Source organism: Chiloscyllium plagiosum, unplaced genomic scaffold (assembly GCF_037043375.1).
Source record: "Chiloscyllium plagiosum isolate Xiang-an unplaced genomic scaffold, Cpla_swu_hap1 HiC_scaffold_6, whole genome shotgun sequence".
NCBI lineage: Eukaryota > Metazoa > Chordata > Chondrichthyes > Orectolobiformes > Hemiscylliidae > Chiloscyllium > Chiloscyllium plagiosum.
In genome coordinates this window covers 87,836,103-87,945,746 of record NW_028270144.1, presented here as the reverse complement: position 1 = coordinate 87,945,746, position 109,644 = coordinate 87,836,103, and the positions used below count along the sequence as shown (strand labels likewise).

At 42.3% G+C, this 109,644-nt stretch overlaps 1 protein-coding gene across 2 annotated transcripts; it reads right to left on the bottom strand.

Moving 5' to 3' along the window:
• Positions 1-14,895: 14,895 nt before the first annotated feature.
• tnfrsf19 (tumor necrosis factor receptor superfamily, member 19) lies at positions 14,896-109,203 on the bottom strand. Of its 2 annotated transcripts, none has more exons than XM_043691956.2 (10): positions 107,916-109,203; positions 106,469-106,600; positions 100,404-100,514; positions 71,048-71,226; positions 67,367-67,452; positions 49,160-49,324; positions 47,074-47,199; positions 41,247-41,349; positions 33,306-33,717; positions 14,896-16,024 (listed from the first exon to the last, which is right to left on the bottom strand). In XM_043691956.2, the coding sequence occupies exons 2-10, from the start codon at positions 106,535-106,537 to the stop codon at positions 16,013-16,015; spliced, it is 1,263 nt and encodes a 420-aa protein (XP_043547891.2). In that variant the 5' UTR covers positions 106,538-106,600; positions 107,916-109,203; the 3' UTR covers positions 14,896-16,012. The 2 variants fall into 2 exon arrangements, with proteins under 2 accessions (XP_043547891.2, XP_087844303.1); XM_087988177.1 differs by lacking the exon at positions 107,916-109,203 and adding an exon at positions 106,886-107,692.
• Positions 109,204-109,644: the final 441 nt, after the last annotated feature.

Genomic DNA, 109,644 nt, shown 5'->3' with positions numbered 1-109,644 from the left:
CATGAGTTGCAGGAAAAGTAAGCACATGCAGCCAATGAAAACATGCCAACACTTGCAATTTCACAGTAAAGTAAAGTCTCTTGTGTTCTTGCAAGAGGGCTTTCAAGTCTCATGATTGTTGTCCAGGCTGCTCCTCCCCTGGGTGAATCATGAAGACAATGTGCCCAATAGTCAGTAACATTAGGTTAGGATAGACCTGGTGACGAGGCTGAGGTTTGGGCATACACAGGGTGTTTTGTGTCTGCTCCCATTGTGACTGACTGGTGCAGCTTTACTATAACTAGCAAGTTCCCCTCCAGTTCACACATGATCGTTACTTGGAAATATATCACGATTCCTTCACTGTCGCTGGATCAATATCCTGGAACACACTTCCAAACAGAATTGTGGGTGGCCATACACTCCAAGGATTGCAGCAGCTCAAGAGACAGCTCAGAGCCACCTTCTACAGAGAAATTAGGGATGGGCAATAAATGTTAGTCCAGTCAGTGATGCTCATGAACAAAATTTTTGAAAAGTCTGCCCCTTGTTGCATGGCCCCTCTTTATTTTGCTAGTGCTACTCAATTCCCTCAAGAAGCATTTGATCAACTTTGTAGCTGTCCATCTGCTCATCCACAAGGCACATAGGACAGAGAGTCATGTTCTTACTGAGGCAAATGTCTTGAAGTTTGTGTACATTACTAAGTGGTTACATGGTTGCTTTATTATAGAATTACACACAGTCTGGCTTCTATGCTTACTGAGGTTACAGTACATTACACAGATATAGCTGACAGACAAAAGACACTACACTGAATCCACGACACAGAGAATGACTGAATGTGAGGTGGCTACTCTTATACTGGCATGTTACATTTGGTGATTCATGTAACTGTCTTAAATAGAGAAACCTATCTTATCTGGAATGGACACCATCATACAATAGCGCAAACAGCAAAACATATCCATCTATAAGCAGCCTGTTTCAGCATAAAGTTAAAATTCACACAACACCAGGTTATAGTCCAACGGGTTTATTTGGAGGTACTAGCTTTCAGAGCGCTGCTCCTCCATCAGGTGGTTGTGGAGTATAAGATCATAAGACACAGACTTTATAGCAAAAGTTTATAATGTGATGTAACTGAAATTATATATTGAAAAAGACCTGGATTGTTTGTTAAGTCTCTCATCGGTGCCACAGTGGTTAGCACTGCTGCCTCACAGCGCTAGAGATCTGGGTTCAATTCCCACCTCAGGCGACTCTCTGTGTGGAGTTTGCACATTCTCCCCATGTCTGCTTGGGTTTCCTCCCACAGTCCAAAAATGTGCAGGTTAAGTGAATTGGCCATGCTAAGTTGCCCATAGTGTTAGGTGAAAGGGTAAATGTAGGGGAACGGGTCTGGGTGGGTTGTGCGTCGGTGTGGACTTGTTGGGCTGAAGGGCCTGTTTCCACACTGTAAATAATCTAATCTTTTAGGATGACCATGTTGGTTTCAGTTCTTTTGTATGTAAATCCCAGAACATTTTTTAAAGTTACATTCTCAAGTGTACTTTAACAATGCAGGTCATGTCAGCTCAGATAATGTATTGAAGGTGTGGAGTTAAAGTGTGTCTGGTCTGTTCAGACTGATTCTATTTCTACAAAAGGGATTTACAGAATCTTACATGGATTCATGCAGTTTTTGAGCAAAATAAAATATAATTCTGCAAATACAAATTCACCCACAAACTTATATGTGTGTGTGTGTGTGTACGGCAGCATGTGAGTGTCTGTGAAGGAGTGTGTATATGTGTGTGAGTGTAAAGGAGTATACGTGTGTGTGTGTAGAATCATAGAATCACTACAATGAAACAGGCTCATCGGCCCAACAAGACCACACTGACCCTCCAAAGAGTAACTCACCCAGACACATTCCCCTACTCCAGACCTGGGCATTTTATGGCCCACGGGCCATATCCGGCCCTTTGGTCATTCCTGTCCGGCCCGCATGAGGTCAATCTTAAATTAGAACATAAATGAAAAAGTATTTACGCCATGCACGCAATACAACTGTGTTGCTTTTGTTTTGAAAAGGATGCTTTTTTTATTTACGTACGGACGCACATGCGCGTGTATGTGCATGCATGAACAGCTAAAAGTAATACTTGCTGGCTAGCCCTCAAAATGTCAGCTCATACCAAGACAAGTTATGTCATATCCCACAAAATTGCCAGAAACAGTAAACGGTTTTCTGATGGAGAGTTTATTAAGGAGTGCTTGTTGGACTCTGCAGAACTAATCTGCCTGGAGAAAAAGGAGGCATTTGAGAATGTGCCCCTCTCCCGACGCACTGTAACGAGAAGGATTGGGGACATCGCGAGAAATCTGGAGCTTCAGCTGCAGCACAGAGCGGTCAACTTTGACTTGTTTTCCTTGGCTTTGGATGAGAGCTGCGACATACGTGACACAGCCCAGCTACTCATCTTCATACGTGGGATAACTACGGACTTTAAAATCATGGAGGAGCTGGCAGCCATGCAGTCAATGAAAGGAACAACAACTAGTAATGATTTGTTCACGGAGATAATGCATGTTTGGACACGTTGGAACTAAAATGGGACAAACTGGCGGGTGTGACAACGGATGGTTGTCCAAATCTAACGGGAACAAAATGTTGGACTCTTAAAGAGAATGCAGGATAAAGTGACAGAAATTGACCCTGAACAGAAATTGATATTTTTGCATTGTATTATACATCAGGAAGTGTTGTGTAAGTCAGTGTTAAAAATTAACCATGTGGTTGATGTTGTAACTAAAATAGTTAACTTCGTCAGGGCAAGAGCTTTGAATCACAGGCAGTTTGTTGCACTTTTGGAGGAAAATGAGACCTTACATCGTGACATAGGCTACCACACAGCTGTCAGGTGGCTCAGCCTGGGCAAAATGCTAAAAAGTGTATGGCACCTGAGAGAAGAGATTCAAGATTAGTGTGGAGAAAGGGAATGGCATTCCACAGCTTTCAGATGCAGACTGGATTGTGGACATTGGTTTTGCTGTTGATGTGACTGCACTTATGAATGAACTAAATGTGAAACTGCAGTGCAAGGGCCTTTTTGTGCATGAAATGTACAACTTGGTGAAACCTTTATGAGAAAGTTGCAGCTTCTCTTAAGCCAAATGGAGGACAACATTCTCACCCATTTGCCAACACTGAAGGAAGCCACACCTTCAGCTGATCACCTCCACAGGTACTCATCTATGTTAGAAGCACTGCATGGTGAATTTTCGAGGCGATTTCAAGACTTTAAAACGGTTGAGAATGAAATGCACGTGATTTTTTTCCCCATTTACATGCAATGTGGAGAATGCACCTAGTGATGTTCAGCTTGAACTCATTGACCTGCAGTCTGACACATTTCTGGCAGAGTACTTTAGGTCAGTCTCACTGCTTGATTTTTACTCTTCCCTCAAAGAGGAGAACTTTCCACACATAAGGAGGCATGCTCAGAAGATTCTAGTCCCCTTTGGATCTACCTATATATGCGAACAGACATTCTCATTGATGAAGTTCAACAAATCCAAATACAGATCCTCTATCACTGATGATCACCTCTCAGCTGTCCTTCGCATATCCACCTCAGACATTCAACCAGATTTCAGTGCACTTGTTCAAGCCCAAAACAGACTGGATTTTTCTCACTAAACGAATAAAATGAACTGAAAAACATCAAAAGCACTTATTGCTTTTTGTATAGAGTTGTTTGTTGTTTGTAATACTGAACAATAATGAAACAACTTTTCATTATTGGTTTGTGAGATTAACATGTTAAAAATAAAATGAAATACTGAAATTATTGTTTTTACTGTTTAATTCTTCAATATTTGACCTACTCCACAAGTCATATCTTTATTGTAACAGAATATCCTTATTCTTTTGACTATAAGTTTCAGTGCAAAACTATAGAATTTAGTACTTTTTACAATGGGAGGAAATTGATACTGAGCAGAATTATGTTCAACTTATTGTTGGTTTGGCCCTCCAACACAACTCAAGTTTCTCATGTGGCTCTTTGCCCACCCCTGCCCTACTCTATTATCCTATATTTACCCCTGATCAATGCACCTCACCTACACATTCCTGAACACGATGGGCAATTTAGCATGGCCAATCCACCTAATCTGCAATTCTTTAGACTGTGGCAGGAAACCGGAGCACTTGGAGGAAACCCACACCGACACGGGGAGAATGTGCAAATTCCACACAGTCACCCGAGTTTGGAATCGAACCCAGGTCCCTGGCACTGTGAGGCAGCAGTGCTAACCACTGAGTCACCGTGCTGTCCAAAAAATCCATATAGACAGTCATTCGAGGCTGGAATCCAACCCGGGTCCCTGGCATGATGAGGCAGCGGTGTTAACTGAGCCACCATGCCACTTAACCATGAGCCCAAGGTCCCTGTTGACGCCAACCCCATTGGTACCGAACTTAGCCATCAGCCTCTGCTTGGCCACTTTGTGTTGTTGCCTATCCTGAAGTCTGCCTTGGAGGATGGTCACCTGAAGTTCCGAGGTCGAATGTCCCGGACTGCTGAAGTGTTCCACATCTGGTGAGAACACTCCTGCCTGGTGACTGTTGTGCAGTGTTCAAGTACTCAAGGATGCCCTCATAAAAATGGGGTATGATGCTCAACTCATCGACCACCAGTTCCAATGTGCTACAGCGATAAACCATAATGACCTCCTCAGGAGACAGACATGGGCTTCAACTGACAGGGTACCCTTCGTTGTCCAGTACTTCCCAGGAGCCAAAAGACCACGCCATGTTCTTCGCAGCCTGCAACACATAATCGCTAAGACCTTTTCCACGCCTCCACTTCTCACCTTTAGAAAACCACCAAACCTCAAACCGATCATTGTTCAGAGCAAACTGCCCGGCTTTCAGGACAACATCATACAACCCTGTCATGGCAGAGTATCAACACGGATACTACCATTACACATGGGGACACCACCAAACATGGACGCGGCAGGTACTCATGTGACTCAGCCAACATTATCTATCTCATACGCTGCGGGCAAGGATGCCCTGAGGCATGGTACATTGGTGAGACTGAGTAAAGGTTGTGACAAAGGACGAATGGAGATCGCACAACAATCAACAACCAGGAGTGTTCCCTCCCAGTTGGAGAACACCTTTAGCAGTGTGGGGCATTTGACCTCGGACAATCAGGTGACCATCCTCCAAGGTGGACTTCAGGACAGGCAACAACGAAAAGTGGCCGAGCAGAGGCTGATAGCCAAGTTCGGTACCCATAGGGAGGGCCTCAACCGGAACTGGAACAGGTGACCCCACTGCACTACACACACACGCACGCACGCGCATAAACTCTCTCATATGTTCACACATACGCACCCTCTCACAGACTTATATCCCTTTACACTCACTCACATCGATATATATATATATATATATGTACACACTCCCTCACAGACACCCCCTCACACACACACACATATCCACGTGTTCACACAGACATATAAGTTGGTGGGTGAATTTGTACTTGCAGAATTATATTTTAGTTTGCTCAAAAACTGTATGAATCCATGTAAGATTCTGTATTTCTCCACAACCACCTGATGAAGGTGCGGCTCTCTGAAAGCTAGTGCTTCCAATTAAACCTGTTGGACTATAAGCTGGTATTGCGTGATTTTTAACTTTGTCCACCCCAGTCCAACACCGGCACCTCCACATCATGTTTCAACACAAGATGCTAAATTACCAAAAACTATTTCAGCACCAGCCAGACCACTCCAAATGTTAGCCAACTATAAGAAAGCTTCAAATCACGTAAATTACACCATCAGTCAAAAGAAATTATCCAACAATTATCCTATAAGTGGTTAATGACTCCTTTAAATAACACTGTTGAGTGCTCTTTAGTGCTCTTTAGCCTTACATTCAGCTTTTTGTGTTTAAGGCAGAGAGCAGGCAGGATATTTGTTTGTAAGTGGCAGCACTGGTGTCAAATCAACATTGCTCACTGATTTGCTTCACCTTTTCATTATGCAACATGTTGCCATGGGCTGTTAACAAACAGATCTCTTTACTTAGATGGTGTGCTATGCATTTACTGTCAGAAATGCGTGAGCGCTTCTGAGACTGTATCTGTGATTTCTATGTAGCTACGTGCTGTATAACAGCAGGTACTGCCCTTCTAATTAAATGGTCACACACCCAATAATTTGAGATATACATCAAAAGCAGTGGAGAGGTTTGAGCTTCAACTTGGTAATAATTTCCAAACACTTTCACAGCGTAACTGACTCCTCCTGAAGGTCCCCGAGGATATCTGCAGTCATTTTCCCATTCCTCACATTCTGTCCACACTCTGCCTGGTTTTATATAATTGTACCTCTGAGAGAGATTGCCGCACACCCTCAGTATTGTGTTGGAGAGTCAGCCTTGATTTATTGTGTGTTCAATTCCACAATCTTCTGACTCAAAGGAGAGAGAGTTCCACCAACTGAGACCACCTCTGCTCTTCAGACGACACAGAAGACTCCATGAAAAATGCCTGTGAAGAGCAAGGGACTTATCCCAGGGTTCTGGCCAATTCATAGCACATTAATAGATGATCTGGTTATTGTGACATTGATTTTTATGGAAGTTCACGATGTATATATTAGCTGGCGCTTTTCCCTTATTAATGGAGATTTTGTAAAACAGAGGATGGTGTCTCAGAAGCTGTGACAGAAGTGAGCCAATAGTTGTGAGTTCAAATACTTGATGGCCCCTCTAAGTTGCTGGGAAGCTCCATGCACACTGATCGGCATGTCTTCTACTACTGGAGACCACTGCCATGCATGCACCTTGGGGTTTGCACAGCCAGAAGACAAATAGAGGGAATGTTACTTGTTGAACAAGAAAGGTGTATTCTCAATGTGGCAAAAATGGTTGAGCATCTAATTGTAAACTCTTCCAACACACATTGGGAACAATACCTGGTTAACCCTGTGTTGGAAAGAAAATGGGAGCCTCTATCATCATTATCCTTTCAGCAGAGTGCAACAAGCATGTAAAAGTACATGTTTCCAGAGCAGCACTGTGGGTTGATGATATTTCAAAATCACTTCACTGGCTGGACAGTGCTTTGGGATGTCTTAATTTCTTAAAAGGGGCTGTATAGATATAAGTCCTTTTTTCTCGAAGTAACAACAAATGGTTGAATGAGTATCTGCAAAGCTATGTAGCATTGTTTGTACTTTCTCCCGATACAGAGAGGAGATGGTACGTTTTGTCAGTTTAAAAGACTGCAGCTACTTCACAGCTGGAATAAATATATAAAATATATTTATTGTTGCCTGTGAAATTGTACAACTGAATAATAAGTACTGATAGATATCCTAAAGCTTTGTTCACAGGTGTCTGAGCATAGACTGTGGGTTTTGATGTTCGCTGCAGCCCCACTAGTCCAAACATGATAACAGTTAACAAAACACATTTGCTGATGTTCTTGTTATGATCCCAGCTAATGGTAATGCTGGGAAAGTCAGATCCTGGAATGACAGTCAGCTTGACAAACCATAATTTTTATTTTTTTCTTTATTGTTAATCATTGATGTCAGTCATTTACCATTTCCAAAAGAAGCTATCAATGTACTTTAAACAAAATAGCATAAAGGTTTACTACACAAAACAAAAACATTAACCATATTACAGTTCACAAAAGCTATTGTGAAATGAACTAATTACATATAATACAAAGTGAAAAATCACACAACAAGCTTGTGGTTTCAAATAAATCTTTTGAACTATAACCTGGTGTTGTGTGATTTTTGATTTTGCCCATCCCAGCCCAATACCGGTTCCACCAAACAATACAAAGAATCACCTCTTTTACTAGAATAAACCATTGACAGACACTCAAATCTAAGTGAAGTGACATCTCTACCTTCATGCTAATGCTCATTGGTCAGCTGGCTTGGCTGTAATCAAATCCCGGGGAGGATGTCTTCCTCTCTGGTACCTCAACAGCCTTCTGCTTCTGCATTGTTCTCCTCAGCAATTCGAAACCTCTCCCCCAGCTCAGCCCTAACTGATTTAGGAGATTGCTCCCCATGACACCTCTTCTCTTTGAATGAACCTGCCCCACACTATCACTGGTTTATAAAACTCAAGTCAGCACAAACCTTGGTGATTATTCCCTGTCAGGCTTGCTAGACATTTAGCTTGAATGAAATCCTTTCTTGGAAATGCTGGTTTTAGCTCACTGTTCAAAATGAATTTCTGAACCTTTAAAAATAAAACAAATCAGACCTTCGCAAAACTGGAAGCTAAATATCTATATTTTCTCCACTTCAGAATCTAAATTTCCAAAATAATATTAATAATAAATCACAAGCCTTCGTCACACTATGGAGCATATGAATGATGTGTGTACATTCAACCCCCCAAATGTACAGACAAGGAGCAGGAATAGGGCCTTCAACCCCTCTAGCCTGCTCTGCTATTCAATAGGATATTGACTGATCTGATTTGAGATTATTAAGGATTAAGTATTTCATAATTTGCTGATATTTAAAGATAAAGATCTGTTTCTATTTTTGTTTTTTCTATTATTTCACAGAAGTGTTTTGCACAAAGATAATTTGCCTCTATACAACCCTACTAAATGTACAGAAACATTCCTATATGCTTCACTGAGATATAAGGAGAGACACAGTGAGCCATAGAAATGAGTACTCATCAAAAATAATGTTAAAGCTACATTTTGAGAAGGTGGGAGGTTTACAGTTAAGAATATCAGAGCATTGGGCTGAATCAGTGAAGAGAGAGCCATCAACCGAAGGGGAAAGGTGGGGCTGTATAGGTATAAATCCTTTTTTCTGGAATTAACAATGAATGGTTGAATGAGTATCTGCAAAGCAATGTAGCATAGTTTGTCCTTCCTCCCGATGCAGAGAGGCGATGATATGTTTTGCCAGTTTAAAGTTTGCACACAAAGTTTTAATCAGAGGAACTTTCCTGCAAGTAATGTAGAAATCCCCCCTCATGTATGCAAATCAGCAAACTCAATATGGTGTAACTGAATGATGAAATATAGGCCTGAGGGTGGGGTCATCTGGAGAACGCAGTGTAGCTGGTTTCCAAAGTATGCAGAACAGCATTCTAGAAGTTCCAAATGATATTCAGTTGACTCTCTCTCTTTCAATGGTTTAGATTAGATTAAATTCTCTACAGTGTGGAAACAGGCCCAACAAGTTCGCACCGATCGTCTGAAGAGTAACCCCACCAGACCCATTTCCCTCTGACTAATGCACCTAACAGTATCTCTTTGATTTGTTGAGGCATATTGTCCTATTGCTAACCAGTATCCCAGCTATTTCCAAACCAAAGACAGATATTGTCTACGCAGTTTAGAGAGCAAGTGGGCACCAATAGATCTCCACTGAATTGTTCATCTTTGCAAAATCAGACAGACAAAACAAATTCATTACCAAGTCATTATTGTCTTCCGAGTCTGATAGGGTACTGATAAATGAGAGTTACAACGTTTTGCTGTGGTCACATACACCTCAAGCCTTTGGCTTGAGGTGATAGTTGGCAGGCTTTAAATAGGTAGAGGCAATCTCACATGAGGTTGCAGAATGTCAGAATCAAATAATGTCCTTCTACATTCTATAACAATCAACAAGATCTTGCTGTAAAGCCTGTATGGCTCTGATTGAGGAACAGTTAATGTTGTGATGTTGAAGCTCAGGAAAAGGATGTGGCCAGGCAGCGCACAATTGTTCATTTCACCACTTAGGCCACAAGTCATAGGAGGAGAGGTAGGCCATTTGGCCCACTTTGGCTCTGCTAGTCAATGCGATTGATACTGATCCGATAATCCTCAACTCTACTTTCCTACTTTTCCTCATAACCTCTGATTCCCTTACTGATTAAAAATGTTTATCTCAGCCTTGAAAATACTTAACAACCCAGCCTTGGCAGTCCTGATTCCACAGATTATCCTCTGAGAGAAGAACTTTCTGTTTATCTCTCATTTAAATGAATCTCTACCATGCAGAAGGAGGGTATTCAGTCCATCAAGTCCACACTGACCGTCTGAAGATCATACCATCCAGACCCTGCCCCATCCCACCATATCCCATAGCCCTGCATTTACCATGGCTTAATCCACCTAGTCTACACATCCCTGAACACTATGGGCAATCTCAGCATGGCCAAACTAACCTGCACATCTTTGGACTGTGAGAGGAAACCCACACAGACACAGAGAGAATGTGCAAACTCCACACAGATAGTTGCCCGAGACCGGAATCACATCCGGGTTCCAGGTGCTGTGAGGCAGCAGTGCTAACCACTGAGCCAGTGATAAAAAGGCATGATATACTCTTGAGTTTGAATTTTCTTCTTAAAATTTATTATAAATCTGAAAACTGTATTTTTGTATTTAAAATAAAATTTTAAAATGTGCAAACTTACACTATGGATGTGAGTTGTAAAACCAGTCTGGCAATATTAATTTTTGATCACACCATCAAATATACAGATGGAAGTGAATAACAGAAAAAAATGTAAAACTGAGTACATCTACTGATCATAGCGAGTTTTGAGAAGATTTGTAGCTCAGATTGAGGTTCTGGATGTAGGTTTACTCGCTGAGCTAGAAGGTGCATTTCCAGATGTTTTGTCACCCTACTAGGTAACATCTTTAATGGGCCTCAGGCGAAGCACTGTACATGTTTCCTGCTTTCTATGTATATGTTTGGGTTTCTTTGGGTTGGTGTTGTCATTTCCTGTGGTGATGTCATATCCTGTTCCTTTTCTCAGGGGGTGGTAGATGGTGTCTAACTGGATGCGTTTGTTGATAGAGTTCCAGTTGGAGTGCCATGCTTCTAGGAATTCTCGTGTGTGTCTCTGTTTGGCTTGTCCTAAGATGGATGTGTTGTCCCATTCGAAATGGTGTCCTTCCTTATCTGTATGTTTGGATACTAGTGAGAGAGGGTCATGCCGTTTTGTGGCTAGTTGGTGTTCATGTATCCTGGGGGCTAGTTTACTGCCTGTTTGTCCAATGTAGCCACCACCCTGAGAAAAAGAAAAGGAAATGACATCACCACAGGAAATGACAGCGCCAACCCAAAGAAACTCAAACATATAAATAGAAAACAGGAATTATGTACAGTGCTTCACCTGCAGCCCAATGAACATGTTACCTAGTAGTGTGATGAAACATCTGGAAATGAACCTTCCAGCTCAGTGAGCAAACCTACATCCAGATTTACTGATCAGTTTTATACTTTTTGTGATAGTTGTCAACGTCAAGCCACTGATATTCTAATTTATTGAAAGCACTGTGAGGCTTTCAATTTACGAACATCTAACTTACAAATGCTCGAATGACGAATGTGATCTCATACTGGGGTGTAATTTTAAAAACCTGGGATCTGAACATTTCCTGCACTTACAAACGGCTGCTTTCCATTGCCCTGCATTATGTTCCAACTTGCATAAAAATCAACTTTTGAATGGACTCCAGAGTGAAATCCATTCACTACCCAAGGACTGCCTTCAACTCTGAAATTAGTCCATGAAAAATGGACATGCAATCCACTTAAACATGTGTTTGTAGTGAGGCAGTTAAGAAGAATTTTATTTGCTCTAATTTGCTGATTTAATCTCTAAAATACAAGCTAATCATTCGTGAGCATTGAATGGGGGAATAGAAAATAATTGTTGATGCTAATTATTTTTTTTAAATGCTGGATCTCACAGGACAGTAGGTTGTTACCTTGCGGTCTTCCTTCATTAATTTGACAGCTATATATATTGGTACAAGTCATTTTGTACTTTGCAGTTAATTCTGTTGTTTTAACTTCATAACCTTTAGAAATGCCTGATGATGCATACTCCTCACCAACCCCCTCAGTTATACTGGCAACATGTGATTCAGAAGAGATGAACATTTCCCTTACGCTGACACATTTCCCGGCAGACGAAGAAAAAAAAAAGTTCACTGATCTTTTGCCAATAATTATCTGAAGGAAAGCTTTGAAGAAGCAGTGTGTACATATTTGCAAAATCTGCAGGGTTGCAGGCTGTATCCAGCAGCTGGGAACATTCAGTTACTGCAACAATTCTGCAGATGTTTTTCAAAATAGGTTTTCTTTATCCTCCTTCCCCAAAGTAGCTAACTGTAAAGTGTGAGGACAGAGTGGAACTCCAAAAGGACTTTGGTAAATTGGTGGAGTGGGTGGTTAGGTGGCATATACGGTACAGTGCATAGAAGTGTGAGGTGATGGACTTTAGTTGGAAGAATGTTGGAAGGCAATATATAAGGGCGACAATTCTAAAGAGGGTGCAGGAGCAGAGGGACCTGGATGTATTTATGCACAACTAGGTGAAAGTGAGGGCTGCAGATGCTGGAGATTAGAGTCAAGAATGTGGTGCTGGAAAAGCACAGCGGGTCAGGCAGCATCTGAGGAGGAGAGTCAGGTGATTCTCCTGCTCCTCGGATGCTGCCTGAAATGCTGTGCTTTTCCAGCACCACACTCTTGACTGTATTTATGCACAGACCAGGTGGAGAGTTCTTGGTTTCATTAACAGGAGCCAGTGCTGTAATAAGAGCAAGGAAAGATGTTGAATTTGTACAAGACATTTGTTAGACCTCAGCTGGAGTTTTGCGTATAATTGTAGGCGCCACATTATAGGAATGATGTGAATGCACTGAAAAAAATGCAGAAGCAATTTCCAAGAATGGTTCCAGGAATGAGAAACTTCAGTTGTGAGGATACATTGAAGAAATTGGGTCTGTTCCCCTTTGAGAGAAAGCTGAGAGGAAATTTGATAGAATTTTCAAAATTACGAGCATGGGCAGGGAGAATCTGTTGCTGCTCGTAAATGAGAGGGCATAGTATTAAAAGTGGTACATAAAATAAGTAAGAGCAGTGTGAGAAAAAATCTTGTATCACTTGGCCGTTTAACATGATTAATCCTGGACAATTGGTGACTACAGCCTGTACACTGTAAACATAGAAGTCATTTCTGCTTTTGACATTCACTTACACACACGTTCCAGTTTGGGATTGGTGCAGAGAAAATCCAGGCTGACTTTTCCACTCTGCACCACAAAAGTAGTAGGACCATGGCTTTTTTGAAAAGGGGGATGATAGAATGTACCTTAACAAGATCACACTGAGGAACTGCAAATTATTTCTATATTCCATGCCAGGAGTGAAAGAACTAAGCACAAACTGTAAATATGTCATAATATTTGACAGGTTCTGTCCGCACTCTCACAAATTAAATATAAATTTTCATTAAAATTTGGTAAAACGAGTCTTGTGTTTGTTAGATATGGGCATATCTGATAGAAGTGCAACAATGCTCAAAGGAAGCAAAAGACTTGTAATAATTAATTCCAAATAATAAATTACGTAGAATTCAAAAGCGACTGATTATTCAATAATCGGTATATTTCCACCAGTATTGATGATGTGGAGGCTAGATCACTGAACTTTTTTAAACTGGAGGTTAATAGACTTTTTAAAAAAAAATCAGGCAGTTGAGTGCTTTAAGGAGCTGGCACACAAGAGGAGCTGAGACCCGGAGTAGATCAGTCATGGCCGGGCAAACTTGAGGGGGCAAATATCTTGTTGTTCCTTTTTCTTATTAAGTGTCGGCTTTTTGCTCAGTGGTAGCTCTCTTAGTTCATTGAATCAAAAGGTTATGTGATTCAACCTGTATCCAGGGCTTCAGTACATATTGTGCACTGATTATTCAGTGCAGTGCCAAAAGAGTGCTGTAGTGTTTGAAGTCCTGTCTTAGATGTAGTGCTAAACTCAATGTTCCATCTCCTTCTTACTGTGATCTAAAAGATATGATGGCAGAAGACCATGAGAATTCTCCAAACTACTATTTATACCTCTGTTTAAAGGGGTAGAACCGATTATTTAACTCCTTCACGTTTGTGAAGTTTGCAGCAGACTTTCTGCTGCATTTGTCTATTTATTAGTGACCGGTGTCAAAATATTCATCAGTTATGTCACATTCTGGGATCTCCTGACACTGTGAAAAGTGATATGAAAATGCTTATTTTTAAACATTCTTCAATATTTTTCCTAATGTAATTTTAATTTTCAGGTTGCATGACAAAAAGACCTGATTGTATTATAAGGTCCATGTGTGCTCCACTTACTTAAGCCCACATTTTCCAGATACTTACTGAAAGAAGACACTTTTTGTCAAAGCTTTTTGTCTTGCACTCATCAAGACAATTCGAAAGAATATAAATGTTAAGGGCAACAGCATTTTTATCATGTATGGACAGACCATGTCGATTAATTAAAAAGTGGACTCAGATTGGTGGAAGTGTTGTCATGGAGAATGCACCAGTTAGATGATGACTGCCAAATAATTGCCAAGTTTTGTTCAGTCGAAGCCAGGCATGTTGATTCTAATTAGTCAAGGCTTTGTCCTGAAGAATGAACCAGAGAATGGATGCCACCTATATTGCTGAGTTGAAACAGATACAGTATATATGCACATTTTGTCTATCTGCAGAGAAAAGGGTCCTATGTATTAACATTTGCAGCTTCCTGTACGTGCAAGCAAACCACATTGTAAATCTGCCTGGCAATTTTAAATTCTGAGCACAATTGTGATTATTTAGCATATGTTGTCCAACTGCAGAAACGTTTTGACAAAATGTGTATTCTTTCTGCATTGCTCAAGTTCAGTACTCATAAACAACTATTTTCCAGATACTGGATTGGCATTTTGTTATTACAGTGTTCCAATGTGCAGGACAATGAGTGATCATTTGGAATAAGTATAAATCCCTAGCTGCTTAAGCTCAGATAACAATGCAGTATAAACCCATCATTTAGGCAATACTGTTATTTAAAAGATGCACTGGAGAGACAGAAAGGTAGGATGCATTTTCCTGTACTTTATTGAGTTTGTAGCCATTAGCTAAAGAAGTCTTGAAATCTACTCCAATGCACAGTTGGCCATCCTTTTTAAAATAAATTGTATAAGCACCAAAGTTCAACATTTAATATTAATTAAAAAAAGCCATAAGTGTTTGAATGATGTGATTCAACTGAGTAATCCAGTCTTTTGAAGGGAAATGGAATATTGTATGATGAACAAACTTATTGTCTGGCCACTCATGGCATGCACTAACATGTATAAACTAAAGTCATTCAATTCCACCTCCACATTGTTCCAATATTTAGTGCACAATCAGCTCGGCCAATCTAGCTTCCCTTAGCAAGGAGAACGATAAACACATCATTCACAGTGACAGGTTTTTTTTCATTGATGCACTATGGTAGTACAATGGCAGAGGTGGAACACAATATAAATGGCTACCGTCTTCATTTATAATTATTTATACTTAACAAAAATTCATTATCTGCAATGTATAGTGGCAACTTTCTAAACAAAACATTAAAGTGTACAACTTTCTTCTAAAGCTTTAATAACAAAGATTTATAGTTAGATATCTAATAAATCAATATCATTTTTGTGGAACACCACTTCCCACAATCCTCGCCAGGCAGTGTCTGTGGCCACACTTGTTAACACTTCACTGTCACATGTAAGAGCCAACCACAGTGAGAGCTTTAACACACTGGTTGCTGTGTGAACCATGGATTTCCTTGTCATTTATCTTCAGAAATCCTTTAGCAGTTTGAGCACAATGACGTTTTGACAGAGTTCTTCATCACCACCACTGCATTCATAAACATTCCTCCCAAGACCTTTGAACAACGTGCCAAATGTTTCATACAAAAAAAAGCAAATAGTAAATCACCACTGGTAGAAATAGACTGCTGCTTAAAATGAAGCACATATTCACTGGGATGTGGTTCCTGTCTGCGACAAATTCAGACCAATTGATGTAGCCCACAGTTTGCCACTGGCTGAGAAAACCATATAATCCTGAAATTTCAGGCCTCAGCAGAATGTATCTTTAGCTTGAAAGAGTCAATGGAGAAGGATAAAAAGGCAGACATTCCTGTGACACCATCAAGATGTGTTCTAGACACAGTTCTGGAAAGAGAAAATTACAGTCAATACGAAGTCAAAAATAGGTTTTCACTGACACGTTGGAGAAAATTAATGGCTAACTCTTTCAGCACATCAATCAAGCCAGTTTAAAACAAAACTTCCTTTATTCCAATACCAGTAACAACATGTTCAATTTGACAATTCTTTTCCTTCATTTTCGGGGCGTCGCTGGCCAGGCCAACATTTATTGCCCATTCCTACTTGCTCAGAGGGCAGTTTTGAGACAACCACACTGCTGTGGTTCTGGAGTCACATGTAGGCCAGACTGGGCAAACTTTCCACCTTAAAAGACGTTAGTGAAGCAGATTTTGTTTTGATTGACAATTGGCAATGGTTTACACAGTTGTCATTATACTGGGTTTTTATTTAATTTAAAAGTTTACCATTGGCAGACTGGAATTCAAATTCACATCCCCCCAGAACACTAGCATAAGGTTCTGAATTGCCAGGCCAGTGACATTACCACAACACCAGCACCTACCCTTATATTGAGCAATATGATGCTCTCTCTGCACCAGCCTTTAAAATGGAACACATATTGTTTTGAAGCACATAAGACAATGTGACACTCTAATTAAAATGTATAGACGAGACATTCTATAAACATTACTATTAGTAAGCCGCTATAAGTATCTGCCACCACTGGTTACAGACTTCAACCTTCCAGATTGTGTGGTGCCCTAACTTTGGAATACTTTTTATATAAATTTGAACACACTTAATTACTTGCTTTGAATTTGAACTATTTGTAATTGAGGATAGTTCATAGGATCATAGAATGGTTATAGTGCAGAAGGAGGCTCTTTGGCCCTTCAGTATAGGCTCTCTAAAGGAGGAATTCACCTTGTGATATACCTCCACCACCTATTCTCATGGCCCCGCACTTTTATCCTTTTCACATTATAATCCAATTCCTCTTGAACGCAATGGCTGGACACGTTTTCACCACTCTCACAGGTAATGCATGCTGGATCCTAACTATAGGTCAAAACGGAACTAGCAGAAAGGGCATTGGTGACCACTAAGCAGAGTACAGGAAGGCAGGTAGTGCAGGGGTCTCCTGTGGCCATCCCTTTCTACCAGATGTACCAATGTGGATACTGGTTGGGGAGATGACTGTGCAAGGGAAAGCAGTGGGAGCCAACTTCATGGCACCATGGGTGAGTCTGCTGCCCCAGATGGAAGGAATTTCTGTGCTATATTGGTAGGCAATTCAATTGTAAGGGCAACAGATAGACATTTCTGTAGCCTCAGGAAGAGACTCACAATACCTCCTTACAGTGTTATGGGGATGGCATGTTGCCTCCCTGGTGCCAGGGTCAAGAATGGCACTGAATGGCTGCAGGGCATTTTGAAACACAAACAGACAGAAATCATAGTCCATTCCGTACTGGTAACATAGGGCAGAAAAAGGGATAAGGTCCTGCAAGCAGAATTTAGGGAACTAGAAAGTTGATTTAGAAAACAGGATCCAGAAGGTCTGGATTATTCCTGCTGATATGCCGGTGATTTTAGAAATAGGAGGCTAGTCCACATAAACGTGTGGCTGGGGAGATGCTGCTGGGGGGAGGTGGGGAGGGGCGGAAAGTTTCTAGGACATTGGGCCATTTTTGGGTGTGGTGAGACCTGTACAGGGCAGACGGACTGCATCTGTTCTTTGCAGAGAGGTTAGCTAGTGTTGTTGGGGAGGGTTTAAACTAACTTGGTAGGGGTGTGGGATCCAGAAAGCGGTTCAGCAGGGCAAGATGAACAGCCAGGATTAGAAGAGACATAAAGGGAGTCAAGAAGTTATCAAAATTATTGGCCAATTAAGATACAAGGGAGTTTGGCAAGGTTAGATGGCATTTATTTTAATGCAAAGAGTCTGGCAAACAAGAATATAAATTGACGGGACAAATTAAAACGGGTCTTTTCACAGCAGAGAGCGGCGCGAGCTGGACGGAAGTGAGGTTGGAGCGCAGAGCTGGTCGGGAAGGTAAGTGATTGATATATAAAGAACTTACCTCGACGCCAACGGTCTTTTCACAGCAGAGAGCGGCGTGAGCTGGGCGGAAGTGAGGTTGGAGCGCAGAGCTGGTCGGGAAGGTAAGTGATTGATATTTGAGTGGGTGTGTTCTAGACCCCAGGCCCTACATAGTAGGGCCTCCCTCCCATCCTCCTCCTCTAACCTAATTTTAAAGTCCACAGGTAAGCTACTCAGTGTTCTTGTTTTGGAGATGAGGTGTAGAGTAATGGCAGTGCAGGCAGTGGAATGTTCCTCCTGCAGGATGTTCAAGGTAGGGGTGACCACCGATACTCCTGCCGACTTCATCTGCAGGAAATGCAGTCAGATCCTGCTCCTCACAGAACGAGTTAGGGAACTGGAACTGGAGTTGGATGAACTGAGGATTATTCGAGTGGCTGAGAGGGTGATAGATAGAAGCTACAGGTACATAGTTACGCCAGAGAACAGAGGTAGCTGGGTAACAGTTAGAGGTGGGAAGGGGAGGAAGCAGGCAGTGCAGGGATCCCCTGTGTCGTTCCCCTAAATCATAAGTATACTGCTTTGGATACTGTTGGGGGGGGGGGGGCGGCCTAGCAGGGGTAAGCTGCAGTGACCGGGTCTGTGGCGCGAGGACTGGCTCTGAGACTCAGAAGGGAAAGGGGGAGAGAGGAGAGCGCTAGTTATAGGAGACTCTCTAGTTAGAGGGATGGACAGGCAGTTCTGTGGACAGGGGCGAGACTCTCGGATGGTTTTTTGCCTCCCAGGTGCCAGGGTCCGAGACGTCTCGGACCGTGTCTTCAGAATCCTTAAGGGGGAGGGTGTGCAGCCAGAAGTCGTGGTGCACATTGGCACCAACGACATAGGTAGGAAGAGGGATGGGGAGGTCATTCAAGAGCTCAGGGAGTTAGGCTGGAAGCTAAAAGCTAGGACAGACAGAGTCGTCATCTCTGGGTTGTTGCCGGTGCCACGTGACAGTGAGGCAAGGAATAGGGAGAGAGTGCAGTTGAACACATGGCTGCAAGGATGGTGTAGGAGGGAGGGCTTCAGGTATTTGGACAATTGGACTGCATTCTGGGGAAGGTGAGACCTGTACAAGCAGGACGGGTTGCACCTGAACTAGAGGGGCACCAATATCCTGGGGGGTAGGTTTGCTAGCACTCTTCGGGGGTGTTTAAACTAATTTGGCAGGGGGATGGGATCCGGACTTGTAGTCCAGCAAGTAGGCTAGCTGTTTGTCAGGATGTCCAAGAATGTAGGGAGGCTGTGAAGAAGGTAGCACTGACAGGGAAAACTTGCGGACACAGAGATGGGTTCAAGTGCGTATACTTCAACGCAAGGAGTATCAGAAATAAGGTGGGTGAACTTAAGGCGTGGATCGGTACCTGGGACTACGATGTTGTGGCCATCATGGAAACGTGGATAGAAGAGGTTCCTGGTTACAGATGTTTCAGTAAGATTAGGGAGGGTGGTAAAAAAGGAGGGGGGGTGACGTTGCTAATTAGAAATGGTATAACGGCTGCAGAAAGGCAGTTCGAGGGGGATCTGCCTTTGGAGGTAGTATGGGCTGAAGTCAGAAATATTGATTGGAAGCTCTTTAGATCAAGTAGATTGGATGGGGCAGTGTTTGCGCAGTGTGTCCAGGAAGCTTTTCTAACTCAGTATGTAGATTGTCCGACCAGAGGGGAGGCCATATTGGATTTGGTACTCGGTAATGAACCGGGACAAGTGACGGGCTTGTTAGTGGGTGAACATTTTGGTGATGGTGACCACAATTCTGTGACTTTCACTTTGGTTATGGAGAGAGATAGGTGCGTGCAACAGGGTAGGTTTTACAATTGGGGGAAGGGTAATTACGATGCTGTAAGACAGGATCTGAGGAGCATAAGTTAGGAGCATAGGCTGTCAGGGAAGGATGTCGTGGAAATTTGGAACTTTTTCAAGGAACAGATACGACATGTCCTTGATATGTATGTACCTGTCAGGCAGGAAAGAAATGGTTGTGTGAGGGAACCTTGGTTGACGAGGGAGGTTGATTGTCTTGTAAAGAGGAAGAAGGAGGCTTACATAAGGTTGAGGAAACAGGGTTCAGACAGAGCAGTGGAGGGATACAGGATAGCCAGAAGGGAGCTGAAGAAAGGGATTAGGAGAGCTAAGAGAGGGCATGAAAAATCTTTGGCGGATAGGATCAAGGATAACCCAAAGGCATTTTATGCGTATGTGAGAAACATGAGAATGACGAGAACGAGGGTAGGTTCAATCAAGGACAGTAGTGGGAGACTGTGTATTGAGTCGGAAGAGATAGGAGAGGTCTTGAATGAGTACTTTTCTTCAGTATTTACGAACGAGAGGGACCGTATTGTTGAAGAGGAGAGTGTGAAACGGACTGATAAGCTAGAGGAGATACTTGTTAGGAAGGAAGATGTGTTGGACATTTTGAACAACTTGAGGATAGACAAGTCCCCCGGGCCTGACGGGATATATCCTAGGATTATGTGGGAAGCAAGAGAGGAAATTGCAGTACCGTTGGCAATGATCTTTTCGTCTTCACTGTCAATGGGGGTGGTACCAGGGGACTGGAGAGTGGCGAATGTTATGCCCCTGTTCAAAAAAGGGAATAGGGATAACCCCGGGAATTACAGGCCAGTTAGTCTTACTTCGGTGGTAGACAAAGTAATGGAAAGGGTACTGAGGGATAGGATTTATGAGTATCTGGAAAGACACTGCTTGATTAGGGACAGCCAGCACGGATTTGTGAAGGGTAGGTCTTGCCTTACAAGTCTTATTGAATTCTTTGAGGAGGTGACCAAGCATGTGGATGAGGGTAGAGCAGTGGATGTAGTATACATGGATTTTAGTAAGGCATTTGATAAGGTTCTCCATGGTAGGCTTATGCGGAAAGTCAGGAGGCATGGGATAGAGGGAAATTTGGCCAATTGGATAGAAAACTGGCTAACCGGTCGAAGTCAGAGAGTGGTGGTAGATGGCAAATATTCAGCCTGGAGCCCAGTTACAAGTGGAGTTCCACAGGGATCAGTTCTGGGTCCTCTGCTGTTTGTAATTTTTATTAATGACTTGGAAGAGGGAGTCGAAGGGTGGGTCAGTAAATTTGCAGATGATACGAAGATTGGTGGAGTTGTGGATAGTGAGGAGGGCTGTTGTCGGCTGCAAAGAGACTTAGATATGATGCAGAGCTGGGCTGAGGAGTGGCAGATGGAGTTCAACCCTGCCAAGTGTGAGGTTGTCCATTTTGGAAAGACAAATAAGAATGCGGAATACAGGGTTAACGGTAGGGTTCTTAGTCAGGTGGAGGAACAGAGGGATCTTGGGGTCTGTGTTCATAGATCTTTGAAAGTTGCCACTCAGGTGGATAGAGCTTGTAAGAAGGCCTATGGTGTATTAGCGTTCATTAGCAGAGGGATTGAATTCAAGAGTCGTGAAGTGATGTTGCAACTGTACAGGACTTTGGTTAGGCCACATTTGGAGTACTGTGTGCAGTTCTGGTCGCCTCACTTTAGGAAAGATGTGGAAGCTTTGGAGAGGGTGCAGAGAAGATTTACCAGGATGTTGCCTGGAATGGAGAATAGGCCGTATGAGGATAGGTTGAGAGTGCTAGGCCTTTTCTCATTGGAACGGCGAAGGATGAGGGGTGACTTGATAGAGGTTTATAAGATGATCAGAGGAATAGATAGAGTAGACAGTCAGAAACTTTTTCCCCGGGTACAACAGAGTGTTACAAGGGGACATAAATTTAAGGTGAAGGGTGGAAGGTATAGGGGAGATGTCAGGGGTGGGTTCTTTACCCAGAGAGTGGTGGGGGCATGGAATGCGCTGCCTGTGGGAGTGGTAGAGTCAGAATCTTTGGTGACCTTTAGGTACATGGATGGGTGCTTAAGCTAGGACAAATGGTTGGCACAACATCGTGGGCCGAAGGGCCTGTTCTGTGCTGCATTGTTCTATGTTCTAAGTATGATGTCAGTGCAGTCGCTGACACAAGGTTGAGGGAGGGGCAGGACTGATAGCTCAATATTCCAGGATATAAAGTCTTCAAGTGAGATAGGGAAGAGATAGAAGACAAAGGGTTCACAGTGTATTGATCAGGGAATCAATACCACAGGAAGGAGGATGGTTTTTTCATTGGCTCCTCAAGTGAAGCAATACGGGGAGAACTTCAAACCTGAAAAGAGACAATCATAATGCTGGGAAAGTACTACAGACCCATTAATACGCCGAGAGAAATAAAAGAGCAGATATATAAGCACATTTCAGAGAAGTGTAAAGTAGAGAATTTCAACTTGCTCAGCATTAACTGGGGTAGTCATAGTTTGAAAACTTTAAAGGAATCAGATTTCTTGAAATGCATCTGGGGAGCATTTTAAGCAAATACACACAAGTCTCCACTGGAGTGGGTGTGGTCCTGGATTTAATTTTACAATACAAAGCTAGACAAATGGCTGAAGTATGGTTAGTGAAACTGCCCTCAGTTCTCCGGGTTAGTGAAACTGGCCTCAGTTCACCCGGGTTAGTGAAACTGCCCTCAGTTCCCCTGGTTAGTGAAACTGGCCTCAGTTCCCCCGGGTTAGTGAAACTGGTCTCAGTTCACCCGGGTTAGTGAAACTGCCCTCAGTTCCCCGGGTTAGTGAAACTGGTCTCAGTTCACCCGGGTTAGTGAAACTGCCCTCAGTTCCTCCAGGTTAGTGAAACTGGCCTCAGTTCCCCGGGGTTAGTGAAACTGCCCTCAGTTCCCCCGGGTTAGTGAAACTGGCCTCAGTTCCCTGGTTTAGTGAAACTGGTCTCAGTTCCCTGGTTTAGCGAAACTAACTCAATTCCCTCTGTTTAGTGAAACTGGCCTCAGTGCCCTGGGTTTGTGAAATTGCCATGAGTTCACCGGGTTAGTGAAACTGGACTCAGTTCCCTGGGTTAGTGAAACTGGCCTCAGTTCCCCTGTTTTGGTGAAATTGCCCTCAGTTCCCCTGGTTACTGAAACTGCTCTTAGTTCCTCCGGGTTAGTAAAACAGGTCTCAGTTCCCTGGGTTAGTGAAACTGGTCACAGGTCTCCCGGATTAGGGAAACAGGCCTCAGTTCCCCCGGGTTAGTGAAACTACCCTCAGTTCCACGGGTGAGTCAGACTGGCCTCATTTCCCCGGGTTAGTGAAACTGGCCTCAGTTCCCAGGGTTAGTAAAACTGGCCTCAGTTCCCCGGGTTAGTGAAACTTGCCTCAGTTCCCTGGGTTAGTGAAACTGCCCTCATTTCCCCCGGGTTAGTGAAACTGGCCTCATTCCCTGGGTTAGTGAAGCCGGTCTCAGTTCCCCGGGTGAGTGAAACTGACCTCAGTTCCCACGGGTTATTGAAACTGCCCTCAGTTCCCCTGGGTTAGTGAAACTGGTCTCAGTTCCCTGGGGTAGTGAAACTGCCCGCAGTTCCCCGGGTTAGTGAAAGTGGTCTCAGTTCCCCCGGGTTATTGAAACTGGTTTCAGTTCCCTGGGGTAGTGAAACTGGTCTCAGTTCCCCCGGGTTAGTGAAACCGGTCTCAGTTCCCCAGGTTAGTGAAACCGCCCTCAGTTCCTCTGGGTTAGTGAAACTGCCCTCAGTTCCCCAGGGTTAGTGAAACTGCCCTCAGTTCCCTGGGTTCGTGAAACTGGCCTCAGTTCCCCTGTTTTAGTGAAATTGCCCTCAGTTCCCCCGGGTTAGTGAAATTGCCCTCAGTTCCCCCTGGTTTAGTGAAACTGCCCTCAGTTTTACTGGGTTAGTGAAACTGCACTCAATTCCCCTGGGTTAGTGAAATTGCCCTCAGTTTTCTGGGTTAGTGAAACTGGTCTCAGTTCCCCGGGTTAGTGAAACTGGCCTCAGTTCCCCGGGTTAGTGAAACTGGGCTCAGTTCCCTGGGTTAGTGAAACTACGCTCAGTTCCCCCGGGTTAGTGAAACTGGTCTCAGTTCCCTGGGTTAGTGAAACTGGCCTCAGTTCCCTGGGTTAGTAAAACTGGCCTCAGTTCACCAAGTTAGTGAAACTGCCCTCAGTTCCCCCTTGGTTAGTGAAACTGCCCTCAGTTCCCTAGGTTAGTGAAACTAGTCACAGGTCCCCTGGTTAGTGAAACAGCCCTCAGTTTCTGGGTTAGTGAAACTGACCTCAGTTCACTGGGTTAGTGAAAATGGCCTCAGTTCCCCCGAGTTAGTGAAGCCGGTCTCAGTTCCCCGGATTAGTGAAACTGCCCTCAGATCCCCCGGGTTAGTGAAACTGACCTCAGTTCACCGGGTTAGTGAAACTGGCGTCAATTCCCCCGGGTTAGTGAAACTGCCCTCAGTTCCCCCGGGTTAGTGAAACTGCCCTCAGTTTTACTGGGTTAGTGAAACTGCACTCAATTCCCCTGGGTTAGTGAAATTGCCCTCAGTTTTCTGGGTTAGTGAAACTGGTCTCAGTTCCCCGGGTTAGTGAAACTGGCCTCAGTTCCCCGGGTTAGTGAAACTGGGCTCAGTTCCCTGGGTTAGTGAAACTACGCTCAGTTCCCCCGGGTTAGTGAAACTGGTCTCAGTTCCCTGGGTTAGTGAAACTGGCCTCAGTTCCCTGGGTTAGTAAAACTGGCCTCAGTTCACCAAGTTAGTGAAACTGCCCTCAGTTCCCCCTTGGTTAGCGAAACTGCCCTCAGTTCCCTAGGTTAGTGAAACTAGTCACAGGTCCCCTGGTTATTGAAACAGCCCTCAGTTTTCTGGGTTAGTGAAACTGACCTCAGTTCACTGGGTTAGTGAAAATGGCCTCAGTTCCCCCGAGTTAGTGAAGCCGGTCTCAGTTCCCCGGATTAGTGAAACTGCCCTCAGATCCCCCGGGTTAGTGAAACTGACCTCAGTTCACCGGGTTAGTGAAACTGGCGTCAATTCCCCCGGGTTAGTGAAACTGCCCTCAGTTCCCCCGGGTTAGTGAAACTGGCCTCAGTTCCCTGGGTTAGTGAAACTAACCTCAATTCCCTCGGTTTAGTGAAACTGGCCGCAGTTCCCTGGGTTAGTGAAACTGGTCTCAATTCCCCGGGTTAGTGAAACTGGCGTCATTTCGCCGGGTTAGTGAAACTGGCCTCAGTTCCCCCGGGTTAGTGAAACTGCCCTCAGTTCCCCGGCTGAGTCAGGCTGGCCTCATTTCCCTGGGTTAGTGAAACTGGCCTCAGTTCCCTGGGTTAGTAAAACTGGCCTCAGCTCACCAAGTTAGTGAAACTGCCCTCAGTTCCCCCGGGTTAGTGAAACTGCCCTCAGTTCCCCCGGGTTAGTGTAACTGGCATCAGTTCCTTGGGTTAGTGAAACCGGTCTCAGTTCCCCAGGTTAGTGAAACTGGCCTCAGTTCCCCGGGTTAATGAAACTGGCCTCACTCCCCCAGGTTAGTCAAACTGGCCTCAGTTCCCTGGGTTAGTGAAACTAACCTCAATTCCCTCGGTTTAGTGAAACTGGCCTCAGTGCCCTGGGTTCGTGAAATTGCCATGAGTTCACCGGGTTAGTGAAACTGGACTCAGTTCCCCTGTTTTGGTGAAATTGCCCTCAGTTCCCCTGGGTTACTGAAACTGCTCTCAGTTCCTCTGGGTTAGTAAAACAGGTCTCAGTTCCCTGGGTTAGTGAAACCGGTCACAGGTCTCCCGGATTAGGGAAACTGGCCTTAGTTCCCCCGGGTTAGTAAAACTACCCTCAGTTCCACGGGTGAGTCAGACTGGCCTCATTTCCCTGGGTTAGTGAAACTGGCCTCAGTTCCCTGGGTTAGTAAAACTTGCCTCAGTTCCCTGGGTTAGTGAAGCCGGTCTCAGTTCACCAAGTTAGTGAAACTGCCCTCAGTTCCCCCTGGGTTAGTGAAACTGCCCTCAGTTCCCTGGGTTAGTGAAACTGCCCTCATTTCCCCCGGGTTAGTGAAACTGGCCTCATTCCCTGGGTTAGTGAAGCCGGTCTCAGTTCCCCGGGTGAGTGAAACTGACCTCAGTTCCCTGGGTAGTGAAACTGGTCTCAGTTCCCCCGGGTTAGTGAAACTAGTCTCAGTTCCCCGGGGTAGTGAAACTGGTCTCAGTTCCTCCGGGTTAGTGAAACCGGTCTCAGTCCCCCGGGTTAGTGAAACCGCCCTCAGTTCCTCTGGGTTCGTGAAACTGGCCTCAGTTCCCCTGTTTTAGTGAAATTGCCCTCAGTTCCCCAGGGTTAGTGAAACTGCCCTCAGTTCCCAGGGTTAGTAAAACTGGCCTCAGTTCCCCTGTTTTAGTGAAATTGCCCTCAGTTCCCCAGGGTTAGTGAAACTGCCCTCAGTCCCCCCAGGGTTAGTGAAACTGCCCTCAGTTCCCCAGGGTTAGTGAAATTGCCCTCAGTTCCCCAGGGTTAGTGAAACTGCCCTCAGTTCCCAGGGTTAGTAAAACTGGCCTCAGTTCCCCTGTTTTAGTGAAATTGCCCTCAGTTCCCCTGGGTTAGTGAAATTGCCCTCAATTCCCCCGGGTTAGTGAAATTGCCCTCAGTTTCCTGGGTTAGTGAAACTGGTCTCAGTTCACCTGGGTTAGTGAAACTGGTCTCAGTTCCCCGGGTTAGTGAAACTGGCCTCAGTTCCCTAGGTTATTGAAACTGGGCTCAGTTCCCCTGGGTTAGTGAAACTGGCCTCAGTTCCCTGGGTTATTGAAACTGGCCTCAGTTCCCCGGGTTAGTGAAACCGGCCTCAGTTCCCTGGGTTAGTGAAACTACCCTCAGTTCCCCCGGGTTAGTGAAACTGGTCTCAGTTCCCTGGGTTAGTAAAACTGGTTGAAACTTTATTGCTGGAACAGCACAGCAGGTCAGGCAGCATCCAGGGAACAGGAGATTCGACGTTTCGGGCACAGGCCCCTCTTCAGGAATGAGTCATTCCTGTCATTCCTGAAGAAGGGCCTGTGCCCGAAACGTCGAATCTCCTGTTCCCTGGATGCTGCCTGACCTGCTGCGCTGTTCCAGCAATAAAGTTTCAACTTTGATCTCCAGCATCTGCAGACCTCACTTTCTCCTTAGTAAAACTGGCCTCAGTTCCCCCGGGTTAGTGAACCTGGACTCAGTTCCCCCAGGTTAGTGAAACTGGCTTCAGTTCCCTGGGTTAGTGATACTGGCCTCAGTTCCCCTGGGTTAGTGAAACTGGCCTCAGTTCCCTGTTTAGTGAAACTGGTCTCAGTGCCTCTGGGTTAGTGAAACTAGCTTCAATTCCCCGGGTTAGTGAAACTGCCCTCAGTTCCCCCTGGGTTACTGAAACTGCCCTCAGTTCCCTGGGTTAGTAACACTGGCCTCAGTTCACCAAGTTAGTGAAACTGCACTCAGTTCCCCCTGGGTGAGTGAAACTGCCCTCAGTTCCCTGGGTTAGTGAAACTGGTCACAGGTCCCCTGGTTAGTGAAACAGCCCTCAGTTTCCTGGGTTAGTGAAACTGACCTCAGTTCACTGGGTTAGTGAAACTGGCCTCAGTTCCCCCGGGTTAGTGAAGCCGGTCTCAGTTCCCTGGGTTAGTGAAACTGCCCTCAGATCCCCCGGGTTAGTGAAACTGACCTCAGTTCACTGGGTTAGTGAAACTGGCGTCAGTTCCCTCGGGTTAGTGAAACTGCCCTCAGTTTCCTGGGTTAGTGAAGCCGGTCTCAGTTCCTCGGGTTAGTGAAACTGGCCTCAGTTCCCTGGGTTAGTGAAACTGCCCTCAGTTCCCCCAGGTTAGTGAAACTGGCCTCAGTTCCCTGGGTTAGTGAAACTGGTTTCAATTCCCCGGGTTAGTGAAACTGGCGTTTTTTAGCCGGTTAGTGAAACTCGCCTCAGTTCCCCCGGGTTAGTGAAACTGCCTCAGTTCCCCGGCTGAGTCAGACTGGCCTCATTACCCCGGGTTAGTAAAACTGGCCTCAGCTCACCAAGTTAGTGAAACTGCCCTCAGTTCCCCCGGGTTAGTGAAACTGCCCTCAGTTCCCCCGGGTTAGTGTAACTGGCATCAGTTCCCTGGGTTAGTGAAACCGGTCTCAGTTCCCCAGGTTAGTGAAACTGGCCTCAGTTCCCTGGGTTAATGAAACTGGCCTCACTCCCCCAGGTTAGTGAAACTGGCCTCAGTTCCCTGGGTTAGTGAAACTAACCTCAATGCCCTCGGTTTAGTGAAACTGGCCTCAGTGCCCTGGGTTCGTGAAATTGCCATGAGTTCACCGGGTTAGTGAAACTGGACTCAGTTCCCCTGTTTTGGTGAAACTGCCCTCATTTCCCCCGGGTTGGTGAAACTGGTCTCATTCCCTGGGTTAGTGAAGCCGATCTCAGTTCCCCGGGTGAGTGAAACTGACTTCAGTTCCCTGGGTAGTGAAACCGGTCTCAGTTCCCCGGGTTAGTGAAACTGGTCTCAGATCCCCCGGGTTAGTGAAACTGATCTTAGTTCACTGGGTTAGTGAAACTGGCGTCAGTTCCCCGGGTTAGTGAAACTGGTCTCAGTTCCTTCGGTGAGTGAAACTGGCCTCAGTTCCCCGGGATTAGTGAAACTGGACTCAGTTCCTGGAGTTGGTGAAACTGCCTCAGTTCCCCGGGGTTAGCGAAACTAACCTCAATTCCCTCGGTTTAGTGAAACTGGCCTCAGTTCCGTGGGTTAGTGAAACTGGCCTCAGTTCCCTGGGTTAGTAAAACTGGCCTCAGCTCACCAAGTTAGTGAAACTGCCCTCAGATCCCCCGGGTTAGTGTAACTGGCATCAGTTCCCCCGGGTTAGTGAAACCGGTCTCAGTTCCCTGGGGTAGTGCAACTGGACTCTGTTCCCCGGGTTAGTGAAACTGGTCTCAGTTCCCCCGGGTTAGTGAAACTGGTCTCAGATCCCTGGGGTAGTGAAACTGGACTCAGTTCCCCCGGGTTAGTGAAACTGGTCTCAGTTCCCTGGGATAGTGAAACTGGCCTCAGTTCCCCGAGTTAATGAAACTGGCCTCACTTCCCCAGGTTAGTGAAACTGGCATCAGTTCCCCCGGGTTTGTGAAACTGCCCTCAGTTCCCTGGGTTAGTGAAACTGGTCTCAGTTCCCCCGGGTTAGTGAAACTGGTCTCAGTTCACTGGGATAGTAAAACTTGTCTTGGTTCCCCCGGGTTAGTGAAACTGGTCTCAGTTCCCCGGGTTAGTGAAACTGCCCTCAGTTCCCCGGGTTAGTGAAACTGGCCTCAGTTCCCTGGGTTAGTGAAACTAGCCTCAGTTCCCCGGGGTTAGTGAAACGGGTCTCAGTTCCCTGGGTTAGTGAAACTGCCCTCAGTTCCCCGGGTTAGTGAAACCGCCCTCAGTTCCCTGGGTTAGTGAAACTAGCCTCAGTTCCCCGGGGTTAGTGAAACTTGTCTCAGTTCCCCCGGGTTAGTGAAACTGGTCTCAGTTCCCCGGGTTAGTGAAACTGCCCTCAGTTCCCCGGGTTAGTGAAACCGCCCTCAGTTCCCTGGGTTAGTGAAACTAGCCTCAGTTCCCCGGGGTTAGTGAAACGGGTCTCAGTTCCCTGGGTTAGTGAAACTGCCCTCAGTTGCCCGGGTTAGTGAAACCGCCCTCAGTTCCCTGGGTTAGTGAAACTAGCCTCAGTTCCCTGGGGTTAGTGAAACGGGTCTCATTTCCCTGGGTTAGTGAAACTGGACTCAGTTCCCCCGGGTTAGTGAAACTGCCCTCAGTTCCCCGGGTTAGTGAAACTGACCTCATTTCGCCGGGTTAGTGAAACTGGTCTCAGTTCCTCCAGGTTAGTGAAACTGCCCTCAGTTTTACTGGGTTAGTGAAACTGCCCTCAGTTTTACTGGGTTAGTGAAACTGCCCTCAATTCCCTTTGGTTAGTGAAATTGCCCTCAATTTCCGCGGGTAAGTGAAATTGCCCTCAGTTTCCGGGGTAAGTGAAATTGCCCTCAGTTCCCCGGGTTAGTGAAACTGGTCTCAGTTCCTTCGGTGAGTGAAACTGGCCTCAGTTCCCCGGGTTAGTGAAACTGGACTCAGTTCCTGGAGTTAGTGAAACTGCCTCAGTTCCCCTGGGTTAGCGAAACTAACCTCAATTCCCTCGGTTTAGTGAAACTGGCCTCAGTCCGTGGGTTAGTGAAACTGGCCTCAGTTCCCAGGGTTAGCGAAACCGATCTCAGTTCCCCGGGTTAGTGAAACCGGTCTCAGTTCCCCTGTTTTAGTGAAATTGCCCTCAGTTCCCCTGGGTTTCTGAAACTGCCCTCAGTTCCTCCGGGTTAGTGAAACTGCCCTCAGTTCCCTGGGTTAGTGAAACTGAGCTCAGTTCCCCCGGGTTAGTGAAACCGCCCTCAGTTCCCCCTGGGTTAGTGAAACTGCCCTCAGTTCCCTGGGTGAGTGAAACTGCCCTCATTTCCCCCGGGTTAGTAAAACTGACCTCAGTCCCCACGGGTTATTGAAACTGCCCTCAGTTCCCCCGGGTTAGTGAACCTGGCCTCAGTTCCCCCGGGTTAGTGAAACTGTCCTCAGTTCCCTGGGTTAGTAAAACTGGCCTCACTTCCCCGGGTTAGTGAAACTGGTCTCAGTTCCTTCGGTGAGTGAAACTGGCCTCAGTTTCCCCGGGTTAGTGAAACTGCCCTCAGTTCCCCCTGGGTTAGTGAAACTGCCCTCATTTCCCCCGGGTTAGTGAAACTGTCCTCAGTTCCCTGGGTTAGTGAAGCCGGTATCAGTTCCCCCGGGTTTTTGAAACTGCCCTCAGTTCCCCCTGGGTTAGTGAAACTGCCCTCATTTCCCCCGGGTTAGTGAAACTGTCCTCAGTTCCCTGCGTTAGTGAAGCTGGTCTCAGTTCCTCGGGTTAGTGAAACTGGCCTCAGTTCCCTGGGGTAGTGAAACTGCCCTCATTTCCCCCGGGTTAGCGAAACTGCCCCCAGTTCCCTGGGTTATTGAAACTGGCCTCAGTTCCCCGGGTTAGTGAAACCGGCCTCAGTTCCCCTGGGTTAGTGAAACTGGCTTCAGTTCCCTGGGTTAGTGAAACTGGTCTCAGTTCCCTGGGTTAGTAAAACTGGTCTCAGTTCCCCCGGGTTAGTGAAACTGGCCTCAGTTCCCCGGGTTAGTGAAACTGGCCTCAGTTCCCTGGGTTAGTGAAACTGGGCTCAGTTCCCCTGGGTTAGTGAAACTGGCTTCAGTTCCCCGGGTTAGTGAAACTGGCCTCAGTTCCCTGGGTTAGTGAAACTGGCCTCAGTTCCCTGGGTTAATAAAAGCCGCCACAGTGAACATGGGTGAGTCTGTGTAAAGGTAGTTCCTGCTTTGATGATAATTTAATAGATTTTGCACTAGTCCCCCTGACTCTACGTGCTACACACTTAGCTTTGGAAATGTGACTGCAAAAATGCACTTGCATTGCCAACAGTGCGGTGAGGAGGCAAGTTGGACTCGGAATTAGATTGTTGGCTGGAAAGAAAGAAGATGGCTTGAGATTGGCACAGCGAATTGTTCGATTATGGAGCTGCTGCAGACATAATAGTCAAATGTTCTCCTTCTGCATGTTAACAATCGTGTGATTCAATATCTTCCAGAGGGAGTAGTCCAGTGACATTCATCATCTGGGGTCATGAAAAATGTGTATGAATGTTGCACCATCTCAGAGGAACATACCACTCAGGAGTAAGACTAAGCCAATCAGTATTTTGAAATTGCTGCAACCTTAATTGGCTAATCCCACTGGGGTCTGAATTCCACTTTCTTTTCTGCTTTTTTTAATCCTGACTCCCCTCACTATTAAAAATCAATACAACTCAGCACAGAATAAGCTCAAGGACCATGCCTCTATTATCTTCAGGGAAGCAGAATTTCACAGATCACCAACTCTCTGACTGAATGAAATTCTCATTATCTCCATGTTAAAAGCGGGGCCTCGACTTCTTAAACCATGGCGCTCAACTCTAGTCTCTCCCGCAAAGCGTGACTACCTTTCAGAATCCCATGGGATGGCAAGGCATCAATGGCATCATAAGAAAGGAAGGAACAAAACTAGTGGAAAAAACGAAGAATAAAGACTTGCAAGACTTGTAAATAAGCAAGTGAAAGATTCAGATTTGTAGCACTTCAGTAAAGTTTTCAGAATATGCTTTGAATATTACGGAAAATGTAATTTTCAAATGTACTGAGATTCGGGCCAGGACTTTTATGTCTCCTTGACATGTAGGTGGGAGAGTGTTGATTTAAAAATGGCAGCCAGCTGGAAGGAGGTGGATGTGAAGAGTGAGCCCCGATTGAGAAACTCTAACATTATATATGCCACTGCGAGGTTGAGTATTTAAGATCCCTGGCTACTTTTATGGAGTCAGTCCCATTTTGGTAGGACACAGAGTTCACACCATCTCAGAGTAATCAAGGACCATTGTCCAGATTTGGGAATTGTTTGAAAGATAAGTCACTGTGCATTCTCATATCCCATACACCCACTCCATGGTCACTCATGTCTCCTATGCCCTTGTTTCATCTGCCATATCACTTACATTACCTCAGTGCCCTTTCCCATACCACCCCCTGCATTTTCCATGTCCATTAACTTGGTATGCACCATGTATATTGACTCATATAATAAATAATGACAATTATTTGAAATGCTCATGAAAATAACACCCATTTAAAAATCACCCTTGAAATAAATTGCTGCTCTGACAAACTAATAGAAGTGTTAATCAGGCACAGTCACTCAAAGTATCAACAATAGAAGCTTTATTCCATTTCAGACACATAGCTGTAAAAAGAGGTCAAAAGAACAAACAATTTATTATGACATCAAAATGATGTCAATCCAAGTTAGAATGTCCTGTTTGGCCATTTGTTTCCATTGATACAGTTCCCAGATGGCCTCATTATGAATATCTGATTTGAGTTCCAAGGCTCAGTAATGAATCAGCTCAACTGGGTGTGCTTATGCAGCTTGAAGAGGAGTGATAGGTCTGATTAGTGAGGGTAAGGCATGGGTGTTATGTGAGGGCTTGGGGGACTTGAGCGGGCATTAAGGGTGTTTGGGACATTGAGGAAGTCTAAAAAGTAAGGGCTAGAAGGCCTTTAATACACTAAGGCTGAAGTCTCAGGGAACTGAGGTTAGCCTTCTACAAGCATGCCTCAGTTCTCACAAACCTCATGGTCACCTGTAAACTGTCTCCAGAGGCAACAGGGCCGACTCCATCCCACAATGACCTCTGAAACCTAAAAGTACCCTTGTAGGGGCCCTTTTAAAAGGAAATGGATCTGTCAGGCTCGTTTTCAGACTCAAGCTTCCCAACTTCTTGATAAAATTCCAGACGTTGATGCCTATCAAGATTATATAAACCAGATAAGTATAAGATTTTAGTCAATCAGCACAGATAAAGCAATTGTTGATTATTCCACCTTACCTCGATTTCTTCATTTGGAGCATTGCTCTCCATTAGGTGCTGCTCTTTGTCTCCAATGTTCAATGATGGGGGATCACCTGGATCTTCTGCACCTTGTTGCTTTCTGAGCCCTACTACAGTTCCACTCATCTCCACTGAAAGGGGCTGCAGACAAAGTGACTCAGATTGATCTTCCTGCCTTGGGCACGTATCTGAAGGTGGGATATTTGGAGCTTCCGACTGTAGGCCAACACTAGTAACGTCCTCTGGGGAAGCCTCAGGGTTTGATGGGTTAAGAGATTCACAGAAAGAGGCAGCATCACTGCAGGCAGAGTCTCGTATTAGAGGCCAGGCTTCTGAAGTGTCGCTACCAAAGGATGGTGTAAAAACATCAAGGAAAGAGGGCAGCATTTCACCACCACATTCCACGTTCCTGTTTGTGACAGAAAGCAATATTAAAGTTAACATTTGAATTAATCAATACTAACTTGACATTCTTTTGTTGTTAAATATCACATTCTGTATGGCATCAATCAGTGACTCAGTAGTAGTGTCCCAATACATGTGCCATAATGATACAAATAACTTTCAAAAGACATTACAGCATAACTTACTCAATAATTGTTTGACTGACTGCAATTTTAAAACAACTAATTATTCACTAAACACTATGCTGTCAATGATTTTTGAAGTGCATCATTTGTCATGAAACGTTCATATCAAATTCAGGATATCTTGTTGGAAGATGTTTATTCATCAGGTACTATAAAACTAATGTAATAGTATCTGAAATGCCTCATGGGAATCCTACCTGTTTGCTCAATGCAGAAGCAAATTACACGACGGCTTGGTGGGTTAGGCCCAGAGTTTTGTTCTTGGATCAAGGGTGCAAAGGAAGCAGAATCCCAGCTCCACAATCCTGATTTTTAAAAGTAGCTGTCTGCATTTTGGATTTTGGGTCCAGGGTTCCTGTTGGATTGAGAATGGGGCCAGTGGACCTCAGGAAGAGTCTGATTCCTGAGATGCACTAGGCAGAAAGGCTTCCTTGGGACTTTGGTACATGGGCAACATTTAAAAATAAAAATGTAAACTGAAAATCTTTCTCCTGCTCTCACCCTCTCACATTCCCCACTCGCTATGCCCATCCATGTGCTTGCTTACTCCCCTGTGGCTACTCCTATGGCCCCTCATACCTCTGTGCCACCCAATGCCCATCTCACTATTCCCCATGGTTCTTCACATTGCCAATTTGTGTCCCTGTGACAACTTCCATTACCCTTCACATCCCCTCTGTCACTCTCTGCCCATCCACCCAGCCCTATAACACATGACACCCAATGCCTCCTGCAGCAACCTCATATATCCTGTGCACACTGTACCCTGAACTCATACCGCAATGGTGCCTCATACTTCCAGTGCCACCCTGTCCCCACCATCAGGACCTTCATACTCCATAATATCCCAATCATCCCCATTGCCTCTATAGCCCCAATACTAACCCAGGGCCAATATACTGTGCACTCACCACCATTCTCCTTCCCTCACTCCACCAACTCATCTACTTTCCTGCATAAGCATTTTTCAGCATCATTACACAAATAAAGTTACCAGTTTATTGATAATGTCACTACCAAAAAAATGTATCAATACAAAATGCAATGAAATTGCCCCCTTTAGTCCCTCACAAAAATAAACATCTCACTCGTGGTTAATAACCTATATCAATCATTGTCTCACCTGTGCCTGTAAAAACCTAATGTCATTAAAATTTCTATTCAATAAGCAGGTGGAGCTATCCATCAAAGATAGCCCACTGTGATAGTTTGATAAATCAAACATGCAACACCATTCATATCATGGCTCTATAAACCCAGACACTCTGTAATAGACTAGGATGTCTTCCATTAACTGAACACAGTTTATTGACAGTCCCGCACATCTCAATAAGCTTATGCGCTTTTTCAACATATCATTTCACAATTCTAAAGGATGCCTTACTTCCTCCAAAAGTAACTCCGGAGCGAATTTAAAAGTGCACCATACCTTTCCAAGAGGGAGAATTAACACCTTTGCCAAAGCTCACGGGCCTCTTAACCCCCTCTGCTAACTTAGTGCCTACTTTAATCCCCTAATGGTTAGCACTGCTGTCTCACAGTGCTAGGGACCCGGATTCAATTCCCACCTCGGGCAACCGTCTGTGTGGAGTTTGCACGTTCTCCCCGTGTCTGCGTGGGTTTCCTCTAGGTGCTCTGGTTTCCTCCCACAATCCAAAGATGTGCTGGCCAGGTGAATTGGTCATGCTAAATTGCCCATGTGTTAGGTGCATTAGTCAGGGGTGGGTTGCTCTTTGGAGGGTCAGTTTGCATACTGTAGGGAATCTAATCTATCCTTACTCCCTTCATCTACCATGGTAAAAGAAATCTTGGATGAGCTCAACACCATCCACGGCAAAGATTACATGATTGGCACTGATCCAACATCTTCAATATTCATTTCCACCACCAATGATATACAGTCATAAGCTTGTATACTATCTATATGATACACTGCGACAACTCACCAAGGTATCTTTGGCTGCACTCTCTACCAGTGAGAAGGACAAGGGCTGAAGATACAGACCACCTGCAACACCATCCTGACTTGGAATTAAACCCAAAAATTCACATGTACCATGCATATGAATTTTTATATTTCACACTACACTTTTGAGAAAACACCATTATTTAACTAAAAAAAAATTCACAGATTATGGGCACCAGCTGGCTCTGCCAGAATTTATTGTACATTCCCAGTTGTCCTTTAGAAAGTGCTGGTAAGCTGCTTTCTTGAATCGCTGCAGTCCATGTGAAGGTACATCCATTATGCTATTGAGGAGGGAGTTCTAGCATTTTGATCTCAAGACAGTGAAGAAATGGCAATATAGTTATGAGTCAGAATTGGAAAAAACTTACAGGTCAGTTGCCCTTGTCCTTCTAGGTGGTCGAGATTGTAAATCTGGAAGGTGCTATTTAAGGAGCCTTGGTAACTTGTCCCTGAACACCTTGTAGATAGTACACACTGCAGCCACTGTCAATGGTGGAGGCAGTAAATGTTCAATGTGTTAGATGGGGGTGCCAATAACATGGGCTATTTTGTTCAGGATGGTGCAAGCTTCTCACATGTAGTTGGACGTGCACTCATTCAGACAAGTGGAGAGTATTCCATCACACTCCTGATTTGTAGGGGGAGGACAGGTTATGAGGAGTTGGGAGATGTGTTAATCACCATAGAATTCAAAGCCTTGCTCTTGTAGTCACTGTATTTGTATGGCTGGTCCATATCAGTTTCTGGTCAATGGTAACCCCAAGAAACTTCTTGACAGGTCAACGTTTCTTGATACTTGCTGATATTCCAACTGTTGTTGGACAGTTTCAAGGAGTTGATGCACCATTTACACCCAGTTTGCTCCAGTTCACTGTCCCAAAGGGCTGACCACCCCTCATGACCAAAAGTTCCCTAAACCCCACCCACAAGCTGGCTTTGCACCACATCAGCAGAACTCCAAAGGAGTCCCCTGGCTATATAGAAGAAATATACTGAGGACAGACCCGCTCTTACCTGATCTAATCTCCTAACTTCCACACTCCAAATTGCCACTTTGGTGGAAGCAGCTAGTTATTTAAATTGCCCACCCCTGTGAAAGATTGGCTCGCGGGCAGGACTTACAATTCCTGGCAAATTCTGGCATTAGAAAGGAAAACTGAGAGCCACAGGGAAGGCAATGGGTAGGTCCCATACTGTGGGATTTGCTTCAGGCACCACATCCCTCTAGGGACAATTCTGGCTACAGTCTATTACAATAGTCTGCACAAATCTGGCTACCAGACTCCCAAAAATCACTCAGTCAAAACATCAAACAACAACTTTGTGGAAGCCTTTACACCCATCTGATTTTTCTCAATAACCCAAATTGTTAACGTTCACAATACAGACTGATATTGAATATAGTTATATTGTTAAATATTTTACAGAACCTAACTTCCCAGGATGTATGAGTGAGGCACTGTTCCACCAGTACGATACGATCCTTTGCTGCTCACTGTTTCAGTTCAGTAGCTTTTCAATTAAATTATTTTGAAGCAACAAAACATTTCAAAGTCTTTACTGAGTCAAAGTTAGCAGTGAAGGTTTTTTCTACAATATGTAAAATTGATGTACACGTCTAATGATACACTTACTGAAGCTTTTGTTTTGTCTTGCAGAAAAAGACGGGGGAGGGGGGAGGATGTTCCCTGCTGATCCTGACATCAAGGTCAAGCAGAGGTTAGGATCTTGCCCCCCTGCTGAGAGGAAATCTCACTCAGCTGTGACTTTAGCCAAATTTGTCACTTTGCTACAGCAAGTGGTCTATATGTCTAAGTACAACTGACTCTGGATGTTGAAGGGCCAAGAGATCCTCTCTCTCCAACATGTTAATGTTTTTAAAAATACACTAGAATCACCAACTATCCACGTCATTGGTGTATGGCTACAGCTGAAGCCCAGTAGGTAGGGAGGATGTCATAGTCTGCCTGGACTCCTGTCCTCCAGGTTTTCCACCTTTGAGAATGAATATTGCTCTTCACTGGCTGACTGGAAAATCTGACAATCAATATTTTTTTCAATTCAATTCAACTCAGAACGGGAACAAGCCCTTCGGCCCACCAAGCCTAAGCCAATTCCTAATCCTTAGACTTGCTACTTATTGCCCATGCATGGCTTCTATCCATCGGTTCATCTGTCTATCAAGATATACCTTAACGTGATCGCTTCCATTACCTCCACTGGCAGTGTGTTCCAGGCACCCACCACACTCTGTGTGAAAGGTTTTCCCCTCACTTCTCCCCTAGATTTTCCCCTTTTCACCTTGAACCTATGCCCTCTTGTAGTTGAACTTTCTACCCTGGGTAAAAGCTTGTAACTAACCACCCTATCTATGCCTCTCCTAATTTTGTAGACCTCTATCAGATTGCCCATCTGAACAGACTTAGTTGGCTGTCAGCCACTTAAGTTCAGCCTAGAGTGTCTCAGGGAGAGAAAGAGTATGGGAGTTTTACTTCATTTATTAACTCAATTCAAAATCATTTATTAAGTTTTGAAAATAATAACACTGATGTTTGAAATGGTCAGAATTAATCAAAAACAACTATGGTGCAGAAATATTTACTTTTACTATCAAAGGGAGAAAGGTACAGAGAGAAGGATAGGTAAAATTGGAATTAAAAAGTAGACAGGCAAGTGATTTTGAAAGCAAATAAAGCTATTTTGAGGCCAAGACATAGAAAGAGGGGTTGATGGTGAAAGTGAGGAGGGACGTTGGTTGAAGGTCAGAGAGTCTTACAAAATGGAAACAGACCATTTGATCCAACGCGTCCGCACTGACCACACATTCCAATCTGACTTAGTTACATTTGCCAGCATTTACCCCATATCCCTCTAAATGCTTCTTATTCATATACCCATCCAGATAACTTTTAAATGTTGTAATTGTACCAACCTCCACCACTTCCTCTGGCAGCTTGTTCCATACAAGCACCACCTTCTGTGTGAAAAGGTTACCCCTCATGCCCTTTTTAAATCCTCCCGTCTCACCTTAAACCTATGCCTTTGGGTTTGGACTCCTCGATTCAAGGAAAAGGACCTTGGTTATCCATGCTCCTCAGGTTTTATAAACCTATATAAGGTCACACCTCAGCCTCCAATGCCCCAGCTTATTCAGCCTCTCCCTACAATGCAAACCCTCCAGTCCTAGCAACACCCTTGTAAATTTTTTCTGCATCCTCTCAAGTTTACCAACATCTTTTCTATAGAAGAGCAACTAAAATTGAATGCAGAGATCTAAAAGTGGCTTCACCAACACCTTGTAGCGCTGCAACATGACATCCCAACTCCTATATGCAATGTTCTTACCAACGAAGGCAAGCATACCAAATGCCTTCTGTACCGCCCTGTCTCCCTGTGACTCAATTTTCAAGGAACTATGCACCTGCAGCACTAAGTCTCTTTGCTTGGCAATAATCCCCAGGGACCTACCATTAACTGTCTTAAGTCCTGCCCTGGTTTGCCCTACCCAAATGCAACACTGCACATTTATCTAAATTAAACTCCATCTGCCATTCCTCAGTCCATTGGCCAATATGATCAATGTCCCATTGTACTCTGAGATAATCTTCTTCACTATCCAATACACCATCTATTTTGTTATCATCTGCAAACTTACTAACCAAACCTCCTATATTCACATGCAAGTCATTTATATAAATGACAACAAGCAGTGGACTCAGCACCGATCCTTGAGGCACACCGCTGGTCACTTTCTGCTGAGCTGATTTGAAATAAGGAGACTGTATAGGGTTAAAGGTGAAATAAATTAAAATGGGATAATGCACTGGGGAACTCTCAGGGGTTACTTTGTTAATACAGAGGGCAAGTGGGAGATGTAGCAATACAACTGATGAGGTGGTAGGAATAGAAATGAGCCATACAATGATAACTTGGTTCAGGAAGTCAATGGAAAGACAGCCATATGAAACTACATTTGTTGTTCTGTCTCTGTCACATAATACTGCAGTGTATCAGTCAATTACACTCCTCCAACATGCAGGCAAGAGAAAAAGGCTGGGGAAAAGTAGGATAGTGTGAAGAGAAGCAAACTAAGCTTGCCTTCATCACTTAGTCCTTTGAATACAGGATTGGGAAGTCACGTTGAAGTTGTACAGGACATTGGTGAGACCTCTTCTGGAATACCATGTCCAGTGCTGGTCGCCCAGTTATAGGAAGGATATTATTAAGCTGGAGAGGGTTCAAGAGAGATTTACCAGCTAGGTTGCCAGGTATGAAAGGTTTGAAAGGTTTGAGTTATAAAGAAAGGCTGGATAGACTAGCACTTTTTTCACTGGAGGTTGAGAGGTTACCTTATAGTGGTTTATAAAATAATGAGGGGTATAGATAGAATTAATGGTCATTGTGTTTTTCTCTAGGATGGGGGATTTCTGTTCTAAGATAAGAGGAGAGAAATTTTTTAAATGGGCAAATTTTTTACACAGAGGGTGGTTCCTGTGTGGAATAAACTTCTTGAGGAAGTAGTGGATGTGGGTACAATTACAACATTTAAAAGACGTTTGGATAGGAAAGGTTTGGAGGGATATGGGCCAGGAGCAAGCAGGTGGGACTTATTTAGTTTGAGATTAGATTACTTACAGTGCAGAAACAGGCCCTTTGGCCCAACAAGTCCACACCGACCCGCCGAAGCACAACCCACCCAGACCCATTCCCCTACACCTAACACTAGGGGCAATTTAGCATGGCTAATTTACCAAATCTACACATTTTTGGACTGTGGGAGGAAACCGGAGCAAATCCATGCAGACACAGGGAGAATGTGCAAACTCCACACAGTCAGTTGCCTGAGGTAGGAATTGAACCCAGGTCTCTGGCGCTGTGAGGCAGCAGTGCTAACCACTGTGCCACCATGCTACCCACGGTGATCAACATGGACTGGTTGGACTGAAAGGTCTGTTTCTGTCCTGTATGACTCTATAACTATGGACAGAAATGCAGCAGATAAGTGAAAGAAAAAATACTAATTGTAAGCAGTGGGATAATCAACAACACAAAGACATCAGAGACAACATCTGTGATCAACTGTGTACAGTATCACAGGAGATTAATCATTTAGAACTAGTGAAATGATTCAGATGAAATTCAAACAAAGTACTGTGTGGACGCTGGAAATCTGAAATAAGATGAAAAAGTGCTGAAGAAAGTCTACAGGTTTGGCAAATCTGCAGAGGCAGAAACAGAGATAACATTTCAAGTCGCATGTGACTTCTTCATAACACCTGACTCAGATGTTACTCCCTAAATGAACTGAATGAGAAATTGAAGTAACTAGTCAGACTGATCACAGTTGGACACAACTACTGAGGTAAGTTCTGCTGTTACCTTTTAAAATGCACCGATTCAGATGGAGGATAGGTACTCTCACTGCTGTACTCCAGACTACAGGCATCGTCAAAACAACAAGATGGAACCAGGTGAACAGGTCCTAAAATAAAATAAATATTCTTCATGAATACAAATTGAATAGGGACACTGTTAGTTGGGTATAGGTAATGTTCATTTATTTTCATCCTCAAACTGAGAATCCTTTGAATCAATTTTACTCTCTCATTCTGTAATTTATATTAAAAGTTTTGAATGTAAAGGACATGACATCTGAGGTACAAGTTAACCATTTATCCTTAAAATTGCTGCCATTTGTCACTTAATATATGAAGCTGAATTTTACACTTATGGGTAATGGATTTAGGAGAAATTCCTTTAACTCCTTTCAAACACCATTTACAGAGGAACCTCGATTATCCAAATATCAATTATCCAAGTATCAATTATCCGAATATCAGATTATCCAAAGGGGAGTTCAAGGTCCCAATACAAACATTATGTCAAAGAGCTGTTTCAACCCTGATCACGTCTTGTGTTCACAGGTACAATGATGAAAAACAAACTTTGCTGCCGAGAACAGTCTTGGACAGTCCAGGCACCGTCACCAAATGACTGACCACCCACCCTCTTTCTCTCTCCCCCCACACTTTCCCTGGAGTTCTACACAGGGATGTACCCTAAACCCCCTTCCCCAGATAATCTCTCCAACATTGTCCAGTACAGGACAAAGATGGAACCTGTCAAAAGGTTGTGTGTGTGTGTGTGTGCGCTATTTGGAGATTCACCCCACAAAGGCAGCAACAGTCTTACTGTTGGTGTAGTCCGACTGCCTGGGGGGATGGAGGGGTTGGACAGTGGGTGGGAATGGATGGGGGTGCTGTGTTGGGGGTGGGTGGGGGGTCGGTGTTGGACGGGGTAGGGGCAGGCGAGGGTCAGGGTGGGAGCGGATGGAGTTGGGGTGGATGGGGTTGGGGTGGGCGGGTCAGATGTGGATCGGACGGTGGGTGGGGATGGACTGGTGGGGTGGGGTCCCATTCGCAATGTGCTTTTGCCGAGTCTCCTGAACGGGGAGCAGACTTCACAGAAAACTCCGAGCCATAGAAGAAACCAATTAATCAAATAATCAATTATCTGAACGAAATAGTACCTGCCCATCTCATTCGGATAATTGAGGTTCCTCTGTACTTGGAAGTAACAAAGCATTTTCAAGTGAGGTAGATTTGGGGGTGGTGATTTTCAGTGGACTGAAAAACTAAGTGTTACCAGGGGAGGAGGGGCTATTGAAAGAGCAAAAGTGTTTGCCCTAAGCACCCCCAAAACCTTCGGCAGCAGAAATGCTACCAGGCTGAAGCTTGGCACTCAAGGATTGCCATCAGTGCATTCGTGAAGCCAAGACTTCACTCACCTTCCTCATTTTGGGCACTGTGTGAAAGCCCCCTTACATCTCACGTGACACATCTGTGATACCTGCAGCTTGTCCACTTCTTCATCATTTTTGAGTTTGTATTATGCCAGAAAAGTAGCTACAGGAGCACCCATAATGTGGTCAGGTTAGAGTCATAGAGATGTACAGCACGGAAGCAATTTGTTTCAACTTTGGTCAAACTATTCCATGTCGACCAGATATCCCAACTTAATCTAGACTCATTTGCCAGCACTTGGCCCATATCCCTCTAAACCCTTCCTATTCATAAACCCATCCAGATGCCTTTTAAACAATATAATTGTACCAGCCTCCACCACTTCCTCTGGGAGCTCATTCCATACACATACTACCCTCTGTGTGGAAAGGTTGCCTCTTAGCTCCCTTTTAAATCTTTCCCCTCTCACCCTAAACCTAAGCCTCTAGTTCTGGACTCCCCATCCCAGGGAAAAGACCCTGTCTATTCATCCTATTCATGCCCCTCATGATTTTATAAACCTCTGTAAGGTCACCCCTCAGCCTCCGATGCTCCAGGGAAAACTGCCCCAGCCTATTCAGCCTCTCCTTGTGGCTCAAATCCACCAACCCTGGCAACATTCTTGTTAATCTTTTCTGAACCCTTTCAATTTTCACAACATCCTTCTGATAGGAAGAAGACCAGAATTGCACGCAATATTACAAAAGTGGCCTAACCAATGTCTTGTACAACCATAACATGACTGCCCAACTCCTATACTCAATGCACTGACTCAAAGCAATAACAGAAAGCATACCAAACGCCTTCTTCACTATCCTATCTACCTGTGACTCCACCTTCAAGGAACTATGAACCTGCACTCCAAGGGCTCTTTGTTCAGCAACACTCCCCATGGCCTAACCATTAAGTGTATAAGTGCTGCTCTGATTTGCTTTTCCAACATGCAGCACTTCACATTTATTGAAATTAAACTCCATCAGCCACTCTTCAGCCCGTTGTATTCTGAGGTAACCTTCTTCGCTGTCCACTACACCTTCAATTTTGGTCTCTTCTGCAAACTTACTAACCATACCTCCTATGTTCACATTCAAATCATTTATATAAATGACAACAAGCAGTGGACCCAGCACCGATCCTTGTGGCACATCACTGGTCACAGGCCTCCAGTCTGAAAAGCAACCCTCCACCACCACCCTCTGTCTTCTACCTATGAGCCAGTTCTGTATCCAAATGGCTAGTTCTCACTGTATTCCATGAGATATAACCTTGATAACCAATCTACCATGAGGAACCTTATTGAACGCCTTACTGAAGTCCGTATAGATCATGTCTACCGCTCTGGCCTCATCAATCTTCTTTGTTACTTCTTCAAAAGACTCAATCAAGTTTGTGAGACATGATTTCCCACACACAAAGCCATGCTGACTATCCCTAATCAGTCCTTGTCTTTCCAAATACATGCACATCCTGTCCCTCAGGTTTCCCCAGTTTGTTTACCATAATTGATTTTTATTTTCATGAAGTCACTTTTCCAAAAGAATGTAAAGAATAGGCTGCTTCTTTGATCGAGTAAAATCAGCAACAAAGGAGTTTTGGGTGGCTACTGTTATTGTCCTCAGTTGCAGTTCATTGTTAAGCACAGCCCCATGATGTTGTATGTATAGTGCCAAGCTGGATATTTGTGCTTGTATGCATCTGTAGAAGGAGCATGAAACTGTCCCAATTATTAGAAGAAATATTGTATTTCTTTGGACCATCTGTGATTCATAAAATCCATCAGCAAATTAGTGCCTTTGACCAAATCCCTGGTGTTTTGTCTAAATTTAATCTGTGCAATATTTTGTTAATTCCTGATCAAGCAATTATCTTCTTTGTCATTTGAACTTGAGTTGAAATGTGTTTGTCCTTTTTGATCAACTTGGGAACTATGTCCCTTGGTGATACATTTATATTCTGAATGGGATATTGCAGGTAAAGTCAGCAATTGCTGCCCGTTCCTAACTGACCTTGAGAAAGCGAGGGTGAGCTGCTTTCATGAACTGCTGCAGTCCATGTGGCGGAAGTATACCCAAACAGCTGTTAGGAAACTGCTTTCAGAGTTTGACCCAGCAACCATAAAAGAGTGATTATGTTGTTCTAAATCAAGATCATGTGTGTTGTGAAGGGCAATTGCATGTGGCGGTGTTCCCCTCTGCTGTCTGTGTCTTTCTTGGGGATAGAGGCCATGCATTTGGAAGGAACAAGGCTTGGTGAGTGCCTTCAGTATATGGTTTGCACATCAGTGGTGGAAGGAGTGAATGCTGAAGGGAGTGGGTTGGGCCAATCAACCAAAATGGACTGCTTTGTCCTGAATGGTGTTCTAGCTTCCCGGGTGGTTGGAGCTGCTTTCAGGCAAATGGTAAGTATTCCATCACATGCTTGAGTTGTGCCTTGTAGCTGTTGAACAGGCATTGGGAGACAAGAAGTGAGTTACTCACTGCAGAATTCCTAACTTTTGAATCGCTCTTGTAGCTACAGTATTTGTATGGTTGGTCTAGTCCATTCCTGCTCAATGGTAACCACCAGGATCATGGGTCTTGCAATAAGGAAACACATCAACGATTGTGTTCACTGGCTGTCACAAACCTGGCTTTCTTGTAATGACCAAGAAATCAATATTCTCTGCCCTCTGGATAGACTGAGACCTATTTCACTGGGGCGTAGGAGGTTGAGGGGTGATTTTACAGAGGTTTATAAAATTATGATGAGTATAGATAAGGTGAATGGCAGGTGTCTTTTCCCTAGGGTGGGGCATTTCAAGACTAGAAAACATACTTTAAGGTGCGAGGAGAAAGATTTAAACAAGACATGAGAGAAAATATGTTTAAATAAAGCGTGGTTCTTGTGTGGAATGAACTTCCAGAAGTGATGGATGTGGGTACAGCTGCAATGTTTAAAAGACATTTGAATAAATACATGAATAAGAAAAGTTTGGAGGGATATGGGCCAAATGCAGGCAGGTGGCACTAATTTAGTTTGGGATTATGGTTGACATGGACTGGTTAGACTCTATTTCCATGCAGTGTGACTCTATGACTATGACTCTGTGCCCCCTTTGTCCTGTTTTCCAGGCCTATGGTATTACCATTTCAGACCCTAGGATGTCCAAAAGCAACGTTGACATGTTTGGTTTGGCTAAACTATGTTTTTCTTTAAAATTGAAACTTCTAGAATCAATTTAAACATGCTGGAAAACACTTTGGTTCATTCTCCAACAATTCCTGATGTTAAGAAAGCTCTTTGTTATGTATTAGTAATGACATGCAGTTGCTTTAAGGACAGTACTCATCCTTTGCTGACAGATATTTCAATAACAGCGGGAATTCTGTTAGCAGTGTGGGAAATTCCAAAACAGCTTGGTTCAGAAAAACATATCTGATTGAAAAATCAGATTGTTAACTTAATTAATATACCACACATATTAAGATTTGATCGTCCTTAAATAACTGATACAGTTGAACTGATATTTAAGCATTGTGTCCTTATTGAATCCCTCTTTGTTATTTTCTCTCTCTCCTTTAGTTCTTTTGTACCAAGATCAAAAGGGATAGGCAGATGGCCTACTCCCAGGACACTGTGAAAGCTGCTTTGTAATTATTTCCATGGAGGCATAAGGGCCTGTCTGGATAAGTCTGTTCCTAATTCTTCCTTTTATTCTGAGAAAGCGGTCTCTTGACAGGAAATTTTCCAACTCTCTAGCTAACTTCCTATTGGGAGAATTATCCAATGATACCCAGAATCTTCCAAAGACTAGTCACTACTGTGTATACTTAGTGTAGAATGAAAAAAATATGAAGAGATTGTGTGCATGTAGCGACAACAGTATAACTCCTGCGAATGTTACTCTGTGAACAGCTTCCGTGAAGTGGAGCATGGCAGGCAGTATTAGATTCCACCTCCAAGTCCACGAAGAAACATTGGCAGAGTCTCTGCTGTAACTTGATCATAGGGAGAAGGACAGTAATTAAGCCAGCCTCGTTCAAATGACAAACAAAATAAATTGTTTATCAGTTTACCACAAAAAAACACACACATTTACTTTTGGTCAAACACCAAATATCTTGTCATGGGTATCAAATCAATGAAATTACTTACATTTGTTAAGTTTTATGTATCAGGGAATAAAAAAAATAAACAAATAGTGTTTCGTTCATCAACTGGACATGTTTTATCTTCCTGTTAACAATGCACACAAACACAATGAAAACTGCATTTTTTGCAGTACCCACTATCTACACATACATCTCACATTGCACATAAAAGATGATTGTCTTAAACACTTAAGGGATATACTTAGGAGAAAGCACATCATTCAACAACAATGGGAGTGCCAACAAATCTCCTTGAATAAAGAAGTCCTCTGAGGATTCTTTCTTTACACCTACCATAAGCCTGTGCTGGACCTTGTTGACAGTGTGTGCAGGTTCTCTGTGGACTCAGATTAATCCTCTGTCTGTCAAAGGAAGACAGTTCTGCCCCATTTAACGGAGTATCCTGCAGCCTCATTGACCCTTTGAAGTGGGGGGGGGGGGGGGGGGGAGGGGTGTGGGGAGTGGGGAGGAGACAGAGAGAGAGAAAAGGTATAAAAAATGATGTTTTGACAGACCTTCATAATTCCCATAAACTGCTTCAGTCACTCATACCCTCCCTTTAGTATATTTCATGGTCATTCTTGTTGATTGTGGCCATTACATTTTTTTCAAATATTCAGTTTTTCCTGAGGTCAGAGCAACAGAAACAGTATTGTGAGATAAACAGTTCTGATTGCAAACACAAGGCCTGGGTTAGTCTCTGTTTAAAAAAACAACAATGTGGCATGCCAGGGAATACTGATTTATCCAAAAATCTCAAATATTTAAAGACACTTGAAGTGAGACTTGTTGGATTTTGCTTGCAACCAATGCGTGCACACATGGTAATGCTAGAGTAAGCATTAATACTGTTGAAACACAGTGACTTTGTGTAAAGGACATAGCAAGGAATACTCTAGATATTTGTGTTCATCCAAACCAAAGATGCTTCAAATGAAGCCACTAGCATTCTATTGCAAAGATGGTTAAAAATATTTAAATAAACACATCCAAGTCTGCAACCAACAAACTGAAAACTTTTAACACTTGCATGCTTAATTTCATTTAAAATCAACTCGCCTTTTAAATAAAAGTTAATAGTGAAACATGGCAATTCTTCCTGCACAAATTGCATCAGACTACTGGTTCATCTGATAGGGTTGGTCACTTCACTGGGATTTTTGTTTTAATATAACGTAATTGAAAACATGCACAAATGTCTTTTTAAGCTTAGGAGTCTTCTCAGCCAAGCCTGGACCGAATCATGGTGCTCGACAGGTCATCTGCCTCCCAGATCAATCTTTGAAATACACAACTTGTTTGTCTAGATACAATATAACTGCTGTTTACGGTTGGTCTGCATCCCTGATGTTAGAAGCAATTTATGGGCAGCTTCAGATCCAATCTCAATCAGATATTGCTTGTACAACAGAAAGCTGTTCTATTTTTCTGCTTATTGGGCGCAGTGCATTTAACTGCATTTGGTTAAATGAGAGACCGAGAATAAAATGACATTTCTCCATTATCATATTCAAATCCAAGACACAGGGATTCTGCTGTACTTTGAACCATATGCATGTAGATCGGGAGCTTTCCAGTTTCTTGAGATGCATGCTGCTTTCCAATCTCATTGGAAGAATCTAAACAGCAAGCAATCGAGCGAAAACAGGAATTGCTGGAGAAACTCAGCATGGTCAGGCAGCACCTGTGGAGAGTAAGCAGAGTCAACGTTTCAGGGTCAGTGACCTTTCCAGCTCAGAAGAGCGTCATTGGACCTGAAATGTTAAATCCGTTTTCTCTCCACAGATGCTGGTGGAAGTGAGGACTGCAGATGCTGGAGAGTCAGAGTCGAAAAGTGTGGTGCTGGAAAAGCACAGCAGGTCAGGCAGCATCCAAGGAGCAGGAGAGTCGATGTTTCGGGCATAAGCCCTTCATCAGGTACGATGCCCGAAACAATGACTCTCCTGCTCCTCGGATGCTGCCTGACCTGCTGTGCTTTTCCAGCACCGCGCTTTTCGACTCTCCACAAATGCTGCCAAACCTGCTGAGTTTCTCCAGCAATTCCTATTTTTGTTGCAGATTTCCAACGTCTGCAGTTCTTTATTTTCGGTGCAGCAAGTTCCATTTGATTTTTCAGTTAAGACACCCATTCATGCACAGATCTCCACCCAAGTCACTGGATATCACAAAGAAAGGATCCATTTGTCCTGTCTCTGGCACAAGAACGTTTATACCAATTTTACTCCCTCCCTCACCTTCGAAGAGAGTAGTTAGCTGACCACAGACCAGAAATTAAACCTGCAATTTCTTTAGGCTTCACAGCTTTCATCTTAGACTAAGTGCATAATCTAAAACACCATTTTGGGGGAAGTCAGAAACATTGTTGCAACATAAAACTTACAGTTGGGTTTTTTCTCCATAAATTGCTTCTTGCAGTAGATGATGCACAGGATAAGGAGAGCTAGCAAAACCATGGCCAAAGCACTGCATATCACAGCTGCTAATGCAGTATCACGCGGGCTGGAGGCAGTTGATGGGATCTTTACCAGGTTTACTCTAGTGCTACCTGAAACCAGAAACAGCACATTAGGAATTATAACAAGATCGTAACATTTTTAATCCCATACTTTAGCCAGAAACCAACTTTTATACCAACTTCTACAACACATGGTGTTTATATTGATGCACTCTAAACATTTAGTGTTGACAATGCTTTAAATCCTTTTCCATTCATTTGTTGGGATGATGTTTAACAATACCAAATTTCAAACGTTTCAGTTGCTATTGCATTATTTTAGTTGAATCGATTTTACGAACAATATTAGGCAGGACTGGAATTGTCTCTTCCGCACTCTGTTGACATAAATTATTGTTTCAGGCAAAGCAATTAGTCTGTGAAATGGTTAACTAACAACAAAAGGTAAGCTCTGCTCATCAGTATATAAAGACATGTTGCTGTGAGGAGCAAACCAGTCTTCAGCATGTATTTCAGTGATGGTTAGTGTTAACATCATGTTGTTAAAGCAGTAACATGTACAGGTATCTGTATTTACTTTTAAGGTGAGCCTGATGTCTCAAGAGTCAATCAATAATCTTAGATGAACTGGAACCAGCTACTAAGCAGTATGTAATAAATATATTGAGCAGGATACAGCAAGACAAATCTACATTCTGCTTGATATGTCAAGTGGACATCCTCCCCAACATGGTATCAGAAGCTGAGCCTAATATCTGAAAGAAGGATTTGTGTTGGTGGATCTATCCAAGTTATCCCAGATCATATCTGACCTTACAAGATGGCGACTGAAGTGAGGACTTCTCAATTATAAGATGTTAGGAGCTGTCTCCAATTATAAAATGAAGTGTGACAAAGTCTGGAATGTCACCTGCTCTGACCTAAGATGTATCTCTTATCTTGGGTATAGTCAGATACTATTTGCCAGAATACAAGCCAATCCACACTTTGGAGGTAGAACTGCAGTTTGCCCCTCTGACACAAATCCCCAAACCACACTGAGGTCACACTACTTTCTTTTTGTTTTAACCCTAACATGACCTTTGAAACAAAGAGTTGCTTGTAATGTGATGGATAGATAGATAGAGATTGCTGAACATACAGTAAGTGAGGTTGAGAAAGTGGATTTGAGGATTGTGAGATCAGCCACGATCTCATTGAATGGCAGTGTGAATTCGATGGGCTGAATGGTCTACTTCTGTTCCTACTTCTTACGGTCATTGGTATCCAAGTTGTGCAAAGTTGATGGCCTGAACAATTTCAGTGAGTTTAGGCTGAAAGAAGAGCCCATACTGACCTTTCACTGCAGTTACCTGACTACAGGTTTGTCAGTTTCACCGTGTATCCTGCTCATTTCACGGCAGTTTCCGGGGCTGGGTCCCTGCCCTGCATTCACCTTCCCCTCTCTGGTCAGCTGCAGTATGCTGAATAAGGCTCTTAACTGCCATTTAAATAACCACATTTGGCTTCCTGTCAGACCAACAATGATTCCCTGCTGAACTTACAAGTCACTGTGGAGAAAGCTGGGAACAGGTAGGATCACTTTGGGATCCAGTTCATTGCTATTTTTTAGACAGTTCCCTGTCCGACTTGCTCCTAATCCTACTTCTACCAGGCTACCAGACCTATTCGGCATTTCCATCGTTTTCGGTTTCTCTTGCAATTTTTCAGATTGTGCTTGGATAATAATTGTATAAGAGCAAAGTTCATGTGGTTAAAAAATACAATACTTGAACATACCTAGAATAACAGCACATGCAAAAGTTAATTTTTAGCGTTCATGCTTTTTGTTATGTCACTGGACAAGCTACATGTTAAGTCAGCAAAGAAAATAAAACCTGCAGTGTTACCCTCTATGGCTGAATCAAACAACTCAGCTTGTCAAAAGAACAGGGTGTATGCCATGTCAACAACTTGGTACCTTTCGCTGCATGGGTTATTTTTGGGTGGGGAGAGGGGAACTTCTTTTGTAGGCCCCTTAAGCCAATTCGAGGAACTATGGTTATTCCCATGCTTTCATCCTCCCCCACTGGCCTCTTAATCCAACTCTCCCAACCCACCCTGATTTAAGGCACAGATTTATCAGCATTCCTCAGTTTGGTGGGACTGTCTGTAATCCCTGCAGTAGCATCTACTCCCAGTTTCACTGCTGGGATTACCGCGTTACCAATGTCCAATTGGTAGGCAGTTCCCTATGGGAGAACTTCCTCATAAAAAGGGGCAGCAGTCTCACCACAAAGCAATGAATGCAGCTTCCAATGTTAGATTCCTTCGGGACAGCAATTGGGATTGTGGGTGGGCTCTGCTTTGACAAGTAATGGGAGGACAGCTAGAAACCAAGGCAACAGGAAAAGCCAGCTCATTATCTCATGTGCAACGAAAATCAACATTTAATAAAAAAAATTGCGTATAGCTTCATGCAATACATTACATAACTGTAGCTGAGAACCTTGTGCAATGTCTAGAAAGCATTCTCCTGAGCCTTTTCATTTTGTGTTTTTTATTTTATTATTTTGAGGTGCGCAATTTATTTGTAATTTGATAATCAGATCATAGGCAAGCGATATAGTGCCAAACTTTGTTCTTCTGAGGCCAGAGATGTAAAGCAATTATAGATATGAATTTCAGATTCTTGCCAATACGTGTAAAAACTACTAAGTGACAAAACAGTATGGTTATACCAAAATCCTGGACATTGAAATACAACCCCTGCTATGTACAATATTTAAACTCCCACATACAAACAAGTAATTTCCAGACATACAAGTAAAACATGTTCCTCATATACAAAAGGCTGAGGTTGATCATATACAAAACTTTCAGCCACACCCTCGCTCCCTGTGCGCCTTTTCTTTAACTGTCCCAGGAGCTTAACAGCTGCAATGTTTCATCCTCAGCACTTTACTATGCAGGGACTCGAGGATCGGTGAAGGCTGATCCCTGATTATTACCAATGGCTAATCTTGGTCTAACTTCTCCCAACAGGGGTTGGGAGACTCCTCCCTGTTCTACGCAGTGGAAAGGACTGAAGCGGAACGAAAGGCAAAATTTGTTTTGCATGTAAATGTGCAATGTCAAAAGGACATTGTTTACCTATGTGTTCTGTCCAACATTGTGCCTAATTGAAGTGGTTGCTGTATGTACTGATCTCAAGGCTTTGCAGGTCACCCTCCATGTTTCTATGGGAAAGGCTCTATGTTACAATTCTGATTTTTGTTTACCAGTTGAAACCTTGTCCTGTTTTTGGAGAAAAGCCCCTCAATGCTTGCAATGCGAAAGATTTGTTCAAGATCAGAAGATCGTTTACATTTTGTAATCAATGTACCTTCTCATTTGAGGTAGCACCAGGCACCAGTTGAACTTGTTTGCTTTATAATATTGCCATTAAAGTTGGGGCTTGATGTTTCCAGTTCCTGAATATAAATGCAGCACATGGCTCTCTTTTTAACAGGCTCTTGGAGCAATCCTAAGTACACATTGCATCTCAATTTAAGCTTAAAATAACCCAGTTGGAACTTCAGTGGTCGTTGGTTGTGATCCCTCAGTGAGAAAGTTCAGAAGAAAGGGGCATAAAGTTGAACATTAGAGTTTGACCATTCAGGGCTGTTATCAGAAAGCAATTCACACAATGGGCAGTGGCTATCCAGCACTCCGGCCTCCCAAGAAGGCACTGAGGTTAAGTCAATTTGAATTTTCCAAACTGAAATTTATGGTACTAAAATGGGTAGATGGAATTAAAATACAAAATCTAACTGAATGTCAGAACACACTTGAAGGGCTGAATGGCATGTTCCTGTGAGGACAAAATGGACAACCTCTACGAATTGCTTTCAGGCTGGAAAACGAACCTGCAAGTTGAAACAGTATTTTCTGAAGTGTGCTGTACTTGCAGTTACACCCAAAAAGTTCTGTCTATGTACTTACTGAATGGTGACAGGCAGAATCTTGAACTAGGATGGGTAATAAAGGCTGAGTTGACTCATGAGAATTCTCGCAAACTCCTTTGAAATTATTTAAACAAACAATAAAAAGAATAAGTTGATTAGGTTCATCTCCGCTGAATGCAAATTGTCAAATGAGCTATACGCTCCATGTAGGAGGATGTCACCACGATGAAATAATGGATTTGGCTCTAGTTTCCTATTTAGATGCTCAAACCTGCCTGGTTTTATGCTTTGTTCTAAATTGCTTTGACCCAATATGATGTCGAGCAAATTTTCTTTTACAGAACATAGATGATTTTGCTGCACATTTAAAAAACTTTTAAAATAACATAACAAAACTCTTAGCCTTGTTAATCTTTTGCTGGGGTGGGGCATCAACAGGGATGAATAAATGCTATCTCAACATCAACCTTCACTCGAATGAGGCGCTGCAAGGCAAAAACATATTACTCTCTAAAAATGCCAAAGCTCAAGAACAATAAGTCCAAAGTGAACAAAATCTCAGTTTTGACAGGTCTGGATCCGGATCATCTTTGCAACAATTTTATCAAAAATGAAGACGATTGGCCTCAGAGGCATAGTTTTACAGAGTAAAATCCTGGAACAAAGATGTCTACTTAAAAGAAATGTACAGAACATAAAAAAAGATTGTTGTTGATCTACATTTTGATGAGGAACCTAAACTTTTGACTTGTTGTCCTTTCCAGCAGAATAGCTTGTTACTCTGAGAGCTAAGTATTGAGCTGTTGACAACAAAAATGTAAAAATGTGGCACAGTGGCTCAGTGATTAGCACTGATGCCTCATTGCACCAGGGTCCCAGGTTTCATTCCAGCCTTGGGTGACTGTGTGGAATTTGCACATTCTCCCTGTGTCTGCGTGGGTTTCCTCTGGGTGCTCTGGTTTCCTCCCATAATCCAAAGAAATGCAGGTCAGGTGACTTGGCCATGCTAAATTGCCCATAGTGTTAGGTTCATTAGTCAGAGAGTGAAATGGGTCTGAGTGGGTTGCTCTTTTGAGGGTTGGTGTGGACTGGTTGGGCCGAAGGGCCTGTTTCCACACTGTAGGGAATCTTATCAAAAATATAGGGTTGTAGATTGCATTATTCATCTGACTCTAACTGAACATTCTTTAAACAGAGTTTTTTTTTAACTTAATTTTCACCTTAAGATAAATGTCTGGCTGTTAATGAATCTAGCAAAGAGATAACAGATGTGCATTCACTATTCAAATTATTTTTTATTTGTTTGTCTTACAACCAGAAATTCAACTTAAAAAAAAGACTGTGACTCATAAAATTTGTTTTATTTTCAATTAAAAATGCCTGAGCTCAGAAATGGTGTCAATGATATGACAAGGAATGAATACCCAGGTCTGTAGCTAGAGACACCAGGTGGGAATGCACTGGCATGCCAATTAGTGTGCACGGACCCTCAGGGTAGTTGCACGGTGAGTGTCTTGCCCCTCTCCCTCCTGGCACTGTTACGGATCAGCACCTCTTCTTGCCAGATGTTGCAAAGTCAAAGGGCATTTTTAACATCTCCTCCAGACCAGGACCTGGATGTGCTGGGGGCGCAAATCATCCCGTAAAATGTTAAAGCAAAACCCATTAGGCTGGTAGGTCAGTCTTTTTCTGTAAACAAATCCTGCTCAGAGCTGCAGGGATAAATGCTTTGTGGCATTGTAATTTGGATGGTTAGGCAAGGATAGTGGCCTCAAAGTCAGACAGTCAGGGAGGTACCAATAGGATCAGGGTGCAGGAGGTTTAGGAAGCAGGATTGGTCACTAGTAGGAGGTATTACAAATAGAAATATATACATTTTTTAAAGATTGAACTTTATTTTAAAAGTTATTTTATTGACCAACATAGGAATTTTAACAACATAAAGTATTTCAATTAATTTTGTATGTCGTTTCTTGATAAAGAAGGTCCTATAAAATCTAACTCCAACTTTAACTTTGATTCCTAGCAAAACCCAAGTTTCACTTAATGCTGTTTTACTTAAAGTCACAATTTTCAGGAATGGAACCATAACTTGTGAGTTCTCCAATTACACATGTTCCCTTCTTTTTGCAAGATCTTTCTTGCCTCTTTTAGCTTTCCCATTCACCAATCGAGGGTCTCCTGTTCCTGATCCTCCACTCTAGTAGATGTCCTCTGGAAGTCTTTACACCAGACGTGTAGCACAGCTGACAGGACAGCATTAGAAAACCACCAGGATATCCAGAACTAGTGAGGATCTAACAAACTGTGTCTGTCAATTTACTATTAGGTTAAAGCCACATATTTCAGTCACTTACCTACTTCTGTGCTTAGCAACTGAGTGGGGCACAGAAAATCAAGGAACACTGGCATCAGCCACCAAATGATAACAGGGCAAGAGGTGGCTGTTGCCAAACAGGAACTAAAGCCTGTTACGCATAAAAGCTGCTCAAAAAGGTATAGGACACTTTTCTTCTGTTTTTTACCTTTCCCCACCTTGATAAATTTAGTTGATGATATCTGAAGTTTGCTGCATTGAGCACTAAAGCCACTCTGTACCTTTGTACAGCTGCCTCCCTTCTTGATTTCCCATAAACATCACTTCCTGCTTGAGCAGAATTCCATCATCCTTCAGTGACAATGCTAAAAATAACACATTACAAATGTGTCTGTGGTCAATGAGGTCTCCAGTACTGAACGGTTAGTAATCTGCATCTTCTTTGAAATATAGGTAAATACTGGTAACAATGCTCCAATTATTGTGCAGCAATCATTGATAGAAAAGAAAAGTCTATTTGATAGACTCTGCTCCCATATGTCTGATCCAAGTTGCTTGACAAAAGCACTCCTGGTTTTTTAAAAAAGTAATTACTTTTTCTAAAGGAGATGAATCATTAGTATCAAAACAATGGAGAAGAGTCTGGCCTCTCCCACAATAGATCTGTTGATACAGGATTATGTCATGTGTATTTAACTTTGTTCCTAAACCTGAATAATTTACTATATCTTTAATTAAGCACTTTTAGCATTACTTATAATGTTGATCATTGAAATGTCTACACTTTTAATTAACTAAAGGGAGTAAAACATAAAAACCTGTAAATATTTGTAATGCGATACTAATTTTACAACTTACTTAACAATTCTATTTGAAATAATCAGATATGGGTAGATGAAGAATTTTAAAACCACAATGAATGGATTTATTTTGAATGAATTTTCATCATTGGTTGATGTGTTTTTAAATGATTCGTTCATAGGGCGTGGCATGTCCAGCATATCTCAAATAAAAGCAAAGAACTGTGGATGCTGAAAATCTGAGATAAAACCAGAAAATGCTCAAGAATCTCAGAGGTTCAGGCAGAATTTCTAGAAAGAGAAACAGGGTTAACCTTTAAAGTCTAACATAACACTTCTCTGAATTTTAAGGGAGATGGAAAATGAGATTTTTTAATGCTGCAAGACCAAATGCTGACTCGGTGGCCACTTTGCATACTCTCTGTAAGAACGAGCCTGACCTTCCAGTTACTTGCAATTTCATTAATAATCTGACTTTTATGCTCTCATTTCTGTCTCAGACCTGTTGCAGCCCTCCAGTGAAGCCTCCCTGATGGAGGAACAGCACCTAATTTTTCGCTCAGGCACTTTACAATCTTCAGGACTCAACACTGAGTTCAGCAACTTCAGACCATGAACACTGTCCTCTGCTTTGATTCCACCCTCTCACCCCTCAATGTCATGTTTGCATGAGTTTGCTCTTAGCAAAGACAATCTACTTTCTACTGTTCACATCTACTGTTACCACCTACTTTGCATCTATATAATCTCCTGTAATACTATTTGTTTTTGTTCTGTGCATTCTCACTGTCTGCTTCACTTGCTCCTTCTCCAACTTTGTCAACAGCAGAAGAATAAGCATCTCATGCTCTCTATAACGGCAAAATATTGTGGCTGCTGGAAATCTGAATAAAAAAAAGAAGGCTCCAGAAACTCATCAGATCTGGTAGCATCTGTAGAGAGAGAAAAACAGACTTTGCATTTTGAGTCCAGCTTGACTTCTTCAGAACTGCAGGTGATTTCAGGAGGGACCCACATTGCTGTGGCTCTGGACTCACATATAGAACAAACGGGGTAAGAATGGCAGATTTCCTTCCCAAAAGGACATCTCGTGGAATGGCTACAGGAGGCTTTGTGCAGCCTCCAAATCTTTCGGCAATGCTCCAGCCAACTCTTTGCCATTCAAATTTCTGGAGTTTGTGTGGAACTGTAATGAGGGAAGGTGTAGTGACATGACAAGATAAAGGATATCAAATAAACAAGGCAATCCATTAGTTGCATGATCATATTACCAATACTAGTTTTTTTTATTATTCCAGACTTATGTTATCAACTCAATTAAAATTCCTTAGCTGCCTTGATGGAATTTGAACTCATATCTTTGATAAGTTACTTCAGGCATTTGGTACTAGTCCAGTAACATAATCACTGTGGTATCACACTAGGGATATCATTTGCATATCTTATTTTTTAAGGTAACTGATGATTGCACAAAGAGGAGGAAGCAATGAGTAGCAAAGTAATGGTGCAGTAAAAGTGGCTTAAACTTTAACAACGTTTCCACTGATTGTTTATTGCTACAAGACAATAATATTGTGTAAGTACCCTCTCTGTGTCCTGTTCAGAAACAACTCTGAACAAGTTTTACAGCTTTCAGGCATCCTGTATCACATATACTATTGAGAGAGCGAACTTCCTATATGCTTGGAAATCCATGCTTCCTATGTGCTGTCATCCCTCCCCCCTCCGCGTCAATGTATTGGGGCAAATAAAATTGTCCCTCGTTCTTGCACTGCAGTAGAGACTGGGAGTCATCTGATGCGTACATTGCATAATATACTCAGCTAAACACTTTTGTGCAATCTTCCCAAAGCCCCTAAACAATGTGAACATTGGTGAGTCAAATGGTAAAATGTGGTGAGATCAGAAGAAATGGATTCTGGACATTGAGGAAAAGAAATTCTGAAACCAGGTTTTGAGCAGCATGATAAGTATATCATCAGAAAGCACTGCGAAACCTATTTACATCTAGTTCCATGCATTAGTATGATATCAGCACCAAATTCTCCCTCATTGGTATACAATTCTTCCTCACGGCAGATAAAACTAGACAGTGAAAACATCAGATGTGAAAATCACCAAGTGGGTACCTGGTGGTTCTAGCTTGCTGCTTGCACCTTGGGCCTTCATCTTGGGTAGCCGTCACCAACAATCTCAAGGCACTTTCCAGGCACTTTTCAGCCTGCTCAGTGTGTGGCAGTGGTGGGTACAACAAGCTGGACAGGTCTGTATTGATACCTGCTTCTCATTGTGAGTTGCTGCTGTGATCCCTCATTGACTGTAAATTTGTTATTGCTCAAAAGGCAAGCAGTCCCTATCTATTTCCAGGAGCAATGCAACTTCTTTTTGTTTGTTATCTTTTCTTTGTTTTTGGCATTGTTGAATGAAAGCGAATATTGTCAACCATTTGAATGCTTTCCAGCATGTGATGTTCATACCTTGGCCAATGGAAAGTTGTTATGCTACTGTAACGGAAAGAGTAACTCTCTTATACCAGGTTTCTCAGGTGAAATGATACTAAGAATGTTGTAGTTGTAGTTTGATTCTTATAGCTGCAATTACAATGATAGTCAATTAGACAGATCATGATGAAAAGGACAAATATGATCTTGAATTTGCAATGAAGTGTCATCCATGCCAGCTATGCACTCTCCTTTCCTCTCCCCTCTCACTAGATGCCGTGTGAGGGACAACTCGTGTTTGGCAGGACTGGACCTGATGTACAGCTGTGCTTTAAAAATGGTGCCAGCATCGGAAATACAGGGAGGTCCAGCAGTGGCAAAAATGTTTGTCCTTTCTGAGCACATGATAGTGTGAGTGGGGTACCATAGAGACATGATGCATAGCTAATGGAGCAAACAGCAGAGAAAACTGTGAAAGAGTCCACTAGAATTCACAGAGAGAGATCATCCATGAAACTTCCCGAAATTGACACTTGGCTGATCTCTGGCAAAATCCAGCCCTCTTTTTACTTACCTATGACTGTTGTTGATTTTGTCCCATTGCCTTTTAAAGTCTACATCCTAATTTTCAAAGACCCACCACCACCTTGCTCCTTGAGTTGCATGTGAGTAGCACCATCATGTTAGCTGATGAGCTGACAATACATCTTATAGCAGGTAACAGCATTGGTGGCTAGAATTCTGAGGCGAATGTTCGAACAACATTCTAAATTGATTTTGGTGAATAGCGATCAGAAACATATCAAGTGCAAACCATGAGAAGTGACAGAGGGAAACGACCAATTCATGCACACAGAGTAAGGAAGCCTCTGGGTTTGGTGGACCTGTCTTGGGAGAATGTCAGTCCACGTGGGCAGGTACATGCCGGGGTCAGGTCCATCCACCCTCTGAAACAGTGTGTAGGCAATCAAAGAGGTTACATTGATTGATTAATTTACTGTTGTCACATGTAATGAGATACAGTGAAAAGTGTTGTTTTGCATGCTATATAGAAAGATCATACCATACGAAGTGCAAGAAGGTAGCAGAACAGAGCGCAGAATACAGTGCTACAGCTGCAGAGAAGGGTGCATAGATAGAGATCAACATTAACATTTGAGAGGTTCATTCAAAAGTCTGACAACAGAGGAAGAAGCTGTTCTTGAATCTGTTCACACTTGTTTTCAAACCTTTATATCTTCTGCCAGATGGAAGAGAGTGGAAGAGAGTATAACTGGGCTGGGAGAGGTCTTGATTGCATTGGTTGCTTTCCCGAAGCCACAGGAAGTATAGATAGACTCAACTGTTGGAAAGCTAGTTTGCATGATGGACTGGGACGTGTTCACAACTCTCTGCAGTTTCTTGTAGACTTGGGAAGAGCAGTTGCCATTCCACGCTGTGATGCATCCAGATAGGATGCCTTTTATGGTGCATCTATAAAAATTGGTAAGAGCCCTTGTGGACATGTCAATTTCCCTTCATCTCCTGAGGAAGTAGAGAAATTGACATGTGTGGACCAGGACAGATTGTTGGTGATCATCACTCCAGGAACTTGAAGGTCTTGATCATCTCCATCTCAGCAGCATTGATGCAGACAGGGGCATACCCTCCACTCAGCTTCCTGAAGTCAATGACTGGCTCCTTCATTTTGCTGACGTTGATGGAGAGATTGTTATCTTTACACCATGTCACTAAGCATTCAATCTCCTTCCGGTATTCTGTCTCATTGTTGTTCGAGATCTGACCTGCAATGGTGATGTTGACAGAAAACTTGGAAATGGAGTTGGGGTGGAATTTGTCCCTATATTTGTGAGTGTATGAGGAATAAAGTAGGGGACAGAGTAAACAATCTTGCTGGGCACTGGTGTCCAGGATTATGGTGGAGGTGTTGTTGCCTAGTCTTACTGATTGCGGTCTATACGTCAGAAAGTTGTGGATTCAGTTACAGAGGGGGCAGCCGAGACCTAGGTCTCAGAGGTTAGAGATGCGTTTGTTTGGAATTATGGTGTTGAAGGCAGAAATGTAATGAATAAATATGAGCCTGATGAAGATGTCCTTGTTATCCAGATGTTCCAGGGATGAGTGTAGGGTATCTGTTGTGGACCTGCTGCACCAATAGGTGAACTGCAAAGGATGAAGTCAAGCTGGGAGGCTGGAGGTGATGTGAGCCATGACTAACCTCTTGAAGCATTTCATAATCATGGAGGTCACAGCCACAGGACAGTGTCATTGAGGCATGATGCATGATTTTTCTTTGGCACCAGAATGATTGGTGGTCTTCTTGAAGTAGGTGGGGCTTCAGATTGTAATAAGGAGAGGCTAAACATATCTGTGAATGCCTCCACAACAGGATCTGAGTGCACGGCTGGTGACTACATCCGGGCCAGTCATTTTCTCTGCGTTCGCTCTCAGGAAAGCCACATGTGGTGGTGACCATAGGCACAGATGCACCCGAGGATGATGGGATAGGTGACATCGTTTCACTGACCACCTACTCAAAGCGAGCATAGAATGTATTCAGCTCATTGGGTAGTGATGTACTGTCGCCCGTGATTCTGTTTGACTTCGCTTTGTAGTCCGTAATGTCGTGTAAGCTTTGCCATAAATGACCGGTATCCATGTGGTTGGTCTGGGTCTTGAGCTTTGTTTGGTATTGCCGCTTAGTGCCTCTGATGGCCTTACAAAGGTCATAGCTGGATTCCTTATATAGGTCAGGATTGCCCGACTTGAATGAGTCAGACCTAGATATCAGTGGGGTGTAGTTCTCCCAGCTCGTCCATGGTTTCCAGTTGAGGAACATTCAGATTAACATCTTTGGCATGCAGTCCTCTACACGCTTGCTAACAAATTTTGTAACTATAATGGCATACTCGTTTAGGGTTGATCACTGTGTTCTTGAATATGGACCAGTCTATCAACTCTAAGCAATCCCGTAGAAACCCTTTCACAACCTCAGACCTACACTGCACTACTTTCTGTCCTGGATTCTCATGCTTCAGTTTCTGCCTGGAAGCTGGGAGGAGGGACACGGCATTGTGATCTAGTTTTCCAAAATGTGGATAGGAAGTGGAATGGTAAGCATCTTTGATAGCTGTATAGCAATGATCAAGGATGTCTGGACCTCTGGTGGGACTAAAGATGTATTGATGGCATTTTGGTAGCATGTTCTTCGGGTTGGCCTACTGGAAGTCACCGGCTACGATGAACAAGGCCTTGGAGTGTTCTGACTCAAAGCTTTTTGTAGTGTTGTATACTTCATTAAGTGTACTCTGCACTTCCACATGGGATGGGATGTAAACCACTGTCAGAGTAGTGGAGGTGAACACATGCAGTAGGGATGGCAATTCACTGTTAGATATTCTGGGTCTGGGAAGCCCTCAATCTGTGAGGCACAGTCAGTTGTCGCAGGAGTGAGTCATGTCTCTGTGAAGCAGAGCACACAGCAGTCTCTCAATTCCCTCTGGAAGACAAGTCTCGTTTCATAAGTCTCCACCCCACCACAACATCTTCTAACATTGTTCGCCTTCTACGTGAGATTCCACACTTTAACTCACCCGAATGGAAAATCCCAGAAACATCCAGTAGGAGCCTTTGGATTGCTGAGCAAGTCTGGTGCCCTTATTAAGTCTGATCTTCTGTCACAAAATAAAAACAATCTGTAATGTAAGGCTGATGGCTCAAAGGCTTGACAGCACTCAATGATTTTGGCGCAATCAATAATCAATAGGTTTGGTGAATGACATTACCGAATTTCATCAACATGGGAGAGAGAAAGTGGTGGCTCTGCCTGTAGCTTTTCAATTTATGGCAGACATTTTTCAATCTTTGCTCAATACATTGTGCAATCCTTCTCATTCTTGCCAAGATCTCAGGTGAACTAGTTTTATAGAATTGCATAGAGAGCAAAAATGGTACCTTTCCATCTGATCAAAATCAATCCCTCTGCATAGACATGAAAGATATTAAGGTTGGTGCCTGTTCACGGAACAGTGGCAAACACTTCAACAATATTTCCTTTGTTTTCAACTGAAAAGCAAATTCCAAAGCTTTCAAGATCACAATCTCCACATTCTCTTCTATGTTTTAAGTTCAGATTCAGAAAACACGCACAGATAGGGTCAGGGGTAGATTGAAATTAAATAAGCATATGATTATTTGGACATTAAAGGTTGCGCTACAACATCGGGAAGTTTTTCTCTTTGGGATTGGAATCCCAGTGTTAGCATCAAATGTGGGTCCTGACTCCACACTGTCTCAGGATCAATCCAATGTTGACTTGAAGTGAGCAAATGCTGGTCGAAGGTGGGCTAACCCAGCTAATTAAGAATGAGGGATTGGCTGTTGAAGCTGAAGGACCTCCAGAAAGAGAGGAGCTCAGGCGGCTGATGTAGGTAAGAGAAAGCGAGAGGATTGCCCCACCGTCAGGACCCCCTGCTATCAATTTTACAACATTTGAAACAAAACACAGCCATAGCCATTGGGCTGCCATTGTAGAGAGGTAATCTGGACCTCTCCTGTCATTGGACTCAATATTTAAACTTTAGATCACCAGTGCATTGTAGCTGCAGAATGTACTTCTTAGAGAATGCACTGTTATCTTTTTCAAAAGATTACATCAAAACACCTTCCACGTTCCATGGAGAATGCTAAGAGCAGCAATATGTTGGAAAGCCATCACCTCTGAATTCCCCTCCAACTCTCATGCTTCACTGGCCTGTGGCATGTAACAGTGATGCTGGTTGGTTGTTGCATCATCACAAGAAACAACAGTAAAATAAGAAGGCTATATGCCACGTTTCTAGAATAGTTAGGGATAAGAAATTCTTGTGACCTTACTGGCATCACCCAAGTTATGAGAAGAAACGTGCTTATCCAAACCTAGGATAAAATCTGGAATCTTTCTAATCCATGTGATGTATTACAATGATCAATAAGTAGTGTCAGACAGGACAGTATAATTTAGTCATTGCAAGGATCTTGGGTAAGACCAGGCTTGGCTGTGATGTCCTCAGTAAGTAAACTGCCTTTCAATTCTTACTGCCAGATTTACACATGAGGAAAAGAGGAGTGGAGGGGCAACGATAATGAGAGTAAGACAGGAAGAAACAGAACATTAGGAAGAAATGCAAAAGAATTAAGGAAATCTCATGTAAACAACAATGGGGGAGTTTACAGATAAACATGACAGGTCAGTATAAACGAGTTTGGATGTTTCCAATGTACTTAAAAATGGGTCAGAAAAGAAAGCTGAATTGTATGCCTTCTTGCAAGTGAATAAGAATTCCATGGTAGAATTCAGTTAAATCTCTTGCATCAACTATTTTTCAAAGAATTACTCAGCTGCAAAATAAAAAGCTTTTGCTGAAGTGCTTCATTATGATATTGTGAGCAGTTGGAGTGATTTGTCAGCTTGTTTCTATTTATTTTTACACCTGAATGTGTGCTTGTTCGCTCTGGAGCACACTGGTCTGACCACAAGCAAACAGCAACCTTCTGAGGATTTCCAGAATGGGATAAAGATGTATTAACATTCAATAGTGTCTCCCTTCCATTCTTACTAAATTCTATTTATCCTTCTCACAGAACAAAACTGACAGGTCTGTCATCAAATGAATTTACAAACAACTTATTAAGATAAAGGCACTATCAAAACAAACTTACTGATTGGCAGAACGGGCCTAGTCTTTACTTAATTGTTCAGGTGGAAAAGGTTTTTAACAAAAATGAAAGAAGAAAATAACCTAACAGACTCACAAAGAGGGCTGATTGTTGATGTGGATTCAACTACTTAACATTTCAGAGGAAGAATTTCAATAAGCAATGCTGGAAAACAGTGAAGGAATGCGAGTGGACAATTTGTTATCCAAACATAAAACTGTCACCACTCGGGAGGAAAGCTCTTAGACTCCACTTTACTGTCTTTTGGTCTGGAACATCACCAACTCACCCACACCCACACACATACACTGCAGCAAACTCAAGGGAACTCTGTGTTCCTTCGGTCCTTGTCTTATGTATATGTATGAAATTAATCTTCAATTTGTCAGTTGTGATACTAAGTTGTCATCCTTTGCTTTAAAGACAACTTGGGAGACAATGATATGAAGATTCTATTGACAAGTCTAATTAGTAAATAACAAATCTACAATTTGCTGCAATTCCAGTGCATTTTTTTAATGTTAGAAAAGTGCTTGAGGTACAATGGCTGTTGAATTGTTTGAAAGTGAAGCCAATGTAGCTTGTGGTAATACTCATTAATCACTGTCTGCCTCTCCGAAATATTAAAGAAGCTTACATTACATAAGCATGCTTGAGTTAACACACCTGTTCTCGTCTAATCTCGATGTGATCACAGGCTCCAATTAATTGCCTTTCCACACTGAACTGCTTTCAGAAAATTACTTTTGACACCACTTAGGTGATTCTTTCCATTTACTGGCTGACTCTACCCATCTACTGGATATCTCAGATCTGGTAAGTACCATATGCACATTTAACGCTTTATGAAATAAGCAAAAGCCCAAATATTGTTTTTGCAACTGTTAATTTCCCCAGTTTATTTTGTGTTTAACTGTCTCTTACATATTTCTGTGATGAGTCTTGTAATATGCTTAAAATGGAATACTACTCATGCATGGTTCTGAAAACCATCTCAATCTTTCACTTTATGGTATTTAGTCAAGCGTAAATAATAATAAAAAAATTCAAATGAATCAAACACAAATATCTCAAAGCAGTAAGATGGATTTAGCCCCATTTAGTGAAACCAAAACTGAGCATGTGACTTTTGAAATGACCTTACATCCTTACATCCCATACAAAAGACCTCCCAAATCTCATGAACTGTGAACTTTGCATACATTTTTGGTCAGGTAAGCTGCATGCCTGAAACCACCTTCAATATGCTGATCAATGATTGGGGATATCATTGATTTCTCAATACCCAGTTTTAACATGGGCTGAATGTAGGAGGTCTTGGAGGTTTTCCCACAAGATTGAAGAGAGTTCAGACTTGCCAGAAGATGAGACTCAAACAACAAATACTGATAGTTTGTTTTGTGCCCCCAGAATGGGAGAAGGCACATTCCAGACTTCACAATCAAGGCCATGGCCTCTCCTGCCCAGCACAATTGTTTAATGAAGAAAGGAAAATTTACAAGTTGATGTCATTCAATGCGATTCAACACCATTCAAACGTACAAAGAATTGTATTGGTTGTATGTTTTTGTGAATCATTTTTATGTGTGGCAATGATCTGTTTGAAAGAGTTAATGAGAATTTCAGCAGGACCATTTATTATGCATTTTCTAGGACTCACTTTCAACAAGATTATAGTTGCATGTTTTATTTCCTGCATATGCCTGGATATAAACAATTCATCTTGACATTCTGCCAGGTACTTCCTGTTGAATTTCTTTTTTCATTATGCTGGATGCATGAAACATTGGCGAATTGGTGCTTGGAAAGGCTCTGTAATATTCACTCAATATCTGAACCCTTTATGATTATTTGTAATCAATCCCAAAGCAGGTGAGATTTGAACTCAGACCTGCCAGAGGTTGGAACATTACCATGTGCCACAAGAACCACTCTGCAGTCGTCATATGCTTGTCAGTGTTGGCAATAAGTAATTTGAGATCTATCCTATTTCTACAGTCTGCATACCTATGATTGTTACACTTACTCTATAATTAAAAAACATTGGACAAAGTTAATAAAACAAAGAAAATCATATGCTTTTCACAACAACTGGACATCTAAAAGTGTTTTTCAGCCATTGAAGAAGACAGACAGAAAAGTGGGTTTAAAGCCAGACTCAGATCAGCCACCATCTTGTTGAATGGTGCAGTAGGGTTAAGAGGCCAATGCACAAACATGGAAACATCGAAATAAGGAGCACATCCAATTGAGGTACAGAAGTAGTTGGCCCTCGAGCTTGTTCTGTCATTCAAGAAGATCCTGGCTGCTTTGATTGTTTTTTCTGAATTCCCCATTTCCAACTACTCAGGCAATTTTTGGTTCCTTTGCCTAACAAGAATCTATTTACCTCTGCCTTTAAAATATTCAATGACCCTGCTTCTAGACCTTCCTGAGGCACAGTATTAAAAAATTGCACAGTCTAGTAGACCTCCTCTGAAGTATCTCCAAAGCATTTACATCCTTATTTCATTAAGCAGAATGACGCACGGTATTTGAGATGTGGTTTCACCAAGTCTTAGAAACTGAAACCTATCATCCACACTTTTATGTTCAAAATTCCTCTGACAGTGAAAAGTAGCCTTCCTGATTAGTTGCTGTCCATACAAAGTAACCTTTAGCGACTCATGTACTGGAGTTTGAATGGCCTACTTCTTTACCTACAGCTTATGATCTTATATTTTCTTGAAGTGTAGTCATCATTGTAACGCAGTAGAAGCAATGAAAGGTGTGATTGAATGGCATGATTGCCAGGTGTATTTTATATAATTTTATAATTAAATATTATATATATATTATATTTTATTATTCTAATGTACCTTCAGAAGCTATTGGTCCAGTTCCAGCTGGAAATGAATTTACAATATCAGTGGTAGGTCTGCAAGATATTTATGTCAAGGTTGTTTACTTACAGTGAGGCTCATAAGCAGGAGGAGGGTCCCCACATGGAATGCACTCCATTTCTTGAAAACCACCTAATTTGGTCTTCCTATAAAATCTGGAAGGAGAGAAGGTCATGACAGTTTTATGGAACACAATTTAATGTGATCTAGCATTACACTCAACATTTGTCTCTCCCATTTTGAAATGTAAAGCCAAGCACCTGGGTGCCACAGTAGTCCCACCACCCAGAGACTGCAGCTGGCTCATTCTTTGTTGTCAAACCAGCTGTAAAGCCTGAAGACCTTAAAAGGGGAAAGGATGCTAACAGGACGGAAACACTGCATTTCAAAATGTAAAGTGCTTCTGCTTTAGAATAATTTAACGTTGAAAATTAATAAAGGAAAAAAAACACACTTAAAATGGAGCTCTGCTTGTTTTTGACTGTGATGTAATTTATAGTAAAATTGTATGCCAAGACTTATTAGGAGCCTCATTTATTAATGGTAAAAGGAAAGGGATTTAATGGTTCCAGAGAGGAAGGGAATTAGAAGAAAAAGAGACTAAGAGAATTGTGCAATACAATAAGGTAGATGAATCATAAAGGATTTAGTGATTAAAGACAGTAGTATATTCACACGCTGCCACATGTGATTAGTGTTGAACCAAAGCACTTGAAGGGCAGAAATGTTGCATTAAATTAATCCATTTGAAGCTGTAGACAATACTTTTCAAAAATAAACTAATTCTGCTTATTTCAGTACTACCATCTCCTCAAAAACCTAGTGTAGGACACAGTGTTGAAGCCAGATGCTCAACACTAAATATTGTGCACTGTAACAAATGTAACTTGAGGTATTGCTGCAGGATCAATCTCATGGAAAACTAAAGATCGTGGTTTTAAATTTGAGGGAACTACAGTTCTTCATGAAAAAATCCATTATATTACAAAACTGCACTTCTGAAAAGAAACCTGCATTAGCTCAATAAAACTTTTAATTCTTTGCTGTAAGGGTTCAAACTGATATCACAACTTTTGATAATCTTTGTGGTAAGCACCAGCCCAATTCATGCGTCTGCCCCTAAACTTGATTCAGTTTGGTACTAAATATGGTACTAAACTGGTCACAAAGTGGCCACTGGAGTTTGAACAGATTGGAAATCATGTACTGAAGTTAAAGGCAAGACATACTGTTGAAATAAAGGGAACTTTATTCAAGATATAGCCATGTTATACGTGACCTTAAAATGCTCATTCTACAACTAAGTCTGAAAAGTGTCCCCCCAACACCATCACCTCTTATTCTGATAATTATAAAAGAATGGAAAAGCTAGCTATATGACTAATGAGGTGAAAGTGAGGACTGCAGATCGACGTTTCGGGCAAAGACCATTCCTGATGAAGGGCTTTTGCATGAAACGTCGATTTTCCTGCTTCTCGGATGCTGCCTGACCTGCTGTGCTTTTCCAGCATCACTCTAATCTAGACTTATATGACTAATGATTCTTCTTCACCCTTATCTTTCAACTTCCCTCACTCTGTTGTCACCTTTTTTGTCTGTATTTTCATGGAAGTATTATGGACCAGAGCTCCTCAAATCTCTATTACGAGTCTCAAATACACCCCATTCTCAATATTCCTCTCCTTCTCTTCCCATCTGTTGAAATTCAGACGTGTTCAATTATCTTTCATCCTATGCATTTCTTTACTCCTCTTAGACTTCTGTTCATTCTATAATCTGCTAGGTTTTGACAAGCAGAGTTTGTGATATCTAATTCTTACTTTATTGATTTGACTAAGTTTGTTTCCCACCCTTTTCAAACTTGATGGCATCTTGCATTGTAAGCCATTGCTTAGTCAGTCAGCAATCCAGTAATTGTTGAAAATAGGTTCAGATTTTAAACAGCAAAGTTATTGTTCTAAAGGTGTTCTAAAGATCAGATGGAACAGCTACGGTAAAGCTGGCTGAATCCTATGGGAAAAAAGCTTGTGATTTCAAATAAACCAGTTGGACTACAATCTGGTGTCCTGTGACTTCTGAGTTTGTACACCACACTTCAACACCTCCACCTCCACATCACCAAAGGAAATGATTTAACAGTTGGGGAGCCCTTTGATTATTACTTATAAAACAGACACAAAACAAAGACTTGCATCAATTTAGGTTCATCAATAATTTCACACGTAGGACATACACTAGGAAAGCTTGAGACTAATACATTTCATTTGTCCGGAATTCATATGCCATCAGATTGCAAAAATCACCACAGTAAAACTGCAAATTATTCTGCTTATGCCTGAACAAAAGGTGATTTTGATTTTAGAGGAGTTAGAAGGAGCAAAGTATTAAAATAATTTGTTTGTTATTCCCTTTCGTACAGTCATGAATCCTGAACATTTATTTCCCTACAAGAAGTCTTAAATTTCTTAAAGGCTTGTGTCAAAACTGTGGAGCTGCCTTCTTCTCTCAGTCTTCCCTTGCATCCAACAACTTACAGGATTTTGCAATCCAAACTAGGCATCAGTTAACTGTTACTTGTTTCCACAGACACCTCATCTTTGGTGATATGGTGCTGGACCCTACAGCAGGGATTCTTAACGAATCCTAAACACCAGAATCAGAGGTTTTTGTTCTACTAAAATGTTCTACATAATAAGGTTAGGAATGCTACTTGGCTATTTGAACAACTGTGGAAAATTTTTACTATCCACCCGTGTTTACAGTTCTCACTTCCTGAGTTAATTCCTCACAAAAGTAGATTGTCAAAGTATTAAATTCAACCATTTAAATGGAATGATAGACACTACATCATACAAACTAACCTTCCATTACCTCTTTTAAAAGATTAGTTAATGAACAAAGGAATAGTTAAAGTAATGCAACAATTAAACATCGGGCTGTTCATCTCAGACTGAGCAATAAACAGAATGGCAGGCAATAAAGCTGTGAGACATGCTAATGGCTTGTAAAAAGTCTTCTTTAATTGGCACAGTTGTCAGTGTTAGCTAAAGGATCAAGAGATCACACATGAAAACAAATAAAACATTAGTGGCAGAATCTGGAGAGTTTCTGTGGCTTGCAAAGAGATTGGGGGTGAGGAGGAATGAAGGAAAGCCAGTATCTTTACCTAAACTCTCCCTTTCCCTAACCCTTACCTTCCCCTCAAATCCTCATCCTAAAATGAGGACACACCACGCAGCTCCTGATCTCTGTTGTGATTCTGTGGTGAAATCCTGAGGCAGTTTTGAATAGAGGGGAAGAGCAAGAGAAAGAGAGAGAGGGAGAAAAGTGCTGAGGGGCACATATCATCATCAGTTGTATAATTCAAGGAAAATATGAAGAAAATAACTTAGAAAGACAGAGTTGCCATTCAGAGAGAAAGAACATATTTTACATTGGATTTTTGGTGGATTTGTCCTAGATCAGACAATGCGTAATCTGTACACACAGCCTTGTTTAATTTTCTATCATCAAAAAAAAAGTTACCATGGAAAGTGGAGTAAATGACATAGAGGAAGATTTTGAAATGGTTCAGTTGGATTATTTTACAAAAGTGCATAGGCAATGAATGGATTCGTTTTGTTAACAAATGTCCCGTGGGAAGCGTTCAGTAGGAATTTGACAACACCTCAAAGTTGAGGGAGATTGAAATTGGGTCATCCCAGATACTTAGTAAGTATGCAGAACAAATCTGATGCTCCTTGAACCTACCCTGACAAGCAGTCTCCACACACAGCATTACTGGTGGCTGTGCAGTTGGCCTTTTGGATGCGGTTTACGAGAGCACAGTCCAGGCATGGCTTGCACTTTTGAAATCCCCAGTCTTCCTTGAACCTGCTTGGCCTGCAGGTCACGCACTGTCCATCATCCCCATATCCAAATCCACATTCCTGCAAGGATTAACAAGAAATACCCACTGTTAGAGGAAAAAAGGAGCGTGAATAAGGAGAAATTACTACGATAAAAACAAGAGGCATGTGTAATGATTACTGCAGACAGGCCTTAGTCAGGAGACAATGGCAACCTTTCACTGAATTCCAATGTCCCTTTCAGTGCTAATAATCTCCCTTACTGCTTTAATCAACACTTAATCATTCCGTTATTTCACAATACACAGAGAATTTGAATGACAATAAGGCTTGAGGTCTCCTACAGCTACATTATTAATAGCTATAGTGGAGTTATTTTTTTAATTAAGTCAGTCATGTGAATGTCCAGGAGCAGGGCGTAAATGAAATGCTTCTGCATTCATTCATTGTGCTGTTCCAAAATCAGAAGAGTGGAGGGATTCATTTGTTTCTGAGGAATAGATTATTTTTGTACCTTTGACGACTCTGCTTGAGGCTTAATTCTATTTGCAAATTATAGTGCTCGAATTAATTTGTGTGCTCACAAATGTCACTTCCAATTCCCAGTCCAATGAGCAATGGCATTAAAGCAGTGCAACACTGAGAATAAAGTAACAATTCCCTTATTTCATTTATTCCACCATTAGGCTTCCATATGTTTCATTACTGACAAACAAATAACTAGTGTCATCCAGGATCTGTGCTTATTGCCAGGAAGCAGGCCTCAGATTTCTCCTAACAGGGCAAAATCCTAACTGCTTTAGGTCTTAACCTCCCACTGATTTCCAAAGCGCAGTGCTGTATGCCAACCAACTAATCAAGTCTTTTGTTCCCCGACATTTTGGTTGCCAAACTAAATACCTGGCATTGTGAACTCATTTGGGTCATTTAGTTCTAACTGTAACTCAAGGTCACTACTCCCTCGCTGAGGATTCCCTGCTAGGCTGCAAGTTGCATCATTTCATTTTATTGTCATCTAGAATCAAGCGCCATTTCCTCATCTTATGGGCTCACTCAGGACAATATCCTTTCTCTTGTCCACTTTGTTTCTGATCCTATTATTAATATGTCATACATTACCCTTTTGACTGTCCATCCAACTTTTTACTGTTCCTATGCTCATCGTTCCAGCCACTGTACCAAGGTTGCTCCTCTAATCCATTTCCCTGTTACAATATCTTTTGCTTCAATTGCTTTCCCCCACAAGAAGATTTATCATATGTTCCATTAATAGCCACCATCAGATTTTGTATTAACGCTTACTCCTCTGGCATCTTCTGTTTTGAGATTTCAGTGTTGCTGGGTCAAAATTCTGGGAAGTCCCTCCCTACGTGCATTGTGGGTCAACCCACAGCAGGTGGATCATAGTAGTTCAAGAAGGCAGCTCATCATCATCTTCTCAAGGGCAACTAGGGACGGGCAATAAATGCTGACCAGCCAGTAACACCCGCTTGAGCTGAAAAATGTGTTGCTGGAAAAGCGCAGCAGGTCAGGTAGCATCCAAGGAGTAGGAGGATCGACGTTTCGGCATAAGCCCTTCTTCAGAGATTCCTGAAGAAGGGCTTATGCCCAAAACGTCGATTCCCCTGCTCCTTGGATGCTGCCTGACCTGCTGCGCTTTTCCAGCAACACACTTTTCAGCTCTGACCTCTAGCATCTGCAGTCCTCATTTTCTCCTCGTAACACCCACTTGTCATAAATGGAAAAAAAGTATGACCCCCTACAATTATTGCTGAAAAAAAACCCAGAAATGTTGTTGAAGCTTTTTTCTTAAACTCATCAGGGTAAATGCAATAATGTCAAAGTTCAAACAATCACAACTTATTTTTCAAGGCAAAAAAAGGAAGCTGCTTGTTTGGCAAGTCAACTCTGATTGGTCAAGCCATTGCCACAGAGAAAATAACAAAGAGCTACCTACTGGCTCCCTAATTTCCCAGGTAACTCGAAAAAGGCAGAAATCTTGAATATCTTCCTTTTGCTTTTTAAGAAAAGATCCCTGCATATAAATGTTGCTACTATGAAGTTAATATGATCCTGCATTAATGTCAACTGGTTTAGCTGAGCTTGATTCCTGTATTGTTGCTCGAAGTAACATTCTTATGCAGGACCAGATCTTTGCTGAATTAGTGCAAATACTATAAACCTTAGCCTTGAGTTCAAAATAACCTTATCAGAGACAATTTGGATATCAATTAACAAAAGCAAAAATTGTTGACAAAACACAGCAGGTCTCATAGCACCTGTAGAGAGAAAGAGAGTTAATGTTTTGAGTCCAGTGATTCTTTGTGAACACAGAACTGGATATCCTTAACATGTGCTACAGATGTAAGAATGTAAGATTTTACTACAGGGCTGAGGTTTGCCCTTCAGGATTGAAACAATTTTTGAGGTGTTCAGATGATAAAATAATTTTAATGGAAACATTACCATACGAGTCTGTTAAAACAATTTAAAATCTAGTGAGGAACTGTTTACAATGTAGTCTCACTCTACTTAACGTTAGCTGCTTTAATTGTGTTTTTCTAGTTTATAATGAAATATTATTCATCTTATAAGGCATACTGTGGATGCTGGAAATTTGAAACAAACACATCTGTGAAGAGAGAAACAGAGTTAACATTTTGAGTCTGTTATGACTTTGCTGATGAAACATTAATCTGCTTTCTCTCTACAGATGATGCCAGACCTCCTAGGTCTCTCCAGCATTCTCTGATTTTGCTTATTATTCATCTTTTAGTTGCTTTCAAATATTTAATCGGTTCACTATTTAGAGAAGGAAGCCCATTGAGGTCAGAATTCAACAGGTTTTATTGAGTCATTTAGTGAGCATTGCCTTTTAAAGCTAACTCTCAACTGATTTAATAAAAGATAGTTGTGTTGGTGCATTACCTCACAGTTAAATGTAAAGAGAATCAGAAATACATTGTTTAATGAGATACTGCCACTTCCAGTCTTCCACACAAGGACCAAAAGACATGCCCCAAACAACTATACCAAGGAATCTTGCACATGCACAATGACATGATCAAATATTAAGATAAAAGAAAACATCTCTTTCGCACACAGAGGCTACGTTCCAACTGTGCTGATATCCAAAATCAACCACTGAAACTATGCATCTCCTCTGGTCAAGGTTATGCCTGAAAAATATCTAACACTGAATATTTTAGTACAGGTTGGAAATTATTTTCAAGTACTTCTTTGAATAGCTATTGGTTAAGGCACTGTCAAATGCAACACTAAGTCAGGGCAGACAAGAGGTTGCTGGCTCAATAACTAGCCTGTCTGAGTTGTAGCCAGGACAATTAAGAAAACAGAGTGTAAAAATAAATAGGAAGCTTTCATGTTGACAGGCTGTAACAGCAAAGAACCACAAAGATCAGTACTCGGGCCTCAGCTACTTACAATCTATATGAATGACTTAGATGAGGGGAATGAGAGTGACCTTGATAGATTTGCTGATATACAAAGTTAGGTGGGAAGTTAAGTGGTGTGAACACAAAGAAGCTGCAGAGAGATATAGATGGGTAAAGAGATTTGGCAAGAACATAGAAAACAATGTCAAGTTTGAAGTTAACGGCTCTGGTAGGATTTTTACTTTTAAAAACCAGAATATTTTCTTAATTGTGACAAACATGGACGTGTCTACATTCAGAAAGGTCTGGATGTCTTTGCACATGAATTATACAGAAGTTAGCAATGTAGGTACAGCAAGAAATTAGAAAGATAAATTATATGTTAACTTTTGTCACAAAGGGATTGAAATATTAGTGTTAAGAAGCTTTACTACAATTATATTGACCATTTGGGAAGCCATGCCTGGAGCTGGATTAAGTGGGGTGCCATGGACTCAACTCAAAGGTCAGGATAGATGAGGAGCCCTTCCTTGCTGTTGGCAGCTGCCCCACTTACCCAATGTGAACAACAATGAGTGGTTGGAAATGGGACATTATCCTTTATCCAGGGAGGACATCCGGCCTCAGGGAGTTGCTGACAATCATACAATACCAACAAGGGGGACTTGGTGGTCAGTCCAGGATTTTGCCAGGGCCAGACTGGACACATCCTGATGTCGGGATGGCATGCTGGATTTGAGAGATTAAGTGGAGGATAAAGTGAGGATACGACCTTGGGGAAACATTAAGGGGCCGCTGAAGGGCCATTTACATTGCCATTAATAGTAACCCAGTTTCAATAATTTCATGGTCACTATTACTAAAACTAGCTTTCAATTTCAGATTTATTAATTGAAATTAAACTCAGCCAGCTATCAGGGTGAAATTTGAACCCAGATATCCTGATATAGCTTCCACCTTATTCCACGTACATGGCCCAGCAAGCCATGAAGGTGTAACAACTGACAAAACAACTATAAAATATAAAACTAGGCAGACCACTGGGACAGAGTGATGCTGAAAAGTCTTCTCACTGGCACCTGGGAGTTTGTATTAAAATAGGGAAAGCTGTCTCATATTCTAGTCTGACAACAATCTGACAAGGCTATACTCACAGAATTTTATAACCAATGAACCAGATTCCTCCATAGCCAACCCTGGCTATGTCCTGCTCCAACAGACGTAGTGGCACCAGCAAAGAGGGATTGGCCCTGGAAGTGATCAACATTGTTTATGAATCCCACGAAGGCATCACATCAAACATGGAAAGCCTACTGAGTTCTGAAGGATACATCTGTTAGATTGGATATGCAGCAGTTGATGAGAGAACTAATAAGAGAGAAAGGCCTATTTAACCTTAACCATCAACAAGCTTTTTCCTGTTTATTCTTTGAACGGGGTGGGAACCTTATTGGCTGGGCCAGCATTTATTACCCATTGCTCAGTACTATGATGTAGAACATTATTTCCATGTAAAATAGGGTAGGTTAAGAACAGATCTGCTATGAGCACTGTGGGACATCAGCAGCAGCAGCAGCAGCATTATATTCAACCTCAAGCTGTAATCTAATGGCCTGGCATATTCCTCACTTTAGCATTGCCATCTGATTTAATGAGAAGTAACACCAGCTATATGTTAAAATGAGGTGCCAACTTACTGATGCTACAACACAGGAATACTAGCATGCAGGCAACAGAAGCAGCTGTGATTTATCCAGCTAAACCATCCCACAAGCAACAGATCAAAGTTCTACAGTCCTGTCACATCTAGTCATGAATGTTGGGTGGACAATTAAACAACAAAATTTGGTGGGCGGGGGTTGAGAAAATCCCTACTTTCTGGGTTGGGATAGCCCAGTATGCTGATGCACAAGACAGGGCTGAAACATTTGAAACCATCTCCAGCTAGAAATGCCAAGTGGATGATCCATCTTGGCTTCCTCCTGAGGTCCCCAGCATCCCAGCTGTCACTCCGCTATCAATTTGATTCATTTCAAACTGCTAATAGCATTGGAAGGACTTTGGACCCTGACAACGTTCTGGGGGCAGTATTGAAGACTTGTGATCCAGAATGAGCCATGCCCCTGGCTAAGCTGTTCTAGAACATGTATCAGAGAATCGGAGAAACCCTACACTGTGGAAAGAGGTCATTCAGCCCATCAAGTTTGCACCAACCCTCCAAAGAGCATCCCACCCAGACCCAGGCCCCTAACCCTGTAACCTTGGCCTATCCTAGTAAGCTTGCATTTATCACGGCTAGTCAATCTAAGCTGCATATCTTTGGACTGTTGAAGGAAACAAGAGCACTCGGCGCAAACCCACGCAGAGACAGGGAGAATGTGCAAATTCCACATAATGAAGCTCCAGGTCTTAGCAGCTAGAAGCTTGTTCTTCATCTTTCTCTCCCTCTCAAGAATCTCATCTCCTGAAACCACCTCAGACTTCACCTGCCAAATTAGACCGATTCTCTGAGTACAAGAAGTATTGCTACAGCTTCATAAGAAAATAAGAAATAGGAGAAGGAGTAGGCCACCTACCAGTCTTTAAACTCCTGTACCCTAGCTCCCAGGAAAGGAGTTCGGTTACAATACCAACTGACTTACAGTCTCCAATTGAACAGTGACTGACTGTACTCACTGTAGTCATGTAAACCAATATCAATATGTTTGATTTTGAAAGAAATTCATAAGTTGTAACTTCTTTCCTTCCCTTTCTCTTTCTTTCTAGCTTTTGTATATGTGAATGGAGTACTGAAGCAACTCCCTGGCATTTTGAATGTTTCGTTAATAAGATCTACCTTTGATTTCACCTTAAAGGTTTTTGCTGTGAGTTTGATTTCAAACTTAGCATGTGAGAAATGAGGATTTGGGGAGCACCTTTGTGCTTACCACGGTAAGGGAAAAAGTAAAAAGGAAAAAGGGATAAATCAAATAATACCTCACCATGTCAGGCTTACAAAGGGAATGGAACAAACAATCCTCAATTCCCACCTTGTTTGTGACACCACCCATCCCCCATTCCTCACCCATTGTTCCTTTATGTCTATCACTGGCAACCAACTATACAATAAAATGAAAAAAATTACTCAGATAAGTCCTATCCACAGAAAGCAGAAAGAACTCAAATCCAACCAACTTCTAGCATGTTCATCAGCAAAGCAATGGAATGACAGACAGTCTGTACTTATGCAGCAATAACCTCTTTTATTGATGCTCAGTTTGGGGGCTACCAATAACTTTTGGTTCCAGATTTCTATTTTGATAAAAAGAGCTGAATTCCAAAGGTGAGCTGAGGGTGAATGCGTTCAAAATCAAAATCAAAGCAGCATTTTAACAAAGATGGCTTAAAGGAGCCTGAGCAAAATTGATGTCAATGAAAATCATGGGGAAAATTCTCCACTGGCTGGATTACTGCCTAGCAAGAAGGAAGATTGTTATGGTCGTTTGAGATCAATCATCTTAACATCAATACGTTGTTGCAGGAGTTCCTCAGGGAACTGTACTCAGCCTTACTATTTCAGCTCAGCTCAGCTCAGAATTGGGGATGTTTACTGATATTCACTGTATTGAGCAGCCCATTCATTGCCTCCATCCCTCCCTATTGGCTTACGGTTCAGTGATTTCAGCACTGTATATTTAGCACTCTAACATGTCAATTCAGAGAGATCAGATCAGATCCCCTACAGTGTGGAAACATGGCCCTACAAGTCCACACTGACCATCCAAAGAGTAACCCACCCAGACCCATTCCCCGATCCTATATTTACCCCTGACTAATGAACCTAATGCTATGGGCAATTTAGCACGGTCAATTCACCTGACCTGCACATCTTTGGAGTGTGGGAGGAAACCGGAGCGCCTGAAGGAAACCCACACAGACACAGGGAGAATGTGCAAGTTCCACACAGACAGTCGCCCGAGGCGGGTATCAAATCTGACTCTCTGGCACCGTGAGGCAGCAGTGCTAACCACTGAGCCACCGTGCCGCCTGAAAGGGTGAGATCAGGTAATGATTAATAGAATCCTACAGTGAGGAAGTAGGCCATTCAGCCCATCTTGTCTACACTGACCCTCTGATGAGCGTCCTATCCAAACCCACCTCCTTTACTATTATTGCATTTCCCATGGCTAATCCAGCTAGCCTACAGGGCAATCTAGCATGGCCAATCCACCTAACTTGCATATCTTTGGACTATGGGAGGAAAGCAGAGCACTTTGAGAAAATGCATGCAGACACGGGGAGAATGTGCAAATTCTACACAGAATGTCATCTGAAGGTAGAATTGAAACCAGGTCCCTGGTGCTATGAGGCAGCGGTGCTAACCACTGAGCCACCGTGCTGCGGTGGAGGACACTGGAAGTATATTCAATCCTGTCCTCACACAATATTCACGTAGAATTTCCAGCAGCAACTACTGTATAAAAATGAGAAACCAGACTGACTTTTTCCTTTGTAGATCAGTGTTGATCCAAAGTGGCCACAGTTGTCCAAATGAGACCAGCTATCTACACACAGGATAATTGAATATGTTTTCTGGTTACCTTAATCAGTTGCATGATTTGCAGTGCTGGTATCATTCATTGATATTTTGAAAAATTATTTTGACATGTTATTTCCCTTAACTAGGGGTTGGTGACTAGTCCTTTTCTTCTGCTGTATACTCTCTTGTTCAGTTGGGCCTGTTTTAAAAATTATTTTCCCAAAATACATGGAATAAAATCCAAACAAACTTCATTTGTGAACGTCCCCAGCCAAAGAAAATGATGAAGGAGCCCTGTCAGAGTTGGGCTGCAAGTAAGATCTTAAAAATGATCAGTTTATATCAGAATGCATGGAAAACGGAGCACTGTCAGATTCAAATTATTTATATATAAACTGCTGTAATATTAACAAGGTCAGATTGCTTTGAAGTGTTCGCCAAGCATGGATAAAAAAATACAAGTGGCTTTGTGTAAAGCCTACTTCCTGACAGTTTGTTGAAAAGAATGTATGGTTACATTTAGATAAGACCAAAGATGTGGGTTGCAAAGAGGTAACACAATTCTTCAAAAATAATCCTTAAACCCCTTGCTGGACTGTGGAAATGATTTATTCTATTATATAAATGTGATGTTTTGAAAAAACTGAAACATCTCTATACATGTTAGATTCTTTGTTGAAAGCTGGTAAATTTTCTTTCTGCCGACCAGATTATATATTCACTCAGGCTGATAGTGGAAGTGCACGTGTTGCACTGTGTGTTGCTTTTTTGGCTGCAGTGCACTGATTCTTTTGGCTTTCTGTCTGAAATGCAAAGCAAGTACAGTATTAATTTAATAAAGTTAATCGTTTGCTGCTTAAGAGCATTTATGCATCATCCTGCGGGTAGGAATTAATGACTCACTGTTTTTGGAATTTGTCTCTTGATTTGAATGAACTTAGGAACCTCAATGATCAAAGTACAGGTGATGGGTGACAGAATGAAGTTAGTACCTTCAGTGCAAACAATATAACTAAGAATTTTAGAAATACTGTGGGCCATCGATGAATTCTAAATATTTGAGTTTGTGGATTTTTTTTAACCTTTATTTATACAACACCTTTCATAACCTAGGACACTGGGGAGAATTCCCCAGCTCTTCTTTGTATCGGGTCAAAGGGTCTATTTATGTCTAACTGCGAGAGCAAATAAGGCCTGATTCAACAACTGCACTGAAAGGTGACATCTCCACTCCATCAGAATTGTGCTTGAATACCAACCTGGATTCGTGCTCAGGTTTCTGGAGCAGGACTTAATGTTTCCAACTCAGAGGCAAGAGTGTTGCACATGAAATTTTGTGGAACACCTCTACAGTCGTGTACCAATTAGAAATCTATTGGAAAACTCCCCGCCTCAAGGTGGACTCAAACTCCCGGCCTCAGGGTGGACTTGAATGCCTGGCCTCAGGGTGGACTTGAATGCCTAGCCTCAGGGTGGACTCGAATTCCTGACCTCAGCGTGGACTCAAACACCTGGCTTCAGCGTGGACCCGGACTCAGCCTCAGAGTGGACTGAAAGACCTGGTCACAGAGTAGTCTCAAAACATTCGGACTCAGCGTGGACCTGGACTCACAGCGTCAGGGTGGACTCAAACACCCGGCCTCAGCATGGACCTGGACTCACGGCCTCAGAGTGGTTTCAAAACATTCAGACTCAGCGTGGACCTGGACTCACAGCGTCAGGGAGGACTCAAACACCCGGCCTCAGCATGGACCTGGACTCACGGCCTCAGAGTGGACTCAAACACCCGGCCTCAGTGTGGACCGGACTCACAGCCTCAGCACGGACTTGAACTCCCAGCCTCAGCATGGACTAAAACTCCTGAACTCAGCATGGAATCAAATTCCCGAACTCAGCGTGGGCTCGAACTCCTGGCCCCAGAGTGGACTAGAACTCTTGGCCTCAGGGTGGACTCAAACCCTTGGCCTCAGGGTGGGCCCGGCCTCAGTATGGACTCCTGGCCTCACTGTGATCTCCTGGCCTCAACACAGACTCCTGGGCTCAGCATAGATTCAAATCCAGCATTCCTGGCCTTGAGGTGAAGCCTGATCCGGTCTGGGTTAGAAGAACTGTTATTCTGAACTCTTATTTCTCTATTTTTTTAATTTATTGCTGGAGTGAGTACATGTGACAATAAAGCTAATTCAAGTCACAATGCCTTCTTCATTTTTGCAGATGCTGCTGCACTCATCCTACATGACTAAATGTTGTCAAACTGAAATGCTAAAGTTACCTTTGTCTCACCACAGATGCTAGGATCTAGATTAGAGTGGTGCTGGAAAAGCACAGGAGGTCAGGCAGCATCCGAGGAGCAGGAAAATCGACGTTTTGGGCAAAAGCCCTTCATCAGCAATGAAACCATAGATGTTGTTAATCTGCAGCGTGTTTCCAGTACTTCTTCTTTCTCACAGCATCTGCACTATTTTAGCTTTTTATTTCTGGACTGAAAATTCTGAAGGATATCAGTGATAGCCCAAATAGATGAACAATAATTGTATTATTCAACGTAAAGATCAAATAAGGTTACAAAATTATTGTACTGTGAAATTGGGATATACATTTTTTTAAAATCATACATTTTGTTATATGTTCTTTTCATTTTAAGCTGCGCGGATTGTTGCTACAATAACACACCAATTGTAGTTCACAAATTTACCACAATATTAGCACTGATTGGGAAAGCCATTGGCACCTTGTTAATGACCTTTCATTTAAACAATTTCTTCTGCATTTTGGATCGTAAAATAGAATTCATCTGACAGCACCTGCCAGAAATGAAATTTCCAGCACTATTCTACTTCAATTCCAAAGTAATAAAGGTTTTAATGTATTTTGTTTATTTTTACAATACATTCCTCAATGTAAAAGTAATCCTCTAAAGTCCTTCTATAAGATTATTGTTAATTAAATCAGAAAATGAAACAGAATAATTGACTCCAGGCCTCAATTTTACCATTTTTGATGATCAAACATGTTTATACTTCCAGACTAACATTTGACATTCAAAGTTTGTGAGAAGATTTGTAGCTCGGGTGCTCGTTGTTGTGGTTCTGTTCCCCGAGCTGGGAATTTGTGTTGCAGACGTTTCGTCCCCTGTCTAGGTGACATCCTCAGTGCTTGGGAGCCTCCTGTGAAGCGCTTCTGTGATCTTTCCTCCGGCATGGATAATATGTGCCACTATAAATGCTGGAGAAAACATCACAGAAATGCTTCACAGGAGGCTCCCAAGCACTGAGGATGTCACCTAGACAGGGGACGAAACGTCTGCAACACAAATTCCCAGCTCAGCGAACAGAACCACAGTAACATTTAACATTTTTCATTCAGTCCTCAATAGGATCTTGACTAAACAAAATGAACCACACTCAGAGTAACACTTCTGTTTTTATTCTTTAATTCAGTCTTTTTTGAAGTGCTTCTACCTGTTTCAAAATGATTAAATTGGAAACAAGCAAGCTAGAGACCTCCACTTCCTAAAATGTCTTGTGTGAATATAGGTCAGTATATTATAGAATATTTTCTCTTCAAACCATCAGGTCTCAGAATTTTAACGCAGCAGGTCCAGACCTTTTATACTGTGCTTTGACACACAATGCAAGTTGTTGTTGTTGTGAGATCTTATCGCCTCCATCCACTGCAGCCAATGGGTCAAGTGAAGATAAATCTGCTCCAAAGGGTCTGCAGTAGTTTAAGAAGGCAGCTCACCACTTGATCTTCTCAAGAGCAACAAACAATCAATGCTGGCCCAGCCAGCAACATCCACATCCTATGAGTGAATATAAAAAAAAAGTAACAAGCTATCGATAAAAGGATGCAATAACAGATTTTCAAATTATTGCAAATAAAAGGCTCTTGGTTTATGAGGTAACATAGTAATACCGACAGAAGATTGGCTTGCTAACAGAGTAGGCAGAAATGGGCTTTCATCTGGATGTCAAGATGTGACAAAGGGTGTGCCACAAGGATCAGTGCTGGGGACTCAAGTGGTAACAATTTATATACCTGTAAATGATTTGACAGCTCTGAATGTATAATTGCTAAATTTGCCCATGACACAGGTAGTTTGAAAGATAAGTTGTGAATAGATGTAAGGAAGCTACAAAGGGTAATATATAGCTTAAGTGAGTGGGTAATATCTGACAGATGGAGTGTAAAATGGAAAAGTGTCAAATTGGTGAATTTTGACAGGAAGATTAAAACAATGGCACATATTATCAAAATGGTGAGAGATTGTAGAACCCTGAGATGTGGAGTGCACCTTAGTGGATGAATTATAAAAGACTAGTATGCAGATACAGAGGACCCTCGATTATCCGACTATCAATTAGCTGAATATCGGGTTATCTGAAGGAGATCTTGAGGTCCAATAGAAACATTACATCAAAGATGTGTTTCCAGCACTGATTGTGTCTTTTGTTTACAGTGATTAAACAGGTACCCGTCCCCAAATGACTGACTGCCCGCTCTCTCTCCCCACACTTTTCCTGGACTTCTACATTGGTGTACCCTAACCCCCTCTTCCCCAGATAATCTCTCCAACATTGTCCTGTACAAGGCAAAGGTGGGACCTGTTAAAATGTTCCAGTGAAAAGATGTGTGTATGTGCGCGTGCGTGCTATTTGGAGACTCAGCCCCCAAAAGTCAGCATCAGCAACAATCTTATTGGTTTCCAGTCCGGCTGCCCCGGAGAGGGGGGAGGGATATATGGGGGGCGGGTAGGGGTGTGGTGTTGGATGGTGACGGCGGCGGGGGAGTGGTGTTGGACAAGGTTGGGGAGGGCTGGAGGGGACAGTACTGTACGGGGATGGGAAGCAGGCGGAGGGAGCGGGGGATCGCGTGCAGTGTGCTGCTGCCTTGTCTCCTTGATGGGGAGCGGACCTAAAAAACTCTGAGCCCCAGAGGAAAGGCATTTAATCGATTAACCGAATTATCAATTATCCAAACGAAATAGTGCCCGGCCGTCTGAAATTGGATAATCGAGGTTCCTCTGTACAGTGAGGAATTAACAAAGCTAATAAAATGTTATCATTTATTGAGAGAGGAATTGTACGTAAAGATAGGGAAGTTATGCCTCAGTTATACTGGTACGATCACATGTAGTATACCGTGTGGAGTATTTGTCTCCTTATTTGAGGAAGTATAGAAATGTATTGGAAGCAGTTCAGAGAGCATTTACTAGACTAATACCTAGAATGGATGGGTTTCATATGTGGAAAGGTTGGATAGATTTTGTAGTGTTGGTGGTTTAGAACAAGCATTGGGAAAACAGATGTGGGGAAACAGGATAAGCCAGTGAGTCCTGTTGAAGTGGTAAAGGAAAACACAGTGGAAGCTAAAAAGCTGCAGAAGAATGTACAACTTGATCAGGGGTTGGTTGAGAAAACAAGTGCCAGATCTCTTTTAAAGAATTTACCTGTGTGGGTACGGTTTACTCATGTATGCCAAGAGAGGTAAGGGATATGGAAACAAATTATTCTTTGATGGCGAGAGATGAGGAGATATGTAATTCATAAGGAGTATTGCAGAGAAAGTGTTAAATGTGGAATGTATGGGGAAAAGAGCAGTTTTCCATTATATAAAGTGAGGTTGGACAGTCTGGTGTCAAGTGGTGAAATGGTGGTAGGAATAGTAGAGAAATTCTCGGTTCTGGGAGTACAATCTATCCTTGGTAGTGACATAGCTGCGTCATAGGTGGGAGTGATGCCTACTGTGGTTGAAAAGCCAGTGGAAAGCCAGGTCACTGAGATGTTACCGGATGTATTTTCTGGGATTTCCCCTGACAAAGTCACAAAACCACAGTTGGAAACAGGAGGAAAAATCAAAGAATCAAAGAATAAAGAACTTCAATTATGAGAAATTATGCTTGATCAAATGGTTGCAAAAAAAAAACAAATGGAGGAAATAGTGGATATTTTTAATTCAGAGAACCTAGTTGAATTACAACCGAATTAGGAAAAACTAAAGCAGTTTTATCAAAAAGCATGTACAGAAGAAGAATCTGAGTGTATCCTAGGACATTACTACCTTAAAATTTAAGTCTTGATGAAGAAGTAGAGATCATCACATGATGAAAAACGGGCACAAGGTGTACTACTGGTAGGTTATAGATATTGTAGGTAGCACATAAAAAATATTTTTATTGGGCCGGACTGCAGAAGGATGTAGTTGACATTTGCTGGACATATCATATGTCTCAGGTAATTGGAAACTCAGGCAGTAATAAAGCCAGCACCCTTAATACCCATTCCCGCATTTGAGGAACCTTATACAATGGTCTTAATTGATTGCATATGACCCCTACCTAAAACAAGTGGGAATTAGTATTTGTTGACCATAATGGAGGTGTCTACTAGATTTCCAGACGCCATTTCATTATGCAGTATCGTGGCTAAAAGGATTGTAGAAGAGTTATTCAATTATTTTACTAGATACGGACTACCTACAAAAATAAAATTGGATCCAGGAGTCAAATTTTACATGAAAATCCTTCAAGGAAGTTATGGATTGCTTGGGAATAAGATAATTCAAATCCACTGTGTACCATTCAGTATTGCAGGGAGCATTAGAACAAAGGGCGTATTGAGAGCTTATAGTCAAGACTATCCAGAATATTAGGATAAAGGAATTCCATTTGTACTTTTTGCAAGTAGGGATGTACCTAATGAATCAACTAAATTCAGTCCATTTGAATTAGATTTTGGACATGAGGTGAGAAAACCACTGAAATTAATTAAGTTGAAATTGGTAAATCAGAGTTCAGAGACCACACATTTGGACTACGTATCAAAACTTAGGGAAGGGTTAAGTAAAGTGTCGGGACAGCATTTGAAAGTAGCACAATATGTGATGAAACAGGAAGCAGACAAGAGTTCAAAAATTTGTAATTTGGCTAGTGGAGCTAAAGTGTTGGTGTTACTCCCAGCAGTAGGTAAACCTTTAAAAGCAAGGTCTGGTAGGTGTTATCAATTCGAAAGGAAATTGATTGAGGTGAAGTATTTGATAAGAGCGCCAGTCTCAGAGTGTGTCATTGTGTGCAGTTCTGGTCTCCCTCCTATCAGAAGAATGTAGTGAAACTTGAAAGGGTTTAGAAAAGATTTACAAGGATGTTGCCAGGGTTTGAGGATTTGAGCTACAGGGAGAAGCTGAATAGGCTGTGGCTGTTTTCCCTGGTGTGTTGGAGGCTGAGGGGTGACCTAATGGAGGTTTATAAAATCATGAGGAGCATGGATAGGATAAATAGACAATCTTTTACCGGGGCAGGGGAGTCCACATTTGGGTGAGAGATGAAAGATTTAAAAGAGACCTAAGGGGCAACTTTTTCACGCACAGGGTGGTGCGTGTATGGAACGAGCTGCCAGAGAAGTGGTGGAGGCTGGTACAATTGCAACATTTAAAAAGCATCTGTATGGGTATATGAATAAGAATGGTTTGGAGGGATACGGGCTAAGTGCTGGCAAATGGGGCTAGATTAAGTTAGGATATCTGGTCAGCATGGGCAAGTTGAACCAAAGGGTCTATTTCTATGTTGTGCATCTCCATGAATCTGCTCAAAAGTATTTTGATAGGGAAGGAGAGCAAAAGTAGAATGTGTTACTGATTACAACACAGAGCGAAGAACCAAGTTCAGACGATCCTGAATTCGATATTCCTCAAATTAAATTGGACTATGAAGATAAATTATTGGATTACCTTCCAGAGAAAAATCCAAAATGACCTGCAAGTGTTATTACATTCACATGGGAAGATATTGGAATAAACTGGGAAGTACTAATCTGATTACACATGATGTAGATATATAAAATGCTCTTTCAATTAAACAAGGTATGTATAGACTTAACCTGCTAAAGTTGGCACAAGTTCAAAAAGAGATGTTATGCATGCTCAAAGATAATTTAATCAAAGTGAGTTGCAGTAATGGAGCTCACCCATATTAATGATGTCAAAACCAGATGGACTATTGCAAAGCCAATGCAATTACAAAATCTGATTCATATCCTATTCCACTTTGGAAGACTGTATTGTGAAGGTGGGACGAGCAACTTATATTTCTAAGTTAGACTTAGTCAGAGGTTACTGGCAGACAGCTTTATCTGAAAGGATGAAGGAAATTTCAGCTTTCGTGACACTGAATGAACTAAACCAGTTTAAATCATGTCATTTGGTATGAAAAGTATGCCAGCCACATTTCAAAGACTAACCAATAAAGTCAGGATTACCCAATGGCGTGGTGTACATCAATGATCTGATGATTGATATGGACAAATGGTCCCACAGGATGTTACTGGGGAGTTTACCATACCATCAATGAAGAGGGAAGTATTACGATCCCTGGGACTGAGTGACTTTTATCGGAAGTTCGGACTGAATTTTAACAGTGTGGCTGCTGCACTGTTGAAGAAGTGCAGAAATTTTCAGTGGACAGAGGAATGTGAGAAGGCATTTGACAGCCTGAAGGTGGTATTAACCACTGCCTCAGTGTGGCCATACACAACTATGCAAAGCCATTCAAGACAGCTAGTGATGCGAGTGATGTAGGTATCAGTGCTGTACTGTTGACAAGAAGGTAGGAAGACCTATTGGGTATTTTTTCCATCAACAGAAATATTCCACAATTGAGAAGGAGATCATGAGTTTAGTGTTGGCATTGCAACATTTCAACATTTATATTGCTAGTAATGTGTCTGAGACAATTGTATATACTGATGATAACCCCTTAATGTTTTTTAAAAAATTAAGGATAAAAATTCTAGACTGTTTAGATGGAGCTTATTATTGTAGCTATACAAATTTAAAATTTAACACGTGGCAGGATGAGAGAACGTAATTGTCGACGTGTTGTCATAACTTTGATGAAGGAAGATGGTGACATTCAGTGGCGGGAGAAAATGGACTGAAATGGACAGTGGTGGCGAACGTTTGCATGCTTAGAGTCAATGTAGTGTACGAATAGCGTAAGGCTGACCATTTTTAAATCTTTGTATATTGATGTTTAATTTCTTTAAAGGGGGCAGGTGTGGCGATACTATGGCTTTAAAAGGTGTATTTTGTCCTCTTTTATGAAGAAAGGTTGAGATAGAGGTAGAATTGTGTGCTCAAAGTGAATAAAGTAAGCAACATGTGAGGCCTTGACTGTTAAAAGAGAGCAGCCTGAATGGGTGGGGTCAATCTCCCAGAGAACCAGGAGTTTTCGTTTTAGCTGTCTGCGGATTCTTGGTCTTGAAGCTGGATATGAAAGCACTTATTCCTTTCTTTTTTATAGCCAAAAGCCAGGATCCTCTTCCTGCTGCTAGAGTTGCATGTGAGACAAAGTATTTTACTGAATTTGCCTTTGCAAAAGGTGCATTTATGGCATGTCACGACATTGGAACAGTTAATTAGCAGTAGTAAAAAGTTAGGGTCTAGGCTATCTTCTTGATCTATTTTGAGGGGATTCAGTCTGATCCATAAAACTTGCAATAAAGACCAACATGTCCACTTGCCTTCTCAATTTTTAAGACCATAAGATCAGAAGTAGGAGAGGTAGGCCATTCAGCCTCTTAAGCCTGCTCTGCTATTCAATCCGATGTGGTAATCCCATCTCCACTTTCCCCACAACCCTCAATTCCCTTACTAATTATCAATCTGTCTGTCTCAGTCTTGAATAGACTTAATGATCCAGCCTCAACTGCCCTCTCTGGGAGGGAAACCCACAGTCTGACCACCCTCTTAATGTGGAAATTCCCCCTTATCTATGTCTTAAAAATGTAACGCCCTTATTTGGAGATTACAGCCTCTGGTCCTAGACTCACCCACAAGGGGGAGAAGCTTTCTGTATCTATCCTTTCAAGTCCCCTAAAAATCTTGAATGTTCAATACAGTTGCCTCTCATTTTTCTATTTTCCAATAAGTTCAGGTCAAATCTACTCAACCTCTGCTCATAAGATGGACCCGCCATGTCATATATTGTCCAAGTGAACCTTCTCTGGACTGCCAACGCCAGTACAGGGGAACCTCGATTATCCGAAAATTGGATTATTTGATGGAGGTCTTGAAGTCACGACAGAAACATTACATCAAAAACATGTGCCCTACACTGATTGCGTCTTATGTTTACAGTGATTAAAAGTGCTGCCGAGAACAGTCCTGGACAGATGGCAGCGCAGGCACCGTCTCTAAATGATTGATCTCCCACTCCCTCTCTCTCTCTTCCCACACTTTCGCTGGAGTTCTACACAGGTATGTACCCTAAACCCCCCTTCCCCAGATAATCTCTCTAACATTGTCCAGTACAGGGCAGAGATGGAACCTGTCAAAAAGTTGCAGTAAAAATGTGTGTACACGGTATTTGAAGACTCACCCCCCAAAAGGCAGTAGCAGCAGCAGCGGTCTGGCTGTTGGTGTCCAGTCCGGCTGCCCCGGACTGGACGTGGGGGTTGAGAGTGGTGTTGGACGCGGGTGGGCGAGGGCAGGATTGGGAGGGGTTGGAGCGGTGTTGGGGTGGGCAGGGGGGACAGTCTTGGACAGGGTTTGAGGGCGGCAGGCGGTGGGCGATGTTGGACGGCAGAGTCGGGGGGTGCTGTTGGACGGAGGTTGGGGGGCTGGCGGAGGGGCAATGTTAGATGGGGTTTGGGGGAGCTGGCGGAGGGGCGGTGTTGGATGGGGTTTGGGGAGCTGGTGGAGGGGCGGTGTTGGATGGGGTTTGGGGGGCTGGCGGAGGGGCGGTGTTGGACGGGGTTTGGGGGGGCTGACGGAGGGGCGGTGTTTGACGGGGTTTGGGGAGCTGGCGGAGGGGCGGTATTGGATGGGGTTTGGGGGGCTGGCGGAGGGGCGGTGTTTGACGGGGTTTGGGGAGCTGGCGGAGGGGCGGTGTTGGACGGGGTTTGGGGGGAAGGTGGAGGGGCGGTGTTGGACGGGGTTTGGGGGGGCTGGCAGAGGGGCGGTGTTGGACAGGGTATGGGGGGGCTGGTGGAGGGGCGGTGTTGGACGGGGTTTGTGGGGGCAGGTGGAGGGGCGGTGTTGGACGGGGTTTGGGGGGGCGGGCGGAGGGGCGGTGTTGGACGGGGTTTGGGGGGAGAGTGGAGGGGCGGTGTTGGACAGCGTTTGGGGGGCGGGCAGAGGGACGGTGTTGAACCGGGTTTGGGGGGAAAGTGGAGGAGCGGTGTTGGACAGCGTTTGGGGGGCGGGCAGAGGGACGGTGTTGAACCGGGTTTGGGGGGAGAGTGGAGGGGCGGTGTTGGACAGCGTTTGGGGGGCGGGCAGAGGGACGGTGTTGAACCGGGTTTGGGGGGGAGGGTGGAGGGGCGGTGTTGGACGGGGTTGGGGGAGAGTGGAGGGGCGCTGTTGGATTGGTTTGGTGGAGGGCGGAGGGGTGGTGTTGGACGGGGTTTGGGGGGCGGGCGGAGTGGCGGTATTGGACGGGGTTTGTGGGGGCGGGCGGAGCCTTACGCGCACTGTGCTGCTGCTCGTCTTCTGAACAGGGAGCAGACTTAATAGAAAACTCCGAGCTCCAGAGGAAAGGCACTGAATCGATTAATCAAATAATCAATTATCCAAACGAAATAGTGCCCGCCCTTCTCATTTGGATAATCGAGGTCCCCCTGTTTATCTTTCCTTAGGTAATGGTCCCAAACGTGTTCACAGTACTTCAGCTGTTGTCTGACTAGTACCTTGTATGATTTTAGCAAAGCCTTCCCACCTTTATACTCCAGTCTCTTTGAAAAAAAAGGCCAATGTTTTATTTGCCTTTCATATTATCCACTGAACCTATATGCTAGCTTTTTGTAATTCATGGATGAAGACTCCCAAATCCCTCTTTTTTTTTGCAATCTTACAACATTTAAATAATATCCAGCTCTTCTATTCTTGTTGCCAAAGTGCATAAGCTCATATTTTCCCATACGATATCCTACCTGGCCACTCATTCCACCTGGGGTCAGTTGGTTGGATAGCTGGTTTGTGATGCAGAATAATGCCAACAGTGCAGGCTCAATTCCTATACTGACTGAAGTTATGATGAGTGCTCTGCTTTCTCAACATTGGTTAAACTCAACACCAGTTGTCTCTCTGTCTGATGTAAGTGCTGCCGTTCATCCTCTGGGACTATTTACCTAGGCCACTTTACTGATATCTCTGTGAAATATGGAAACTTTATGAGACAGTCACACAGTATCATGAGGTGTAAGTTAGCTATGGAAAAAGACGAGGAACATTCTAAAGTAAAAATACTTAATTTCAGAAGAGTCATTTCTTGTGGGGTGAGCATAGTGATAAATTGAAATCAAAGATTTTCAGGCAAAGCTGTAATTGAACATCTGGCCGCTTTTCAAGAGAAGATAATTTGACAGTGTCCAGATACATTCCCATAATGGGCAGGGTAAGGAAATCAAAACTGGATATGGCTGGATGATGAAAGAGTTAAGGAATAAGATGAAGCAGAAAAAGAAAGCGTATGATAGATGACAGGACTGTATTTCAAACAAAAACCAGGTTGAAGATAAATAATTCAGAATGGATATGAGAGCATGAGAGGAGACTGGCAGCTAACAGAAAAATGGATCTAAGGCAATCTAAATCAATAGTAGGTAGGCAGGAGGCCGGAAGAACATGGTGACTCAGTGGTTAGCACTGCTGCCTCACAGCACCAGGGTCCCAGGTTTGATTCCAGCCTTGGGCAACTGTCTGTGTGGAGTTTGCACATTCTCCCCGTATCTGCGTGCGTTTCCTCTGGGTGCTCCGGTTTCCTCCCACAGTCCAAAGATGTGCAGGTCAGGTGAATTGGCCATGCTAAATTGCCCATATTGCTAGGTGCTTTAGTCAGAGGGGGATGGGTCTTCAGAGGGGCGGTGTGGGCTGGTTGGGTCAAAGGGCCTGTTTCCAAACTGTAGGGAATCTAATCTAAACACAGCAAGCCAGGCATCATCAAGAGGTGGAGAAGTCGACGTTTTGGGTGTAATCCTGCTTCAGGACTGGGGGCGGGTGTAGGGGGTGCTGCAGATAAAGGGGGTGTCGAGGGCAGAATGATGAAATGGGGATAGGTGAAGACAGGCAGAGGGTATGACCTTGTGGTCAATGGGAGGAATGAATCTGGTTGGTGGCTGGCAGGAGTGGAAGGGAGAGGGAGGGGCTGGGAAGGGAGTCGGAGGATGGGAAGGGAGGTTATTTGGAATTGGAGAACTCAATGTTGAGTTCTCCAAGCTGTACGCTGCCCAGGTGGAAAATGAGGTGTCGTTCCTCCAATTTGTGGTTTGGTTCATTGTGGCAATGGTGGAGGCCAAAGATGGTCATGTGGGAAGGAAATTTAAAATGGGTGGTGACTGCAAGGACTGGTCGGCCCCTGCAGGACTGGCTGAGAAGCTTGGTGAGCCATTCCCTAAGTTTACGTTTGGTCTCCCCGTTGTAGAGAAGACCACATCGGGAGCACCTGATGCAGTAAATAGTTTGGAAGAGGGATAGGTGAACCTCTGTCTCACCCTGGAAGGACTATTTGGGGCCCTGGACGGAGGTCAGGGGAGGGGTGTGTTGTACCACCAGATTTTACATCGTTTCCAGTTGCTGGGGAAGGTATCTGGGGGTTCAGGGGGGTTGGTGGGGAGAGTGGCTCAAACCAAGGACTGTCGAAGGGAACAGTCATTGCGGAAGGCAGAGAGGGATGGCGAGGGGAAGATGTTCTTGGTGGTGGGGTCTAGTTGGAGTTGGCAGAAGTGTTTAAGGATGATGCGGAGACTGTGGGGTGGTAGGTGAGGACAAGAGGCACTCTGGCTTTATTGTACTGGGGGGTTCAGATCAGTGGAACAGGGAATGGAAGTGGTGCGGTGGAGGGCTTGTCTGGATGACAGAGGAAGGAAAAGTATGTTGTTTGGAATAGATGGACATCTGGGATGCTTGGGAGTGGAATGTCTCCACATCTGAGTAGATGTGGCCAGAGACAGAGGAATTGGGAGAATGGAATGGAGTTCTTGCAGGATACTGGATGGGAGGAAGTATAGTCCAGGTAGTTATGGGAGTCTGTGAGTCTATAGGACCAAGCAGACCGGACCTCCCAGTCACTGCCCCATTTTAATTCTCTTTCCCACTCCCTTTCTGACATGACCATCCTTGCCCTCCTCCATTGCCACAATGAACCAAGCCACAAATTGGAGGAACAACACCTCATCTTCCACCTGGGCAGTCTACAGCCTGGAGGACTCAACATTGAGTTGTCCAATTTCAAATAACCTCCCTTCCCATTCCCTGACTCCCTTCCCAGCCCCTCCCCCTCCTTTCCACTCCTCCCAGTCACCTACTGGATCCATTCCTCCCATTGACTAACCAGGTCATACCCTCTACCAGTCTTCATCTATCCCCACTTCACAGCTCTATCCCCACCATCCCCTTTATTTGCAGCTTCCCTTACACCCATCCCCAGTCCTGAAGAAGAGTTACACCCAAACATCGACTTCACCTCCTGATGCTGCCTAGCTTGTTATCACCTCCTGCTGTCTACTTTGAATTCCAGCTTCTGTAGTTTTTTTGTCTCTAATCTAAATCGATTTGTTGCTTCTCCCTGATTCCCATTGAATTGTCTGGCTTGCTAAGTTATCTCAGAGGGCAGTTCAGAGTCAACGATATTGCCGTGGGTCTAGAGTCACATGTAGGCCAGATTGGGTAAGGATAGCAGACTTTCTTTCCTAAAGGATGTTAATGTATGAGATGGGTTTTTTACATCAATCAATGAGAATTTCATAGTCACTATTAATGAGATGATCTTTCAATTCTAAATTGTATTCATTGAATTTAAATTCTTCACCAGCTGCATTGGTGGGATTGAACCTACTTGACCAAGAGAATTAATGAGGGCCACTGGGTTACTAGTCCAATGATATTAGCACTATGTCACCGTCTTGCCCCGATGTAAGTCTAAACTCGATTGCAGGAAAGTTTTTAGAAACAATATTCTGTGGCAAAATTAAATTATTTGGACAAAAGCTGATTCAGCTAAAAAATGGAAATCATTTTAACTCATTTGATGAGCATTGTGATGTGCTAATCAAAAAGAGTTAATGAGGGTCCTGCAGTAGATTAAATTATAAATGGACTTCCAAGAGATATTTTATGAAGTGCTACACAATGGGCATGAGTTAAAGCCCATGGAATGGAAAACAATGTGTCAGCTAGGAAACAAAACTGGCAGAGTTACAGGAAGCAGAATAAGTGTAAATGGCTGTCTTTTTGGACTAAAGGAAAGTACAGGAGTCAGTATTGGGCCATTGCTTTTCTTGACATAATATCAATCACCTAGACCTAGGCATACAGGATGCAATTTTCGATTAGATTACTTACAGTGTGGAAACAGGCCCTTAGGCCCAACAAATCCACACTGACCCTCCTAAGAGCAACCCCTACATTTACCCCTTCACCTAACACTACAGGCAATTTAGCATGGCCAATTCACCTAACCTGCACATTTTTGGAATGTGGGAGGAAACGGGAGCACCCGGAGGAAACCCACGCAGATACAGGGAGAATGTGCAAACACTACACAGCCAGTTGCCTGAGGCAGGAATTGAGCCCAGGTCTCTGGCCCTGTGAGGCAGTATTGCTAACTACTGAGCCACCATGCCACCCATACCATTGCTTTCCTTGGGCCATTGCTTTTCTTGACATAATATCAATCATCTAGACTTGGGCATACAGGATGCAATTTTAAAACCTAAAAGCTTGGACATTTAGTGAATTGTGAAGTGGACCATTACAGGTTTTGAGAAGGTACACAATCTGATCCAAGGAGCAGATGTGTGGCACACGTAATTTAATATAAAAAAGGATGAGGGATACATTTTGATAGGAAGAATGAGGAGGTACAAATTAAGTAAAGAGTGCAATTTTAAAGGGGTTATAAGAAGAGAAAAGTGAGATCAAGTCAGCGTAGATTTACCAGACCACATGCGCTCGCCCAAGAGACAGAGACAACTAGTAGTGGTTTAACCTTAAGGTCACCATGCCTCAGGTGAGGGGGCAAGTCCATCATGGCAACCTCAGCTGGTATGGGAATTAAACCTAAACTGTTGGCATTGGTCTGCATCACTGAGCTAACCCCACTGGGAGGAGAAAGAACTGGGAAATATGTGCATAAATCATTGAAGGTGGCAGGGCAGCTTGAGAAATGAATTTAAAAGAAGCACTGGTGATCTTGGTTTTCTATGCAGAGACATAGAAATCAAAACTAAGGATATCATGATGAACCTTTATAGAAGATTTGCTTGGCCTGACATGGCAAGACAAATGAGTTCCTCTGCTCCAAAGTTCTTGGATCTCTTTTAAATCATCATATGTTAATAGTTTTCGATACCTGACCTAAGCCAGATAAAGCTCTCATTTGATGAATCAAAATTTAGATGTGAACATAGGAGGTACACTTAGTAAGTTTGCAAATGACACCAAAATTGGAGGTGTAGGGGACAGTGAAGAAGGTTACTTCAAAGTACAATGGGATCTTGATCAGGCAGGCTAATGAGCTGAGGAGGGGCAGACAGAGTTTAATTTAAATAAATACGAGGTGCTGCATTTTGGAAAGGCAAATCATGGCAGGTATTTTACACTTAATGACAAGATCCTAGAGAGAGTGGCTGAACAAAGAGATCTTGAGTGCAGGTTTATAGTTCCTTGAAAGTGGAGTTACAGGTAGATAGGATAGTGAAGAAGGTGTTTGGTATGAGTGCCTTTACTGGTCAGTGCATTGAGTATAGGAGCTGGGAGGTCATGTTGCAGCTGTGCAGGACATTGGTTCGGCCACTATTGGAATACTGCATGCAATTCTGGGAGGATGTTGTGAAACTTGAAAGGGTTCAGAAAAGAGGATGTTGCCAGGGTTGGTGGGTTTCAGCTACAGGGAGAGGCTGAATAGGCTGGGGCTATTTTCCCTGGAGTGTTAATGGCTGAGGGTTGACCTTACAGATGTTTATAAATTCATGAGGAGCATAGATAGGATGAATAGAGAAGATTTTTCCCTGGGTGAGAGGGTCCAAAACTAGAGGGCATAGGTTTAAGGTGAGAAGGGAAAGATTTAAAAGGGACCTAAGGGGCAACTCTTTCATGCAGAGGGTGGTGCATATATGTAGTGAGCTGCCAGAGGAAATGTTGGAGGTTAGTATAATTACAACATTTAAAAGGCATCTAGAGGGGTATATGAAGGGTATAGGAAGGGTTTGGAGCAATATTGTCCAAATGCTTGCAAATGGGACTCGATTTATTTAAGAAGTCTGGTCAGTTTGGACGAGTTTGACCAAAGGATTTGTTTCCATGCTGTATACCCCTTTGACTCTATGACATATCATTAAGATTTGTACAAATGAATCCCTGTGTAATCACTTTACATATTTATTGAATTGATACCTTGTGTAATTGTTCAGTTTGTAAGGTAACATTTGTTCACACATTCACTGCTTGCTGCAAGTATACTGGATAATTTAAACAGATAAAGTAGGCTGTGTTTGTAGCTGGCAACAGTCCCAATTTTGTCAACATTATGGCTTAATGCCTAAAGCGTGCATGTCTACGGCAAATGTCAAGTAGGAGTGGACCAAAGAAACTTATCAGTGAGAAATATTGGAATTTTTATTATAAATGGGCTTGAATAGCTAAACTAGCATTTTCATTTTTATGGTGTAATTATATATAATTATTGTGCATGCTACAACAGGAATAGCAAGCTATTCATTAGGTATATCATTTAAACAGCTATTTAAACTTAGAAACATGGAACTGTGTTATCATGTATGCATTCTAATGGTCTCACTTTCATTCTTTATTTCTAATAAGAGTTTAATGAATTTCCAACAGAAATTTAGGCTTAGCTGCCCATCCAATTCATTAAATTCTAAATGTTTGAGGAAAAGATTTTCCAATCGGTGAAATTGACATATATGTGCTTAATATGCTTCAACTACATTTGAAGTGTTCTTCTTTTAAACTACAGATATGCTAAATGGATCTCAACACAGCTCACTTGGACTTTGTACAATTGTGTTGAGCAATTGGATGGGCATTTTGCTGATCAGAAAATCTATCCTTTTTAAACTCAAAACCTATTCTTTTTAAACTGAAAATTGCACTTAGAAAAGGTTGGGAATCTCATAAGAATATTATATTGGCCTTTGGTTTGTGCTGAAGTATTCAATCTGAAAACTGTTCATTAAAGGAGTTAGGAACAAAATGGGTGTTACTTGAAGTTTGTAAGGCTTGTAAGGTTTGTGAACGTATGATGTGAGAAAGTAATATTGGTGACAGGTAATAAATAAACAATTATGCAAATAATTATAAAAAGTCTACCATTTATCTTGCATTTTATAATATCCTGAACTAATTAATTCTTTTTAAAATGCAGTCATTACTGTTATATAAGTAAATGTGGCAGGTAGGCAGCTTACATATTGCAAGATCCCATAATTAAAATGACTGAATGACGTGATCATTGATACCTGGTGTGTTAACTAGGAATACAGTAAAATCCCTGATCTTTTTCAAATAGTGCTGTGAGATCTTTTACATTCTCCCAAGCAAGCAAACTTGGTTTAACGTCTAAAAGATAACATAGTATGATTCAGCACTTCATTGAAATGGAAATCTTGATAATATATTTTACCAGGATTTCACTTAGTGACATGTGTAACCAGCTAGGTTTAACTGACTGAGCAAGGGATTATTTAAAAAAGCCAAAACAATATCTAAACCATCCTATTTTGGGGTTATCTCTTGATAGCTAAGACAAATAGGTTGCTCTTTGAGGGGGTGTTTAGTCATTAGCAACAGATGACATAGAACTCAATGGTGGAGTGATTAAAGTCCAAAATGGTCAAGAAACCAGAAACTGACATATAGTCAGTTCCTGTGAAGCACTTTGGAACCTTTGACAATATTACCTTTGCGACATGTTGTTGATGCGAGTAAACAGGATAGATGGCTATTTGATCATCTCAATAATCAAGAATCGACCATTGGTTTAATTAAATTGTATTTTTTCAAAATGTTTCACAAAATAATCCTTGAATGATGTGACTTGCTTGTTGTGAAATAGGACAGTTACCCTCCCATTAACGACATTCATAAACAAGGACTAAAATGTACATCAGTTCACTTTGAGTATTGCTGTTGTTGGTTATGTCCAAGACATAATTCTCTGTTTGTCTTTATAATATGCCTTATATTTTCCAACCTCCAATGGAACCACCAGAGCATACAGTCAGAGTGGATCAAGCAAAGGTCTTCAGTTTCCATCTCATCCAAAGATCAGCATGTTTAGTGATGCCACATTCCCTCAATGCTTTACAGAAGTATCAGCCTGAATTATGAGTTCATTCATTGTTATGGAACTTAAATCCATATCCTTCTGATTCAGTTTGAAGAGAGCTCTGAAAGGGCCCTAAAGTTACAGAAGGCATCACAGCTGCCTTAGTTTAATGTCCACACATGCATTTTCCAGCATCAATGAACTAAAGAGTGATCAAGAGCTGATATTTTCACTCCTTAGCTTAGGGGCACTCAGCCCAATTACAGTGCTCCTGCTGCTTTTTTAGCTGAGATTAGCTAACTCAGCACACAATGGAATTAACTGTACAGAAATATTCATTGCAAAGCTAAAAGGTACAAAAGTAAGACAGGGAAAGAATTGTTGGAATATCACAGGAAAATGATGATATTGTAAGTAGGAATTACTAATTCGACTACCCTTGCTTAAACTTGTGTGTAATTTTGTTCCTCAGTTCTCGGGCCAATGATCAAAATTCGTAATGGTCCATGAACAACAAAGAGTTAGTTGAGCACAAAGGCACAATGTGCACAAGAACAAACACTTGAATTTGAATGGATGACATGGCATTCTCACAAACAAAAAGTCACCATTGTCCCTGACTTCTTAGCATGACCATGTAAAGCAGTTCTAATGTGGGTAGGAACAAGATGATAGAACTAAAGATAACTTGAAGCCAAAACAGTCCTCTATGTCTGACAAAGTAAACAACAACTTAATCTAGTTTCCCCAACAATGGGACTTCTAAATCACTTTTCTCTCTCTTTCCCCTCCCATTTTCATGCTAATCATTAACCGATTTAATCAAGTCGCAGTTTAAATCAGGATTTTAAATGCTTCAAGCCAATTTTGATCACTTGATAGCAAGCTAATTAAGCACTGGAGAATTGTGGGAGCATTTGAGACTTTTTTTTAGAAGTTAGATTTCTGCGGTGCGATCCAATTAACTGGCAACATTTTAAAACTTCATTATCTCTATTTTCATTTCAAACCACACAGCCTTTAGGATTTTTTTTTTTGAAAATAATAGTGTTGGGTTAGCACATTCTGAACATTAAGAGTTAAAAGAACAAATGAGTTATTTATTTTAAAGTACAGTGTATGTTTCTAATATTCTTTGAAAAATGGGCCCTTTTAATCAGTTCTGGACCTGAGCTTCATTTTCACAGTGAATCTGGAGTCAATTCTGTTCACTTTTATTTTGAACTTGCAGCAGGAATTGGCAGAGCCCCCAGAAGATCTAAATCAAGCTAACCCTCAAATTCCAGCATTGGGATGCCAGACCCAGAGCCTGCCTTATGCATGCACATCACTGACAAAACCTCTGGCACACACATTTTGAAAACACCGCCTTCAACCATTTCATCAGATTGTCTGACAGCATGAAACAAAACATCAGGTTAAAAAGCAAACTGAGTTCTGGTTCAATTCAGAGTGTGTGGTAATAATTCCAAATTTATTCCAAAATGAACTCAAGACACATTTACAGCAAGTTTTATTTCAGCTTAAAAATTTCTTTATTGCATCTTGAGTATGTGCCCCATATGCAAATGGACTTTCCAGCAAGCCTTGTGAATCAGTCTAAGCCCCAGTGTGTCAAGAGTTGATTTTACTACATATGCACAAAAAGACAATGCCAAGCACAGTGGGGCTCCATGCCTGACCTTTTTGTATTCCCTTGTGATCTCTGAACCAATGTCCCTTTGTGTGCCAGGACCCATAAACAAACCCAAATGACATGAACTCACTCACTTTTCAAGTCTAAGACAGCAACTGATTTAAATTAATTGTTTCAAATATACACAAGGGAAGGAACATTAACTCACAGCTTTCAGCGCTGGCTATTGGTATGTGTTTTGTACTCTGCCAGTACTAGTCTTCAGTTCCATTCACTGAAAACTTGTGCTGGCAAGTGTATGTAATGGAGATTCAAATTTCAGAATGAACTTGCATATAATATGTTTAATCTGATTTAACGATGCATCCTATGATTATAGGAAACAGAGGATGAAACCAGAGAAACAAATCCTTCAGCTCTTCATACCTTTGAGAGTTCTTGCCCTGGACCACACTGTTTGCAGGCCACACAGTTTCCAACTTGATCTCTGTATTCCTGCTCCCGGCAGTCTCCTGTCTCACCTGCAGCTTCATGAATCTAATGAAAACAGGAAGATTTACTAAAAAAAAACTCAGTTCCATAAGCGTATTATCTTTTTCACTGAAGTTGAGACAAAAACTGTTGCTTAGTTATCATTGGTTAATTAAGAAAAAGTATTCCTTTCAGTATGCGTAATGGCAATCTGCAAAGTAATATTTAATATTGATATTAACAAGACATAAACTAAACTTATTAATTTTCTGAAGGAAACAGTTAACATTTTGAATCCACTGATATCTTCTTCAGAGCTAGTCCTGAAGATGTGTCTCTGAACCATAAAGGTAACTTTGTTTTCTCTCCACAGATTCTGTCAGACTTGCTGAGTTTCTCCAGCAATTTCAGCTTTTGTTTGTTTCCGATCTCCAGCATCTGCAGTTCTTCATTATATTAATGTATAAATGTTCAGGCTACCCTAAATCAATGAGGAATCAAAGCAGATAAAGTTTGAGGAAATATCTTTTAAACTCAACACCAATTAACTGCTTTTTGTTCTTTCAAGATGCCACCTGTCTTTATATAGCATGCAATCTTTTAAGTTTTGGTTTTCATGTGTTAAGCATCTGGAGTATTCTGATGGTTGATGCTGGGGGAAGTCTGACATTGCGTCAATGTCTGAGTGAATGTTGTATTGATTCCAACTGCAAGCTTGAAAGTAGCCGTTCTACTGAAAGTAAAGCTTCTAGCATGAATGTTTGATCTGTGCCATTTGCTTTCAGGACAATGGGAGGCTGGCAGTGTGACGTTAGAGTTTTTCAGTCTGCTCTGTTTGCTTGCATGGTTTGACTCCATGGTCTCATGCCTCTAGTGATGTAAATGTGGGGACATCGAACATCTCAGCCGATTCCAGAATGAACCAAACCTGCATAACTTTACTCTGAGAGGTAATACTATATCATCAGCGCGGTTTCCAACATCAAAACATTCTCTGACAAAAGGTACATTATTTCTGAAGCTCCTAGCATTTGGGTTATGCAATGGCCTCAGCACGATATCAAGTTAAGTTCCAAATTTATTATTAGACACTGCCTGTTTGTTCTCCTGAGTGCTACTCTGGTAATTCCTAATCCAGTTGCCTTGATTTTACTTAATTCAAAAAGTTAAAACAGGTGTAAGAATATGTCGTTAAAATTCAGCAATATAAACTGCGTTTTGTTGAAATCTGAAAAAAGATATAAGGGGTTACGGAACATTCAAGCATAAAAAATCCTTGGCATTCATTTAAAATTAAAGGATAAACATGGCTTTATTAAAGTGGCATTGCAGAAACAAACATCTGTGAATTGTAATGTAATTTTTGTGCAACTGTGGCTTTGTGATATATAAAAGGATATTAGGTGGGCCAACATGACAAAAATACTGAAGAATCTGCTTGAGAGATGAGAATTGTTTGCGGAAGTAAGAAGCAAGTTAGATAAATGGGAAGCAGTAGAGGTGATATATTTGGATTTCCAAAAGTTAGTTGATAAGGTACCATGCAAAAGGCTACTTAATAACATAAGAGCCCATGGTTTTGGGGGCAGTGTATTAGCATGGATAGAGGATTGGCCAACAGAAGACAGAGAGTTGAGATAAAGAAGGCATTTTCAGGCTAGTAAGCTGTAATTATGCAGTGTCACGGGGATCAGAACAGGAGTGCCAATTATTTACAAAATTGGTGAGTGACATGGACATGGGAAGCTGACACAAAGATTGTTGGGAAGGCAGGGAGTAAGGATGACACAAAAAGTCTACAAAGGGATATAATCAGGGTATGTAAGTGAGAAAAATCTTGGCAGATGGAATATAATGTGGGAAATATGAAGTGATGTACTTTGACAGGGAGAATAAAGAAGCTGAATATTATTTAAATGAGAAAAGACTGCAGAAAGCTGCAGCACAGAGACTTGAGATTCCTTGTGCATAAAGCACAAAAAGCTAGCATCCAAGTTCAATGGATATTAAGGAGTGTTGGCCTTATTTCAAAAGGAATGGAGTAAGAAAATAGGAAGTCCTGCTCAAACTATACAAGGCACTAGTCATACAACATCTAGAAAACTGAACAGTTTTCAGAACTAGGGAAGGATATACTGGCTTGGAGGCAGTCCAGAGAAGGTTAACTGGCTTGGTCCCATTTATGAAGGGAATTCCTTCTGAGGAGAGGTTGTGTGGGTTGGACCTGTACTTATTGGAGTTTAGAAGAATAGGATGCAGTCTGGTCTCCTTTCCTATCAGAAAGATGCTGTGAAACTAGAAAGGGTTTAGAAAAGATTTACAAGAATGTTGCCAGGGTTAGAAGAATTGAGCTATAGGGAGAGGCTGAACAGGCTGGGGCTGTTTTCCCTGAAGCGTGGAGACTGAGGGGTGACCTCATAGAGGTTTATAAAATCTTGAAGGGCATGGATAGGGTAAATAGACAAAGTCATTTCCCTGGGGTGGGAGAGTCCACAGCTAGAGGGCATAGGTTTAGGGTGAGAGGGGAAAGATATAAAAGGGACCTGAGGGGCAACTTTTTCACACAGAGGGTGGTGCATGTATGGAATGAGCTGCCAGAGGAAATGGTTGAGGCTGGTACAATTGCAGCATTTAAAAGGCATCTGGATAGGTAAATGAATAGGGAGGGTTTAGAGGAATATGGTCAAGTATTAGCAAACGGGACTAGATTAGGTTAGGATATCTGGTTGGCACGGACGAGTTGGACCGAAAGGTCTGTTTCCATGCTGAACATCTCTATGACTCTATGACCAATTGAAAGAGAATATTTTTAGCGGACTTCACAGAATGGATGCAGAGAGACAAATATACAAGATGTTATTCAGCCCACAGCTGGAATACTGTGACCAGATTTCGGCCCCTTATCTAAGGTAAGATATTCTGGCATTGGAGGCAGTCCAGACAAGATTCACTAGGCTGACCCCAGATAAGATGGGAGTCTCTTATGAGCAGAAGTTGAGTAATTTTGACATGTATTCAGTGGAGTTTAGAAGAATGGGAGGTGACCTTACTGAAACACACAAAATTGTTAGCAGCTTGACAGGGTAGATGCAGAAAGCTTGTTTCCCCCATGGAAGAGCTTATGACCAGAGGGCATAATCTCAGTATAAGGGGTCGCCCATTTAAGATAAAGATGAGAAGGAATTTCTCTCTTCGATTGCAGTGAATTTGTGAAATTCTTTATTGCAAAGAGTGTGGAGACTGGGTCATTAAGAGTATTTAAGGCTGAGACAGACAGATTTTTAGCCAGAAAGGGAATCAAGGGCTAAATGGAAAAGACAGGAACATAAGAGTTCAGGATTATCAGATTTACCACAATCTTGGTGAATGATGGAGCAGACTCAGTGAGCCAACATCTACATCATGTGTTCTGGAATCTATTACAGCAGTGTTCTGAGATCCCTAATCTCCTACAAACGCATTTACTCTGATTTATGTTTTAGTAAACACTACTCACTGAGGAAGATTTCATTTTGCATAATTAAAGGGCTGCATTTTTCCATGGCCCCAATTGGACGTGCCAAGTACACAACGGGATAAATTATAGTACATTAAAGTGACAAGACAAGCATATCTTCAGACTAAGAGGTCATTTTCAGATTCATATAAGCCACAACAGTAGATGTGGGGCAAGGGATTAGAAATAATAATATTAATAACTTACGAGTTGAAATGAGATAAAAGGAGGTGCATTTAAGGTCTAGACCTGTTGGACCAAACAACATATTTCTGCTCTGTAAATTCAGCGCAATTTGACGTATTCAATTAGGTGAAACTTTGAGTTGAGTACATTTTGAGAGATAACTTTGTAACCCTGGAAGCTTTTATTCATTTTTTAATTAGCTTATCAACTAGTGCAGTTAGTCACAATTCAGCTAGTTTATTCAAAAGGAATTAGAGAGATTTATAATTCAGCATGGAGTACAGTGAAACGGTTTGAATTAGAAATCAAATAGGAATAGCTCAGTGCCAGTCCTGAAAATCATCTTAATTGGGCAAAGAATTCTTATGTTCCTACTACATTGCTTGGCTCCTTTCACCTTAATACTTAAACATAACTAGAACCAAATGTTCTAGTTGAATTATCTTTGCTCAAATTATTAATTTGAAAGATTATTAAATTTTATTAGCATGCCTAACTTACTGATGGCTTTACAACTAAGACGGCTTGCGACAAGTGAAGCAATTGGTTGATTTATAAGTTTCAGAAATCCTTTTACTGGAATAACAAAGTCATACTTGCATTCAAATACTGGCTTTAAAACAAAAAATGTCCCAATGTGCTTTAGAGAAATGCAATCAGACCAAAACTGACATCAAGCGAAAGGAAACGCTATAAAAGAGGTAATCAAAAGCTTGGTCCAAAAGATAGGTTTTGTGGATAGACTTACAGGTGATAGGAGGAGTGGAAAGGAGGAAAGGTTTCAGGAGACAATTCCAAAATGGCTGATGGCTTGGCTACTAATGATGCGGTGAAGGCGATGGAAGACTGTACAAAAGGGTAAAGTTCATGGAATGCGAGTTCCAAACATTTGTTGGAAGCATCAAAGACACAAAAGGGATATTGAGGGATTAGGAGCCAATGCAGATCATTGAGGAATGAGTCAACAGGTCTTGGTCAATGATAACTTGCACTCTGTAGAACCTTTACATAATAATATGTGACAAACATTTCTCAGAGGCATTATCAAATAAAACTTGAAATCGAATCACTCAAGGCGCTATTTGGGTAGATGATCAAAGTCTTGGTTAAAGAGGTAGATTTTAAAAGAATATATTTTAAAGGAGGAATGAGGGGCAGACTGCTGGAGGTGTTTAGAAGAACATTCCAAAACTTAGGGGCTCAGCACCTAAGATCACAGAGACTGACAGCACATCAAGTAAATCAGGGATGCACAAGAATTAAAGGAACACAGATTTCCCAGAAGGCTGTGCGGCTAGAGCAGGATACATGATTAGAAATGGGTGGATCTAAGGACAGATTTGAAAACAAAGACAAAAATATATAAACTGATGAGTGTCCCAACAGGGAGTCAATGTAGGTCAATGCCTGTAAAATATTAACATGATATTTAATGATACACCATTACTTCATATGGAAATTTTAAAATAAAGAAAAGGAAATTTATTTTGTACATAGTAGCTGCTTTATGTAAATTTTACAGTTTTTATTCACATATTTTGTTTGTTCTGTTTCTGCCAACAAAGAATAACTCAAGACCTGAAATATTTTAGTGACAGGAAGCTGTTTGGCTGTGATCTAAGGCAAAGGCAAAACTTGTTCAGATTCAGTGAAAACATAATTCCAAACATTTTACTCGGACAAATTTGCCCTCTGGTCAAGCAAGAGCTATCTTTATATCAAATAGATAGGTTGAAACCTCAAAAGCCAAATTCCTGACAGCTACTCTGCTATGAGTCTGCAATAACAAAAGTTGACTGTATTCAGTGGGTTCTGAATAAATTATATTAATAAACTAACTCTTTTCCAGACCCTTCCCAATGAACAAGGAGTCTAAAAAATCTGTGCAACTACTCAGTACTTTGAAGGGTGAATGGTGTAAGAGTTTGGAAAGGATTTCTTGCTCATGGTATTTGGCCAAAGGAGTGTAGTTTTTATTTTCTTGGACTGACTATATTGACAATCTTTTGCGAAATTATAACAAGAGACTTTTGTGCTACCTGCTTCCCGAGAATTGGAGCTGGTAGCAATACTTTTCATATTTCTCAGTATACACTTCAATCTGCAGAAAGGAACCAATCTGCCTTTTTTGGTTAAAGTCTTCTATATTTTGATGCAAAGCACATCCCTATTATATTTGGACGTAAAATACCATAATCATCGTTTTGGAATCTTCTGATAGCGTTCGTCCCTGTAATGATGCAGTAATATTCCACACTGTAGGGAATCTAATCAAATATGCTGGAAAATCGAGACTTTTTCAAGGACTGGTGCAAAGACATAATTAGAAAATCCTTACCAGACACAACAAAGCGATCAGCAGGTGTTGCAACATGCATTTCTGTTTGTGGGACATCCCGACTCTCATTCCTGCGGTAAAAGGTATCTCCACTGAGATCTACCTCGGCTTTCTCATCAAGAAACAGAGAAACTGGGGGGGAAAAAAGCTCTCTAGTAAGGCTCAAGTGGATAATGGAAGTACAGATAACTACAAACTGCATCAAACAACAATCGGTCCTTAGACCAGCAACAGAACAAAACCTCAAGTGAAGTGCTTAAACAATTGCTGCTCGTGTGACAGCGACACAAAATCTGTGCTTTTGAAAGAAACCCTGGTGTCGACAACTACGGTCGTTTCTAAGAATTAAACAGCAGCAACCCCACTTTTTGTTTGCATGTAAAAGGATGCAATACTTCTGACTAAGGATACACTTACAAACTAATCCTGGGATCCACAGCTCCCCCACAGCCGTCTTCATTATCGTTTTAACCTAAACATTTGGGAAGTTGATCACAAAAATCGAGTGGAGAGGTCTCAATGCCGGGCGGATAGGATGAAATGTAAAGGCGGCAGCTTTGCTCTTTCTGAGTGTGTGTTCACCCCACACCGAGTGGACAAGCGAATCCAAATCTCAGGCTCAGCTTGCTGGATGTTCGGGGAGAAGGAACAGAGAAAGTCTTTGAGGAACAGATTCCCCAAAGTGGATACCGAATTCTGAGCAACTTCGCCTGAATTCCGGTTGGATTGGGAAAGCTGGGGTCGGGGGAAAGCTGGGGTCGGGCGGGGGGGGGGGGAGGAATCCCAGATGTTGCACAGTTTGTTTCTGTTAGCGACAGCCTGAGTACATGTGGGGCTGGGAAAGAGCGGCTGATGGCGCTCCCTGTTGTGAACAATCCTTTCTCCTTCAGAAACACTGCATTATGTCTCAGGGAAATTGCTCTTCACCTCCAGCCCAGCTTGTGACTTTCTTTAAAAAAATTTCCACAAATGGATCCTGAGATTTCATCCACTCCTTGGGGTGAACTTTCTGTCCATCGTTCCAAGCTCCTATCCCCCAGGGCTGGGAGCTCGCTTCTTCCATTGAGACACACTCTGCGCCCATGTAGAAAGCCAAATACTTAACATCTAAAAGCTTTACCCCACCTCCCCCGTTCAAATCAGTGCCCAGCCACAAAGGGTGGCACATTCAGCACAAGCCGCCCAATTCTTCCAGCTCCTAACCACCTTGATACCTGCCTTTGCTTTCCTCAGTTCAAGATTTAAATTGCATCCCATCCTCCTCAGCTCCGAGCCTCCCCCCCCCCCCCCCCCCCCCCAGCCCAGCTCTCTGCCTGTGATCGCCCGGCAGCGTCTGAAAGCAGTGCAGCCCTCTGGTAATCTGATCCGGGATCAGTGAGCAATCAAAGACCGCAGGGAACCAGGTACAGCAGCAAGCGCACAGACCCCATTTCATGTGGCACTATACCTCGAAAGTCGCTTCCTGTATTTGGGTTTCTTCTCTCGGTTGTAGATCCCTTTTTGCTCGTCTGTAGCACTCCGAAAGGGAAAATGCGATCGAGCTTCCTGCGCTGTGCGATGGGGGGGTTTGATCTGAGTGCAGTGGTAGGCGGCTGTGGTGGCTCTGCACTGTGTCTGTCTGTGTGTGTGTATGAAGCACTTCACAGCACCAGTGGTTGCACTCTTATCCCTTTCATCTCCCTCTTCAGATCCCATGACATCATCTAAACTTCAGACTGCAAAGGGATTGGTTAGGAATGAGGCATCCTGGGGAAAGTTGGTCATAGTATAGAACAAAACTTTAATCCTCCTTTAGAGTGATTTTGTACATGTCTGCTCAAATTGAGAACGTAATCCTGACTAGCCCTGGACAAAGACACAAGCATCGCAGTCAGATGCAGTATCCTGCTTACTGTCAATTCACGCTTCTTTGAAAATCTAGCCGAATTAATAGGAATGCGCGAACGAACCTATTTATAGCAATGATAATGACCTCAAGATTCTTATTGTTGGAAGTGCTTTGCATGGAGTATTCTCTCTGTAATGAGAAAGAAAATGTGCAAAGTTATATACAATCACACCATAGACAAAGCACAATCCAATTGTTAGTGCTTACAAAATCGACAACAAATGGACAACTTTTCATAATCTTGACAATGCGGGGATTTTAGAGGGAATTTGACTTTGATTTTACTTGTGTTTGCTTTTTCTCCTGCCCTTTCCCCCCCTTCCACTGTTCAATAGGTGTTGACTCCGAGACTAAGGGTCCAGTTGCTCTGCAGTTCTTTGCCCATGAATACTGGGCAGCAGCCTCTTTGAGTGAAAGAGCCTGCAAAACTGAGCGGATCCCACGTCCAAACATGTACTATTCCAACAGGGTTTGTTACCAGGCAATCAAAAGTAGGAATCCTGGTAATAATTGCACTCCTGAAGCCAGGGAGCTAGCTGAGTGCTGCACTCTGGCTCACAGTTTCTAGCACAGATTACAATGAACTTTCAGTTCTGTGTAATTTAACAATTCACGAGTAAGATGTCAAGGGAACTTGGTCTGTAATTTAGAATGATTTTTCAGGAAATGATTTGTCCATTAGCTCACCTTTTAACACTTTTTTTTCTGAATTTACAAAAACAAACTAACTGATTTTTCAGGTTGATCAAGTCAACTGTTGTTTCATTCTCCGAAGATGCTACCTGACCAGCTGAGTGATGCATCCTCTGCTTTCATTTCAGATTTATTTCAGTCCGAAGATGTGGATTGGCTAAGCTAAATTACACATAGTATCCAGGGATGAGTAGACTAGATGGAATCGCCATGGCAGGTGTAGGGATAGGGTGGGTCTGGGTGTGATCAACTTGTTGGGCCGAATGGCCTATTTCCACACTGTAGGGATATTATGATGTCCAGGATCCATGGTATACTAATTTTACAGATTTTGTACTTGGCAAATATTTGCAGATAGATTGCCAGTACTGCCACTCTGTGGATACCTAACACAGTTTTGACTTAGTCATGCTTTTGGTTATTTTGTCACAAAGAAATGATTCTATAAATCTACTGCTGTTGACTGAAACAAATCTTGAGACTATCTTCATATAAAAGTATCAAAGTGTCATTGAACACAAAAGGTAATTCAATATAACACAATCTTGCGGCTCTTTGAATGTGTGATCTAATTTGACCTCCTCCACAGTCTATT

What these genes read in the sequence shown, in the direction of transcription:
- tnfrsf19 (XM_043691956.2), bottom strand. Translation starts at nt 106,537, where the DNA reads ATGAGAGTCGGGATGTCCCACAAACAGAAATGCATGTTGCAACACCTG. An exon ending in TGTGGAGACTGCTTGTCAGG is followed by an intron (nt 67,453 to 71,047) that starts GTAGGTTCAAGG and finishes CTCTCCTTCCAG; the next exon opens with ATTTTATAGGAAGACCAAAT. An exon ending in TCCTGCTTATGAGCCTCACT is followed by an intron (nt 49,325 to 67,366) that starts GTAAGTAAACAA and finishes TTCTGGTTTCAG; the next exon opens with GTAGCACTAGAGTAAACCTG.